The sequence below is a fragment of the Ranitomeya imitator genome, chromosome 8 (assembly GCF_032444005.1).
Source record: "Ranitomeya imitator isolate aRanImi1 chromosome 8, aRanImi1.pri, whole genome shotgun sequence".
Lineage (NCBI taxonomy): Eukaryota > Metazoa > Chordata > Amphibia > Anura > Dendrobatidae > Ranitomeya > Ranitomeya imitator.
In genome coordinates this window covers 55,549,995-55,694,173 of record NC_091289.1, presented here as the reverse complement: position 1 = coordinate 55,694,173, position 144,179 = coordinate 55,549,995, and the positions used below count along the sequence as shown (strand labels likewise).

At 46.9% G+C, this 144,179-nt stretch overlaps 3 protein-coding genes across 5 annotated transcripts; 2 read left to right on the top strand and 1 right to left on the bottom strand.

Moving 5' to 3' along the window:
- The first annotated feature begins 5,775 nt into the window (after positions 1–5,775).
- On the top strand, positions 5,776–6,411 carry LOC138648096 (octapeptide-repeat protein T2-like). The gene has a single exon (XM_069737601.1). It carries the CDS (start codon positions 5,776–5,778, stop codon positions 6,409–6,411), a length of 636 nt encoding a protein of 211 aa, XP_069593702.1.
- A 10,944-nt stretch (positions 6,412–17,355) lies between these two features.
- On the top strand, positions 17,356–46,414 carry C8H22orf23 (chromosome 8 C22orf23 homolog). The gene is made up of 7 exons (XM_069735927.1): positions 17,356–17,481; positions 36,456–36,568; positions 40,541–40,603; positions 43,019–43,195; positions 43,895–44,020; positions 46,043–46,143; positions 46,260–46,414. Exons 2-7 carry the CDS (start codon positions 36,466–36,468, stop codon positions 46,350–46,352), a joined length of 663 nt encoding a protein of 220 aa, XP_069592028.1. The 5' UTR covers positions 17,356–17,481; positions 36,456–36,465; the 3' UTR covers positions 46,353–46,414.
- Positions 46,415–55,870: 9,456 nt separating this feature from the next.
- Positions 55,871–131,375, bottom strand: MICALL1 (MICAL like 1). 3 transcript variants are annotated; one of them, XM_069736951.1, is made up of 16 exons: positions 130,999–131,375; positions 117,687–117,735; positions 92,241–92,382; positions 92,095–92,162; positions 91,873–92,003; positions 85,569–85,912; positions 83,945–84,008; positions 82,653–82,975; positions 82,119–82,546; positions 80,138–80,272; positions 79,929–80,055; positions 79,754–79,844; positions 79,552–79,625; positions 75,852–75,966; positions 73,372–73,418; positions 55,871–59,408 (listed from the first exon to the last, which is right to left on the bottom strand). In XM_069736951.1, the coding sequence occupies exons 1-16, from the start codon at positions 131,142–131,144 to the stop codon at positions 59,266–59,268; spliced, it is 2,427 nt and encodes an 808-aa protein (XP_069593052.1). In that variant the 5' UTR covers positions 131,145–131,375; the 3' UTR covers positions 55,871–59,265. The 3 variants fall into 3 exon arrangements, 2 of the variants coding, with proteins under 2 accessions (XP_069593052.1, XP_069593053.1); XM_069736952.1 differs by having other exon boundaries at positions 92,095–92,159; positions 130,999–131,278; XR_011315023.1 differs by lacking the exons at positions 55,871–59,408; positions 73,372–73,418 and adding an exon at positions 76,501–76,566 and having other exon boundaries at positions 75,890–75,966; positions 130,999–131,278.
- Positions 131,376–144,179: the final 12,804 nt, after the last annotated feature.

Sequence of the window (144,179 nt, the reverse complement as noted above, 5' to 3'; positions counted from 1 at the left end):
ATGCCTATGTAGATTCAGGCGCTGCCCTGAGTCTTATGGATTGGTCATTTGCCAAGCAATGTGGGTTTAGTCTTGAGCCTCTGGAAGTCCCTATTCCTTTGAAGGGAATTGACTCTACACCTTTAGCTATGAATAAACCTCAGTACTGGACACAAGTGACCATGCGTATGACTCCCGTTCATCAGGAGGTGATTCGCTTCCTGGTATTGTATAATTTACATGATGTTCTAGTACTTGGTCTGCCATGGTTACAAACTCATAATCCAGTCCTTGACTGGAAAACAATGTCTGTGTTAAACTGGGGATGTCAGGGGGTTCATGATGATGCACCTCCGATTTCTATCGCTTCATCTACTCCTTCTGAGGTTCCTGTATTTTTGTCTGATTATCGGGATGTTTTTGAGGAGCCTAAGCTCAGTTCGCTTCCTCCTCACAGGGATTGCGATTGTGCTATAGATTTAATTCCTGGTAGTAAATTTCCTAAAGGTCGTTTGTTCAATCTGTCAGTGCCAGAGCATACTGCTATGCGGGATTATGTTAAGGAGTCCTTGGAAAAGGGACATATCCGTCCATCTTCGTCCCCTTTGGGAGCAGGTTTTTTTTTCGTGGCCAAAAAAGATGGGTCCTTGAGGCCTTGTATAGATTATCGTCTTTTGAATAAGATTACCGTAAAATATCAGTATCCTTTGCCTTTGTTGACTGATTTGTTTGCTCGCATTAAGGGGGCTAAATGGTTCACTAAGATTGATCTTCGGGGTGCGTATAATCTTATACGAATAAAGCAAGGTGATGAGTGGAAAACCGCATTTAATACGCCTGAGGGCCATTTTGAGTATTTGGTAATGCCTTTCGGACTTTCTAATGCTCCTTCAGTCTTCCAGTCCTTTATGCACGATATTTTCTGTGAATATCTGGATAAATTTATGATTGTGTATTTGGATGATATTTTGTTTTTTTCTGATGACTGGGAGTCTCATGTTCAGCAGGTCAGGAAGGTGTTTCAGGTCCTGCGGGCTAATTCCTTGTTTGTAAAGGGCTCAAAGTGTCTCTTTGGAGTCCAGAAGATTTCTTTCTTGGGGTATATTTTTTCCCCTTCTACTATTGAGATGGATCCCGTCAAGGTTCGGGCTATTTGTGACTGGACGCAGCCTGCATCTCTTAAGAGTCTGCAGAAGTTCTTAGGCTTTGCTAATTTCTATCGTCGTTTTATAACTAATTTTTCTAGTGTTGTTAAGCCTTTGACGGATTTGACTAAGAAGGGTGCTGATGTTGCTGATTGGTCTCCTGCGGCTGTGGAGGCCTTTCGGGAACTTAAACGCTGGTTTTCTTCTGCTCCTGTGTTGCGTCAGCCTGATGTTTCGCTTCCTTTCCAAGTTGAGGTTGATGCTTCCGAGATTGGAGCGGGGGCGGTTTTGTCACAGAGAAGCTCCGATTGCTCGGTGATGAAGCCATGTGCGTTCTTTTCTAGAAAATTTTCGCCCGCTGAGCGGAATTATGATGTGGGTAATCGGGAACTTTTGGCCATGAAGTGGGCATTTGAGGAGTGGCGTCATTGGCTGGAGGGTGCTAGACATCGTGTGGTGGTCTTGACTGATCACAAAAATCTGATTTACCTTGAGTCTGCCAGGCGTCTGAATCCTAGACAGGCTCGTTGGTCACTGTTTTTCTCTCGTTTCAATTTTGTGGTTTCATACCTGCCAGGTTCAAAGAATGTGAAGGCGGATGCTCTTTCTAGGAGTTTTGTGCCTGACTCCCCTGGAAATTCTGAGCCCACTGGTATCCTTAGGGATGGGGTGATTTTGTCGGCCGTCTTCCCAGACTTGCGACGTGCTTTGCAGGAGTTTCAGGCGGGTAAACCTGATCGTTGTCCACCTGAGAGACTGTTTGTTCTGGATAGTTGGACCAGTAGAGTCATCTCCGAGGTCCATTCTTCTGCGTTGGCAGGTCATCCTGGAATATTTGGTACTAGAGACTTGGTGGCCAGGTCTTTTTGGTGGCCTTCCTTGTCGAGGGATGTGCGTTCTTTTGTGCAGTCTTGTGAGGTTTGTGCTCGGGCTAAGCCTTGCTGTTCTCGAGCCAGTGGATTGTTGTCACCTTTGCCTATCCCGAAGAGGCCTTGGACGCACATTTCCATGGACTTTATTTCGGATGTCCCTGTCTCTCAAAAAATGTCTGTCATCTGGGTTGTGTGTGACCGCTTTTCTAAAATGGTTCATCTTGTACCCTTGCCTAAGTTGCCTTCCTCCTCTGAGTTGGTCCCTCTGTTTTTCTAGAACGTGGTTCGTTTGCATGGGATTCCGGAGAACATCGTTTCTGATAGGGGATCCCAGTTTGTGTCTAGATTTTGGCGGACGTTCTGTGCTAAGATGGGCATTGATTTGTCCTTTTCGTCTGCATTCCATCCTCAGACGAATGGCCAGACGGAGCGAACTAATCAGACCATGGAAACTTATTTGAGGTGTTTTGTTTCTGCTGATCAGGATGACTGGGTTACCGTTTTGCCGCTGGCCGAGTTTGCCCTTAATAATCGGGCTAGTTCTGCTACCTTGGTTTCTCTTTTCTTTTGTAATTCGGGGTTTCATCCTCGTTTTTCCTCTGGTCAGGTGGAGCCTTCTGATTGTCCTGGAGTGGACATGGTGGTGGATAGGTTGCATCAGATTTGGAGTCATGTGGTGGACAATTTGAAGTTGTCCCAGGAGAAGGTTCAGCAGTTTGCTAATCGCCATCGCCGCGTGGGTCCTCGACTTCATGTTGGGAACTTGGTGTGGTTGTCTTCTCGTTTTGTTCCTATGAAGGTCTCTTCTCCTAAGTTCAAGCCTCGGTTCATCGGTCCTTATAGGATCTTGGAAATTCTTAACCCTGTGTCGTTTCGTTTGGATCTCCCGGCATCGTTTGCTATTCATAATGTGTTCCATCGGTCGTTGTTGCGGAGGTATGAGGTACCTGTTGTTCCTTCGCCTGAGCCTCCTGCTCCGGTGCTGGTGGAGGGAGAATTGGAGTATGTTGTGGAGAAGATCTTGGATTCTCGTGTTTCCAGACGGAAACTCCAATATTTGGTCAAGTGGAAGGGTTATGGTCAGGAGGATAATTCTTGGGTGGTTGCCTCTGATGTTCATGCTGATGATTTGGTCCGCGCTTTTCATAGGGCTCATCCTGGTCGCCCTGGTGGTTCTCGTGAGGGTTCAGTGACCCCTCCTCAAGGGGGGGGTACTGTTGTGAGTTCTGTTTTTGGACTCCCTCTGGTGGTTACTGATGGTACTGGGTGATTTGTGTTCTGCTGTCTCTGGTGTCCACCTGTTCTATTAGGATTTGGGAGTTTCCTATTTAACCGGGCTTTCTTGTCATTTCCCCGCCGGCTATCAAGGTTATCAGAGTGTTTTGTTACCTCAGCTTCTGGCTTCAGTAATCTTCAGGACAAGCTAAGTTTTGATTTTCTTGTTCCACGTTTTGCTTTATTTTTGTCTTGTCCAGCTTGCATATAATTGTCTCTTTGCTGCTGGTTGCTTTAGTGGGCTGTAATTGCTCCTCATGTTCCATGAGTTGGAACATGAGTTCAAGTAATTACAGGATGGTTTTTTGAAGGGTTTTTTGCTGACCGCGCAGTTTACTTTTGTATCCTCTGCTATCTAGTTTTAGCGGGCCTCATTTTGCTGAATCTGTTTTCATACTGTGTATGTGCCTTCCTCTCATTTCACCGTCATTATATGTGGGGGGCTGCTATTTCTGTGGGGTATTTCTATGGAGGCAAGAGAGGTCTGTGTTTCTTCTAATAGGGGAAGTTAGATCTTCGGCTGGTGCGAGACGTCTAGGATCAACGTAGGCACGTTCCCCGGCTATTGTTATTTGTGTGTTCAGGTTTAGGGTCGCGGTCAGCTCAGGTTCCATCACCCTAGAGCTCGTTGGTGCTTGTCCTTTTGTGATTCCCTGCCATTGGAATCATGACAGATGGCCCCGAGGAGAAGGAAGAGGAGGCAGTCGCAGATTGGTGGACCGGAGGAGGTTACGGACCAAGAGACTGGAGGAGAAGGAGGAGATCGGTGGACCAGAGGAGGAGGTCCCAGAGAGACGGAAATGAGAAGAAAGAGGAGGAGATCACAGACTGGACCAGAGAAGGAGGAGGTCACAGACCGAAGGACAGGAGGAGGAGAAAGAGGAGTAGGTCACGGATTGGAGGAGGTTGAGTACTGACAAACCGGAGGAGAAGGAGGACGAGGATGTTGCAAACCGACGGATCGGAGGAGAAGGCTGCAGACTAGCGAACCGGAGAAGAAGAATGCAGACATGCAGATCGGACGAGGAGGAGATTGTAGACCGGCGGACTGGATGAGTTCATATACCAGCGGACTGGAGGAGGAGGTCTCAGAACAACGGACCAGAGGAAGAGGTCGGAGACCGGCAGATCGGAGGAGGGTGTTGCAGACAGACGGACGAGGAGATTGCAGAACGACGGACTGGAGGAGGAGGTTGCAGACCGATGGACTGAAGGAGAAGGTCGCAGACTAACGGACCAGAGGAGGAGGCGGTCACAGATCGATGGACTGGAGGAGGAGGGCGCAGACCAATGGTCTGGAGGAGGAGGTCGCAGACCGATGGACTGGACGAGAACGAAGAGGAGGTCACACACTGACGAACTGGAAGAGGATGTTGCAGTCCGACGGACTGGAGGATGAGATTGCAGACTGATGGACCGGAGAAAGAGGAAAGGCCGACCGACCAGAGGAGGAGATCGTGGACAGATGGACTGGAGGAGAGGGAGATTGAAGACCGACAGGCTGTAGGTGGAGGAAGCAGACAGATGGACCAGAGGAGATTACAGGCTGACGGACCGGAGGAGAAAGAGGAGGTTGCAGAACGACGGACCAGAGAAGGAGAAGGTTGCAGACCAACGGACTGAAAGAGAAGGAGGAGGAGGAGGTCACAGACCGACGGATTGGGGGAGGAGGTCACAGACCGACGAATCGGGGGAGGAGGTCACAGACCGACGGATCGGGGGAGGATGTCGCAGACCGACGGACCAGAGGAGGAGGAGATTGCAGACGGATGGACCAGAGAAGGAGGAGGTCGCAGACCGACTGACCGGATGAGGTCGGAGGCCGACGGACCGGAAGAGGAGGCCGCAGACCAATGGACCGAAGGAGGAAGACAAGGAGGTTGCAGACCGACGGACCGGAGGAGTTAGCAAACTGACTGGAGGAGAAGGAGGTCGCAGACCGACGGATTGGAGAAGGAGAAAGAGGAGGAGGAGGTTGCAGACAGACAGACCAGAGGAGATGGAGGAGAAGGAGAGGAGGAGGTCGCAGACCGATGGACCGGAGGAGGATGAGGAGGTTGTAGACCAACGAACTGGAGGAGGAGGTTGCAAACTGACAGACCAGAGGAGAAGGAGGTCGTAGACCGATGGACCGGAGAAGAAGGAGGCGGAGAAGGTCGCAGACCAATGGCACAGAGGAGAAAGAGATCGCAAACCAACGGACAGAAGGAGAAGGAGGTCGCAGACCAATGGACCAGAGGAGGAGGTGGTCACAGACCGACAGACTGGAGGAGGAGGTCATAGATTGATGGAATAGAGGAGGTGATCGCAGACCAACTGACCGGAGGAGGAGGTTGCAGACTGACGGACCAGAAAAGGAGATTGCAGAACGGCGTACCAGAGAAGGAAGAGGAAGAGGTCGCAGATCGATGGACTGGAGGAGGTTGTAGAACGACATACTGGATAAAGAGGAGGAGGTCGCAGACCGACAGACCGGAGAAGGAGAACGAAAAGGTCGAAAACTGATGGACCGGAGGAGGAGGACGAGGAGGTCGCAGACCAGCGGACCGAAGGAGGTTGCGGACAGACAGACTGGAGGAGAAAGAGAAAGTCGCAGACCGACAGACCAGAGGAGGAGGATGCAGACAGATGGAAAGGAGGGGGAGAATATTGCAGGCCGACGGACCAGAGAAGGAGGAGGTAGCAGACCGGCGGACCGGAGGAAAGGAATAGGAGGGGGTCGCAGACCGGCGGAGTTTGAGGACCGTCGGACTGGAGTAGAAGGAAGAGGAGGTCGCAGACCGACGAACTGGAGGAGGAGGTTGCAGACCGATGGACGAGAAAATTGCAGAACGACGGAACGGAGAAGGAGGAGGTCGCAGACCAACGGATCAGAGAAGGAGGAGGAGGTCGCAAACCGACGGACCGGAGGAGATGACCGTAGACTGGAGAATAAGGAGGAGGTTGTCACAAACTGGTGGCCCAGAGGATGCCGAGGACAGACGAGGAGGATGTCGAGGACGGAAGAGAAGGAGGATGTCGAGGACGGACGAGGAGGAGGATGTCAAGGACAGACAAGGAGGATGACGGACCGGAGGAGAAGAGGAGGTGGTCCTAGACCACTGGACTGGAGGAGGTCGAGGACTGATGGACCGGATTAGAAGTAGAAGTAGGAGATCGCAGACCGATGGACTGGAGGAGGAAATTGCAGACCAACGGACGAGGAGATTGCAGAACGACGGAATGGAGAAGGTCGATGGACTGTAGGTTGTAGTCCATCGAACCAGAGGAGTAGGGTGCAGACCATCGGAGGAGGGGTTCGCAGACCGATGGACCTGAAGAAGAAGAGTTTGCAGACCGATGGGCCAGAGAAAAAGTTCGCAGATTGACGGACTGGAGGAGGATCAGTTTGCAGAATGATGGACCGGAGGAGGTCGCAGATCAGAGAAATAGGTTGCAGACCAACCAACCAGAGGATGAGGAGCTCGTAGACCAACAGAACGTCAGAGGTCGTGGACCATCGGAGGAGGTTGATCACGACAGACGAGGAGGAGAAGGAGGTTATAGACCGACGGACCCGATGAGAAGAAGGTCGCAGACAGATGGACAAGAGGAGGTGGAGGTTGCAGAGAGACGGACCGGAGGACGAGGAGGTCACAGAATGGCCAACCGGAGGAGGAGGTCGCAGACCGAAGGACCGGAGGATGAGGAGGTGGTAGACTAATGGACCGTCGGAGGAGGTCACGGACCATCGGAGGATGAGGTGGTTGATCACGACAGACGAGGAGGAGAAGGAGGATGATGTCAGGGACAGACAACGGTGAGCAGGACGATGCTGAAGACAGATGAGGCGAATGTCGAGGAGTGACAAGGAGCACGATGTCAAGGAGTGACAAGGAGGAAGATGTTGAGATATTGAAGACGGAGGAGGAGGAGGATGTCGAGATCGTACATGTAGGAGGATGTGGAGGACGTACCAGTAGGAGGATGTCGAGAATGGACAACTAGGAGGATGCCGAGGACGTACGAGTAGGAGGATACCGAGGAGGAGGATGTCGAGGACCGAGGAGGTGGATGTCGAGGACGGATGAGGAGGAGGATCTCGAGGGAGAACCGAAGAGGAGGAAGAGGACTGACGAGGAGGAGTATGTCGAGGACCTACGAGTAGGGGGATGTCGAGGACGGATGAGTAGGAGGATGTCGAGGACGGACGAGTAGGAGGATGTCGAGGAGGATGTCTAGAGTGGATGAGGATGTCAAGGATGGACGAGAAGGATGTTGAGGACTGACGAGGAGGAGGATGTTGAGGATTGACAAGAAGGATGTCGAGGACGGAAGTGGAGGAGGATGTCGAGGACAGACGAGGAGAAGGATGTCAAAGACAGACTAGGAGGATGTTGAGGACGGATGAGGAAGAGGATGTCGAGGACCGACGAGGAGGATGTCGAGGACCGACGAAGAGGAAGATGTCGAGGACCGATGAGGAGGAGGATGTTGAGGACCGACAAGGAGGATGTTGATGAGGATGTCGAGGATGGATGAGGAGGAGGATGGATGAGGGGACGAGGAGGAGGAAGTCGAGGACCGAAGAGGAGGAGGAAGATGTCGAGGACCGACGAGGAGGATGTCGAGGATGGACGAGGAGGATGTCGAGGACTGACGAGGAGATTGTCGAGGATGTACAAGGTGGAGGATGTCGAGGACTGACGAGGAGGAGGAAGATGTCGAGGACCGGGGAAGATGTCAAGGACGGATGAGGAAAAGGATGTCGAGGACTGAGGAGGAGGAGGATGTTGAGAACGGAAGAGGAGGATGGCGAGGACCGACGAGGAGGATGTCGAGGACCGAGGAGGATGGCGAAGACGGACGAGGATGATGTTAAGGACGGACAAGGAGGATGATGTCGAGGACGGACAAGGAGGAGGATGTCGAGGACAAACGAGAAGGATGTTGAGGACCGACGAAGAGGAAGATGTCGAGGACCGATGAGGAGGAGGATGTTGAGGACCGACGAGGAGGATGTCGACGATGAGGATGTCGAGGATGGATGAGGAGGAGGATGGATGAGGGGACGAGGAGGAGGAAGTCGAGGACCGAGGAGGAAGATGTCGAGGACCGACGAGGATGCTGAGGACAGATGAGGAGGATGTCGAGGACGGATGAGGAGGATGTCGAGGACTGACGAGGAGAATGTCGAGGATGTACAAGGAGGAGGATGTCGAGGACCGACCAGGAGGAGGAAGATGTCGAGGATCGGGGAGGATGTCAAGGACGGATGAGGAGAAGGATGTCGAGGACTGAGGAGGAGGAGGATGTTGAGAACGGAAGAGGAGGATGTCGAGGACCGACGAGGAGGATGTCGAGGACCGAGGAGGATGTCGAGGACGGACGAGGATGATGTTAAGGACGGACAAGGAGGAGGATGTCGAGGACGGACAAGGAGGAGGATGTCGAGGACAAACGAGGAGGATGTCGAGGACCGACGAGGAGGAAGAAGATGTTGAGGACCGAGGAAGAGGATGTGGAGGATGGATGAGCAGGATGTCGAGAACGGATTGACAAGGAGGAGGATCTCGAGGGCGAACAGAAGAGGACGAAGAGCATGTCGAGGACGAACGAGGAGGAGGATGTCAAGGACGGATGAGGAGGATGTTGAGGACAGACGAGGAGGATGTTGAGGACAGACGAGGAGGATGTCGAAAACGGACGAGGATAATATCCAGGACCGACGAGGAGGAGGAAGATGTCAAGGACCAAGGAAGAGGACGAGAATGTCGAGGACAGATGAGGAGGAGGATGTCAAGGATGGATGAGGAGGATGTCAAGGACGAATGGACGGCCGAGGAGGAGAATCTTGAGGGTGAACAGAAGAGGAGGAAGAGGATGTGGAGGACCGATGAGGAGGAGGAAGATGTTGAGGACCGACGAGGATGTTGAGGACGAATGAGGAGAAGGATGTCGAGGACGGACGAGGAGGATGTCCAGGACCGACGAGGAGGAGGAAGATGTCAAGGACCAAGGAAGAAGACGAGAATGTCGAGGACAGATGAGGAGGAGGATGTCGAGGATGGATGAGGAGGATGTCGAGGACGAATGGACGGACGAGGAGGAGAATCTTGAGGGTGAACAGAAGAGGATGTGGAGGACCAATGAGGAGGAAGATATTGAGGACCGACGAGAACGAGGATGTTGAGGACGAATGAGGAGAAGGATGTCGAGGACGGACGAGGAGGATGTCGAGGATGGACGAGGAGGATGTCGAGGACGGACAAGGAGGAGGATGTCGAGGACTGTCGAAGAGGAGGAAGATGTCGAGGACTGTGGAGGATGAGGATGTCAAGGACGGATGAGGAGAAGGAGAAGGATGTCGAGGACCGACGAGTAGGAGGAAGATGTCGAGGACAAGGATGTTGAGGACGAATGAGGAGGAGGATGTTGGAATGTCGAGAACGGACGAGTAGGAGGATGTCGAGGATGTTCGAGTAGGAGGATGTCGAGGACAGAAGAGGAGAAGGATGTTGAGGAGGACGAGGAGGAGGATGTTGAGGACGTACAAGTAGGAGGATGTCGAGGACGGACGAGTAGGAGGATGTCGAGGACGGACGAGGAGAAGGATGTCGAGGACGGACGAGTAGGAGGATGTCGAGGAGGATGTCTAGAATGGATGAGGATGTCGAGGATGGATGAGAAGGATGCTGAGGACTGACGAGGAGGAGGATGTTGAGGACTGACAAGAAGGATGTCGAGGATGGAAGAGGAGGAGGATGTCGAGGACAGACGAGGGGGAGGATGTCAAGGACAGATGAGGACGAGGATGTTGAGGACGGACGAGGAAGAGGATGTCGAGGACCAACGAGGAGGATGTCGAGGACCGACGAAGAGGAAGATGTCGAGGACCGATGAGGAGGAGGATGTTGAGGACCGACGAGGAGGATGTCGACGACGAGGATGTCGAGGATGGATGAGGAGGATGGATGAGGGGACGAGGAGGAGGAAGTGGAGGACCGAAGAGGAGGAGGAAGATGTCGAGGACCGACGAGGATGCTGAGTACGGATGAGGAGGATGTAGAGAACGGACGAGGAGGAGGTCGAGGACTGACGAGGAGAATGTCGAGGACGTACAATGAGGAGGATGTCGAGGACGTACAATGAGGAGGATGTTGAGGACCGACGAGGAGGATGTCCAGGACCGACGAGGAGGAGGAAGATGTCAAGGACCAAGGAAGAAGACGAGAATGTCGAGGACAGATGAGGAGGAGGATGTCGAGGATGGATGAGGAGGATGTCGAGGACGAATGGACGGACGAGGAGGAGAATCTTGAGGGTGAACAGAAGAGGATGTGGAGGACCAATGAGGAGGAAGATATTGAGGACCGACGAGAACGAGGATGTTGAGGACGAATGAGGAGAAGGATGTCGAGGACGGACGAGGAGGATGTCGAGGATGGACGAGGAGGATGTCGAGGACGGACAAGGAGGAGGATGTCGAGGACTGTCGAAGAGGAGGAAGATGTCGAGGACTGTGGAGGATGAGGATGTCAAGGACGGATGAGGAGAAGGAGAAGGATGTCGAGGACCGACGAGTAGGAGGAAGATGTCGAGGACAAGGATGTTGAGGACGAATGAGGAGGAGGATGTTGGAATGTCGAGAACGGACGAGTAGGAGGATGTCGAGGATGTTCGAGTAGGAGGATGTCGAGGACAGAAGAGGAGAAGGATGTTGAGGAGGACGAGGAGGAAGATGTTGAGGACGTACGAGTAGGAGGATGTCGAGGACGGACGAGTAGGAGGATGTCGAGGACGGACGAGGAGAAGGATGTCGAGGACGGACGAGTAGGAGGATGTCGAGGAGGATGTCTAGAATGGATGAGGATGTCGAGGATGGATGAGAAGGATGCTGAGGACTGACGAGGAGGAGGATGTTGAGGACTGACAAGAAGGATGTCGAGGATGGAAGAGGAGGAGGATGTCGAGGACAGACGAGGGGGAGGATGTCAAGGACAGATGAGGACGAGGATGTTGAGGACGGACGAGGAAGAGGATGTCGAGGACCAACGAGGAGGATGTCGAGGACCGACGAAGAGGAAGATGTCGAGGACCGATGAGGAGGAGGATGTTGAGGACCGACGAGGAGGATGTCGACGACGAGGATGTCGAGGATGGATGAGGAGGATGGATGAGGGGACGAGGAGGAGGAAGTGGAGGACCGAAGAGGAGGAGGAAGATGTCGAGGACCGACGAGGATGCTGAGTACGGATGAGGAGGATGTAGAGAACGGACGAGGAGGAGGTCGAGGACTGACGAGGAGAATGTCGAGGACGTACAATGAGGAGGATGTCGAGGACGTACAATGAGGAGGATGTTGAGGACCGACGAGGAGGAGGATGTCAAGGACCGGGGAGGATGTCAAGGACAGATGAGGAGAAGGATGTCGAGGACTGAGGAGGATGTCGAGAACGGAAGAGGAGGATGTCGAGGACATACGAGTAGGATGTCGAGGACGACGAGGAGAATATCGAGGACGGACAAGGAGGAGGATGACGAGGAGGAGGAAGATGTCGAGGACGGAGGAGGACGAGGATGTCAAGGACGGATGAGAAGGATGTCGAGGACGGACGAGGAGGAGGATGTTGAGGACTGACGAGGATAAGGATGCTGAGGACGGAAGAGGAGGAGGATGTCGAGGAGGATGTCTAGAACTGACAAGGAGAAGGATGTCGAGGACGGACGAGGAGGAGGATGTCGAGGACCGACGAGTAGAAGGAAGATGTCGAGGACAAGGATGCTGAGGACGAATGAGGAGGAGGAGGTTGGAATGTCGAAGACGGATGAGGAGGAGGATGTCGAGATCGTACGAGTAGGAGGATGTGGAGGACGTACGAGTAGGAGGATGTTGAGGACGTACGAGTAGGAGGATGTTGAGGACGGATGAGAAGAAGGATGTCAAGGACGGACGAGTAGGAGGATGTCGAGGAGGATGTCTAGGATGGATGAGGATGTCGAGGACCGACGAGGAGGATGTCGAGGACCGACAAGGAGGATGTCAAGGACGAGGATGTCGAGGATGGATGGAGGATGTCGAGGACGGACGAGGAGAATGTCGAGGACGGACAAGGAGGAGGATGTCGAGGACCGAGGAGGAAGATGTCGAGGACCGAGGAGGAGGACGAGGATGTCAAGGACGGATGAGGAAAAGGATGTTGAGGATGGAAGAGGAGGAGGATGTTGAGGACTGACGAGGAAGAGGATGTCAAGGACGGACGAGGAGTGTTATGGTCTGGTGATTAAGGAGCGACATGCGTCTAGCTCTGAGCAGGTGGCAACTATACTGACCGCAGTCCCTAAGCTCAACACAACACTAGAAGCAGCCGTGGAATGCTCCTAACACTGCCTATGTATCTCGTCACAGCCGGAGAACTAACTAACCCTAAAGATAGAAGCAGGAAACCTATCTTGCCTCAGAGAAAATTCCCAAAGGATAGATTAGCCCCCACAAATAATGACTGTGAGAGGAGAAGGAAATGACATACGTAGTATGAAACAAGATTTAGCACAGGAGGCCACTTCTAGCTAGATAGGAAAAAGTACAGGACAGAGAGCTGTGCGGTCAGTAATAAAAACTAGAAAAAGTCCACCGCAGAGAAATGCAAAAATCTCCACACCTGACTAAAGGTGTGGAGGGCAAACTCTGCTGCCCAGAGCTTCCAGCCTAGCTGAATAGATCCATACTGATAAGCTGGACAAATGAACAAAACATAGAAAGTGGAGAACCACAAGTCAAAAAACAAGAGAACTGCAAAATTACAAGCAAGGACTTAGCTTTTGCTGAATTGGTCAGAGTGTCAGAAAAATCCTAAGAGCAAAGACTCCAGGCAGGAACAATGACAACTGGCATTGAATGAGGGAAAAGGCCAGACTAATATAGCCGAGCCAGAAAGACGATCAGTGAAAACAGCTGCTGAAGCTAAATCCAAGAAGCAGCCATACCACTCAAAACCACAGGAGGGAGCCCAAGAACGGAATTCACAACAGAGGAGGATGTCAAGGACAGACGAGGAGGATGTCGTGGACAGACGAGGAGGAGGATGTCGTGGACAGACGAGGAGGAGGATGTTGAGGATGAACGAGAAGGATGTCGAAGAACGGATGAGAAGGACGTCGAGGACTGACGAGAAGGAGGATGTCGAGGACTGACGAGGAGGAGGATGTCGAGGACTGACGAGGGGGATGTCGAGGACCGATGAGGATGTTAAGGACGGATGAGGAGGAGGATGTCAAGGACGGACGAGGATGAGGATGTCTAGGACTGATGAAGAGGAGGAAGATGTCTAGGACCGACAAGGATGAGGATGTTGAGGACGGATGAGGAGGAGGATGTCGAGGAAGGATGAGGAGGATGTTGAGGACGGACGAGGATGTCGAGGACGGACGAGGAGGATGTCAAGGACGGACAAGGAAGAGGATGTCAAGGACCGATGAGGAGGAGGAAGATGTCGAGGACTGAGGAAGAGGACGAGGATGTTGAGGACGGAAGAGGAGGATGTCGAGGACAGATGGATGGACGAGGAAGATGTCGAGGACGAGCGGACAAACGAGGAGGAGGATCTCGAGGGTGAACAGAAGAGGAGGAAGAGGATGTCGAGAATGGATGAGAATGTTGAGGACGGACGAGGAGGATGTTGAGGACAGACGAGGAGCATGTCGAGGACAGACAAGGAGGAGGATGTCGAGGACCGACGAGGAGGAAGATGTTGAGGACAGAGGAAGAGGACGAGGATGTCGAGGACGGATGAGGAAGATGTCGAGGATGGACGAGGAGGATGTTGAGGACGAACGGACGGATGAGGATCTCGAGGATGAACAGAAGAGGAAGAGGATGTCGAGGACGGATGAGGAGGAGGATGTCGAGGAGAAGGATGTCTAGGATGAACGAAGAGGAGCATATGTGTACAATAATCATGCCTATATCATGAAAAAGCCATCATATCATACTTCTGGACCCCAAAAATTAAGAGAGAACTTTCATTACCTAAAAGTTTCAGACGCCTTCCATAAAACATGGAATTAAAACCTTGGCCCATTTTATTTGCAAGTGATGCAACTTCTCTTACCTTAATAAAAGTTATTTTATAAAGTCGATCCATCTTCATTCATTCCATCATGTTCGTTATAGAGATCAATTTCTTTCCTATAATCCCTCTAAAACATTTGGTGCGGAAAATAGAATGTGCGGAGGTGAGGAACGAACAGGAGGCTTACATCAACCATCAATTAGAAAAAAACCATTAAGGGTCATTTAGACCAGTACTGTTTGCCGTTTGGTACTTATAGCTAACGGCTCTCCCTGTAGTGCTTGTAGTACAGTTACTGACAACTCTTCCATCATTCATGTGCATTCGTGGCCCAAATGCAGTAAATATCCTCCCTGCCAACAAGAGAAGCAGTTTAGAGACCACATTTTCTTCCAGTAAACATTTTGCAAACTATGGAATTAAAAAACCTTCTGTTCTCAATGGAGAGGAATTTTAAGGGGAACCTGTCACCCCCAAAATCGAAGATGAGCTAAGCCCACCAACACCAGGGGCTTATCTACAGCATTCTGGAATGCTGTAGATAAGCCCCCGATGTATCCTTAAAGATGAGAAAAAGAGGTTATACTATTATACTCCCCTGGGGGGGCGGTCCGATCCGATGGGCGTCGCGGTCCGGGGCCTCCCATCTTCATAGGATGACGTCCTCTTCTTGTCTTCACGTGGCGGCTCCTGCATACTTTGTCTGCCCTGTTGAGGGCAGAGCAAAGTACTGCAGTGCGCAGGCACTGGGCCTCTCTGACCTTTCCGGCGCCTGCGCACTGCAGTACTTTGCTCTGCCCTCAACAGGGCAGATAAAGTACGCCTGCGCCAGAGCCGCTGCGTGAAGACAAGAAGAGGACGTCATCCTATAAAGATGGGAGGCCCCGAACCGGACCGCGACGCCCATCGGACCGGACCGCAGCGGGACCGCCCCTGGGTGAGTATAATCTAACCTCTTTTTCTCATCTTTCAGGATACATCGGGGGCTTATCTACAGCATTACAGAATGATTTTGGGGGTGAGTTTCCCTTTAATTAAAGGGTAAGTTGCCATGTAGCTTGCTTATATGTGACTTTGCAATTGTACTCACTTATGAAAACCCATGTATGCGATGCCTCCTCTAACCCTGTATCTACTGCCACTTGGCTTGATCTTTATATTGATCTATGGGCCGGTATTTGGCTGTTCTTACCTGGAGCACAGCCTACACACGTCATTGTAATTTATGTGCCTGTTCATATGCTGTAGGCTGGCTATTGTTCGTTGTGTTTGATGCAATCTGTTCACTTTTTTTGTGACTTTTATCATAAAAATTGACTATTTTAACCTATATACTCTGTATTTTCATGTGGCACACAGGTGGGGTGAGGGGGACACAGGCGGGGTGAGGGGGATACAGGCAGGGTGAGGGGGGATACAGGCGGGGTGAGGGGGACACAGGCGGGGTGAGGGGGATACAGGCAGGGTGAGGGGGGATACAGGCGGGGTGAGGGGGACACAGGCGGGGTGAGGGGGATACAGGCAGGGTGAGGGGGGATACAGGCGGGGTGAGGGGGACACAGGCGGGGTGAGGGGGACACAGGCGGGGTGAGGGGGATACAGGCGGGGTGAGGGGGATACAGGCGGGGTGTGGGGGATACAGGCGGGGTGTGGGGGACACAGGCGGGGTTAGGGGGATACAGGCGGGGTGGGGGGGTTTAAAGGCGGGGTGAGGGGGATACAGGCGGGGTATGGGGGACACAGGCGGGGTGAGGGGGACACAGGCGGGGTGAGGGGGGATACAGGCGGGGTAAGGGGAACACAGGCGGGGTGAGGGGGATACAGGCGGGGTGAGGGGGATACAGGCGGGGTGAGGGGGGATACAGGCGGGGTGAGGGGGACACAGGCAGGGTGAGGGGGACACAGGCGGGGTGAGGGGGACACAGGCGGGGTGTGGGGGACACAGGCGGGGTGTGGGGGACACAGGCGGGGTTAGGGGGATACAGGCGGGGTGGGGGGGTTTAAAGGCGGGGTGAGGGGGATACAGGTGGGGTATGGGGGACACAGGCGGGGTGAGGGGGACACAGGCGGGGTGAGGGGGGATACAGGCGGGGTAAGGGGAACACAGGCGGGGTGAGGGGGATACAGGCGGGGTGAGGGGGATACAGGCGGGGTGAGGGGGGATACAGGCGGGGTGAGGGGGACACAGGCAGGGTGAGGGGGACACAGGCGGGGTGAGGGGGACACAGGCGGGGTGTGGGGGACACAGGCGGGGTGTGGGGGACACAGGCGGGGTTAGGGGGATACAGGCGGGGTGGGGGGGTTTAAAGGCGGGGTGAGGGGGATACAGGCGGGGTATGGGGGACACAGGCGGGGTGAGGGGGACGCAGGCGGGGTGAGGGGGGATACAGGCGGGGTAAGGGGGACACAGGCGGGGTGAGGAGGATACAGGCGGGGTGAGGGGGATACAGGCGGGGTGTGGGGGACACAGGCGGGGTGAGGGGGATACAGGCGGGGTGAGGGGGATACAGGCGGGGTGTGGGGGACACAGGCGGGGTGAGGGGGATACAGGCAGGGTGTGGGGTCTTCCAGCCCGCTGTGCTCCATATAAGCACATAGATAACTAAGGGTTCCACAACTCAGGCCTCTTACACAGGCAGCCCTTCATTTCCATGGTCTGCTGGTAACTTACAGATTCCCTGCAAGACCATTTCCTGAAAATAAATAGTGCTACCAATATCAGACAAGTACAGTATGTTATCACGTGATGTCACTGATGCTGTCTCTCTCGTCGTTTGTTCCCTGCTGCTGTAGTACAGTGCTGGAGCTCACTGATATATCAGCGCCACCTAGTGATAGGGAAGGCGTATAGATAGCGCTTAGCGCCAGGATCAAAAATGGCTGACCGCTTCTTTAGATGTATTTATGCGGGGACGGGCGGTGACGCGATAATATAGGGAGGAGCGGAGCAGGCTTGTGCCAGGTGGGTTAGTAGGGAACCCATACATTGCAGTGTTTTCAGCAGTGAATCAGCTAGACTGTATGGGCTGCTGACAGGACCGGGAAGGCGGCGGACCCCATGCATTCTAGGTGCAATCACTGGACTGGAGGACGCCACGCCTTCTTCTAGGCAGAGTTATGTTTCTATGGCAACAGTAAACATCCCGAGCACACTGTGAGGTGAGAAATGTCCATGTAGTAGCTGTGTGTGGTCAGTGAGCGGCGTCCTGTTACAGGGCGAACTGTCCTCCACCCCCCTCTGTGCTGGGCGGACTGTCCCCCCCATATTTCATAGCGAACTGTCCTCCACCCCCCTCTGTGCTGGGCGGACTGTCCCCCCCCCCCCATACTTCATAGCAAACTGTCCCCCCCCCTCTGTGCTGGGTGCTGGGCGGACTGTCCCCCCATATTTCGTAGCGAACTGTCCTCCCCCCCCCCCCCCCATTTCAGAGCGAACTGTCCTCCACCCCCCTCTGTGCTTGGCAGACTGTCCTCCCCCCATATTTCATAGTGAACTGTCCCCCCCCCCATCCTGTGCTTGACAGACTGTCCCCCCCCCCCCCCCGTATTTCATAGTGAACTGTCCTCCACCCCCCTCTGTGCTTGGCAGACTGTCCTCCCCCCCATATTTCATAGTGAACTGTCCCCCCCCCCATCCTGTGCTTGACAGACTGTCCCCCCCCCCCCCCCCCCCCGTATTTCATAGTGAACTGTCCTCCACCCCCCCTCTGTGCTGGGCGGACTGTCCCCCCCCCCCCCCATATTTCGTAGCGAACTGTCCTCCACCCCCCCCCTCTGTGCTGGGCAGACTGTCTCCCCCCATATTTCATAGTGAACTGTCCCCCCCCCCCCCATCCTGTGCTGGGCAGACTGTTCCCCCTTATTTCGGGGTGAAATCCCACCCACTATGCTGTAACATCCGGGCGGTGCGTGCGTAGGCAGTGTCCAACCCTCAGCCTTTCCTGACCGTGGGCGCTCACCCTGAGGGGTTACCCATTACAGCTCACCCACCAAACTGTATCTCCCTCTTTCCGGTGTTCATATTCTTTTTTGTCTTTCTTTAAAATTGTTCTTTAATAAAATGTGAAATATTTTATGAACAATTACTTGTGCATTATCCTGTCCCTGGAACATGTCTATTTTCAATGTGATAAAAAGAAAAAAAACACCCTACCCATCAGGTCCATCTCCTACTAATCCAGCACTGACACCACTGAAATGGGAAGTCAGACAATCCAGGACCCCCGGAGCGTCAGTGCTGGAGTGTCGGGGGGCTGACATGTGAGTGATTGTTTCAGGGTTCTTTTGCTAGTTATGTGCTTGTACCTGTTTCTTCTTGTCTGCGGACAGTGGTAGCTGAGGTTCATTAGTCGTCATGGTTCATTAGTCGTTATGATTCATTAGTCGTTATGGTTCATTAGTCGTCATGGTTCATTAGTCGTTATGATTCATTAGTCGTTATGGTTCATTAGTCGTTATGATTCATTAGTCGTTATGGTTCATTAGTCGTTATGATTCATTAGTCGTTATGGTTCATTAGTCGTTATGGTTCATTAGTCGTCATGGTTCATTAGTCGTTATGATTCATTAGTCGTTATGGTTCATTAGTCGTTATGATTCATTAGTCGTTATGGTTCATTAGTCGTTATGATTCATTAGTCGTTATGGTTCATTAGTCATTATGATTCATTAGTCGTTATGATTCATTAGTCGTTATGGTTCATTAGTCGTTATGATTTATTAGTCGTTATGGTTCATTAGTCGTTATGATTCATTAGTCGTTATGATTCATTAGTCGTTATGGTTCATTAGTCGTTATGGTTCATTAGTCGTTATGATTCATTAGTTGTTATGGTTCATTAGTCGTTATGGTTCATTAGTCGTTATGATTCATTAGTCGTTATGGTTCATTAGTCGTTATGGTTCATTAGTCGTTATGATTCATTAGTCGTTATGATTCATTAGTCGTTATGGTTCATTAGTCGTTATGATTCATTAGTCGTTATGGTTCATTAGTCGTTATGGTTCATTAGTCGTTATGATTCATTAGTCGTTATGATTCATTAGTCATTATGATTCATTAGTCGTTATGGTTCATTAGTCGTTATGGTTCATTAGTCGTTATGGTTCATTAGTCGTTATGATTCATTAGTCGTTATGATTCATTAGTCGTTATGATTCATTAGTCGTTATGGTTCATTAGTCGTTATGGTTCATTAGTCGTTATGGTTCATTAGTCGTTATGGTTCATTAGTCGTTATGATTCATTAGTCGTTATGATTCATTAGTCGTTATGGTTCATTAGTCGTTATGGTTCATTAGTCGTTATGATTCATTAGTCGTTATGATTCATTAGTCGTTATGGTTCATTAGTCGTTATGGTTCATTAGTCGTTATGATTCATTAGTCGTTATGATTCATTAGTCGTTATGGTTCATTAGTCGTTATGGTTCATTAGCCGTTATGGTTCATTAGTCATTATGATTCATTAGTCGTTATGATTCATTAGTCGTTATGGTTCATTAGTCGTTATGGTTCATTAGTCGTTATGGTTCATTAGTCGTTATGATTCATTAGTCGTTATGATTCATTAGTCGTTATGGTTCATTAGTCGTTATGGTTCATTAGTCGTTATGGTTCATTAGTCGTTATGGTTCATTAGTCATTATGATTCATTAGTCGTTATGATTCATTAGTCGTTATGGTTCATTAGTCGTTATGGTTCATTAGTCGTTATGGTTCATTAGTCGTTATGATTCATTAGTCGTTATGGTTCATTAGTCGTTATGATTCATTAGTCGTTATGGTTCATTAGCCGTTATGGTTCATTAGTCGTTATGGTTCATTAGCCGTTATGGTTCATTAGTCGTTATGATTCATTAGTCGTTATGATTCATTAGTCGTTATGGTTCATTAGTCGTTATGATTCATTAGTCGTTATGGTTCATTAGTCGTTATGGTTCATTAGTCGTTATGATTCATTAGTCGTTATGATTCATTAGTCGTTATGGTTCATTAGTCGTTATGGTTCATTAGTCGTTATGGTTCATTAGTCGTTATGGTTCATTAGTCATTATGATTCATTAGTCGTTATGATTCATTAGTCGTTATGGTTCATTAGTCGTTATGGTTCATTAGTCGTTATCATATAGATAAAGCACCACTCCAGTTGTTATTTTTTATTGCACCCCTGTAGTGGCGCTTTAAATGTAATCCACCGGCCCCTGTCTCATACTCACCTGCCGCTGCCATCATCCGTTTCCAGCTTCACTCCAGTGAAGTTAGTGTTTCATGGAGCGCACCACAGGTCACAGCTCCATACAATCTCTATGAGAGCCTCGTTCTGGCGCTCGTAGACTTGCATTGCGCTATCGTGACTTAGGCCGGCATCACACCTCCATAGAATACAGGCGAGTGCTATGCGAGAAAACATCGCCCAGTGTTAATCTATAGGGCAGCTCACATCACCGTTTATTTTCTCTGGAGTATTCAGCATGCTACGATTGGCACCGAGACTCAGCCTAGACTCGCCAATGCCAGCCTATGGGTGCAAGAAAAAAAATCGCACAGCACTCGGACCATGCGAGTGCTGTCTAATTTTTTACGTGTCCTTTGAAATGCCGGCAATTCATGTGCTGCATACTGTAAAATCACACTGACAGGTTAGAATAGAATAGATATATACCCATATATAGATATAGATGTCAGTGACACACACATGTATATGTATTTATGTTACATAGATAGATCAAAGAAAAGCCGGCAATTCATCTGCCGTGTACTATAAAATCACTGCAGGAGCCGACAGGATAGAAGAGATGGATTACATACAGTAAATACACAAAGAATAGGTAAATATACAGATGTCTGTGGCAAATACAATTAGTACAGTGTGTGCAAATTATTGGACATTACCAAAACCCACTATATGAGGCAACACCTCCCTCAAGATACAATTTAATCAAAATCCCCCATCAAACATGGGAAATCTGGAGGCAACAACCAAAGAATAAACAAAACGTATAAAATATAATAATTTATTGAATATACATTAAAAACTAAACAAAGGGAAAATCACACAAACATCCGAGGATAGTACAAAAAACACACATAGGTAACAGTGCACACATGTAATGATCAACAACGAACACCCAGCTAACCTGATCTAATGTAAACACAACGCAAGGAATAGAAACTGCTTAATGCCAGAATCTTGTAAGGTGACAATGCATAAGTGCAAAAGCGGCAAGATAATGTAGGCATCAGTGCCACACGTTCACATAGAAACTGCTCAATGTCAGGATCCTAATGATAAAGTGGCCATGCATGTGCAAATAAATCCTACTAATAAAGTGGCAATGCATGTGCAAATAAATCCTACTAATAAAGTGGCAATGCATGTGCAAATAAATCCTACTAATAAAGTGGCACTGCATGTGCAAATAAATCCTACTAATAAAGTGGCAATGCATGTGCAAATAAATCCTACTAATAAAGTGGCACTGCATGTGCAAATAAATCCTACTAATAAAGTGGCAATGCATGTGCAAATAAATCCTACTAATAAAGTGGCAATGCATGTGCAAATAAATCCTACTAATAAAGTGGCAATGCATGTGCAAACTGAACCTATCTAACCGTCAGAATCAGGTAACCGGTATAATGTAACGTAACTTACATGTGGCGTTAAACCTCGTGTGTACTCCCTCGGGGTGCATGGCCACTTTATCATTAGGATCCTGACATTGAGCAGTTTCTATGTGAACGTGTGGCACTGATGCCTACATTATCTTGCCGCTTTTGCACTTATGCATTGTCACTTTACAAGCGTGTGCTCATTGTCTGTCTGTGAACTGATACTGTTCTGCTCGAGGTGCCATTTGACAGGTACTGCAAGTTCACGGCCACCTATGTGACGTCGGGGCAAGCGCCGTCGGAAATTTTATACACTTTTAATTGGTGACACACGTGTCTTTTCTCATTGAATGCTGGAATGCTCTACCCCAAGATATTAGGACCATCCACAACTTGCATAGTTTTAGGCGCTCGCTCAAAACTCATTTGTTCAGAGCGGCCTATCACGTTCCCTAATCAAACTCATTTTATGTTTGTGTGTGTGTGTAGCCCATTCAGTATCTCCATCTATCCCCCACTCCATGAAGATGGCTGGTCCATCATTGTAAATACATCATTGTAAATACACACCTGTGCTTTGTATCTCCCCCACCTCATTGTAGATTGTAAGCTCTCACGAGCAGGGTCGTCTTATTTTGTCTTATTTTACTTTATTACTGTATTGTTAACATTGTTACCTATGACTGTTGTATTTGAAACTGTTAAACTGTAAAGCGCTGCGGAATATGTTGGCGCTATATAAATAAAGATTATTATTATTATTATTATTGATGTACGCATTGGTCCTTTTGCGTTCCACTGTCCGTAAATGAAGCGGTTGCGTGTCTGACTAACCGAAAATGATGTCATGACCGACTCAGGGCAGTTGCGTTTAGGCACTCCGGCGTGCGTCTCAACCGACCGGAAGCATCGGCAACTACAGTATGGACGCGTGGTCCTTTTGCTGCCGAAACATGCACTTTACCATAGGTGATTCTTTTCATTGGTGGCTACACAGAACGGGGTGAGTCCTCATTATACTAATGAGCTTTCACCTGCATATGTATGGTCCCCTTATTGAGGGATTTTTTCCCTCTGCAGAACAGGACAGGGAGTGGAGGGACCCATATTATTAAGCACCTAGCACTTTATTAACTGAATACATTAGACAAGTCAGTCCACTTGAGAGCTGTTTGGACAAAACGCGTCGGGCACCCAAGAAGGGAGAGTGCAGGGCCTCCAACTTAGGGCTAGCTGTGGACTGCCCTTTTCAGGGCAGGAGTTTTTTGGGGCAGGTATAGAGTGAGCTGTCATAGGAACCTACAGGGTTAACTGGCATCCCTTGGACTCACCGCTCAATGTACCTTACTGGGGCACAAAACTACTCCCTATCTATTTTAAGGACTACAGAATGGGTGAGAGATTTCCATTTATTTGACCTCAACCGTCTTTATTCTGCATGCTAACTATATTATGTTGATTATATACATGTTAATACTGTAAAACACATGTCCTCTTTCTAATTGTGTGTTTCTTTCTGACCACTGTCAGACCTTTGTATTACACAGACCACCTTGAATCAACAGGACTTGATTTACTTTATCTCCTATACTCACCCACAGGGATAATTGTGTTTGTCCGCAGTTAGTGACTCCGATACTGCAGGGGTTGTCACTTCTACTATATATATGTTTTAACAAATTGGAAAGACAAATCTTCAGATCTTGGGTAGATAATTCTGTATGTCTGTATGTTGTGTCTCTCGTCTATATGGTGACACTCATTTTATGTTTAATAATATTAAAAGTTATGTTTTATTTCTCACAAATTGCTGTTTCTAACTTAAACTAGTGAGAATTCTGTGCTGTTAGTGGGCAGTTAATCCCACCCTTTTCTATAATACGTACCGTATAATAAATGGATTTAGTTTCTGGTGCCGAAGAGGTTAACAACCCTTTCTTTGCTGGTCAGAAGCATGCAGCTCTATTTCAGCTGCTTCTGATCTGTTCATTACCTCTTCCTATATGTACTGGTGAGACCTTCTTGTCCCTGTCGGTGAAAGATTTGTCTTCCTGTGCTGTGCGCTAAAGCTAAGTGGTTTGGGTAGAGTTGTTGTAGTATAGAGTTGTTGTAGTAGTGTTATGTGGTTTACTGTAGTACGTGTGTGTTTATCTCCTGGTCTCTGTTCCCATTTAGTTTATTCCTCCCTGTCCCTATCCTCCCTATTGTTGGCTAGTGCTTTTGTATGATAATTGTTTTCTATTATCCTTATTTTGACTTTATGTCTTGTTTACATTACATTTCTTTCCCATTCCTCATGGGGTGGGGAAGGGGACAGATCAGGGTTTAACAGGAGCATAGTAAGGTCATAGACTCAGGCCTCTCTACCTTCAAGAGTACCCCCAAGACAGGGATAGTTATGGTCCCAGTTCTAGGGACAGTTTGAAACCCCCCCTTCCTTACTGAAGTCTGTCACAGCGTGACAGGCGGAGGGCGAGTATATGACCTGCGGCAGGGTGCTAATATTTAAAACACTACTCCGGCCCTGGAATCACAAACAAATGCTGGAGTGGTGCTTTAAAGGAGCACTCGTGTGACCTTTTTTCCCTTCAACCTATGAATGTTTTCAATGTATGATAATATACTCATCTACCTCCATCTTCCCCGTGATCCATCGCCGTTCTGCTCCTCTTCTCAATGACGTCACCACTCTTCAGGCTCTCCGGGTCACGCTATGTGACGGGACCTGTAAGTGACGTTTACAATGTAGGTCTATCCAGCGTTAGAGCGAGGGTTCATAGACTCACATTGTAAAAGAGACTTGCGGCTCACACACAGAGCATAGACTGACCCGGAGCATCTGAAGAGCAGTGATGTCACTCAGAAGAGGAGCGGGATGATGCTGGATAATGGGGAGAACGGCAGTCGGTGAGTATATTAAGGCTACAGTCACACTATCAGTATTTGGTCAATATTTCACATCAGTATGCCAAAACCAGGAGTGGGTCAAAAATTCAGAAATAGTGCATCTGTTTCTACAACCCCTGGCAAAAATTATGGAATCACGGGACTTGGAGGATGTTCATTCAGTTGTTTAATTTTGTAGAAAAACAGATCACAGACCTGGCACAAAACTAAAGTAATTTCAAATGGCAACTTTCTGGCTTTAAGAAACACTAAAAGAAATCAAGAACAAAACATGTGGTAGTCAGTAATGGTTACTTTTTTAACCAAGCATAGGGGAAAAATTATGGAATCACTCAATTCTGAGGAAAAAATTATGAAATCACCCTGTAAATTTTTTATACCCAAAAAAAACACCTGCATCAAAATAGATCTGCTCGTTAGTTTGCATCTAAAAAGGAGTGATCACACCTTGGAGAGCTGTTGCACCAAGTGGACTGACATGAATCATGGCTCCAACACGAGAGATGTCATTTGAAACAATGGAGAGGATTATCAAACTCTTCAAAGAGGGTAAATCGTCACACAACATTGCAAAAGATGTTGGTCTAAAATCTAGACCAAATACAAACAACATGGGAAGGTTGTTAAAGGCAAACATACTGGTAGACCAAGGAAGACATCAAAGTGTCAAGACCGGAAACTTAAAGAAATATGTCTCCAAAACAGGAAATGCACAACAAAACAAATGAGGAATGAATGGGTGGAAACTGGAGTCAACGTCTGTGACCGAACTGTAAGAAACTGCCTAAAGGAAATGGGATTTACATACAGAAAAGCTAAACGAAAGCCATCATTAACACCTAAACAGAAAACAACAAGGTTACAATGGGCTATGGAAAAGCAATCGTGGACTGTGGATGACTGGATGAAAGTCATATTCAGTGATGAATCATGAATCTGCATTAGGCAAGGTGATGATGCTGGAACTTTTGTTTGGTGCCGTTCCAATGAGATTTATAAAGATGACTGCCTGAAGAGAACATGCAAATTTCCACAGTCATTGATGATATGGGGCTGCATGTCAGGTAAAGGCACTGGGGAGATGGCTGTCATTACATCTTCAATAACTGCACAAGTTTATGTTGATATTTTGGACACTTTTCTTATCCCATCAATTGAAAGAATGTTTGGGGATGATGAAATCATTTTTCAAGATGATAATGATCCTGCCATAGAGCAAAAACTGTGAAAACATTCCTTGAAAAAAGACACATAAGGTCAATGTCATGGCCTGCAAATAGTCCGGATCTCAATCCAATTGAAAATCTTTGGTGGAAGTTGAAGAAGATGGTCCATGACAAGGCTCCAACCTGCAAAGCTGATCTGGCAACAGCAATAAGAGAAAGTTGGAGCCAGATTGATGAAGAGTCCTGTGTGACACTCATTAGGTCCAGGCCTCAGAGACAGCAAGCTGTTATAAAAGCCAGAGGTGGTGCAACAAAGTACTAGTGATGTGTTGGAGTGTTTTTTTTTTTGTTTTTCATGATTCCATAATTTTATCCTCAGAATTGAGTGATTCCATAATTTTTCCTCTATGCTTGGTTATAAAAAGTAACCATTACTGACTACCACATTTTTCGTTCTTGATTTCTTTTAGTGTTTCTCAAAGCCAGAAAGTTGCCATTTGAAATGACTTTAGTTTTGTAGAAAAAAGCAGATTACAAACATGGCACAAAACTAAACAACTGAATGAACATCCTCCAAGGCCGGTGATTCCATAATTTTTGCCTGGGGTTGTATTATACTTTGCCTCTGAACGTTCCTGACTTGGTTTTGGGTTACAAATACTGATGTAAAATACTGACCGAATACTAATAGTGTGACCGTAGCCTAATACTGATACTACAGTGCATATACACAGGTTTAAGGAAAAAATAAAGTTCATGGGAGGGTTTAAAAAAAAAAAAAAGGTGTTGGAATTTTTTTAGCAAGTTAGTTGCACAAATCACGATTTTAAAGCCTCGACCACTTGTCTCACTGCTTTCCTGCACAAAACTATGTGAACCATTGAAAACAATGTTTGCGTAAGGCATCATTCAGACGTGGGTTTTGCAGATACGTGTTCTACCACTGTTTGTCACAGATACAACACATGCCCATTATAGTCTATGCTGCTGTTCACATGTACATGTTTTTCCTTCACCGCAGATGAAAAGTGCCAATACACGTCTATGGGTCCTTAAAAAAAAAGTGCAGCACACAGATGGGACTGGTGTACTGTCTGTGTGTAACATTGCAAAGGATAAGAGAAGCTTTGTAATTTATTTATCCATCCCCAAAAACCGCTGATACACTGATGTCACACTAACCAAATGCTGATGTCATACTGACCAAACCCTAATGACACACTGGCCAAATACTGATGACACACTGGCCAAATACTGATGACACACTGACAACACTGATGACACACTGACCAAATATTGATGTCACACTGAACAAACAATGATGACACACTGACAACACCGATGACATACTGAACAAACACTGATAACACACTGACAACACCGATGACACACTGACCAAATATTGATGTCACACTGAACAAACACTGATGACACACTGATCAAATACTGATGTCACACTCCACAAACAATGATGACACACTGACAACACCGATGACATACTGAACAAACACTGATAACACCGATGACATACTGAACAAACACTGATGACACCCTGACCAAATACTGATGTCACACTGAACAAACACTGATGACACACTGACCATATACTGATGACACACTGACAACACCGATGACACACTGACCAAACACTGATGACACACTGACCAAATACTGATGTCACACTGAACGAACACTGATGACACACTAACCAAACTCTGATGTCACACTGAACAAACACTGATGACACACTGGCCAAACACTGATGACACACTGGCCAAACACTGATGACACACTGACCAAACTCTGACACACTGACCAAACCGTGATGACACACTGACAACAGTGATGACACACTGACCAAACTCTGATGACACACTGACAACACTGATGACACACTGGCCAAATACTGATGTCAGACTGACAACGCTAATGACACACTGACAACACTGATGACACACTGGCCAAATACTGATGACGCACTGACCAAACTCTGATGACACACTGACAACACTGATGACACACTGACCAAACTCTGATGACACACTGACAACACTGATGACACACTGACCAAACTCTGATGACACACTGACAACACTGATGACACACTGACCAAACTCTGATGACACACTGACTACACTGATGACACACTGACCAAACCCTGATGACACACTGACTACACTGATGACACACTGGCCAAATACTGATATCGCACTGACAAAACCAATGACACACTAACCAAACTTGACAATGGTTGATGGGCTCACACTATTTGGCCAAATTCTGTGCAAAGCGTCTCTCAAATATTTTTCCTAATGTTCAAAAGCCATTTTGCTATTCATATTTCATGTATTTCATATTAGACATGCTTTGCCACGATAGAGTGCAACCTTTTTTTGTATCTACTATATAATTGTCTAAGGGGTGCTTCCGTCTGTCCTTCTGTCTGTCTGTCTGTCTGTAAGGGTTATTCGTTCGCTGATTGGTCTCGCCAGCTGCCTGTCATGGCTGCCACGACCAATCAGCGACGCGCACAGACCGGAAGAAAATGGCTGCTCCTTACTCCCCGCACTCACTGCTCGGCGCCCGCATACTCCCCTCCAGTCACCGCTCACACAGGGTTAATGGCAGCGGTAACGGACCGCGTTATGCCGCAGTGTAATGCAGTCCATTACCGCTGCTATTAACCCTGTGTGACCAAGTTTTTTACTATTGACGCAGCCTATGCAGCACCAATAGTAAAAACATCGAATGTTAAAATTAATAAAAAAAATAAAAAATGATTATATACTCACCAACGCCGCCTTTCCCGCTCCTTGCGATGCAACCGGCACGTTCCGGTCGCACGGATGGTCTGGCAGAAGGACCTGCCATGATGTCACGGCCATGTGACCGCGACGTCATCACAAGTCCTGCGCGGAAAGGACCTGCCGTGACGTCACGGTCATGTGACGCGCCTGCGGAAGGTGAGTATATGTTTATTTTTTTATTTTTTTAACCTGTGTCATACGTGGCTGGGCAATATACTACATAGCTGGGCAATATACTATGTGGCTCTGTGCTGTATACTACGTCACTGGGCAATATACTACATAACTGGGCAATATACTATGTGGCTCTGCTGTATACTATGTCACTGGGCAATATACAATGTAACTGGGCAATATACTACGTGGCTGGGCAATATACTACGTGGACATACATATTCTAGAATACCCGATGCGTTAGAATCGGGCAACTATCTAGTATTGTATATGGAGGTAGCTGCTCCTGGTATGCACCTATTGACATTAGTTTGGATGTGCCAGTCATTTTTCTGTCAAACACTGATGACACACTGACCAAACCCTGATGACACACTGGCCAAACCCTGGTGACATACTGACTAAACACTGATGACACACTGACCAAACACTGATGACACACTGGCCAAACCCTGATGACACAATGGCCAAACACTGATGACAAACTGACCAAACACTGATGACACACTGGGCAAACACTGATGACACACTGACCAAACACTGATGACACACTGACCAAACACTGATGACACACTGGCCAAACACTGATGACACACTGGCCAAACACTGATGACACACTGACCAAACCCTGATGACACACTGACCAAACCCTGATGACACACTGACCAAACCCTGATGACACCCTGACTAAACTCTGATGACACATTGGCCAAACACTGATGACACACTGGCCAAACCCTGATGACACACTGACCAAACCCTGATGACACACTGACTAAACACTGATGACACATTGGCCAAACACTGATGACACACTGGCCAAACACTGATGACACACTGGCCAAACACTGATGACACACTGACTAAACACTGATGACACACTGGCCAAACTCTGATGACACACTGACCAAACACTGATGACACACGTACCCTTTTTGTGTTTGTGAAAAATAACAATGTCTGAATTAAATCTAACTCAAAGTCTTGCAAACTTTTGACTTTTCAGCTTTGCACAATAGATTTTAAATGTTTTTATTTTTTGAAATAGACATAGTTTAGCAAAAAGCCTCTGACAGCACATCAGATTGTACGGCACAAGAGTGCATACATGTTATGAACAGGTAATTCAGAACCACAATGGACATAGAGGTACAGAGCACACAAAGTGACCTGACAATTACCAAAAACAAAGGACGAGCTCTGAGACGTGGGAACTCTGCTGACCGCAATCCCTAACCCTAACACACCACACTAGAGGTAGCCGTGGATTGCGCCTAACGCTCCCTATGCAACTCGGCACAGCCTGAGAAACTAACTAGCCCTGAAGATAGAAAAATAAGCCTACCTTGCCTCAGAGAAATTCCCCAAAGGAAAACGCAGCCCCCCACATATAATGACTGTGAGTAAAGATGAAATACAAACACAGAGATTAAATAGATTTAGCAAAGTGAGGCCCGACTTACTGAATAGACCGAGGATAGGAAAGATAGCTTTGCGGTCAACACAAAAACCTACAAACAACCACGCAGAGGGGCAAAAAGACCCTCCGCACCGACTAACGGTACGGAGGTGCTCCCTCTGCGTCTCAGAGCTTCCAGCAAGCAAAAAGAAAACAATATAGCAAGCTGGACAGAAAATATAGCAAACAAAAAATAACACAAGCAGAACTTAGCTTATGCAGGATAGAGAGGCCACAGGAACGATCCAGGAGGAAGCAAGACCAATACTAGAACATTGACTGGAGGCCAGGATCAAAGCACCAGGTGGAGTTAAATAGAGCAGCACCTAACGACTTAACCTCATCACCTGAGGAAGGAAACTCAGAAGCCGCAGTACCACTCTCATCCACCAAAGGAAGCTTATAGACAGAACCAGCCGCAGTACCACTCATGACCACAGGAGGGAGCTTGGCCACAGAATTCACAACAGTACCCCCCCCTTGAGGAGGGGTCACCGAACCCTCACCAGAGCCCCCAGGCCGACCAGGATGAGCCACATGAAAGGCACGAACCAGATCGGCAGCATGGACATCAGAGGCAAAGACCCAGGAATTATCTTCCTGACCATAACCTTTCCACTTAACCAGATACTGGAGTTTCCGTCTCGAAACACGAGAATCCAAAATCTTCTCCACAATATACTCCAATTCCCCTTCAACCAAAACCGGAGCAGGAGAATCAATAGATGGAACCACAGGTGCCACGTATCTCCGCAACAATGACCTATGGAACACGTTATGGATGGAAAAAGAAGCCGGAAGAGTCAAACGAAAAGACACAGGATTAAGAACCTCAGAAATCCTATATGGACCAATGAAACGAGGCTTAAATTTAGGAGAGGAAACCTTAATAGGAATATAACGAGATGACAACCAAACCAAATCCCCAACACGAAGTCGGGGACCCACACAGCGCCTGCGGTTAGCGAAACGTTGAGCCTTCTCCTGGGACAAAGTCAGATTGTCCACTACATGAGTCCAAATCTGCTGCAACCTATCAACCACAGTATCCACACCAGGACAGTCCGAAGACTCAACCTGCCCTGAAGAGAAACGAGGGTGGAACCCAGAATTACAGAAAAACGGCGAAACCAAAGTAGCTGAGCTGGCCCGATTATTAAGGGCGAACTCAGCCAAAGGCAAAAAGGACACCCAATCATCCTGATCAGCAGAAACAAAACATCTCAGATATGTTTCCAAGGTCTGATTGGTTCGTTCAGTCTGGCCATTTGTCTGAGGATGGAAAGCCGAGGAAAAAGACAAATCAATGCCCATCCTAGCACAAAAGGCTCGCCAAAACCTCGAAACAAACTGGGAACCTCTGTCAGAAACGATGTTCTCTGGAATGCCATGTAAACGAACCACATGCTGAAAAAACAATGGCACCAAATCAGAGGAGGAAGGCAATTTAGACAAGGGCACCAAATGGACCATCTTAGAGAAGCGATCACAAACCACCCAAATGACCGACATTCTTTGAGAGACGGGGAGATCCGAAATAAAATCCATAGAGATATGCGTCCAAGGCCTCTTCGGGACCGGCAAGGGCAAAAGCAACCCACTGGCACGAGAACAGCAGGGCTTAGCCCGAGCACAAATCCCACAGGACTGCACAAAAGAACGCACATCCCGCGACAGAGATAGCCACCAAAAGGATCTAGCCACCAACTCTCTGGTACCAAAGATTCCAGGATGACCAGCCAACACCGAACAATGAACCTCAGAGATAACTTTACTCGTCCACCTATCAGGGACAAACAGTTTCTCCGCTGGGCAACGGTCAGGTCTATTAGCCTGAAATTTTTGCAGCACCCGCCGCAAATCAGGGGACATGGCAGACAAAATTACCCCCTCTTTGAGAATACCCGCCGGCTCAGACAAACCCGGAGAATCGGGCACAAAACTCCTAGACAGGGCATCCACCTTCACATTTTTAGAGCCCGGAAGGTACGAAACCACAAAGTCAAAACAGGAGAAAAACAGCGACCAACGAGCCTGTCTAGGATTCAACCGTTTGGCAGACTCGAGATAAGTCAAATTTTTGTGATCAGTCAAGACCACCACGCGATGCTTAGCTCCTTCAAGCCAATGACGCCACTCCTCGAATGCCCACTTCATGGCTAGCAACTCTCGATTGCCAACATCATAATTTCGCTCAGCAGGCGAAAATTTCCTGGAAAAGAAGGCGCATGGTTTCATCACCGAGCAATCAGAACCTCTCTGCGACAAAACAGCCCCTGCTCCAATTTCGGAAGCATCAACCTCGACCTGGAACGGAAGCGAAACATCTGGTTGGCACAACACAGGGGCAGAAGAAAAACGTCGCTTCAACTCCTGAAAAGCTTCCACAGCAGCAGAAGACCAATTGACCACATCAGCACCCTTCTTGGTCAAATCAGTCAACGGTTTAGCAATGCCAGAAAAATTAGCGATGAAGCGACGATAATAATTAGCAAAGCCCAGGAACTTCTGCAGACTCTTCAGAGATGTTGGCTGAGTCCAATCATAAATGGCCTGAACTTTAACAGGGTCCATCTCGATAGTAGAAGGAGAAAAAATGAACCCCAAAAATGAAATCTTCTGAACACCAAAGAGACACTTTGACCCCTTCACAAACAAAGAATTAGCACTCAGGACCTGGAACACCATTCTGACCTGCTTCACATGAGACTCCCAATCATCCGAGAAGACCAAAATATCATCCAAGTATACAATCAGGAATTTATCCAGGTACTCTCAGAAGATATCATGCATAAAGGACTGAAACACTGATGGAGCATTAGAAAGTCCGAATGGCATAACCAGGTACTCAAAATAGCCTTCGGGCGTATTAAATGCTGTTTTCCATTCATCGCCCCGTTTGATACGCACAAGATTATACGCACCACGAAGATCTATCTTGGTGAACCAACTAGCCCCCTTAATCCGAGCAAACAAATCAGACAGCAGCGGCAAGGGGTACTGAAATTTGACCGTAATTTTATTTAGAAGGCGGTAATCAATACAAGGTCTCAGCGAACCATCCTTCTTGGCCACAAAAAAGAAACCCGCTCCCAATGGCGGCGATGACGGGCGAATATGACCCTTCTCCAAAGACTCCTTCACGTAACTCCGCATAGCGGCGTGCTCAGGTACAGATAAATTAAACAGTCGACCCTTAGGAAACTTACTACCAGGAATCAAATCGATAGCACAATCACAATCCCTATGCGGAGGTAGGGCATTGGACTTGGGCTCATCGAATACATCCCGGTAATCAGACAAGAACTCTGGGACCTCAGAAGGGGTGGATGATGAGATAGACAGAAATGGAACATCACCATGTACCCCCTGACAACCCCAGCTGGACACAGACATTGATTTCCAATCTAATACTGGGTTATGGACTTGTAGCCATGGCAACCCCAACACGACCACATCATGCAGATTATGCAACACCAGAAAGCGAATATCCTCCTGGTGCGCAGGAGCCATGCACATGGTCAGCTGGGTCCAATACTGAGGCTTATTCTTGGCCAAAGGCGTAGCATCAATTCCTCTCAATGGAATAGGACACTGCAAGGGCTCCAAGACAAACCCACAGCGCCTAGCATACTCCAAGTCCATCAAATTCAGGGCAGCGCCTGAATCCACAAATGCCATGACAGAATAGGAAGACAAAGAGCAGATCAAAGTAACGGACAAAAGAAATTTCGACTGTACAGTACCAATGGTGGCAGACCTAGCGAACCGCTTAGTGCGCTTAGGATAATCGGAGATAGCATGAGTGGAATCACCACAGTAGAAACACAGCCCATTCTGATGTCTGTGTTCTTGCCTTTCAGCTCTGGTCAAAGTCCTATCGCACTGCATAGGCTCAGGTTCATGCTCAGATAATACCGCCAAATGGTGCACAGATTTACGCTCGCGCAAGCGTCGACCGATCTGAATGGCCAAAGACATAGACTCATTCAGACCAGCAGGCATAGGAAATCCCACCATGACATCCTTAAGGGCTTCAGAGAGACCCTTTCTGAAAATAGCTGCCAGCGCACTTTCATTCCATTGAGTGAGCACGGACCACTTTCTAAACTTCTGACAATAAATCTCTCTCATCCTGACCCTGACACAGAGCCAGCAAATTTTTCTCTGCCTGATCCACTGAATTGGGTTCGTCGTACAGCAATCCGAGCGCCAGAAAAAACGCATCAATATTACATAATGCAGGATCTCCTGGCGCAAGGGAAAATGCCCAGTCTTGAAGGTCGCCACGTAATAAAGAAATAATGATCTTAACTTGTTGAACTGGATCACCAGAGGAGCGGGGTTTCAGAGCCAGAAATAGTTTACAATTATTTTAAAATTCAAAAACTTTGCTCTATCGCCAGAAAATAACTCAGGAATAGGAATCTTAGGTTCCAACATAGGATTCTGAACCACTAAATCTTGAATATTCTGTACATTTATAGCGAGATTATCCATCAAAGAGAACAGACCTTGAATGTCCATGTCCACACCTGTGTTCTGAACCACCCTGATGTAAAGGGGAAAAGAGAGACAGAACATAGTGCAAAGAAAAAAAAATGGTCTCAGAACTTCTCTTTTCCCTCTATTGAGAAGCATTAGTACTTTGGGCCTCCAGTACTGTTATGAACAGGTAATTCAGAACCACAATGGACATAGAGGTACAGAGCACACAAAGTGACCTGACAATTACCAAAAACAAAGGACGAGCTCTGAGACGTGGGAACTCTGCTGACCGCAATCCCTAATCCTAACACACCACACTAGAGGTAGCCGTGGATTGCGCCTAACGCTCCCTATGCAACTCGGCACAGCCTGAGAAACTAACTAGCCCTGAAGATAGAAAAATAAGCCTACCTTGCCTCAGAGAAATTCCCCAAAGGAAAAGTCAGCCCCCCACATATAATGACTGTGAGTAAAGATGAAATACAAACACAGAGATGAAATAGATTTAGCAAAGTGAGGCCCGACTTACTGAATAGACCGAGGATAGGAAAGATAGCTTTGCGGTCAACACAAAAACCTACAAACAACCACGCAGAGGGGCAAAAAGACCCTCCGCACCGACTAACGGTACGGAGGTGCTCCCTCTGCGTCTCAGAGCTTCCAGCAAGCAAAAAGAAAACAATATAGCAAGCTGGACAGAAAATATAGCAAACAAAAAATAACACAAGCAGAACTTAGCTTATGCAGGATAGAGAGGCCACAGGAACGATCCAGGAGGAAGCAAGACCAATACTAGAACATTGACTGGAGGCCAGGATCAAAGCACCAGGTGGAGTTAAATAGAGCAGCACCTAACGACTTAACCTCATCACCTGAGGAAGGAAACTCAGAAGCCGCAGTACCACTCTCATCCACCAAAGGAAGCTTATAGACAGAACCAGCCGCAGTACCACTCATGACCACAGGAGGGAGCTTGGCCACAGAATTCACAACACATACATGACTCGAGTACACTTCTTACACTAGAGTGAAGGATGTGCCAAATTCATTAAATAGGTATTTTTAATTTATTAGGATTTAGTTAGACAGCATAGAAAGTTTTCAATTTACTTGCTTTTCCTATCTGCTGTCATTTACCCCCCTGTGAGAGCTTTTATTTTACATAGTGTACAGCTTGTTTCCATTGAGTTTGGCCACCAGATCCTTACCCAGTGTGTGCAGTAGTTACTTTCCAGGAGAGGAGTTAACTCCTAATATCCTAATATACTAGTTAGCTCTCTTGAGCCAATTAATTTGTATACAGCAGTTATGTGCTCATACCCCTTCTCTTCCTCTCAGCTTCTGACAAGCTGCTGTTATCCGACATGTAGAATCAAAATCCCTGTCCCCACCCTCAGGGCTCTCATTGTCCTAATTTGCAGCTATCAGATTTGTTCTCATGTAAAAGACAGAAGACTGGCCTGAAATGTATTTTAGTTTTCATTTATGCCTTTTTTAACTAACCATTGTGGGTTTCAGTATTTCCAGTATGTCTCAGAAGAATGGAAATGTACAAGTGCCAATGGGCACTGGTCTTTGGACCAACACTAAGCCACCTCAATACAGTAAAGAGACGCAAGATTTACTAAAAGGTAACTTCATATTCAATGTTTAGTTTACCTGGTTCAGTATATTACGTATACAACATCTACAACGTAACTCGTAGTCAAAAAGTACCGTATATATATAAAAGGATATTTAAAGGGAACTGTCACCAGATTTTTGCTACCCCATCTGAAAGCAGCATGATGTACAGGTCCTTCTAAAAAAATTAGCATATAGTGTTAAATTTCATTATTTACCATAATGTAATGATTACAATTAAACTTTCATATATTATAGATTCATTATCCACCAACTGAAATTTGTCAGGTCTTTTATTGTTTTAATACTGATGATTTTGGCATACAACTCCTGATAACCCAAAAAACCTGTCTCAATAAATTAGCATATTTCACCCATCCAATCAAATAAAAGTGTTTTTTAATAACAAACAAAAAAAACAACAAATAATAATGTTCAGTTATGCACTCAATACTTGGTCGGGAATCCTTTGGCAGAAATGACTGCTTCAATGCGGCGTGGCATGGAGGCAATCAGCCTGTGACACTGCTGAGATGTTATGGAGGCCCAGGATGCTTCAATAGCGGCCTTAAGCTCATCCAGAGTGTTGGGTCTTGCGTCTCTCAACTTTCTCTTCACAATACCCCACAGATTCTCTATGGGGTTCAGGTCAGGAGAGTTGGCAGGCCAATTGAGCACAGTAATACCATGGTCAGTAAACCATTTACCAGTGGTTTTGGCACTGTGAGCAGGTGCCAGGTCGTGCTGAAAAATGAAATCTTCATCTCCATAAAGCATTTCAGCCGATGGAAGCATGAAGTGCTCCAAAATCTCCTGATAGCTAGCTGCATTGACCCTGCCCTTGATGAAACACAGTGGACCAACACCAGCAGCTGACATGGCACCCCACACCATCACTGACTGTGGGTACTTGACACTGGACTTCAGGCATTTTGGCATTTCCTTCTCCCCAGTCTTCCTCCAGACTCTGGCACCTTGATTTCCGAATGACATGCAAAATTTGCTTTCATCAGAAAAAAGTACTTGGGACCACTTAGCAACAGTCCAGTGCTGCTTCTCTGTAGCTCAAAAGTGGCTTTACCTGGGGAATGCGGCACCTGTAGCCCATTTCCTGCACACGCCTGTGCACGGTGGCTCTGGATGTTTCCACACCAGACTCAGTCCACTGCTTCCTCAGGTTCCCCAAGGTCTGGAATCGGTCCTTCTCCACAATCTTCCTCAGGGTCCGGTCTCCTCTTCTCGTTGTACAGCGTTTTCTGCCACATTGTTTCCTTCCAACAGACTTACCATTGAGGTGCCTTGATACAGCACTCTGGGAACAGCCTATTTGTTGAGAAATTTCTTTCTGGGTCTTACCCTCTTGCTTGAGGGTGTCAATGATGGCCTTCTTGACATCTGTCAGGTCGCTAGTCTTACCCATGATGGGGGTTTTGAGTAATGAACCAGGCAGGGAGTTTATAAAAGCCTCAGGTATCTTTTGCATGTGTTTAGAGTTAATTAGTTGATTCAGAAGATTAGGGTAATAGGTCGTTTAGAGAACCTTTTCTTGATATGCTAATTTATTGAGACAGGTTTTTTGGGTTATCAGGAGTTGTATGCCAAAATCATCAGTATTAAAACAATAAAAGACCTGACAAATTTCAGTTGGTGGATAATGAATCTATAATATATGAAAGTTTAATTGTAATCATTACATTATGGTAAATAATGAAATTTAACACTATATGCTAATTTTTTGAGAAGGACCTGTAGGTGCAGAAACCCTGTTTTTAAGCGATGAGTCACTTACTGGGCTTCTTGCTGCAGTTTTGATAAAACCACAGTTTTCTTTGCTGCAGATCTAGCAGTTCTCTGAATGCTGAGCTCAGTATAACCCCGCCCTCACCACTGATTGGCAGCTTTCTGTGTACACTGTGCATAAATTGATATGTGCAGGATCGGGATTCCCCACTCTGAGATAAGTTGTCCATGCCAATAAGGTAAATCCTTCTTATTGGTAAAATGCTTCACAAAACGCCGGCAATTTTTTTTTTTTCCTGGAAGCGTCTTTTTGAATGTTTTTTTAGTTTCCTGAATTTGTTTGTAAACATTTTTGAGTGGTGTTAATTTTTAAGCTTTTTTTGGGCTTCTTTAGAGCATTTTTGGGGGCAATTTGTGGACATTTTAACTCCAATGAGCAATGAGTAAAGCGCAAAAAAAAATGTAGGCGTAAATGCTCACAACGCTCCAAAAGATGCCCAGGAATTTGTTTTTTTCTGCCTTCCTGTTGACTATTATTGTAAAGTATGAAGCGGAATCGTAGCGGGAAACGCGTGAAGAATCGCCTGCTCAATTCCTTTAACTGCTTGGAATTTTTGGAAAAGATGCCCAAAAGGCATAAGATATGAAAAGCAAGTTTTTCTTTTTTAAAGAAATTAATAAGAGGATTCCTTAGATCGTTTTCTGACCGTTTTTTTAGGCAATTTTTGAAGTCTAAAACTAAAGATGGCATGTATATATCCTTAGGGAATACTGAATTAGTTTTTTGTGTTCTTACAACCACGTATGACATTTATTTTTTGACATGCATGATTTCCTACTGAACATAGCTGGATAAAGAAGAGTAGCCTAGGGCCATAAAGGGATACACTTGACCAGTAGTGATTTTCGACCTAGCTGCAGTAGGGGCCTATTGTTTGCCAAGAACAAACACCAAGGTAAGATGGTTGCAAGGGCTCAAGATAGTCCTTTTCCATCATATTTCCATTAATTCCATTAATTATTGACTAACATGCTGCCATATTCTGTGCAAGAAATCTAAACAGATACAGACACATTATTTGTGGTGGTTATCTTGGATCTTGTAGATATGCAAATTACGGTAGGTCTCACCAAGAGAGAACGTCTCTTGCCGGCGTCACTTATTGGAAGTAGCTTCCCTGCAAGTCAATGGCCAACACTTTCATAACTTTGTATTATGATGAGCAATATAAGCCAGGCCAGACACTCTGTCTGCCACCGATGGTCCAGGGTACTTGCCCCTCATCAGCCCAGGACAGGGTTTGACTGGCTGATGAAGATGACCTTGATGCAGATTTGGGGGAATAAGGGGTAACTGGTTTTCATTAAGGAGACGAGTTCTGTATGGGGTATTAAAGGCAATAATTCCTGGGTAAAAAGGTATGCAAACTCGCTCTCACCCAGAACAAAGCAAATTATCTCACTAGTGCTACCATAGCTACAAAGCAAGACTTTAACTAGAGGCATCTGTTCCAGGGTGCTTGCCCTTCATCAGTGCAAAAACAGAATTTGCCTCTTAATGCAACTTTTTTTCTTGGGATGGGTTACAGGTTTTCATTAAGTAGAACTAGTTGTATATGATATCTTTCTAGTGCTAGCTACTGGTGGTAGTGACCCTACAAGATGACAAAACCCTCCACTATACTCAATAGGACTGAGTACCCTAAAGTAGGTGTTTCTTCTGGATAATATTCCTGGTCAAGGCTTCTTGTAGCCCTGCTGCTTTGTATCTACCACCAACAGATGGACTACCGTAGATATGATGTAAAATGTTGTTAGGATGTGTCAAATGTGTCAGGATAAAGTCGGATTTTGTACAAATTGCTGTTGTAAACCATAGTTGAGACACAACTGTACTTGTTCCAGGCCTTTTTTTAACGACTATTTTGTAGACATGCAAACATTTCACATAGGTTTTGGCACAGGTTCTAAAAATTTGTGTAAAACAGTGATAATTTTGGCTTAGTCACGTAACACACATGAGGCCGGCTAACCAAAATAAGAGCAGCCGCGGATCCCAGGATGTCGGAGATGGTTCTCAGGGCTCCCATCCAGCGGCTATAGATTACCGATGTGGCCGGAGGATTGGGTCCCACGAATCGATTCGCACCAACTCTGCTGTTCAGGACTGTTTAGCTTTAAAGACTTCTGGAATTTATATCAGTTGATATAATAAAAACCAATGTCTTTCTTTTCCCCAGTGATGATGCAAGAATCCAAGCTGACAAACTTCCAGCAGCGTCAGATCAGAGAACAAATGCAAAGTATGTTATGTACGGTATCATACAGTATCTGTTCTGTATACTAGTATAAGGAGATGGACATATTACCGCTTTAAGGCGTCAGTGCCGTGTATAATGTAAAGTGTGTAACGTAATGTGCTATTGTGATGTGTAAGGTGAATTGTGTTGTGGTGTATTGTTATGTTTTGCACTGTACTGGGGAAGGCGAGTTCTGCCCAGCAACAGACAGAGATTAGGGTAAGACATAGTCCCTACTTCTCAGGGCTAGTCCCAACATTTAACTATGTACAAGGATCACTATGTGGTAGTGATTCAGACCGAGCCTAGCTTGCAGCTAGAGAGGACGTTTGGTCTGGGTGCAAAGCAGGGCTGCAATACAGTGGGTGTTCTGTGTAAAGAGAGGAGAAGGGTGACGAAGATAGCGTGATCCTGAGGAACACACAGAGTTACAGAGATGCAGAGAGAACAGTGCCAGCTCATAGTGCTGACCATAGACCAGAGTGTCCAAGTGAGAAGGGTCCGGAGAAGGTACGCCTAGCAGCTTGGCCCCGTTAAAGGTAATAGATGGAATAGAACGTGAGACAAACTGAGTGCCCCAGGCGGGAGTTCCCTAAGTGTCAGAGAGCTTGAAGGTGACTCCGGCCATATTGGCAAACCCTCTCCTCTACGAGGAGAATCAGACGCGGAGCTGCGGGAAGAGGAAATGGTTTTCACAGACTGTACTAGGGTGCTAAGCTAGGTGGTGGCGAAGGGGAGGAGACCAGTGAGGGCAGGAAGGTTTGAGGCCGAGGAAGTAAAGAGACTTTGTATTGAGATGCTCCATATAAATGAAGAAACATGTGTGAAGTTGTGTACCCGCTATCCTGTGTACATAGTTGCCACGCAAAGGCTGTTTAGTAAAGCATAGTTTGTTAAAAACTGTTGGTCTCCTTTCATGAATTGGTTAACATCTGGTCCTGGCAAACCAGTGTGATTGGTTACATGAGACCTGCATTGGTTTATCGCCCTTACAGCACCAGTCCACACATCAAGTTAGGACCTTCATGTAATGTGCCGGGGCGCAAGGGAAGAGTACCTCGCCCACGGCTACCGCCCCGCGCAACGTTAAATACCGCTCATGATAACCCTGGTGCTTCGTTATGTTTGCACTGTCCAAAATGGTGTAGTGGCTGAAGTGAGATCACTGGTCACGTCTAGAACATAGGAGGCAATCTGTAAGACCTGTATACGGCGTATCTCTACTAGTGTGGGGTTATCACTAAGGTCTGTTCGGATCTGACTCATTTAAGGTAAACAGTGTATCGGGGCCAATGTACGGTATTTCTATAGGATCTGTTCCATATAACTTGTCATTTATGTATGTAGTGAATGTGCACATGAAGAGGTGCACTGGCACTATGGTGCAAACGCTCAGTGGGCTGTGAAATTCTGTCATACCTACAGGTATTGTTCTATATTCTGTAACTATTCATATTCTGGCACCAAACTGCGATTTTATTTTCAAAACCATGAGTCTATGTCACGTCTGATTTCACGAGTTGCAATTTGAGGCAAGACCCCTGATGTCTAAGCGGGCCCCCCAAGGATAGGAAATCTTTTTTCTGCCATGCACAAATCCATTGCCTAATTTATAGATTTTACATCTGGGATTATATGCATAGTTGCGGTTCAAGTGCTGAAGGTTTTACTCTTTGCAAAGAGTGAAATCTGCTGCCAACTTGCACCTAAATCTACATGTAGGACACAGGGATTATCTGCAGATTTGTCAATAATGTAAAATTAAAGGGAATCTGTCAGCAGACTTTTGTAGTGTAATCCAAGAGCAGCACCATATAGGGTAAGAAAGCCTGATTCCAGGGATGTGTCACTTACTGGACTGCTCTGGGTAGTTTTGATAAAATCTCAGTTTTATCTGTTGCAGATGGGGCAGTGTTCATAATGTGGAGCTGTGTATAACCCCGCCCACACCTCTGATTGGCAGCCTCTTGTGTACACTGTCAGTAAGCTGCCAATCAGGGTGAGGTGACACAGATTAGCTGGACTGGCCTGCACATGACTCCTAGTCCTGCAGTGATAACATCCTGATAAAACACTGATTGTATTGAAAATACAACACAGCCCAGTATGTGACACATCCTTGGAATCAGACTCGTTTACTCTATATTATGCTGCTCTCAGATTAAATAGAATGAGAACTGCTGACAGATCCTCTTCAAGATAATGATCTTATTCTGGCTATTTTCTGGGCTGGAATTTTCTCACTAAATTTGTAAAAAATAAATAAATGGGGGAACCTTCCTTTTTGTTTAGTTCCCTATTTTCTATAAAACAAGGTTTGGCCTATTAGCATGGCTTCTTGACAAATGTATTAGTAATTGCTAAATTCTGCATGTCAACATGAATGTTTGGTGCAAACTACATATTTTGTTTCTACAGGTGGTGGTGCTCTCCCAATCCAATGCCACCCCAGTACCAGCAATACCGAAACTAGGCCTCTTGTGTCCATATCTCGCCCAGCAAAAGCCTCCACTACAAGACCAAGCTTGCGTCCTGCGGAGAGGTGCCGAGCTGGGGATGCTTACACCAGAGAAAAGTTCCAACCTCAAGCAACTAGTAAGTCGTGTCTGACCTAGGGTACCGTCACACAGTGAAATTTTGATCGCTACGACGGCACGATTCGTGACGTTCGAGCGATATATCTGTGACGTTCGAGCGATATCGCAATGTCTGACACGCTCCTGCGATCAGGGACCCCGCTGAGAATCGTACGTCGTAGCAGATCGTTTGAAACTTTCTTTCGTCGTCTAGTGTCCCGCTGTGGCGGCATGATTGCATGGTGTAACATATATCGTATACGATGTGCGCATAGTAACCAACGGCTTCTACATCGCACATACGTCATGAAATTATCGCTCCAGCGTCGTAGATTGCAAAGTGTGACAGCAGTCTACGACGCTGGAGCGATATTGTTACGACGCTGGAGCGTCACGGATCGTACCGTCGTAGCGATGAAAATTGCACTGTGTGACGGTACCCCTAGTGTCCACAGTGCGGCTGATCAGTACACAGGTGCGTGTCCTCCATAGCTTTATCTGTGCTCTTTGTGATACACATCAAGTCTAGTCAGTACGGACACTATGGAGCAGAGGGTCTGTTACCAATTATCACTTTTCTTCTCTTGAAGATTGAGGCATGCAACTTTTATTACGTCAACATAACCTGACAAAAAAATCCCAAACTTTATTTCTTCGTATTTGATCGCTCATTCGGAATATTGTTGTTACTTTTAAAATGTTGTTTTAAACTCTTCAGGAGACCTCGATAAAGAGAAAAGTCGACTTCAGAACCTTATGGCTACAGGGAAGGAGTTGCCAGATATACCTCAAGTACCACAGACACAAGAAGATGACACGGAGGACAGGGACAGATTTGATGAATGTAAGTTCTTCACAAAAGATTGTTAAAGGGCTCTTACAATTTCCTGATATACAGTCATGGCCAAAAGTTTTGAGACTGACACAAATTTTGGTTCTCACAAAGTTCCTGCTTCAGTTTTTATAGCGGCTATTTGTATTATATTTAGAGTGGTATGAAGAGTGATCAGAAGAATTGCAAAACAATTGTCCACCCCCCTCCCCCAAAAAAGACAATTTTTTATAGACACATTTGCATATGCCAGAACAATGGCAGAAAGGCTTCTCAAGTAACTATTGGCTAAACATATTTCTCAGTGTATCTACACCAGAAGATACATGGATAACTCTGCCCCGGTATACTGTATGTGTGGCATAAGAGGGCACTCCTTATTCTGTTGTGTCCATTTTATTATGTCACATACCCTAAGTGGGGCTACGTGCACATACAGTCTTTTCAAGTGGTACTGCTTAACAAAAAAAAATCAGAAAAATTACATAGTTAAATAGTAATTAAGGTTAAAGGAAGACTATAAGTCCATCTAGTTCAACCCATAGCCTAACATAACATGCCCTAACATGTTGATCCAGAGGAAGGCAAAAAAAACCATGTGGCAAAGAGTAAGCTCCACATTGGGGAAAAAAATTCCTTCCCGACTCCACATACGGCAATCAGACTAGTTCCCTGGATCAACGCCCTATCAAGGAATCTAGTGTATATACCCTGTAACATTATACTTTTCCAGAAAAGTATCCAGTCCCCTCTTAAATTTAAGTAATGAATCACTCATTACACCATCATACGGCAGAGAGTTCCATAGTCTCACTGCTCTTACAGTAAAGAATCCGCGTCTGTTATTATGCTTAAATCTTTTTTCCTCCAAACGTAGAGGATGCCCCCTTGTCCCGGTTTCAGGTCTATGATTAAAAAGATCATCAGAAAGGTCTTTGTACTGTCCCCTCATATATTTATACATTAAAATAAGATCACCCCTTAGTCTTCGTTTTTCCAAACTAAATAGCCCCAAGTGTAATAACCTATCTTGGTATTGCAGACCCCCCAGTCCTCTAGTAACCTTGGTCGCTCTTCTCTGCACCCGCTCCAGTTCAGCTATGTCTTTCTTATACACCGGTGACCAGAACTGTGCACAGTATTCTAAGTGTGGTCGAACTAGTGACTTGTATAGAGGTAAAATTATGTTCTCCTCATGAGCATCTATGCCTCTTTTAATGCATCCCATTATTTTATTTGCCTTTGTAGCAGCTGCCTGACACTGGCCACTGAATATGAGTTTGTCATCCACCCATACACCCAGGTCTTTTTCATTGACGGTTTTGCCCAGAGATTTAGAATTAAGCACATAATTATACATCTTATTACTTCTACCCAAGTGCATGACCTTACATTTATTCCCATTAAAACTCATTTGCCATTTATCAGCCCAAGCTTCTAGTTTACATAAATCATCCTGTAATATAAAATTGTCCTCCCCTATATTGATTACCCTGCAGAGTTTAGTGTCATCTGCAAATATTGAAATTCTACTCTGAATGCCCCCTACAAGGTCATTAATAAATATGTTGAAAAGAAGAGGGCCCAATACTGACCCCTGTGGTACCCCACTGCTAACCGCTACCCAGTCCGAGTGTGCTCCATTAATAAACACCCTTTGTCACATAAAAGACTTCCTATTTTCCAACATTGCTGTTCATATATTCAGGTTTTTCTTATTTATTTTGCTTCAGGTTCTCAAAATCGCCAATCATGTGACCTGTCAGTCTCTGCACTGATTGTTGGGTTTTTGATGAGCAAGCGTGCTTGGGTATAGCGTTATCAGAACGTGCTCAGGTGTTACCAGAGTAATGTTTGAGTCCCTGCAGCAATGGGACAAGTTCAATTCAATGCGCCTGGTGTTGGACAAAAAAGGGCTTAAAAAAATGCTGTAAAAATGTTTCCTTGTTGTTTTTGACCACCTAAGAATGGCTCCATCATAGACTCGAATACACTGCTGAGTTCTTCAGTTATAATTTAATGATGGTTTCTCAGTGGTTGCAGAAATCCAAGAGAGATGGGATTTCCTGGAAGAGATGCAAGTTCTGGGTCGAGGAAAGCAATACTACAACATCATTAATACGGAGATCTCCCAGGTGACCCACGGCTTCCAGCATGAAACCAACCTGTACAGTTTGTGTAGTGCTCTGCGTGTTGCTTGTTTTATTTTTGTATTCTGTCTTGGTTTTAGCTTGTCTTATTTTATTTGCAGAAATTGAGGGAGATGGAAATAATTGATAAGCAGAGAAGCAAAGAACTACAAGAAGCACTTCAGAAGTCAGAAAATAAGAAGTTCCTTTCCTGATGCATGGCCATTAGTGATGAACGAGCGTGCTCAGGTAAGGTGTTATCCGAGTATCTCTGGCGTGTTCGAAAAATATGTTCCAGTCCCCGCGGCTGCATGTCTCTCCGCTGTTCGACAGCCACAACACATGTAGGGATTGCCTAAAGGTACCGTCACATTAAGCTGCGATAAAGACAACGATGCCGATCGCTGCAGCGTCGCTGTTTCGTCGTTGTGTGGTCGCTGGAGAGCTGTCACACAGACAGCTCTCCAGAGACCAACGATGCCGAAGTCCCCTGGTAACCAGGGTAAACATCGGGTTACTAAGCGCAGGGCCGCGCTTAGTAACCTGAGGTTTACCCTGATTACCATTGTAAATGTAAAAAAAAACCAAACACTACATACTTACATTCTGGTGTCTGTCGCGTCCCTCGCCGTCAGCTTCCCTGCACTGTGTAAGCGCCGGCCGTAAAGCAGAGCGGTGACGTCACCACTGTGCTCTGCTTTACAGCCGGCCGGCGCTGACACCGTGCAGGGAAGCTGACGCCGGGGGACGCGACAGACACCGGAATGTAAGTATGTAGTGTTTTTTTTTTTTACATTTACAATGGTAACCAGGGTAAATATCGGGTTACTAAATGCGGCCCTGCGCTTAGTAACCCGATGTTTACCCTGGTTACAAGTGAAGACATCGCTGAATCGGCATCACACACGCCGATTTAGCGATGTCAGTGGGTGATCAAGCGACGAAATAAGGTGCTGGCCTTCTAGCTCCGACCAGCGATGTCACAGCGGGATCCTGATCGCTGCTGCGTGTCAAACACAACGATATCGCTATCCAGGACGCTGCAACGTCACGGATCGCTATCGTTCTAAAGTCGCTCAGTGAAAAGGTACCTTTACACACAGGCAGTCCATGCATATGTTGCGACTGTCGAACAGCAGAGAGACATGCAGCTGCGGGGACTGGAACATATTTTTCGAGTACGCCCAAGCATGCTCAGATAACACTGTATCCGAGCACGTTCCCTCAATTCCTATGAAAACCTTCATAGCAGAAATAGCCTTGGGCTGTGGATCTCCTTATTTATTGAAAAGTTTACTGTTACGCCCCAACAAGCTGTGAAATAAGGGTCAAGTCACCCGCTGCGGATTTTTTTTTTAATTCAAATAAATTTTTATTAAGAATAACAAGGCAATTAACATGTTACATTTACATTTTCAATATAGAGTATTTCCCCCCCCTCCCCCTTCAAACAGCCCCCTTCGATCCCAAAGCAGCTCATCTTGTTAATTACTACCATCATTAAAACTATAGAGTATCTAATCCCTCAACCATTCGTATAAGCCACACTTCACATTACTATCCCATAGCAATCCATGGAGACCACATTTTATTGAACGTTTCAGTTTTCCCTTTCTTCTTATAAATCCCTTTTTCTAGTGTCAGGCCCTGTTTCACATACTGGAGGAACTCTCCTCTTGACGTCGGCTCTTCCCTAATCCAGTTTCTAGCTATTACCTTCCTAGCCATATACAACAATCTGGCTATAGCTATCTTTAGGTGTTTATCCACTCCAATCTCATCCACGCATCCCAACAAACAGACAACTGGATCCCTTGGCACCGTGCATCCATACGCACCTTCCATACGACTCAAAACTACCACCCAGAAGGCAGCCAACCTCGGACATGTCCACATCATATGGAAAATGTCTGCATCCGTAGACTTACACCTCGGACATTCAGAGTCATTACGCAATCCTGCCTTATATAGCACCATCGGAGACCTGTAAACTCTGTGTATCACATAGAGCTGTGACAGTCTATACGGTTCACTCAGCGACAGTCTTGGGATCCATTCCAACACCGACTCCCAAGTCTCGTTATCTATTGGGCCCAAATCCCTTTCCCATTTAGCTCTTGCCATTATTGGAAACCCCAATAGAAAAGTGTGCAACAGATCCCTGTACAGAGTGGATATGACTCCTCCAGTCGACCCATCATTACACACATACTCCAGTACTATATCCCTTTGAATCCTAATACCTCCGTTCCTACTCTGAGCTCCAAAGGCATGCCTCATCCGCAAATATTGATACTCCCCTGCAGACCCAAGACCAAATTCCGCCTGCAATTGGGAAAATGATTTCAGTTCACCTTGTTCAATTATTTGATACACATACTGAATCCCTTTGCCCAACCACTCTATCAGTACCCCCAATGCCTCAAATTCTTTCAGATTGTTATTATGCCATAGCGGCGAGTATCTAGTTAAGTCCGTGATCCCACGTATGTGCCTCAATCTACTCCACAGCTTGCGTATCAACAGCAAAGTCGGATATAGCTTCCCCAAACTCTCCAAGGATCCATCCTCCAAACATTGCACCACTGGCCTTCTTTTTGTCACCACCTCCATCAACCGCTGTACTGCCCCAGATGACCCCTCATGCGCCCAGCCCCTTAAATGCTGACTCTGGGCTGCAAGAAAGTACAACTCAGGGTTAGGCAATGCCAGACCCCCATCATCCTTGGGTCGCTGAAGTGTCTCCAGTTTGATACGCGGATGCTGCCTCCCCCAAATCAGATTCCTAAACAGAGAGTTGATCTGTCTAAATTTCCCACGTGGTATCCAAACCGGCGCATTGTGAAGAATATACAGTATTTTCGGCATCAGAATCATTTTGATAAGATTCACCCTGCCTACCACAGACAAATGTAGCTTAAGCCATGCATCCCCTTTTGCCTTGAGGGCACCCAAGATTGGAGTCAGATTCTCATGTATATAGTCAGTGACCGGCATAGATACCCATATTCCCAGGTACTTAAATTTACTCGTCACCTCCAGTCGCCCGTCCTCCAATGGCTCCCCATCCACATCGTCCACCTTAAACAAGATAGACTTACTCCAATTTATCCTAAGTCCCGACACTGATCCGAATCGTTCAATAATCCCAATGGCTCCCTCCAAGGATGCAACCGGGTCAGCCAGAAATAGCAGAATGTCATCCGCATACAACGCCACCCTTTCTTCAATCACCCCATATTTAAACCCCGTCATCTCATCAGACTGTCGAAGCGTAGCGGCCAGTGGTTCCACTGCCAGAGCAAACAAAAGGGGGGAAAGCGGACACCCCTGTCTCGTCCCTCTAGCCAATTGAATGGTCCGTGACAACTCCCCGTTTACCCTAACCCTGGCCATCGGCATCGAGTACATTAATTGAATCCATGATATGAACTGCGGTCCAAACCCCATTCTTCGCAACACCTGCCAGAGATACCCCCACTCCACACTATCGAACGCCTTGTGAGCGTCTAAAGATGCAATAACTCTCTGGCCACAGTTATCGGCTTTGAGTTGCAAGTTCATATACAGCCTTCGTAGATTAATCGCAGTTGACCTATCAGGCATAAAGCCAGACTGGTCTGAGTGTATCAGGCCAGAAATAACACTTGTCAACCTCATCGCCAACACCTTAGCCAGGAGTTTAACGTCGATAGTAAGCAAAGAAATTGGCCGATATGAATCCGGCTGTGTCGGGTCTTTCCCCTCCTTTGGAATCACCACTATTGTGGCCTCCCGCATAGATGCCGGTAGCCTTCCACCATGCGTAGCCTCTTCCAAGACCGCCTTCAATTTAGGGTTCAACACTTCCCCCAAGCTTTTATAAATTTCGGCAGGAAATCCGTCTACGCCAGGCGCCTTCCCATTAGCCATCGACTGCAATGCCCGTCCCAGTTCCTCCTCCGTAATGGGAGCCTCCAAATCCTCCCTAGCTGTGTCACTCAGCCTCGGGAGCTCCAACTCCTCAAGGAACGCCACCGTGTCCTCCATTGACCCATCTACCCGAGAGGAGTATAAGTCTGCGTAAAAATCTGCAAAAGTCTCCAAAATCTCTGAAGTCTCAGAAACAGCAACACCACTCCCAGTCACCAAAGAGTGAACAAAGGAAGTATTTCTCTGGGCAGATGCCACCAGCGACAGCAAATGACCCACTGATTCACCCTCCTGGTAATAGACCAAATTCATGAATTCCCTCTTCCTTTCAGCCTTACTCAGCAAGACCGCCTCTAGCTGGCTTTGAGCTGCCTTTAACCTCCTCCCAGCCTCCAAAGTACCCATTATTACCATCTCATCTTCAGCCACCCTCAGCCCATCTATCGCCAGCCTCTCTGCCTCTCTCGATTTCCGCTTACACCTGCTAATATCCCTAAACAACAGCCCTCTCAAGTACGCTTTCATGGCTTCCCACACAATAAGCACATCTACGCTACCCTCATTTATCTCAAAAAATTCCACCAATTCCTTCTTAATCTTCTCCAAGTCTATACTGTGTAGCCAATTAGGGTGAATTTTCCACTCCCTTCTGCTCCCGTTCCGTGTCCCCACTGATCGAAATTCCACTTCAACTGGACTATGGTCTGAGAGAGCCCTAGGTAAATATCTCACGTCCCTTACCATCGTATCTAGTAATCGGTTACCCAGTGCCAGATCAATCCTAGACGGCGTACCATGAGCTGGTGAGTAGCATGAATACGCCCTTTCCCCGATATGCCTAACTCTCCATAAATCAACCATGCCCACTTCCCCGACATAAGTCCCAAACGTAGTGATATGTCCCGCCGTCCTATTCTGGGGGTTTTTGTTCTTATCCCAAAAGTCATCACATATATTATTAAGGTCGCCGATAATTAGTAATGGTAACGGTCCCCAGCGCTCTACCCTCTCCAGCACCTCTCTTATCTTCTTGCTTGAGTATGGGGGCGGAATATACATTGCCACTATACACATCAATACTCCATTCATTTTACATTTCACCACCACATACTGACCATCGACATCCTCTTTTACCATTACCTCCTCATACTGCACCCCCGCAGGTATTAACACAGACACACCCCTAGAATACGTCGAGAAAGTAGAATGATACGCCCTCTGTATCCAGCGCCTATTCAATATGTTCACCCTCTCCCGCACTAAATGTGTCTCCAGCAGACATATCATTGAGACCTTCTGCTCTCGGACATACTGCAGACTTGCCGCCCGCCGTGTTTTATCTGCCAGACCTCTCACATTCCAACTCAATATTTTAATACACTCTCCCATCATGTGGCTCATCATTTCTTAAAGTATCCAATTTCCCAAGTATGAGCTGCCCCATCCCTCCCACCCCCCCCTGCCCCCTCCCAACCTGCCCCCCTAACCCCCCCAATATAACGCATTCTTCCTCTCAGCAAGAGTGGGGCTCCACTGCGAACACTCTCCCTTACTTAACCCTCTCCATTCGCGTCCCGCTGCCATAGCAATCACAATTTCCCCCCCAACTTTCACTTTATTGTATCTTAACATTTCAACTTATATTAACATATAGAAAAAGTACCAAACCAGTTCACAGTACCCAGCATAACCCTCCTCCCCCGTACTTAGTAGTTGGTACTGTCCCCTCCGGCCATTCCTTCAATATGGCCCAGCAAAACCCCCAACAGTTGCTCAACTCTTTAACCATTGCTAACGAGCGCAGAACTCTCCTCCATCGACAGAGAAAACAAATCCCAACTGGATCTCGCCGAAATGTCAGTCGCCCATTCCCTTAAGTTTTTTCTCATGAGTATCAAGCCACTGGGTAGCGTCCTCCGGTGTCAGGAAGAAATGTGTCTTATTAAAAGCCACCAGTCTCAGCTTGGTGGGAAACATCACTGAGTACTGCACTCCCAGCTCCCTCAGTCGCTGCTTGACTCCAGTAAACTTCATCCGCTGCTTCTGAACCGCAGCGGAATAATCCGGATAAATGGCGATTTTCTGACCTCCAGCCGTCAGATCCTCCATATCTCTAGCCTTTCTAAGGATAATGTCTCTGTCTCTGTAATTGAGTATTTTAGCAAGCATGGTACGGGGATTTGCTCCTGGGGCAGGGGGCTGCGGCGGGACCCTATGAGCCCGTTCAACAGCAAAGACTTTTGTCAACACTATGTTCCCAATCTTCTCCAGCAGCCAGTTCTCCACAAACTCAGTGGGATTTCTCCCCTCAGTCTTTTCAGGCAGCCCCACTATACGTATATTATTTCTTCTGGATCTATTTTCCAGATCCTCATTTTTGGCAGCGAGCTCGGCTATTGCTTGGGCGAACTTCTTTTCAGCTTTTTGTAATTTCACTATGTGATCTTCTGCCGTGCTCACCCTCTCCTCCACCACTCCTATACGTTTGTCCATTTTCTGCAGAGCCGCATTAATCTGTGCCGTGTCCCCTTTAACTTCCTGCATCTGCTGGGCCAAGGAGTTCAGGGATTGCGGACATGAAGAGATCAGTGTGATAACATCTCTAAGAGTCGGCTCCTCTCCCTGTGATATGCCTCCAGGTCCCCCACTAGCCCCAGCCATGCTGCCTCTCTCCTTCCCCCTCTGTACCTCATGCTGCTCGGCTGTGCTTGCTTCCTCCTCCTCCTGGTCAGCTCCAGCTCCAGATCCTGGTCCTGCCTCCTCAGCAGCCTCCACTCTGGCATACTGCTGCAGCTTTGCGGCCACCTCCATGCGCCGCTGACATGCGGCGTTCTCCTTCTCGGCGTCCTCCCTAGCATCGGAGCCATCTTGGCTGGCTCCTGCATCGCTGGTGCCAGCGTCTTTCTGCCGCCTCCTGGTCATCGCTGCCGACTCCGGACCTGCTGCTCCGCACTGCTGCACTCTCCGGACCTTCAGCCAGCCGGATTTAGGTGAGTTTACCCGAAAATCGGGGTTAAAGCAGGATTTTTGTCCTTATGGCAGCAGGAGCACTCTTCCCTGCTTCCACTCACATGGCCAGCTAGGACACGCCCCCCCCCCCACCCGCTGCGGATTTGCTGCAGACAATTTTCACTTCCATATGTAGGCAAAATTGCTAGGCTTTGGATTGAAAAATCTAGATAACGGGTCAACTTGTGACCGGAAAATAAATCAAAGTGCAGATGAGATAACAAAGGTATACGTTACTGCTACTGTATTCCGCTGCAGATTTTCTCCCAATAAGCGTATACGGTAGATAATGATGCACGACAGAACATACAGCGACTCCGTCAGTCAATGGCACAGTTGACGCATACGCCCGTTTTGCTGGGAGGGTGGTTTAGATGTAAGCCTGGACGGAGCCACTGAATGTAAGTGGCAAACATTGTGTACACATAGCCTTATCCTTCCCCACATGAAGCCCCTTTTATGGCTGGAGATCTGTTAGGCTAAGATATGTGCACACAAGGTTTTTTCAGGCTGATTCTGCATGGAACCCACCCGAAAAGCCACAGCAAAACATGAACATAATGCACATCAATGTAAAACCGACATTGCTGCGCACATATTCCATCTCATGCCACTTCTGGTACCCGCTTCAGGGTTTGGAAACAGTAAAGCCATTAAACGTAGTAATATATGCATTCTTAGTTGCGGCTGTTTTTGGAAGTCGTCCATTCTTTACAGATGAAAGTATAGAAAAAAGACCCTGCAAGAAACGCCGGTGAGTGTTTTCCTTAAACAGCTCCGCCATCAGAATTAAGCCGTTGTATGGAAATACCCAAAGATCAGTTGTTTCATGGCGTCCTGATGCTGTAGAGGGTCTCCACTCACCCCCTATTACTCTCCTGTGATATGTCGACAATACTGATCCCTAGTAACTTTCTTAAGTCCTGTTCTACAGTCATGGCCAAAAGTATTGACACCCCTGCAATTCTGTCAGATAATACTCTGTTTCTTCCTGAAAATAATTGCAATCACAAATTCTTTGGTATTATTATCTTCATTTAAGTTGTCGTAAATGAAAAACACAAAAGAGAATGAAGCAAAAAGCAAAACATTGATCATTTCACACAAAACTCCAAAAATGGGCCAGACAAAAGTATTGGCACCCTCAGCCTAATACTTGGTTGCACAACCTTTAGCCAAAATAACTGCGACCAACCGCTTCCGGTAACCATCAATGGGTTTCTTACAATGCTCTGCTGGAATTTTAGACCATTCTTCTTTGACAAACTGCTCCAGGTCACTGATATTTGAAGGGTGCCTTCTCCAAACTGCCATTTTTAGATCTCTCCACAGGTGTTCTATGGGGTTCAGGTCTGGACTCATTGCTGGCCACCTTAGAAGTATCCAGTGCTTTCTCTCAAACCATTTTCTAGTGCTTTTTGAAGTGTGTTTTGGGTCATTGTCCTGCTGGAAGACCCATGACCTCTGAGGGAGCCCCAGCTTTCTCACACTGGGCCCTAGATTATACTGCAAAATTTGTTGGTAGTCTTCAGACTTCATAATGCCATGCACACGGTCAAGCAGTCCAGTGCCAGAGGCCTCTTTTTTTTCTCATGTAAACTCTATGTTGATGCCTTTGCCCAAAAAGCTCTACTTTTGTCTCATCTGACCAGAGAACATTCTTCCAAAACGTTTTAGGCTTTTTAAGGTAAGTTTTAGAAAACTCCAGGCCCGGCTTTTTTATGTCTCGGGGTAAGAAGTGGGGTCTCCCTGGGTCTCCTACCATACAGTCCGTTTTCATTCAGACGCCGACGTGTAGTACGTGTTAACACTGTTGTACCTTCAGACTGCAGGGCAGCTTGAACTTGTTTGGATGTTAGTCGAGGTTCTTTATCCAACATCCGCACAATCTTGCGTTGAAATCTCTTGTAAATTTTTCTTTTCCGTCCACATCTAGGGAGGTTAGCCACAGTGCCATGGGCTTTAAACTTCTTGATGACACTGCGCACGGTAGACACAGGAACATTCAGGTCTTTGGAGATGGACTTGTAGCCTTGAGATTGCTCATGCTTCCTCACAATTTGGTTTCTCAAGTCCTCAGACAGTTCTTTGGTCTTCTTTCTTTTCTCCATGCTCAATGTGGTACACACAAGGACACAGGACAGAGGTTGAGTCAACTTTAATCCATGTCAACTGGCTGCAAGTGTGATTTAGTTATTGCCAACACCTGTTAGGTGCCACAGGTAAGTTACAGGTGCTGTTAATTACATAAATTAGGGAAGCATCACATGATTTTTCGAACAGTGCCAATACTTTTGTCCACCCCCTTTTTTATGTTTGGTGTGGAATTATATCCAATTTGGCTTTAGGACAATTCTTTTTGTGTTTTATCATTTAAGACAAATTAAATGAAGATAATAATAACAAAGAATTTGTGTGTGCAATCATTTTCAGGAAGAAACTGAGTATTATCTGACAGAATTGCAGGGGTGTCAATACTTTTGGCCATGACTGTACAGAATCAGATTTTGGAACAAAAAAGGCGTCAAAACCTGATACCTGCGTTTTTGCTGTGGATTTTCAGTGTTTTTCCACCACCCATTCATATCAATGGGTGAAAAACACTGAAAAGACACGAAGGAAGTTACATATTGTGCAAAAAAAACATGCAAAGCAAAAAAATTACAGAGGACACAAAAAAACAAAAAAAACAGTGGGTACATGATATTTCTATGATTACTGTAAAACAGCTGAAAATTTGCATTAAAACATGAAAAAACACCAAGTGTGAACTTAAATCTCAGTCCACACAATAACACGAGGACACGCACTATACGGCATTTTTATTTTATTCTGATACAGAAGGCTCTTTTTCCAAACAGTTACAAACAGTGCAATAATTTAATAATGATAAAAATAAAACAGGCAACTATAAAGCAACAGTGTAACGGAGGTAAGTGCCGGCCATACAGTGATTCCACAAGCCGGTCAGGGAGGCATCACTGCTTGTCGGGCAACGATACTGGCGCTCGCGGCTAGCAATCATGGCACTTACAGATAGATTGGTAAGGTCAATGACATTGCTGAAAGCAAGTCCTGCAGCCATGGTCCAAGGTATGACAGGACAACATTCATAAGTCACAAATACAGCTGGAGCTAAATAATAAAGTTTTAATAAAAGTAACAGTCCCAATGAATAAAAAGTTAAAACATGTGCAATATCAATTTTTTTTTACCGTAAAAGTATTTACAAACATTTTCGGAAAAAAAACGCAGTCAGTTATTAAATGCTGTACTGTTTCATCGGTCTGGGATTAGAGAAAACAAATGTCTGTCTCTTTACCGAAACGGCGCCACTCTCGTCCTTCGGCCATGTCTGGTATTACAGCTCAATTCAAGTAAATAGAAATCAGCTACAATGTCTGACGCAGCAGACGGAAAAGGGAAAAAATGCAGATCTTTGTTTTCTAATCCCGAAAACCTCTACTCTGGAATGAAATATGCATCCTTTTTATGTGGATACATAAGCTGTGCTCACAGAGCAAATCTTCCATGGTTAGCCATAGCCGCGCCTTCTCAGTCCAGCCACGAATTGTAATACAGCTTTTCATTACTGATTTGGCGCCATATCGTATCATTACGTTGGCTTCCACTTTTTCCATAGGCGGCTCCTGCTAGACAGCGATCGGCATAATTTGTTCTGGTACAGCTCTAGTTAAAAAGCAGAAAGAAAGTAACGCAAAATGACATGGCACAAGCAGGGGATGCCGCGGGGCGAAGGAGTCTGCATCTCCAAAAAACACAAAAAAATGCTGATATTTTACGATGCATCTGATTTGGGACCATCTGCCATTGTTGGTAAAATGTAATCGCACACAGCCGGTTCTATGTAACGGGCACATTTCCTTATGGGCAAACCACTAGTGAAAGAAATGGCTTCTCAGCTACAAAGCTCCTGTAAGAAAAATGGTTTAATATGCTGAATGAGTATTGACAATGTTCTTTAGGCCTCCTGCACATGTCCGTGTTCCCAGTACGTGTGGCATCCTTTTTTTTTTCACGGATACAACACATACCCATTATAACCTATGCTGTTATGCACACAACCATGTCTCTACAAGGACCATGTGTCCGTGCAAAACACATTGGGACATGTTCATTTTTTTTCAGGTAGCACGTGTGACAATGGCCAAGTCTATAGGTCCGTGAACAACACTGATGGTACACATGGATGGCGCACGGATTAAAAACACTGATGGCATCAGTACCGTTATTTCATGTACGTACAGATATGTGAAGGAGGCCTTAGACCAATGGTACCCAACCTTTCTGACCTTGAGAGCCACATCCAGCCGTGAGAGGGTCGCGAGCCACATTCAGCCGTGAGAGGGTCGCGAGCCACATTCAGCAGAGAGGGCTGCGAGCCACATTCAGCCGTGAGAGGGTCGCGAGCCACATTCAGCCGTGAGAGGGTCGCGAGCTACATTCAGCCGTGAGAGGGTCACGAGCCACGTCCAAATGTGAGAGAGGGCCGCGAACCACGTCCAAATGTGAGAGGGTCACGAGCCACGTCCAAATGTGAGAGGGTCACGAGCCACATTCTGCCGTGAGAGGGTCACGAGCCACATTCAGCCGTGAGAGGGTCACGAGCCACATTCAGCCGTGAGAGGGTCACGAGCCACATTCAGCCGTGAGAGGGTCACGAGCCACATTCAGCCGCGAGAGCGTCACGAGCCACATTCAGCCACGAGAAGGTCGAGAGCTACATCCAACTGTGGAAGAGTTGCGAACCACCCTTAGGTGTAAGAGTTGAGAGCCACATTCAGCTCCCGCTCCCCTCATAATAGAAAAACACGGAGCCCCCATTACTGACATAATTACAGCCAAACTTGCTCTTCACTTAGACCTGGTGATAAAGCACCAAGCTGGCAGGCAGCCGCGAGCAACACATCATGGGTTCCCGAGCCACAGGTTGGGGCCGCCTGCCTTAGAGGCCATCTTCCCTGTTATTTATCTGGTGTCAACATGCTCCTCAGTCTGTCTGTAAGAGCTCTTGAGGACGTCTGTGCAACACGGAACATAAGGCATAGACAGGCTGCAGGTTTCGAGACTGCCTCATAGCAATATTGAAGCGGTCATGCTCAGGTCAGGAGTCCGGCAGTCAGACATTGTTGCATGAACCTCTGCATGTGCCCTAAGGGGGACCACAATCTTCATTCTGCATCTAACTTCGGGATCCAACTGGCCTAAGTATGTTTTGGGAGTACAAGACAGAAAGTCACAGGAACATGTGAACGTCAGATGTTAGCCCATAGAGGAATGTGGTAGTCAGCAATATTTCACAGAGGCCGTCCTGACACCTACAAACAGATGTCAGCAGAGTCTAGTGAATGAAGCAAAAAGGTGTGTGATGCCATTTTCATGAATTTATAACTTTCAACGTAAATCAAGGCAGACAAGCAAAAAAAGGAAGTACAGCCAATTATGAAGACACCACTAATCTGAGCATCAATGGAAACAGTCTTCAATGATGGAAGTATGGTCCGCAGATATTTGTGTAATTTCTGGAGACGGTAACTGAAGCGTTTGCCTGCTGCTTACAACTCTTTTTTGTGCATATAAAGTAAGCGCTTGCAATCAGCGCCTCTCCCATTGGGAAATTAGCGCCTCTCCCATTGGGAAATCAGCATGTCTATGCATTGCTTGGGTGGCCAGCGGATTTCTATAGCAGATGACGGCTGGTAGGACAGCATTTGTGAGTAAAGCTTCTTGCGTTCTATCTATCCAATGTTCTGATAAAAAAAAATAAAGAACTGATATTGGAACCTGGGCACATATTTGGGCAAATCATCAACATTTTCTGATAAAATTAAAAGACTGGGATTATTCTCATCTGTAGTCGCTCTATTTTACTAAGCAGAAGTAGGAATGCAAAAATACGAAGAAATATCCCAGAATATAAAAGTGACGTTCATTAAGCAGTGCCAACTCCTTTTACTTGATTAGTTAGTGAAGAAAGCTCAGACTACATGTATGTCACCTAGAGCTTCCATGCAGCGTATAAGCCTCATCTGCCAAATAATGACTGGGTGTAATTACATCTGCTGGGCTTCCAAGTCATGGCTGTATTAGGAGACTCTTTACCGCACATTGTGAGAGTCAGCACAGTGTTGAATTAAAGAGAGGCACATCGAAAATGGAATGAGGTCATTTTCACTTCCACTTGATCTACCTCTTGGCCCCATCCTCCTGCTCCTGAGCTTTGTCCTTTGGGCTCTTTGTTTTTGAATCTTGTTTTGGAGATAGGAGCTTAAGGACTTTCATTGGTTTGAATTTTCCTTTCTTCTTCTTATAAGACTGTTTGTGAAAATCTGAAAAATTAGGTAATAAAAACATAATTAAATAGCTGTGCTATGCATACAACATGAATGTCACGCCTTTAAAAAGAGGCCCTTTCGCCAAATTTTTCTTGTTGAACTGGACACCAGATGTAATAGTGCCTGCAGAGCAGAATAGCACATTTTGTTTTCTTTGTTGTTTGGGTTTTTTTTTTGCCTCACTGTGGCAGATATACTAGCAATTAAAGTATTTGGCACCTAATGACTTAAAAAAAAGTTAAAAGGGAATCTGTCACCCCAAAATTCTCCTATAAGCTAAGGACAACGGCATCAGGGGCTTATCTACAGCATTCTGTAATGCTGTAGATAAGCCCCCGATGTATCCTGCAAGGTAAGAAAAAACAGTTAGATTATACTCACCCAGTGGCGGTCCTGCTGCGGTCCTGTCCGATGGGCGTCATGGTCCGGCGCCTCCCATCTTCATACGTTGACGTCCTCTTTTCTTCCTGCCGCAGCTCCGGCGCAGGCGTACTTTGTCTGCCCTGTTGAGGGCAGAGCAAAGTACTGCAGTGCGCAGGGAAAGGTCAGAGAGGCCCGGCGCCTACGCACTGCAGTACTTTGCTCTTCCCTCAACAGGGCAGACAAAGTACGCCTGCGCCGGAGCTGCGGCAGGAAGAAAAGAGGATGTCATCGTATGAAGATGGGAGGCCTCGGACCAGACCGCATTGGGACCGCCCCTGGGTGAGTATAGTCTAACTCGTTTTTCTTATCTTTCAGGATACATCAGGGGCTTATCTACAGCATTACAGAATGCTGTAGATCAACCCCTGATGATGGTGGCCACAGCTTATAGGCGAATTTTGGGGTGACAGATTCCCTTTAAGTCCAAGTGGGTGTTATCAGAGTTTTTACTGGGGGCGTGTTCTTATCCCTGTATGATTTTGACCAATCATAAGCAGGCAGCAGCACTCAAAGAAAAGAAGAACACTTCCCCACTGTAGCTTAGAGCAGGTTTTTGTGTGTGAGATGTAATGATACCGCCCTGATCTCCTGGTGTAATCTCCTGCATGAGCCAATGTGAGGGTTGAGCAGCACAGCTGAGTTTCGTTGTGTCACATTACAAACCCTTCTATCAGCTCTTCACTCATAATATTGTCAGCTGTGCAGTACTGCCTCTCACCCAGTATGCCAGTCTGAAGATGTGTCAGTAATCTCAGCTATATCTTTTGTGCTCAATTTGTAAATCACTCTGCAATGATATCATAGCAGAGTCTCATTACTGCTCTTTGGCTACTTTCACACTAGCGTCGGTACGGGGCCATCGCGCTGCGTCGCCCCGATGTACCAACGCATACTGTGCAAGCGCCGCACAACGGGGGCAGCGGATGCATTTTTCCAGCGCATCCGCTGCCCCATTGTGAGCTGCGGGGAGGTGGGGGCGGAGTTCCAGCCGCGCATGCGTGGTCGGAAATGGCGGACAACGCAGCAAAAAATGTTACATGTAACGTTTTTTGCTGCCGACGGTCCGCCACACCCATCGCACGACGGTTGCGATGTGTGTCAATGCGTCGCTAATGTTAGTCTATGGGGAAAAAAACGCATCCTGCAGACAACTTTGCAGGATGCGTTTTTTTATCCTAAACGACGCATTGCGACGTATTCAAAACGACGCTAGTGTGAAAGTAGCCTTTCACACGCACACATAGACTTGTATGGGTGTGCACTTGCAGCATGCTTTAATTGTTTTCTCCTGCCGATTCGGCCTGAGAAAATTGCTGCTCTGCACTCCGGGTCAATCCATGTCAAGTGAACCAATGATTTTCAACTCTATATTTTTAATTCTTTTGAGATTTTGTTATTTGGTAATAGTATGTCAGAGAATGCAAAATGTGAAGAAGAAAAAATTCTAGGTATTTTTTTTTTTTATTGATTTTCAAAGTTCGGAAAAAGTGTGAATTTCGGTGTTGCCTGCCTTTACATTTCTCCTCATAACTCAGGCTAGAAAAAAGACAGAGAAACAAAATAAACACCATTCTACTCAGAACTGTACAGGCTTTCACCAGATATGTCACAAGAGTATCTTTAATAATATTTTACGGTAACCATGCAAACGCAAAATTTTAAAATGCATTTCCGAAAAAAAAAAAACGTTTAATTTCAAAATTTCAAAAACTGTATATGTGCCTGCTATGCTCCTAGCCACATCTGTACCAAAATACAAACTGGGATCGTGATGGGATCGGATTTTAAAAAATAAAACTATTAGTGTGTCAATTCAAAAATCTGGAATTCAGATCTGTTCAGCCTGTGGTGTAAAAGTGTGGGGTCCGTATTTACAAAATAATCCATGATTGCTAGATATTACTGTATTATTTTAGTATAGAAGCAGGAGAGGGCAGAGGAGAAAGCTTTGATAGGGCTCAAGCTGAGAATGACCAGGGGTAGACAGTGACTGCAGAGCAGATGACAGGCCGGCAGCTCCAGCCTCCAGAGGCCATATTCACACCAAATCTTAACACCCAGGCAACTCCCCAAATGGAGGGAAAAAAATATTCTTAACATCCAGTTCATGTATTGTACGAACCAGGACTACGAGGAGGAGGAGAGTTTGTGAAAACCTCGGTTACAGGAAGCAGAACCCATCACAGGGACTCGGCAATACCACACTGTCATCCCATGTAGTGAAACAGAAATTAAAACAAGGATTTCTTCATTCAGCAAAGAGAGCGACGTCCATGACGTGGTAGAAGGCGGCACAAGATCGGCAATGGATGACATAACTGGCTTTGTGACCTGTAGCAATATGTTATATGTTCATGTGGCCTCTAGGAGTCTCACTACTTTTATGTGTGTTCTATATTCTTTGTTTGGAACTTGTTGGATGTTGTTGTACTGTACTCGGAATTCATGTAATGGAGGTTGAGACATGATGTGAATAAAGAGCCTGGAGATACTCACAGAGTGTGATTTATGACAGGATTCATCAAACAGAACATGGTGGCAGCCGGGCACAGAACCTGCAAAGTCTTAGAGCTTATATGAGGCTGGAACTGCACAGATCACTGCAACTGTAAGTACTGATTCCCTGACAGTACAGAAAAATGGAGACTGGTCTGAAGCCCCCTCAGAGACTGGATGTCACTTCATGTAATCTGTCCCAGACTTGGAGACATTGGAAGGAAGAGTTTACACTGTATGTGGATCTGACTGTGGGCCCCACTGATGACAAACGGAAAGTAAAGCTGTTTTATTACCTAATTCGGGAAAATGGCAGAGAATTAGCCCATACCTTGCTCCCAGACACAGACAACCTCCTCCTAGCAGACATTGTGCAGGCATTTGATAAACACTGTGACCCAAAGAAGAATGAGACAGTGGAAAGATATAAGTTTTTCACAAGACATCAGGAGGATGGTGAAAATGTGGACAGATATCTGACAGAGCTGAGGAGACTTGCAGAAACATGTGGCTTTGGAGAGATCAGGGACAGTCTAATCAAGGACAGAATGGTGTGTGGCATAAAGGACAGTCATCTCAAAGAAAGATTACTGAGAGAGGAAGGCATGACTTTAGAGAAATGTATGCAAATCTGCAGGGCTGCTGAGCTCACAAAGCACAGCCTGAAGATGATGGCAGGCACCAGTGAGAATGATGATGACAAGGTACATGCAGTATCTATGAAAGGAAAGACAGGACCAGACTACCCTATAAACACTGTCCACTGCAAGTATTGTGGGAAAAGACATGAGAGAGACAAAACCAAGTGTCCAGCATATGGGGAAACCTGCAGGTCATGTGGCAAGAAGAATCATTCCTCTGCTGTCTGCAGGCAAGGAAGAGGCAAACAGTACAGACAGCTCCACACTGTGACACCAGACACTGACAGTGCAGAGGACATTACATGGCTACAAATGCAGTCTACAACAGAGAAAGTCAATGTAGTCGGGCAGTCAGTAGTGAAGGATGCCTACGTCGTGCACGAGAATCAGTTTATTGGCCAGGAATGAATGACCACATAAAAAATTACATAGCACAATGTGAAATATGTGCATCCTGCAATGATAAGCAACCAAAGGAGACATTGCAACCTCATGAAATTCCACATAGGCATTGGTCAAAAACAGACTTGTTCACATGGAATGACAAAGAATACCTGATTACAGTGGACTATTTCTCTAACTTCTGGGAGGTTGATTTGGTGCAGGACACAAGGGCGAGAACAGTGATTAAAAAAACTCAAGGCCCATTTTGCCAGGTATGGCATTCCAGATATCGTTTTCTCTGACAATGCGGCACAGTTTACGTCGGAAGAATTCAAAACTTTCAGTAAGAAATGGGAATTTGAACACCAGACGTCTTCTCCAAGATATCCTCAGAGTAATGGGAAAGCAGAGTCAGCAGTAAAAACGGCCAAAAGACTCATGCAGAAAGCAAACCAGGCGGGTGCTGATGTATATCTGTCTATACTGGATCATAGAAACACACCCACCCAAGGCCTAGACAGCAGTCCGGCACAGAGGCTCATGAGTAGGCGTACAAAGACACTAGTACCAACTGCGTGTCATCTGTTAGAGCCAAAGCTGCTGGGAAACATCGAAGCTAAATTACAGAAGAATCAAGCTAGGCAAGCTTTCTATTACAATAAATCTGCAAAGGATCTGCCTGAGCTCCAGAGAAATGACACCATTCGGCTGCAGCCAAGCACATTTGACAAACACTGGCAAAAGGCAAAGGTTGTCCAGAAACTGGGACCGCGGTCTTACGAAATTCTAACAGACGACGGAAGGAGACTAAGGAGGAATCGAAGATATTTGAGGAAAACGCAACAAAGAGATCATTCATGGCCTTTTGAACAGTATCCAGACACCCAAGACAACGAGGCAGCAAGTACAAGTCAGGCAACAACAGTGACAGCTGACCATCAGGGTGAGGACTCTGGCCAGAGACAGACAATATCAGAAGAACTACCAGATGTACCAGATGTAGAAAGTGACACATCTTATATTACCAGAGCTGGCAGAATTAGCAAAAAGCCAGCGCACCTCAAAGATTATATCTAACTGGACGTACTAGGTTAATTTCTAACTTTGTCATAGTATACATTAGTTTAGTATCTTTTATTGTTCCTCTAGTTAAAAGAGAAAGGATGTAGCAATATGTTATATGTTCATGTGGCCTCTAGGGGTCTCACTACTTTTATGTGTGTTCTATATTCTTTGTTTGGAACTTGTTGGATGTTGTTGTACTCGGAATTCATGTAATGGAGGTTGAGACATGATGTGAATAAAGAGCCTGGAGATACTCACAGAGTGTGATTTATGACAGGATTCATCAAACAGAACATGACCTGTGAATATGATCGGTGCGGGTGGCGGCTACTGGACTCTCCAAAGATTGGGAAAATTAAGACGTAGAAAGGACTTTTCTGCAGCTTCTGGCCCAGCGCCGTCCTTTGTGTATCCAAGAAAACCAGACATTTTAGAAGTGAACAAAAGTCAGATATTGACTCAGGTGGAGCCGAGCACCATGACAGCACATAGTCTGACACAAAAGGAAACGGCCATTGTTTGTGAGCCCTTATGGACAAGATGACATTTCACCCACTAGAAGGGACACATTGATGATAACAGACCAGTGTGAAAACCTACTATTAATTGTTTGATTAGTTCATATTTTATAGAACAAGGATTTAACTACTGTACTATTCTTCTTAAACACTTCATAAATGACATGTTTAGTGATAAACACTAATAAATAGTTAAATAGTAGTAGTAGTGTAAATAGTTACAAGTATAAATAGGTGGTAAAAATATTGGTTCTTTTAATCTTGTTTTTAACATTAGGATGAGACTGTATTTAGAAAATCACACTTGAGGATAGGATCACCTTTTATCTTTTGGGTTGTTCAATGCATTCAGGTTGAAAATGCTGAGCAAGTTGTGTTATGATGATTAAGATGTACCGTATTTGCCGGTGTATAAGATGACTTTTTAACCCCTGAAAATCTTCTCAAAAGTCAGGGGTCATCTTATACGCCGGGTACGGCGTGTGCAGGGAGTGGTCCTGGATGGTTCCCAGGGTCTGGAGGAGAGGAGACTCTCCTTCAGGCCCTGGGATCCATATTCATGTAAAAAAAAAAAAAAAGAATAAAAATAAAAAATATGGATATATTTACCATCTGATGGCCCCCGGCTCTCAGTGGTGCAAGTGGCGGCCTCTGTTCCTAAGAATGGATTGCGCGAAGGACCGGAGAGGACGTTGAATATGGATCCCAGGGCCTGAAGGAGAGTCTCCTCTCCTCCAGACACTGGGAACCATCCGGACCGCACACGCCGTATAAGACGACACCCGGCGTATAAGATGACCCCCGTCTTATACGGCGAGTATATCCCAAACTCCATATTTTATATGGAAAAGTTGGGGATCGTCTTATACACCAGAAAATACGGTATTTATTCTGGCACTTCGGTATTTGTTTTTTGTGTTTCTTTATTGTTGCATATATAAATGTTGAATTCAATAAGTTGTAATTTGAAAAGAAAAAAAAGGAAGAAACTCACACAAACATAAAATCAGATCATTCAAGGCTTAAAAAAAAAATTAAAAAAAAAATTTGATAGGTCCCAAGTTGAATCCCTGTACAAATATAATCAAGAACACAAGTAACACACATGCGTGATTTCACAATTTTAAAACATACGTTTGTTTTTTTTTCAAAATTGTGCAGCAAAATTTTGAATTTGATTTCTCCAAAACAAAATGTAAAGAAACATAGTCTTGTGACATATCAAATGAAAGCCGGTACCGTTCTGGGAAAAAAATGATGCCTCTGCCACCTTTTTATCTTAATTCTAGCCCGAGATATGATAAAAAATGTAAAGCCATACCAGGCAAAAATCCGGGCTTTTTCAAAACTTTAGAAATCTGTAAAAAATTAACTAATGAAGAAAAAAATTCAAAACTTTTAATTTGTAATTAACTAAAGTTGTACTTCAGAAAATAAATAAAAAAAAAAAAACAAAAAACTAAAGACGTCAGGTAAAAAAAATATTCATATTTGGATCACGTGATATGGAATGACATAGAACATCATTGGGCTGAGTGCTATCCGATAAAGCATCAGATAGCGCCATAGCCGTGTTATACGCCAGAGTGAGCGAGCTCTGAGTGTGATACTGACACGCTCCGCAATCAGTAGGTTTTATAATGTGACATCATCTCATGCAGGAGGTTAGACCAGGAGATCAGAGCTGCATCATTACATCTCACACACAGAAACCTGTTCTCAGCTATGACGGGGACTTCTCGCCTTCGAGTGTTGCTGCCTGCTTACCATTGGTTAGCACCCCAGTGAAAACTATATAAAATATATATATATATTATTCTGCATTGCATCCACTATTACATTGTGTATCCAGTTCACCAGGAAACACTTGGTGAAAGGTGCTGTAGAATTCTAATAAACACACACTAAATGGAAAATTACATTAGACTTGGGCATGCGACATTCAAGACGATCTTCAAGAGTTTTTGCTCTTATTTTATTCCTGCTTCTCCCCAAGTATCCAGTTTTTGTATTTTGTTTTCAATCTACCATACGGTACGAGAGAGATGGGCTTTTTTATTCCTAAGGGGGCATTGTGCACAGGATCCTCGGGGACGGGTCCTGAGGCCGCTCTACGGTATAACACTGAGCCACGCCCCCTTGTAAAAACTACAAATTAGCATTATATAGAAAGGCCCATATCTCTAGACTCTCAAGACAGATTTTTAGAAAAAAAAACCATAATACTCAGGAGAGAAGCAGGAATAAAATAAGCACTAAAAATCGACACTTTCTCCTTCGCCACATTGGGGGACACAGGACCATGGGTGTTATGCTGCTGTCACTAGGAGGCTGACACTAAGCTGAGACAAAAAAAGGTTAGCTCTTCCCCTGCAGTGTACACCCTCATGCTGGCTTCCAGAGACCCAGTTCAAGCTTAGTGTCCGTAGGAGGCACACTGATTTTTATTCTTTCAATCCGGACGAAGGGGGCGACAGATTCTTTCATGTTCCGATCTCCCGCGAACCAACAGGCGAGCACGGGAGTTTCACCTCTCTGTATCCTCTCCTGCGACGTGGGAGCCACTGCCTGAGCTGACCCTTTTGGGCGACGGGCCCTTTCCCGGGCACCGATCTCCCCACTAAGTTCAGACGAGCACTGGTGTTTTTCCTCCAGTATCCTCTTCTGCAGCAAGGCCTTTTTATTGCCGGACATCTGCCCTGCCCACCAGGTTTCACCCTCGGCTGTACAGAGGCACTATTCCCTGTGGCGTCCGTGCACTGCATCACCACTGTTTATGCGGCTGATTCAGGTGGTGGACGGTTCCTCTCCACCCCCCTTTCTGGGGTTGGTGGATGGAGGCTTCCCAACCCCTGCACCGTCCTTTTTTCACCCCAGGCACCTCACCTAGGCCCCTTGCGCAGCAGCTGCTCCATCGGGGTAAGTGTCTCGGAGGGGGGTCGCCGGTTCTGCGGTCCGGAGGGCTCCCTCTTTGCAATCGCACACTTCTTTCTGGGCCCCACTTATTCCGGTCCTCAGCGGCGGCGCGCCGGGCCGAAGCCGCAAATTTAGTCCCCGGCTTCGGCATAGCTGCAGGCCGCATCCCGATAGGCTCCGCCCCCTTTTCCGCGTCATCTTGTGGCGCCGCCCCCCGGTCCGGGCGCTTCTCGCCGCCTGTGAGATCTCTCTCCCTGATCTCGGTGGCCATCTTGGATTTCTTCACTGCACGCCGCAGCTCCAGCTCTCTCAGCCGCAGCTTCCCCCACGTGCAGCTCTGTGTTCGCCGGCCGCCACCTACGTCTTCCCTCTTCTGCGGGACACAGGACCTCGGGTAAGGAGACTACGTCAGCCTCTCCGACGCAGTGCCGCCCTCGCTTCCATAGTTTATAGACCCTGTGGTCTATTTTGCATTAGGTACACCATGTCCCAGTCAAGGTCTAAAAAATCCTCTAAGGTGCATACGACCTTTTTTTCTGCGTGTACCACCTGCCAGGCTCCACTTCCTCGGCCTCAAAGTTACCCCCTCTGCTCTGCCTGCGATGCCCCATGTGCCCAGGAGCCCTCCACCGCCACCGACTCTGGCGTACCTAGTCCCCCCGCGTGGGTCGCTTCACTTTCGCAGTCCGTGGATTTTTTAGCCAATGCCATCAAATCCATTCAGAACCCTCCTGGGGAACGGGGCAATCCGTTACAGGTGTTAAGAGATCCCTCCGTTGCAGGGGAATCGTCGGCCAGCAGGAGCCGCTCTCTCCGGAAAGAGGCACGGTCTTCCAGAAAACGGATCCGCACTACCTCTCCTGAGCGCTCTCCACACCAGTCAGCTTCTGGCAGTTCCACCTCTCGCTCACCCTCTTTGGGGGCTCGTAGCGTTCACGACTCTGAATATGAGTCTGATGTATCCTTAGACCCGGATGCTCCGGAGTTTAGATCTACTGTTGACTCCCTCATTGAGGCAGTCAATCACGCTCTTAAGTTGGAGGATGACTAATTCTGCTCCGGACCACTCAGTCTCCTTTACTAGAACCAAGCGTTCTCACAAGACTTTAGCCTCTCACCCAGATTTTCTGGATATAGTCAGGCGACACAGGGAGCGCCCGGATAAGCGTTTCACGGGAAAAAAGGACCTGGTATCGAAGTATCCTTTTTCGGCAGACCTCGTGAAAGACTGGACGGATCCCCCACTAGTGGATCCTCCGGTTTCGCGCCTTGCTTCCAAAACGCTCCTATCCGTTCCGGATGGCGCTGCGATTAAGAATCCCACAGAACGCCAGCTAGATTCCCTAGCTCGCTCAGTGTACGAAGCCTCAGGTTCGTCCCTATCTCCCTCCTTCGCCGCGGCTTGGGTGGCCAAGGCAATGGTTTCCTGGGCGGATGCTCTAGCGAAATCCATTCATGAACAGGATATCCCATCTGAGATGGCGGACCTTGCTAAACAGATTGCCATGGCTGGTGATTACGTGATGTACGAATCTCTCGATGCAGCGAATTGCGCAGCATCGGCGGCCTCAAACGCCATCACTATCAGAAGGGCTATAAGGCCATCACTATCAGAAGGGCTATTTGGCTCAGAGAGTGGCGCGCAGATTCCTCCTCTAAAAAATCTCTGATTTCTCTCCCGTTTCAGAGCGGGCGTCTTTTTGGAGAAAAGCTAGACCAGCTTATTTCCGACGCTACAGGGGGAAAGAGCAAGTTTCTTCCCCAACAGAGGCCCAAGGCGGCCTTCCAGCGCCAGCCATATTTTCGTTTTCGGCCCTTTCGTACCAGTCCAGTCTGGTCCAACCCTGCCGGTTTTTCCAGATCAGACCGCTCCGCTCGCTCAGATAGAGACGTTCGTCCCTCTTTCAGGCCGAATCCGTCCTGGCGAGGAAAGCCTAGGCAGCCCAGGACCAGAGGTTCCAGGCCCCCCAGATTCCCTTCTCAATGACTCGGGAACGGCGCCAGTCGATACCACCAGAGTAGGCGGACGTCTACTTCTTTTTCAGCAAGCCTGGCTCTCCGTCGTTCATGACGAATGGGTCAGGGATCTGGTGTCGTCTGGCTACAAAATAGAGTTTTCTGCTCCCCCTCCAACTCGTTTTTTTCCCTCTCGTCTCCCCAGTTCGGGAGCTCAGTCTCGCGCCCTTCTTTGCGCCATCCACGCCCTCCGCCAGAGCGGGGTCATTGTTCCAGTTCCGGAACACGAGAGGTTCAAAGGTTTCTACTCAAACCTCTTCGTCGTGCCAAAGAAGGACGGGAAAGTGCGCCCCATTTTGGATCTGAAGCTCCTGAACAAGTGCGTAAAAGTACGACACTTCAGGATGGAATCGCTCAGGTCGGTCATCTCCTCGATGGTGAGAGGGGAATTCTTGGCATCGATAGACATCAAGGATGCCTATCTTCACATCCCAATTTTCCCGCCACACCAAAGGTTCCTCCGCTTTGCCATTCTAGAGGACCACTTCCAGTTCACGGCCTTACCCTTCGGTCTTGCCACGGCACCCAGGGTATTCACAAAGGTCATGGCGACCGTCATGGCCATTCTTCATTCGCGAGGAGTGGTCGTCTTACCTTACTTGGACGACCTCCTCATAAAGGGTCCGTCTTATCAGGTCTGCGAGGCAAGCGTCCACATTACTTTGGATTCCCTTTCGCGCCTGGGCTGGTTGATCAACTTGGACAAGTCCTCTCCCGTTCCTGCCCAACGCATCTCTTTTCTGGGAATGATCCTGGACACTTCAAGGGGTCTGGTATTGCTTCCTCGGTCCAAGGCCCAAGTGCTTCAGCTAGGAGCCCGGACTCTCTGCCATCCTCGCCCGCGATCCATTCGGTTCGCTATGAAGATCCTGGGCAAAATGGTCGCAGCAATCGAAGCGGTGCCTTTCGCTCAACTCCATCTCCGTCCCTTGCAGCAGGCTCTGCTGGACAATTGGGACAGGAGTCTCATCTCTCGACCGTCCTTGCCCGTTGTCTCCGCGGGTCAGACAATCTCTTGTATGGTGGACCCTGGGTCCATCTCTTCTCCAGGGGAAGTCCTTTCTCCCGATCCGCTGGTTAGTGCTAACTACCGACGCCAGTCTCCTCGGCTGGGGTGCGGTGTTTCTTCACCACTCTGCCCAGGGCCGTTGGACTGTTCGGGAGTCGAGGCTCCCTATCAACATTCTGGAGATTCGTGCGATCAGGCTTGCTCTGAGTCACTTTCACGCCCTGCTTGCGGGTCACCCCATACGAGTCCAATCGGACAACGTCACAGCGGTGGCTTACATAAATTACCAGGGGGGTACCCGCAGCAGGGCGGCGATGCAGGAGGTCTCCCACATTCTTCGTTGGGCCGAAGCCAACCACTCCACCATCTCCGCGGTGCACATTCCGGGAGTCGAAAACTGGGCGGCAGACTTTCTGAGCCGTCAGGGCCTTGCCTCGGGGGAGTGGGAACTCCATCCAGAGGTCTTTCGACAGATCTGCCTTCGCTGGGGGACCCCGGACGTGGATCTGATGGCGTCCAGATTGAACGCCAAGGTTCACAACTTCATTGCTCGTTCTCGGGATCCTCAGACCATCGGAGTGGACGCGCTGATATTCCCTTGGAATCAGTTTCAACTCCCATATGTTTTTCCTCCACTTCCTTTGCTGCCGAAGGTGATCCGAAAGATCAAGACGGAGGGAATTCCGGTCATTCTAGTTGCCCCAGATTGACCACGTCGCGCTTGGTACGCGGAGCTCGTTCAGCTCGTAGCCGACGTCCCCTGGCGGTTACCAGACCGCCCAGACCTGCTTCGCCAAGGACCGATCTGCCACCAGAGCTCAGGGGCCCTACGTTTAACGGCGTGGCTGTTGAAACCTGGATTCTAACTCGAGCTGGTTTCTCTCAGCAGGTCATTCCCACCATGCTAAGCGCTCGCAAGGCGTCTTCCGCTTCCATTTACCACCGCACCTGGAAGACTTTCTTCTCATGGTGCAGGCTCCGAGGTCACCCTCCGCTTGTCTTCTCTATCCCTTGCATCTTGGATTTCCTTCAGTCCGGTTTGGATTCCGGCTTGGCACTGAGTTCACTCAAAGGTCAGATCTCAGCGTTATCCGTGTTGTTCCAACGCAGGATCGCTGCCAACCTTCAAGTCAAGACTTTCATTCAGGGGGTCTCCCATGTGGTACCCCCCTACAGAATGCCATTAGAGACCTGGGATCTCAACTTGGTCCTGGGGGTTCTTCAGGAACCTCCGTTTGAACCCCTTCAGGACGTTCCGCTCTCTGTCCTCTCCTGGAAGGTTGCCTTCCTTGTAGCCGTGACGTCTATCAGACGGGTTTCAGAATTGGCCGCTTTATCCTGCCGGGCTCCGTTTCTTGCCTTCCACCAGGACAAGGTAGTTCTACGCCCTTCTCCGGCCTTTCTCCCTAAGGTGGTCTCATCTTTTCACCTTAACGAGGACATCATTCTTCCCTCTTTTTGCCCGCAACCTAGACACAGGGTCGAGAAAGCCCTTCATACCCTGGACGTGGTACGGGCCTTTAGGAGGTACATTTCCAGAACGGCTCATTTCAGAAAATCGGACGCCCTTTTCGTGCTCCCGGAGGGTCACAGAAAGGGTTTGGCTGCTTCTAAAGCCACGATAGCCAGATGGATTCGATCTGCTATCCAGGAATCCTATCGGGTCAGGGGCAGTCCTATCCCGGCGGGGATTAGAGCACACTCCACTCGGTCGATGGGTGCTTCCTGGGCCATCCGGCATCAGGCTACAGCGGAGCAGGTGTGCAAGGCTGCAACGTGGTCCAGCCTGCATACTTTCACAAAGCACTACAATGTCCACATTCACTCCTCTGCGGACATGGCCCTTGGCAGACGTATTCTGCAAGCAGCCGTTGCGCATTTGTAGTCAGATGGTACACGGAGTAGTCAGATGGTACACGGAGTTATTTGGTGTATTGTTTCCCTCCCAGGGACGGCTTTGGGACGTCCCATGGTCCTGTGTCCCCCGATGTGGCGAAGGAGAAATAGGGATTTTTGTGTGTACTCACCGTAAAATCCTTTTCTTCGAGCCACTCATTGGGGGACACAGGACCACCCACCCTGTTAGCCTTACAGCTCGTTACCTTTTTCAGGTTTTGACTGTTTTGTTTTTACATGTTATACTCTAATGTTTCTTGATATTTTATTGTTATTCTCCTACTGCTTTTGCACTGAACTGGGTCTCTGGAAGCCAGTATGAGGGTGTATACTGCAGGGGAGGAGCTAACCTTTTTTTGTCTCAGCTTAGTGTCAGCCTCCTAGTGACAGCAGCATAACCCATGGTCCTGTGTCCCCCAATGAGTGGCTCGGAGAAAAGGATTTTACGGTGAGTACACACAAAAATCCCTATTTTCACTCAATGACTGATAAAGAGGAAAGATGGAGAAGCTTACGGAATAATCACAATTCCTTAATCTAAACAGCTTCTTTCTCATGGAAAGACACAATGCAGCCTTCCAGGAGCGTCTTACCTTTCCTTTGGATCATTGCTTCTATTAACTTGTCCTCCTCTTCCTCCCTATAGAAAAATCACACCAACATCAATTTAATGGAATGACGCCGTGTCCCCATGATTTCTACTGCCGCCATTAAATAAGACTAAAATACTTGTATCCAGGTGATTTACTCAAAATATTTCCTGTTAGAAAGCCCTATGTTATATACAGTGGCAGGTAACCGCTTGGGCACCAATGCTCAAAATTACCGTTATTGTGAACAGGTAAGCAAGCTGGAGATAAATGGATTTCTAAAGGGGCCAAGTTAGAGAGGACACTTCCCTGTTCATACATTACCCTTCAATGTCATATATAGGGGAACTACCCCTCCAGAATCGGAAATTCACCTTCTCGGGAAGACAGGGGTGAAACTTCCATGTCCCGTTTTAATAAACCGTTTCGGAGACTGCCATGATATAAACATTTAATGGCAGTATAATTATGGAAATTAAAAATGAGCTCCATGTTTTTTATGTCCTAAATTACAGAGGAAATCCAGATTGCTTACGACATTTACCAGCAAGTAATGGCTTGTAACGATCTAACCAATTGGGATCTGTTCAAGGAATTTACAAAGCAGTAAATACAACGTAATTATCCAATATTGCCAGCCAGTCAAGAAAAATGGCAAAGCAGGAGAGCTCCAATGTATAGCAATAAAGTGAATCTGTCAGCAGTTTTTTTTTACTATGTAATCTGAAATCAGTATGAAGTAGGGGCAGAGACACTGGTTCCAGCTATGTGTCACTTACTGGGCTGTATGTGGTAGTTTCAATAAAATCAGTGCTTTATCAGCAGGACATCAATAGAGGACTAGTTGTCTCATGACATGTAGTCCTCCTGTTCTTTGTAATCCCATCACAACTATTGACTGGCAGCTTTTTGCCTATGCACAGTGCACACAGAAAGCTGCCAATCAGTGGTGCGGGAGGGGTTATATGGAGCTCAGCATTTAGAGAACTGCTGGATCTGCAGAAGATTAAGTGATTTGAGCAAAACTGCAGTGAAGTGACATCACTGGACTCAGGGTCTCTGCCCCTACATCATACTGTTCACAGGTGGGGTAGCAATAAACTTGGTGACAGATTCCCTTTGAGCTTAGAACAGAGAGTGCGTCTAAAAATAAATTATATGTAAAACAAAAACTATTCTATTTTATTGAACTTATAATATTGGAGAATGAATGGTACAAAACGAGGCAATTTGGTAGCTTTTATCAACACAATATTGAGCTTCTGCCTTTCTGGGCTAGCTGTGTAACCTAGTACTTATTACAAGAGAAAATTAGCGTGATGTTCACACTGGGGGGCGATCCCCGCATATTTTGAGGCTATCTAACAGCCGCGGGGACTCGGACAAGTCACTTGCGCATCTGCGATAATCGGTGCATATCAGAGCACCCTCGGCACACGAGTATCACCACTAATGACTATAGCTCCGAGTGCCGCCATGTCATACTCTAATATGGAGGAAGACGTCTCTATGGAGGAATAACTCTGGAACGAGGCGTGCAATAGAATATACCCTGTGCTTTTCCTTTTGGCTTCAAATTAATAAAACTTTCATGAAATCAAGAGTTGCATATGCATCAAAGCTTCCCACAACTCAATACAGAATGGATTTTCCTGTTGACGGTTTCGATAAGCGAGGCCCGAATTCTCTTTTACGGAATAAGCATGAACTTCCACATTTACATTTAAATTAAGACAACAGGAAGATGACTCATGTAGGATGATAAATGGTGCTATGTTTTACCCTATTCTGTGCACTTGAGTAGTACGTTATTATTGTCAATATTTTCTTTCTTAAATGAAATTCGATTGCACCAAGTGTCGCCCCTGCTGCGGCTGTAATGCTCCAGGACCCGACTTATGGAAATCACCTGGACAGGTCCTACAGTTATAGCTCATTAGTGTAGAAATAAAGGCCCATATAGGCTAAATTCTGCAATTCTCCTCCACGCTAGTATTTGCCTCATAAGTGACTTGTCTGGATTTGTTTATCTACTTTTTATTGCCAAAAAAATGGATATAATAATCTTACCCCTAACCGGCATGGATTGGGCTCGTGATTCCGAGTGTTCCCCCAAATTCACTCACACCCCATATTCCTCAGACTTCTTTCTTGTTGTTAATCCAATCTCTAAAGAGTAATATTTCCCCCCTTTTTTTTCTTTATTCCATACTCTCTCTCCTCTTTTACATATCAGTGGGTCAGGGTTACCTTATTCATTTCTTGGTTTTAAATTTTACAACAACAAAAAAATTGTGTAATAAAAAATATAAATACGGAATGCTCAAGCTTTAGTTCAGTTCTTGATAGCCGGCTAAACACTGTAAACACAGTCCATCTATACCATTGAAATATAATAGAAGGACACACACAACCACAGCAAAAAAAAAAAAAAATTAACAAAACTGTTTTATTTCCGAAACGTAGGACAGTAGGAAAAATACCTTTGCCGGTCCTCATCTAGGCACTTGACAATAGCATTTCTCTGTTCAATGAGGGTCACCAGTTCCTGCATGAGGACCCTTTCCCTTTCCTTGTCTTCATCCAGCCAGTCCTTCTCTGTAGAGAGTACGGTAACCAGGGTCATCTTTAGGCTATAATGATGCAGTTTTCTAACAGCATGCAATTCTACTACTTTATAAACAAGCTATGTATTTATAGGAATTTTTTTAAAAGTAATTACAGAAATTCACGAACCACATGTTAACTTTACAGATGGTCATGAATATTTATTTTCTTGTTAAAGACGACCTTTTTTAATTTAGATATCTGCCAGGCATTGTAAAATTATGAATCTTTTGTAATATACTTTGGCCTTATTTTACTTCCTTCTCATAAAAATGTAGCAGTGCTCTTTTACATAAATCTATGCTTCTTTAAAAGCTTCTTTCAACTGCTGCTCAGCCAAGCTCTATTTACAAACAATTGGTGGCTGTGGATACATTTTTGGTCCTATTTTGTAACCTCATAAGTTAGACCTACCTGACCTATCAACAAGAGGTAATCGCACTAGCATGAGAGGAGGAGAAAAATTCACATGAGAGCAAATGAGATTTTAAATAGCAGAATAAACAGGGATTTTTGTGTACTCACCGTAAAATCCATTTCTCCAAGCCCCTCATTGGGGGACACAGGACCATAGGTGTTATGCTGCTGCCACTAGGAGGACACAAAGAAAACATGAACAACATTAGCTCCTTCTCTGCAGTATACACCCTCATGCTGGCTGTAATCGAACCAGTTCAGTGCCAAAGCAGTAGGAGCTTATAACAAGCAAACAGAAAACAATATGTCAAACCAAGTAACAAACAGAAGACATCAGGCTAACAGGGTGGGTGCTGTGTCCTCCAATGAGTGGCTCAGAGAAAAGGATTTTACGGTGAGTTCACAAAAAAAACTGTTTCTCCTTCACCTCATTGGGGGACACAGGACCATGAGACGTCTTAAAGCAGTCCCTGGGTGGGAAATAGCACACAGCTGAAAACCCCATGTACCGTAGTCTACAGATGTGTTACCGATAATTGCAGAATCTTTCTGCCAAGGGCCGCAACTGCAGAAGCCTGAGCATGAATATTGTAGTGCTTCACAAAGGTATGCAGTCTGGACCAAGTCGCAGCTTTGCAAACTTGTTGTGCTGTCGCCTGGTGGCGAATGGCCCAAGAGACACCCACTGACCGAGTGGAGTGTGCGTTAATCTCCGCTGGAATAGGCTTGACTGACACGGTAAGACTCTTGCATCGCTGAGCAAAACCACCTGGTTATTGTAGCCTTAGAAGCAGGTAGAGCTTTCCTGAGCCTCTCCAGAAGCACAAACAGGGCATCCAACTTGCGGAAAGGCGCAGTCCGTGAGACGTACCTTTTAAGAGCTCTCACCACATCGAGTGTGTGAAGAGCCCTCTCAATACGATGGACAGGTGCTGGACAAAACAAAGGCAAGACAATGTCCTCTTTTAGGTGGAAGCAAGAAACGAACTTAGGTAGGAAGGATGGAGACGTCCTCAAGACTACCTTGTCTTGGTGGAAAATGAGGAACGGAGTTCAACAGGATAGAGCCGCTAACTCCGAGACCGGTCGGATCGATGTTATCGCCACCAGAAAAAGCTACCTTCTCGAGACCAGTCTGTAGAAATTCCAAAACGGAAGGGATTAAAAACACAGGGGGTGGGAGTTTGGGGATGGGGGTAGTAACGTCCATGGCCCTTGCACCATGAGAAAAAAAGCGATGATAAATGCGCAGTGACGCGGGCTTCTGAGCGCTAATCAAGATGGAAACCACCTGTTGGGGAAAAACTGGCTTGGGCTAGAACCCAGGATTCAACGGCCAAGCCATTAAAGACAGAGCCCCTGAGTCCTGGTGGAAAATCTAGCCCTGGGAAAGCAGGTCGTAATGATCTGGCAACCTCCAAGGAACGTCGGCGACGACTTGTACCAGTTCCGCGTACCACGCTCACCGGGGCCAATCTGGCGCAACTAGAATTACTGGAATATCGCCTCCTATCTGATCTCCCTGTTGACCCTCGGAAGTAATGGGAAAGGGGGAAACACATAAGGAAGGCGAAACTGATGCCACGGGAGAACCAGTGCGTCCACTCCAATGGCTACCGGATCGCGAGAACGGGCTATGAACTGTGGAACCTGTGCATTTAGCCTCGTGGCCATCAGATCGACATCCGGCATCTCCCAGCGATGGCAAATCTGCTGAAAAACTTCCAGATGAAGAGATCATTCTCCCAAGGCGAGACCCTAATGGCTGAGAAAATCTGCTGCCCAATTTTCTACTCCCGGGATGTGGACTGCTGCAATGACCGAGTGATTCCTCTCGGCCAATCGGAGAATGCTGTGACATAGTGTAGCCTTGATACTTCACTGTACTTCTGGAAGTGTACTGCAGAGAAGGGGTTAAGCTCAGTTTTGTAGCTTACCCAGGCCCTGTCTTGTGCCCGCAAGGATGGTGTCCCTTGTCCCCGCTTTCTACCCGCTCTACTGTGCCTTATAACACAATGAAAACGCAGCCACACACGTGTGTGCGAGTCCAAGATGGCCGCCGAGATTACAGTGGCGCTTCTCGGTTGGTATGAGAAGCGCCTGAAGCACAGAGGGGACCGCCTCTGTAGGTGGAATTAAGGGCAGAGTCGGGCCTAGTCCTGGCAGAAGCCGGGGACTAAATTTTGGGCCGTTGTCGGAACCACCGGGTGAGCGGAGGAAAAAGAGAACCGCGGCCTAGTCCGGCCAGAAGCCGGGGACTAAACTTTTTGGCGCCGCTGCGCAATGAGAGGGGAGCGCGGAATCGGCAAAAATGCCGCCGGACATCAGGACCCCCCCAGGGACCAGGACCTTCTCTGTGCCTAAAGGGAGCCCTCTTGCCTCCGCTGGATGCTGTGCTTACTCACTGTCAGGTGCTGCAGCGCAGATGTAGCAGAACCGAAAATGTGCTGTGCTTCTTAGGCCACTCAGTCCACCATCCCTTTGATAGGGAGGTGGAGAGAGACAGACTGCCTCCTTCCATCATCTGCTAGCAGTCAGTGGTGATGCAGTGGGGGCTGCATGAACACCAATGGGGAGCCTCTGTACATCCCATGGGCTCAGTCCCTAGGGATGGTCAGGGCTATAGTCCGGCTGTAGCCTGGCTCCGGAAGGGGGTACATGGAGGCGACACTCCGTATTCCCGTCTGTTGGTGGTGTGGGGAGATCGGGACCCTAAGGGAACCGTCACCCTAACGCGAGCCCAGGCATGGAAAAGAAATTGTGCAGGAGGGGGTATGGAGAGGCGACACTCCGCGCTCCCGCCTGTTGATGATTCGGGGAGATCAGACCCCTGAAGAGGTCCGTCGCTCCTTCGTTTAGTGAAGAAAAAAAACTTAAAAATATAAAAAATTTAAAAAAGTAAAATAACGTTGGGGTCTGAATCCCAGACCCAAGTGCCTCCTACAGACACTAAGCAAGAACTGGTTCAATTACAGCCAGCAGGAGGTGTATACTGCAGAGGAGGAGTTAATTTTGTTCAAGTCTTCTTAGTGTCCTCCTAGTGGCAGCAGCATAACACCCATGGTCCTGTGTCCCCTAATGAAGTGAAGTAGAAAAGCAGTTTACTCTGATTTAAAACAGCCGAAAAATAAACGGGTGAGTTCCGCAAGGCATTCTTACCTGGTTTATTGAGAAGGCAACGAAGCTCATACTCAACATCAGCTTGACGCTGCTCAAGACTCTGCTGCTTCATACTGAGAAGATGAAATAGAAACCGCCTTTAAGAACATTTACAAGGCTTACTCTTCACTTATACGGTAATTTAAATTTGATGCTGTACTATATAATGGCTCATCACGCAGATACACCCCAATATACTCACGTGTACACGAGCTCAGATTCTCGGCGTACCAGTGTATGCTTCTCTTGGATAAGTTTGAACCAGTCTACCAATAAACCGTCCTCCTCCGACTCTGGGAAGCGAGAAGAAAAATGACAAACTATGACCCATTTCCCATCTTTTTCATACCGTGTTTGCACACTCTGCCCCTGCTCACCATTCTCCAGCCTGCGAAGCCTTTGCTCAAGCTCTACTCCCCGATGCTCGAGTGCGTCGAGCCGCATCTCAATGGCGTCCATCTCCATGTGAATTTCATCTTCAGGGATGTAGTCATCGGCCTGAACCTACAGGCCAAGAGGGGGGTCGGTATACAGACATTGCTCCCTATAGCTCTATACAGCGACAGTATACTATTCTTCGCCTCACCTTGCGTTTGATAAGGGGGAAGCCATGTCCTGGTGCAGGTGGACGAGCGGGTTTTGGACCTTTCTTACTTTTTCGGTTCGTAGGAGAGGTGATTGGGGAAGACTTTCTATTGAAAGGGTTCTCTTTGCATGATGCCTTGGGAGGGTGGAATAAAAAAAGTCAACAATGAAGAAAATGACAAACTTAAAAAAGTCTTACCAGGAGCTTAGTATTCATAGAGGTGTGTAACAATGACAATATGTTCTCCACCAAAGGTCCATCTATCACGGTATTATTTACAACATAAATTGTATAGTTCCAATGAATCCAGAATAAAAGCTTAAAAGGAACCCATCATGTCAGATAACCGCTGTTAACCTGCAAATACAGAGTTAATCTGCAGGATAATAGCATTATGAAGGTGCCAGGATGTTGTATGGAAAGTGCGGATCCCGGGAGAAAATTAATTTTATTCCTCCTGGTGAGCCGCCGGCTTTCAGTCGTGCAGGTGTGGCTGGAGCAATTACAGTCACCACGCTGGGACACTGAGCGGTGACTGTAAGCACACCCTGACATGTGTATTAACCGTCTGCACAGTGCAGATGGTAGTGCAGTAGCAGTGCAGAGATGACGTTAGTCAAAGGGCTGGGGCGTGCTTACAGACGCTGCTCATGCCTGTCGGACTAAAAGCCGGTAGAATAAAGTTTATATTCTCCTGGGAGCAGCACTATCGCATGGGCACCTTTATAAACCCATATCTGAATATTAATAGAGGTATGCAAGGTGACAGGTTCCCTCTAAGGCTGCTTTCACACATCAGTTTTTTGGTTTCAGGCACAATCCGGCAGTTTCAGGCACAATCTGGATCAGTTTTTTTCTTACGCCTGATCCGTTTTTTCCCCATAGAGTTGTATTACTGCCAGATTGTGCCTGAAGGACATGCTTTTCATCTGTTTTGTGCCGGATCCGTCCCTTCAGGCTTTTTTGCCGGATACAAAAAACGTCTCCTGCAACTCACTCTCTCACACTCTCTCTCTCTCTCTCTCATGTCCTAAATCAGAGGTGTCAAACTGCATTCCTCGAGGGCTGCAAACAGGTCATGTTTTCAGGATTTCCTTGTACTGCACAGGTGATAATTTAATCACCTACACGCATAATGATTGCAGCACCTTGTGCAATGCTAAGGAAATCTTGAAAACACGCATGGTTTGCGGCCCTTGAGGAATGCAGTTTGACACCCCTGATCTAAGCAACATATACTTAGTGTCTCCAGCAGCTGTGTCTCCATGGTATCAGACTACAGATACATCTTGTGTAGTCTGATCCTACAGTCCTTCTCCCATTTCACTTGTGCATCTTTTGGAAGAAGTAGAAACAGACAGATATAAGTCTCTGTTCACACTATCAGCGGCGTACATTTCCGATACAAGCCAGGAATACTACCAGCATACAAGTTAAACGGATGCACAGGCCCCTGTTCACCAGACGAGAGCCAAAAGAACGTTGTTTTGGCCTGTGCCTGGTTGGGGTTTCTGTTATATGAAGGAGTGATGCAGCCTCAGCCTTTCTACAAGGCATCCAGTAGAAAACACACCCAGATGTCATTTTTTTGCATTCCCATATTCCACAAATACCACTCAACATGTACTTCCGAGGTTTCCATTAGGGAACCCTGTTGATAAAAACCTTGGAGACACACTTCAGATGTGGTGCGAGAGGATCGTCTGGAAATTTTACTGCAGGATCAGGTTACAGGGTCGGTTTTTTGTTTTTTTTGTTTTACCATAGATGCACATCAATATGCACAGTACTTCTAGATTAAACAATGGATAATATTTGCAACTAGAGTTTTGCAGAGTTGCTACTTTTCCTATGGTAAATGTATAGATTCTAAGTAAATTTGTTGTCAGACTCCAAACTGCATGATCTGGTAAAGTACAAATGAAGAAACGACTATATTTTGCTTCCATTGCTGTAGTGTACATATGCTAAGTAACGATACCTTTGGGGTCTGTTTGGCTTCTGAAGAAGGACTCGCATCCAGATCCGGGGGCTGTGGGGCTGGTCTGCTGGGGCTAGCCCGGAGGCTATCACAGGAGGAGTCTCTCTTCTCTGGGGAAAGGCTTTCCTGTACCTCACTAGTGCTGGCTACATCCCCTGAGGAGGAAAGGCTGGTGTTGGCTGATAAGTGGCTTTGATCGTGGCTATTTGTGGAATGGCTGAGGAAGTCTGTGCTCCCCTCCTTTGGTGGTCCGGATGTAGTGGGCGAGTGGATGGTTGGTTCGGAGGAACTCTTCGGAACACTTTCTGGCTCTTCATCTTTTCTGGAAGGTTCTGTAGGAAGGCTCTCTGTGCTTAAGGCTGGTGAAGGGCTGCCTGATGGAGGCTCTGAGCGAGACAGTCGGGAAAGGCGATGGCCAGAATGCTGAGCTGCAGACAGAGAAAAAGATTAGTCTACAGTATACTAGATGTAAATCATCACCTGATGAATGCTCAATAAGATGGCGGTCAGTAGGAGAACTACAGATGTTCTTACCTAAAGGAGACGCATTGGGAGCTTTAGGTGCTAGCCTTTTTCGACTTTTTGGGCTGCTGGTTGGGGTAATTCCATACCATGGATGGCTTGGCTTTAAGTTACCTTCACTCTCCTCCTCTTCATCCTCTTCCTCAAACGGGTTATAGGGTTTGGGCTTAGAACTGCCATTGGCGTCATCTTCGGGCGATTTGCTGTTCTTTTCCAGATCCTCCTGTTTTCGTACCGCAGGTGGAGGAGGCGGCGGCGGAGCCCGTTTTTTAGGCTCAGATGCCGCCACCAAAGAGATCCAAGGTGGATCCTTCTGTCGTTTTCCATCTTCCTCCCTAAAAGAGACAAGACACCTAATGAGTAATACAATATTTCACTATACTGTCTGCATACATTTATGGACAGATCTCAGACCTGACAAAGCTGGTGTACTTACTTTGGAAAACCATGAAGGAATGGTAGTATAGTACGGATATTCAAACCCATGGGGAGGATCTTTGATAAAGAATAATGCAGCCATTCTGATATAGATTTCCAAAGTAAGTACACTATACTCATCAGGTGCAATAGGTTTATGTAATATACTATTCAGATTGCATTGAGAAGTCTGGAGACAGATCTGCTTTTATTAAAAATACATTTCTATATGATTTAGAGAGGACATGGAATGTATGGCTTGCTTATCCTTTTTTCTGTAGCAAAACCAGATCTTCTTGGCAGGAAAGAAGCTGCGTCAAAAGCGCAGGTTTAGGCGCGTTTTTGTTGCGTTTTTTTTTTTTCACTTTGTCCATGCTAATGTCCTTGGATTTTCAGCAGCAAAAACGCAGCAAATAATGATACCTACGTTTTTGCTGCATTTTTTTCAACACCCATTCAAGTCAAAGGGGGAAAAAACGCAGCAAAAACGCTGAAAGAAGTGACATGCTCTATGTCCAAAAAACACAGCAAAGCACAAAATACTGATCACACAAAAAACCAATGTGTGTGCATGAGATTTCTGGAATCTCATAGGCTTTGCTGGTATTGTAAAAAGCAGCAAAAAACGCAGCAAAAACGCCCTGTGTGAACTTACCCTAACATGTTTAACCCCTTATTAACCTACATACAAAACAGACCCCGACTGACTGGCTTCTCACAATGCACCACCACTCTTTAGTGAGCATAGTAGAAGGATGCAGTGGCCAGCCTCCGAATCTCCTATCATGTCACTCTCTATGGTAAGTACCTTTGTCCTGACGAGTGACCTTATATTCATTTATGTGTAACATTTCGAGTTTGTTAGCTTCCACATCGTAGTTGTGTACCTGTCAGAAGATCTCGGTCTGCCTCTTGGTTTAGGAACTGGTGGAGTCGATATCGGCTGGTCACCTTCATTGGATTAAAAAAAAAATAATAAAGTTGGATAAATTGTACTGATCAGAAACCGCGAAAAAATCTTATGACTATTGTGGTCATCTTCAATCGAATAGACAGCCCGCTATGCTCATAGAAGACTCAAATATGGATGGGCATTTAACATATACTCAATGTAAGGCACAGAGAGATCCACTAGTAATTAGTGATGAGCAAATATACTCGTTACCCGAGATTTCCTGAGCACGCTCGGGGGTCCTCCGAGTATTTGTTAGTGCTCGGAGATTTAGTTTTCTTCGCAACAGCTGAATGACTTACAGCTATTAGCCAGCTTGATTACATGTGGGGATTCCCTAGCAACCAGGCAACCCCCACATGTACTTATGCTGGCTAATAGCTGTAAATCATTCAGCTGCGGCGAAGAAAACAATCTGCGAGCACTAAAAAATACTCGGAGGACAACCGAGCGAGCTCGGGAAATTGAGTAATGAGTATATTCGCTCATCACTACTAGCAAACATACAAACACCAAGATGCTTCAGATGAATGGGCAGGTAGTATTACACTCCCAAATTACTGTCTAAAACTGTTACCCAATAATAGCACCGATGGTACCAAAACGATTATCTGGTCAGTGGACCGACACCTACAATAAACGAGGTGTAGGTAACATGACAGCGTGTTCAAAGAGTCAGGTGTTACCGCTTCGGTCCACACGGGATAGCAAAATGTTTGATTTCAAAAGACAAAATAGTCCAAAGATCGGCTCATGTCCCTGAAATGTCTTCTTGGAGGGTCAAGAGGGGGCTAACATACCCTATGGACCTAGCCCAAGCCCTAGCCCTTGTGAAAAGGCCCGCAAACCTTGCATAGTGGCCCTGAAATACATGCATAGTATTCTGCCTACTGACAACATGCACAAAGAGGAGCAGGCCGGCAGGACTGTAACACTTCCCTGGCACCTTTTTACAAGAACCTCAAGCCTTATGTCTCCTGACGAGTCCCACTTTGTTTTTTTTGGGTAGGGGGGACAAAAACATGGCATCTTGGGTCGGCGCTTATTTCTATTGCTGCATGTTGGGGACTTGGTTTTACTATGGCAATGTACCAGAATCGCGGGCCTTTTCACAAGGATGTGGTCTTAGCGATTTGGTGTAGGGTATATTCACCTCCCACCAGGGACAGGACCAGATCCTTGTACTGTTTGGCTTATTATAAGTGAACAGAAGTTATAAGACCTGGTCTTTTTGTTTGAGGACCACCTTCTCGTGTTACCTCTGATACTGTACCTACACCTCATCATCTACCCGCTACCATAGGCCATGGCCCAATTATCATTTTACTACCTAACTGACCAGATAATCTATCGGGTACCATTGGTGTGAACTTGGGTAACGGTTATAGACACTAATTTGGGAGTACATTGCTATATGCTATTCATGGGAAGGACTTTTGTATTTGTATGTTTACTATGGCTCTTTAGTGTTTTACCAAAATTTTAGCTACATTTGAGTCTAAATTGTGCATATATTAAAGGTCTCACCTGAATCAAGATAATATTTTATAAAAACATACCATTGATGAGACTTGTTGGCCTTGCTGGGCTCTGGCCAGCTGCAGACCGTGCCCGTGGCAGAGGTTGTGGCATTACATCAGTTCTCCTTGGTGCTGGCACGGGTCGGGACTCCGATATAGAGTCCCCATCAAGTTCTTTCTGTGGCTTGTTGGGAAGAGGCGGCTTTGGTGGGGTGCGTGGCTTTGGTGGAGTCGAGACTTTGTTTTGTACAGACCCTCTTTCATCAGACTCTGGACTGCTGGTGCCTGGCCGTAGTCGGTAGTGATGGGTGCACACAAATGTGCCAGTCTCAGGACCAGGTTGGTATGAACCGGGAAGTAGAGTGCCAGAGCATTCCTTACACCTGATCATATGTAAAAAGGAAACAAGGACCTTATTTCTGCTTTATCAAATAAACCTATGGATTGGACACAGGTAACAGGGCAAAGAATAAAAAAAAAACCAGGAGAAATAGAACACAATCCCATACAGCAGCGCTGAGATACGAGAAGTGAAAATATATGACATCCAACCAGGAAAATATTTGGTAATATTCTTGTACTAGGATAGAAGTAGGCAAATATGTGACAAAAGCTTTGTTTGTAGTAGGTAAACTCTGAAGACAAGCGTATGATTGACCACAAATATGTTGGTGTGAATGACCCTCAATAGAGCAAACATACACTCAAGGCAGATGAAAGCCACATTCATAAATGCCAAGTACAAGGCAAGTCACTGAGCCGCCATTAAAAGCAACCCAAAAAGTATCATGCATTCAGATCTCAAAGCCTCGGTAGAATCCACGAAACGACCTTATCTTTATAAGGAGGTTTTCAACCTCATACATTTTTCGCAAGTAAACAGATTATTCTATAAATGTATGATACATTCGGGTTCCACCAGTTATACTGGCACCTGTCTGGACACTGGCCCAGTACTGTGCTGCTGTCAGTATAGAGGTGGCACCGTTCTGCCAATAGATGCAGGTGCCCACGCCGTGACCCGCATCCTGTGAGTATGCCATGAGTGGAGGAGATGGGACAACACCTTCGAAAGCATCACCAAACCAGGGATTCAAGCTTCAGGAGGCTAATTTGCATATTCCAGGTGCCTTCTGGGAGAAGCGAAGTCTCCCTAAGCTAGAAGATCGTTGGGTACAGCCGGGACCAGCTGCTTCGAAAGCATCACCAAATTTTTGCCTGTAGGACATTATTGCAAGAGAGCTTGGCTGAGTAGATTACACAAGAAGGAAAACACACAGCAAGTCAGCAGGATCTAGGAGCAACATGGCAGATGTGACAACCTACATGGTGAGCTGCAGCATGTGCTACATGTTCACAGATCGACCAGAAGAAGAATCCAATTTCACCTGTCAGAAGTGTAGACTAGTGGCCCTTTTAGAAGAAAAGGTGCGGGGTCTGGAAGAAAGAATAGCAACTTTGAAACTCATCAAAGAGAATGAAGACTTTCTAGACAGAACAGAAGCATCTCTACTGGTCACAGAAGGTGCAAAAAGTGTCAGAGAACCTCCAAAAGCAGATGAGTGGAAGCATGTGACCAAAAGAAGCAAGAAGACCATGGAGAAATCACCAACCACACAACTGAAGAACCGATATCAAATCTTTGTAGAGGATGAAGATAGCACACCTAAGAATGAAGCAATACCAGCAAGCAAAAAAGAAAAGGGCACACAGCAACAAGTGACAGCAAAAAGTACAGCCAAGAAGCAACGAAGAGTGGTGGTGGTGGGAGACTCACTACTGAGAGGCACCGAAGCAGCCATCTGCAGACCGGACATAACTGCAAGAGAAGTATGCTGCCTTCCAGGTGCGATGATCAAGGATGTGACCGATAGGATACCAAAGCTCTTCAGCTCCAAGGACGTCCACCCATTTCTTCTGATACATGTTGGCACCAATGACACGGCAAGGAAGGACCTACCGACAATCTGCAAGGACTTTGAAGAGTTGGGGAAGAAAGTAAAGGAACTGGATGCACAGGTAGTTTTTTCTTCTATCCTTTCAGTAGACGGGCATGGCACCAGGAGATGGAACAGGATCCTTGATGCAAACAACTGGCTAAGACGATGGTGCAGACAACAAGGATTTGGATTCCTGGACCACGGTGTGAATTACTGGTATGATGGACTCCTCGCCAGAGACGGACTACACCTCAACAAACCTGGGAAACACACATTCGCCAGAAGACTCGCTACACTCATCAGGAGGGCGTTAAACTAGAAGAAGAGAGGACGGGAAGAAAAACATTAGACTCGAACAAAGACGACCCAGGAAAACATACTCAGAAGGGAGGTAAGAACATTTCTAAAACAATCCACAGTGAGGAGATTGGAACAAAACAAAATCCTCTAAACTGCATGCTCGCAAACGCCAGAAGCCTGACAAACAAGATGGAAGAACTAGAAGCAGAAATATCTACAGGTAACTTTGACATAGTGGGAATAACCGAGACATGGTTAGATGAAAGCTATGACTGGGCAGTTAACTTACAGGGTTACAGTCTGTTTAGAAAGGATCGTAAAAATCGGAGAGGAGGAGGGGTTTGTCTCTATGTAAAGTCTTGTCTAAAGTCCACTTTAAGGGAGGATATTAGCGAAGGGAATGAGGATGTCGAGTCCATATGGGTTGAAATTCATGGAGGGAAAAATGGTAACAAAATTCTCATTGGGGTCTGTTACAAACCCCCAAATATAACAGAAAGCATGGAAAGTCTACTTCTAAAGCAGATAGATGAAGCTGCAACCCATAATGAGGTCCTGGTTATGGGGGACTTTAACTACCCGGATATTAACTGGGAAACAGAAACCTGTGAAACGCATAAAGGCAACAGGTTTCTGCTAATAACCAAGAAAAATTATCTTTCACAATTGGTGCAGAATCCAACCAGAGGAGCAGCACTTTTAGACCTAATACTATCTAATAGACCTGACAGAATAACAAATCTGCAGGTGGTTGGGCATTTAGGAAATAGCGACCACAATATTGTGCAGTTTCACCTGTCTTTCACTAGGGGGACTTGTCAGGGAGTCACAAAAACATTGAACTTTAGGAAGGCAAAGTTTGAACAGCTTAGAGATGCCCTTAATCTGGTAGACTGGGACAATATCCTCAGAAATGAGAATACAGATAATAAATGGGAAATGTTTAAGAATATCCTAAATAGGCAGTGTAAGCGGTTTATACCTTGTGGGAATAAAAGGACTAGAAATAGGAAAAACCCAATGTGGCTAAACAAAGAAGTAAGACAGGCAATTAACAGTAAAAAGAAAGCATTTGCACTACTAAAGCAGGATGGCACCATGGAAGCTCTAAAAAACTATAGGGAGAAAAATACTTTATCTAAAAAACTAATTAAAGCTGCCAAAAAGGAAACAGAGAAGCACATTGCTAAGGAGAGTAAAACTAATCCCAAACTGTTCTTCAACTATATCAATAGTAAAAGAATAAAAACTGAAAATGTAGGCCCCTTAAAAAATAGTGAGGAAAGAAAGGTTGTAGATGACGAGGAAAAAGCTAACATATTAAACACCTTCTTCTCCACGGTATTCACGGTGGAAAATGAAATGCTAGGTGAAATCCCAAGAAACAATGAAAACCCTATATTAAGGGTCACCAATCTAACCCAAGAAGAGGTGCGAAACCGGCTAAATAAGATTAAAATAGATAAATCTCCGGGTCCGGATGGCATACACCCACGAGTACTAAGAGAACTAAGTAATGTAATAGATAAACCATTATTTCTTATTTTTAGTGACTCTATAGCGACAGGGTCTGTTCCGCAGGACTGGCGCATAGCAAATGTGGTGCCAATATTCAAAAAGGGCTCTAAAAGTGAACCTGGAAATTATAGGCCAGTAAGTCTAACCTCTATTGTTGGTAAAATATTTGAAGGGTTTCTGAGGGATGTTATTCTGGATTATCTCAATGAGAATAACTGTTTAACTCCATATCAGCATGGGTTTATGAGAAATCGCTCCTGTCAAACCAATCTAATCAGTTTTTATGAAGAGGTAAGCTATAGACTGGACCACGGTGAGTCATTGGACGTGGTATATCTCGATTTTTCCAAAGCGTTTGATACCGTGCCGCACAAGAGGTTGGTACACAAAATGAGAATGCTTGGTCTGGGGGAAAATGTGTGTAAATGGGTTAGTAACTGGCTTAGTGATAGAAAGCAGAGGGTGGTTATAAATGGTATAGTCTCTAACTGGGTCGCTGTGACCAGTGGGGTACCGCAGGGGTCAGTATTGGGACCTGTTCTCTTCAACATATTCATTAATGATCTGGTAGAAGGTTTACACAGTAAAATATTGATATTTGCAGATGATACAAAACTATGTAAAGCAGTTAATACAAGAGAAGATAGTATTCTGCTACAGATGGATCTGGATAAGTTGGAAACTTGGGCTGAAAGGTGGCAGATGAGGTTTAACAATGATAAATGTAAGGTTATACACATGGGAAGAGGGAATCAATATCACCATTACACACTGAACGGGAAACCACTGGGTAAATCTGACAGGGAGAAGGACTTGGGGATCCTAGTTAATGATAAACTTACCTGGAGCAGCCAGTGCCAGGCAGCAGCTGCCAAGGCAAACAGGATCATGGGGTGCATTAAAAGAGGTCTGGATACACATGATGAGAGCATTATACTGCCTCTGTACAAATCCCTAGTTAGACCGCACATGGAGTACTGTGTCCAGTTTTGGGCACCGGTGCTCAGGAAGGATATAATGGAACTAGAGAGAGTACAAAGGAGGGCAGCAAAATTAATAAAGGGGATGGGAGAACTACAATACCCAGATAGATTAGCGAAATTAGGATTATTTAGTCTAGAAAAAAGACGACTGAGGGGCGATCTAATAACCATGTATAAGTATATAAGGGGACAATACAAATATCTCGCTGAGGATCTGTTTATACCAAGGAAGGTGACGGGCACAAGGGGGCATTCTTTGCGTCTGGAGGAGAGAAGGTTTTTCCACCAACATAGAAGAGGATTCTTTACTGTTAGGGCAGTGAGAATCTGGAATTGCTTGCCTGAGGAGGTGGTGATGGCGAACTCAGTCGAGGGGTTCAAGAGAGGCCTGGATGTCTTCCTGGAGCAGAACAATATTGTATCATACAATTATTAGGTTCTGTAGAAGGACGTAGATCTGGGTATTTATTATGATGGAATATAGGCTGAACTGGATGGACAAATGTCTTTTTTCGGCCTTACTAACTATGTTACTATGTTACCTCTAATTACACTATGATAAGAAGGAGTAAAGGGAGTCTCGTCACCCCCAAAATGTGTTCATCTAGCTATACAGCTATATAGGGGTACTTTTTATTCAAATGAGAGGGCTTTGGTAAACCCCTGATGTGGCCAAAGAGGCTCCGTGCACAGTTAACACCGTCCACCCCATTAATTTGTAATTTGGAGACTTCCCCCTCTTAGACAGCACTTGCTTGTCCAGAACACCGACTGTGTGTGCATCGATATTGCCTGCCCGCTTGCAAACAGTATAAGCGAGAGTATTCTCCCTCCCTGGCTCCTTTCTGAAGCTGATCGTTAGCTATAATTCTGTATGCATCAGTGTAGCGGGCGGCGGACACAGAGAGTAGGAAAAGGCACTGACAATGCGTGCGAGCACCCGGGCTCAGCAGAGTCAGTGTGCAAGCACGGGAGGAGTTCGGGCAGATAGAAGTGGAGAAAGTCCCCAGAATACAAATTGAGGTGGTGTAACCGTGCACTGAGCCCTTGGCCTCACTAAAGGTCTATCTCTGTACCAGACATTGCTATGTTAGCCCCTGTGTAACTACAATGTTGGTGCTTAATGTGGGTAGTACTGGTCAATGCAAAGACCCTGCAGCATGGTACATCACGATCCAGACACGCTGTGTGCAGTGATCCCTGTACACAACACATATGGGGTATTCGCATGTAGACAATCCCTGTCCTTTGACTCTAAATGGATATATGGACACCTTAGAGGCAGGGCCCCCACTCACCACAGCCTTTTATGAGACATAAAATAAAGAAATAGAAATGGCAGAGATCAATTTTATCAAATTGTGACTGGATTTTAGACTTGAGAAAGGCCATAACGTTGCTCTACTTTTGTCTCCTCACTGCTGTGGTGTTAGAAATATTTGGAATACAGATTGGATTTTATAAGGATGTCTATGGTGCCTCGGATATCTTTGGGAGGAACATTCTCCTCAGTGGTGCATGGGAATTCTATATGGGACAGAGATCAATTTCATGTCCAGTGACTAAAACAAGAAATGGCAAAGGTACGTTTCCGAGACAGACCTGAAGCACTGGCGGTGGTAAAGCTTTCCTTCTGCGAGGTACCGTTGCACGAGATGGACGTGTTGCTGGCATAAGGCACAGGTGCTGCTCAGAGCCACGCGAGTGGAAGCACTGGTGGTTTCCAGATTATCCTAGAAGCATATTAATTAGCGTTGATGTCTTTGCAATGGAATCGAACAATTGTTTTACTACTACGTTAAAAAAAAAAAAAAAAAATTTCACCTGGGGAGCGGTATCTTGGCCATGGTGAGGCTCTGCTGGAGAAGTTTGTCTGAGCTGAGGGAGCCCTGCTGTAGAGGCAACAATCAATGAATTAGCGCGAACAACATTATGTGATTTGCCCTCGTCCCCATCTACATTGCCATCACCTGGGTTAGCGTTACGGAAATGGTTATAATACTGGGAGACGTAGGTCATGATACTAAGCCTGTCCGGCACTTTCATCGACACCATGTCTTCTGGATCGAGTAACGCTGGGATTCCCAACTCGCGTTCGGCCACTTCAAAAGCCTGAAAAATAAAAAGTATGAACGCCAAAAGTGTGAGAATAATAACCAAGGAAGACTGCAAAAAACAAACAAACGGTAGTTAGCGATAAAATGGCACAGAACAAGAGAAATGCTGAATATCAGGAGCAAAAGAAAGGACGGAACAAGAAATAGGAGATTCAGCAAAAACGAGTCAAACTTGAGCTTGTTTGTGTATAAACTTTGCCGCCACCACTGTTTTCCCAAGACAGCCATCCATACTTCTGCGAAGCGCTGAGAACGCCCTTACTTAAGGTATACAGGAAACATTAGGAAGGAAGCATGACAGCGACGGAATAAGAGACATGACCTTACCATATCATAGTGTTATGTGCCTGCCTCTATTAAACGCGCAATATTGCGTAAAACACAATTCAGACATCTTACAACTGATGTTTATTTTATATAAAGTTTACATCTTCCTCCCAAAAAAAAAAACAAAACCTCAATTTAGATTTTTCGAATTAAAAATTAAATTTTACCTACAAAATATATAATACTCAAACTTGTGCTATAAAGATGAAGCTACGGTGCAAACACACTAAAAATGGTTACAGCCTGGAAACAATCAGGTGTAGATTGATTTTGAACTTCTGAGCTGGCCTCTTCATCTGCTCCCTTGAGTTTGCCTTGAGCCTCATATGCCAGGACACATTTTTACACCAGTGGAGTTGTTCCTTTGTCACATTTTTGTGGAATAAAATACAATGATTGTTTACAACGGTCACAATGGCCCGATTCATATTGGCACATGCCGTCCAATTTTCTTGAAAGCGCAGTGCTAATATTTCCCTTCCAAGGCCGAGAGTAATTACTGCACACCCAGAATCAGGCTCTGTCGCCTCACACAAGCAGCTTTTGTTAAGGACTACAAATCTGCTGACTTAAAAAAAGAAAAACAGGAAAAAGCAGTTCAGTTTGTTCTTCAAATTTAATGTAAAGCCAAAATTAGCAGAGCGCTACTAGTAATGACTTATTAATGCATCACCCCCTACAACAACCCACTCAGCTCTATCACAATAAATGGTCAGCAGCAATGGGACACGTTCACATTATACCTACTACTGGAGCTTTAATGACTCCCCCATCCTAAATCAATAGGTATTAAAGAAGCATTCCTCCTCCTCCTCCACCATCAGTTTTTATCTTCTTTATATTGCAGTCATCATACTATATAGTGCTGTGTACTTACAATTGCTCATGTTGCCTTTCTACCCAGATAATTCTTCTCTTTTCTCTATGTACAAACAGGAAGTCTCTTGTCCCTGCCTTATCCCTCTCTTCATCTCCTGACCCAGCTGCTTATTCCTCCCCCTGCCAGGGACTTCTGCAGTGACTGATGACTCATACAGAGAAAATTGACCTCCTGTTTCTACATAGAGCTTAGAAGGATTCAGCTTGTCAGTTTTTTATCACATGATCTCACAGACCTAATGGAAAAGAGAATAATTATCTGGGTAGAAGGTACAATTAGCAAATCGTAAGTACACAGTACTGTATAATATGATGACTGCAAAAATTTTGATGGGGGGAGTGCTTCTTTAATATAGCTACAAAATGTGGACCAACTCCATAAAAGCTCCCACTTTTCACAACACTTTGGAGGTTTTTGTAGGAATTTCTGCCCGTTCGTCCAGGAAAGCATTTGCGAGGTCAGACACTAACGTGGGAAGAGAGGGTTTAGAACGCAATCTCTGTTCTAGATCATCCTAAAGGTGTTGGATGGAATTAAGGTTGGGGCTCTGTGTAGCTGGTCAAGTTCTTCCAAACCAAACTCCCCCAACCATGCCTTTATGGACATTGCTTTTTGCGCTGGAATAAAAAAAAAGAGCCTTCTCCAAACTGTTCCCACAAAGTTCGAGGCTACATTGGCCATAATGTCTTGTATGCTGAAGCATTAAGATTTTCCTCCACTGGAACTAAGGTAAACCATGAAAACTTACCCAGCAGCACTATCCCTCCGCCACCAAATGCTACAGTTGACACAATCCAGTCAGGTGGGTAAAGTTCTCCTGATATTCACCAAACCCAGACCTGTCCATCAGATGCCAGAGAAACAGGGATTTTTGTGTTACTCACCGTAAAATCCTTTTCTCCGAGTCGTTCATTGGGGGACACAGGACTGTGGGTGTATGCTACTGCCGCCTGGAGGCAGACACTAAGTAGGTATTAAAAAAAAGTTAGCTCCTCCTCCTTAGTATACACCTTGCCACTGGCCCTGACAGCTCCAGTTTGGTGCACAAGCAGTAGGAGATAGAGAAAACAAAACAGCATTTAGAGCAAAGACAACATGTCTAGAATAATACTACAGTCTGAACAACCCCATAGACAAATAACAAGATGAATAGGGAGGGAGCTGTGTCCCCCAATGAACGACTCGGAGAAAAGGATTTTACGGTGAGTAACACAAAAATCCCTGTTTCTCCATCGTCTCATTGGGGGACACAGGACTGTGGGATGTCCCAAAGCAGTCCCAGGGTGGGAAGAAGACTCACTGGAATAAACCCCTAGGCACTTACCGCCTATAGGTGCGATACTGCAGCCTGCAGAATTTTCCTTCCCAAACTTGCATCAGCAGAGGCCTGAGTGTGGATATTATAATGTTTAGAGAAAGTGTGCAGGCTGGACCAAGTGGCCGCTTTGCAAACCTGCTCTGCTGAAGCTTGGTGCCGAAGCGCCCAGGAATCCCCTACCGCCCGAGTAGAGTGTGCCCTGATCCCAGCCGGGATGGCTGCACCCTTGATACGGTAGGCCTCCTGAATAGTGGTTCTTATCCATCTGGCTAAGGTCGATCTAGAGGCTGCGAGTCCCTTTTTATGGCCCGCAGGAAGAACGAACAGAACATCCGTCTTTCGAAAAGAAGCGGTCCGAGAAACGTATCTTCTCAGAGCTCTCACCAAATCTAGAGTATGGAGAGCTTTTTCCACCCGGTGTGTAGGCGCAGGACAAAAAGAAGGCAAGACAATGTCCTCATTAATGTGGAATGAGGAGACTACTTTTGGCAGAAAGGAAGGTGCTGGTCTCAGTACCACCTTATCCTGATGAAATTGTAGAAACGGCGCCTGACAGGACAAGCCCGCTAATTCCGATACCCGCCTAATGGAAGTTATAGCTACCAGAAACAAAACCTTCAGAGAAAGGTACATTAAAGGAACGTCTTGGAGGGGCTCAAATGGAGGTTCCTGAAGAGCACTCAAGACCAAATTAAGGTCCCAAGCTTCTATCGGAGCTTTGTAAGGAGGGACTATATGAGAGACTCCCTGCAAAAAAGTTTTTACTTGCAGATTGGTAGCGATCCTGCGCTGGAAAAGAACCGATAAGGCTGATATTTGCCTCCTAACGGTACTTGGAGCGTGACCTGAGTCTAAACCAGATTGGAGAAAAGCTAGGACATTAGGAATGGAAAACCGAAGAGGAGGAAGACCCTTCTTCCTGCACCATGAGAGAAAAACTTTCCAGGTGTGGTGGTAAATGCGTGCTGAAGCTGTCTTTCAAGCATTAACCATAGTTGAGGCTACTTTCTGAGAAAAACCGGCCTGGGTCAGAATCCAAGATTCAACGGCCAAGCCGTCAAACGCAGAGCCTCTAAGTTCTGGTGGAATATCGGCCCCTGCGACAGAAGATCTGGCTGCATTGGCAGCTGCCAAGGAACCCCGACGATCAGCTGAACTAGGTCTGCGTACCATGACCTCAGAGGCCAATCTGGGGCGACTAGAATTGCTGGAACTCCCTCTAACTTGATCTTCCTGACGACCTTTGGAAGCAGCGCCAGAGGGGGAAACAGATATGGAAGATGAAATTGGTTCCAAGATAGGACTAGTGCGTCTACGGCAATTGCTCCTGGATCTCGAAACCGTGCAACGAACCTGGGTACTTTGGCATTTGACCCGGTGACCATTAGATCCACGTCCGGTATTCCCCAGCGTAGACATATCTGCCGAAAAACATCGGGGTGAAGAGACCATTCCCCGGGCGCAAGACCCTGTCGGCTCAGAAAGTCCGCTGCCCAGTTCTCCTTGCCCGGGATGTAAACTGCCGAGATCACAGAGTGATTGTTCTCGGCCCAGCGGAGGACTTGCCCTACCTCGCGCATGGCTGATCTGCTGCGAGTGCCCCCTGATGATTTACGTAGGCCACGGCCATGGCATTGTCCGATTGGATCCGCACCGGGTGACCCGCCAGAAGATGGTGAAAGTGCTGCAAGGCCAGCCAAATTGCCCTTATCTCCAACAGATTGATTGGAAGGGTTGATTCCCTTGGGGACCAACGACCCTGAGCCGTGTGCTGGAGAAACACTGCTCCCCAACCGAGAAGACTGGCGTCCGTAGTGACTACCAGCCAATGAACTGGAGGAAAGGCTTTCCCCTGAAGTAGGGAGGAACTCCTCATCCACCATATCAGGGATTGCCTGACCCCAGGAGACAGACGACACCTGAGGTTGAGAGACAAAGGACTCCTGTCCCAGGCTGACAGAAGTGCCTGTTGGAGTGGACGAAGATGGAATTGGGCGAATGGAACCGCTTCTATAGCTGCTACCATCCTGCCCAAGACCTTCATGCAGAACAGGATTGAATGGAAACTTGGCTGCCGAAGAATTTTTACCTCCTGCCGGAGACAAAGCACCTTGTCCTGGGGTAAAATAGTAAGCCCCCGAGAGGTGTGTCGAAGATCATCCCTAAAAAAGAAATCTTTCGAGATGGTACTAGAGATGACTTCTTTAAGTTGACCAGCCACCCTAGGCGAGCTAGAGTGTCCAAAGAGATGTTGACGTTGTCCCTGCATGCCTGAAAAGTTGATCCTTTGACTAAGAGATCGTCTAAGTAAGGCAGAATGACTATGCCTCGAGAGTGCAGGATTGACACCACTGTTGCCATCACCTTCGTGAACACCCTGGGAGCAGTGGCGAGCCCGAAAGGTAATGCAGTGAATTGGAAGTGTCGCTCGCCTATGGAAAACCGTAGAAATTTTTGATGTGGAAGAAATATAGGAACGTGCAGATAGGCGTCTTGAATATCTATGGAAGCCAGGAATTCTCCCCTTTCCATAGCCGCAATGACCGAGCGGAGAGATTCCATACGGAAGCGACGAGTGCTGATGAATTTGTTTAGACACTTTAGGTCCAGAATGGGTCTCACGGTCCCATTCTTTTTGGGAACCGTAAACAGATTTGAATAAAACCCTTTGAACCTTTCTTCCTTTGGAACAGGGACAATGACCCCGTTGGACTGAAGAGACTCGACTGCTCTGAATAAAGCTCTTAGACGGGTTTTTGAACTGGGAAGACTGGACGGAAAAAACCGGCCTGGAGGGAGATAGGAAAACTCTATTTTGTACCCTGAAACCACCAGGTCTCTTACCCATCTGTCGTGAACAACTGACAGCCAGGACTGATGGAACAGTAGTAGGCGACCGCCTACTCTGTTGGAAGTGACGAGAGGCTGCCTCCAGTCATTTAGCCGAAGATCGAGGATATCTAGATCCCCTAGATCTTGACGGTTGATACCGCATTCTTGCCAATGGATTGGCCCTATAGGAGACCTGGTGCTCCCTGTCTTGGACAGGCCGACTTGGGGGACCTGCGCTTGGTGCCGCAGACCACTGGGAGTTACGAAAGGATTTAAATCTTGCTTGAAATTGGCGACGAAAAGGTTGCTTAACCTTTTGTTGAGGAAGGAAATTACTTTTACCTCCCGTGGTATCAGATATAAGCTGATCCAATTTTTCGCCAAAAAGACGGACACCTTGATAAGGGAGGGATGTAAGGGACTTTTTTGAAGTAGAGTCCGCCCGCCAATTTCTTAGCCATAGGGCCCTTCTGATAGCAATAGTATTTGCCGCAGCCAATGCTGAACAATTTGCCGCATCCAAGGATGCATTAATCAGATAATTTCCTGCTAAAGATATCTGATTTGACATCTCTATCACCTCTACAGGAAACCCCTTATCCTGAAGAGCCTTAGTTACGGACTCTGACCAAGCTATCATAGCTTTGGCAACCCATGTGGCCGCAAAAGACGGCGCGAGGGCTGACCCCGAAGCCTCAAACAGAAACCGAGCTAGACTCTCTAGGAGCCGATCAGTCGGATCCTTAATAGACGACCCATTAGGAAGAGACAGCAACGTACTAGAGGCCAAACGGGACACGGGAGGATCCACTGAAGGGGATTCTGCCCACTTTTTACAAAGCTCTGGAGCGAAAGGATACCTTGCACCTAGAGCCTTCTGGCCTAAGAAACGTTTATCTGGTCGCTCCATGTCACGTTGGACTAAATCCTCAAACTCAGGATGAGTAGAAAACACCTTATGAGGTTGCTTGAATTTCTTAAAGGACACCTTATGACCAGAAGGTAAGGTGGCCACATCCTCTACTCCCAAAGTCTGGTTAACGGCCTCAATGAGACTGTCAGATTCCTGATAACCAGGAGCTTCTAAATCAAAAGACCCCTCTGAGTCATAGTCCGAACCGTGTTCACTCAATTCCGCAGGAGAGGGAGATCGAGAGACGGGATTCAAAGCTTGATGCACCTGACGGACCGGGAGATACTGTGTGGGATCGTTTCTCCTGTGTCTGCCTAGAGGGAGTACGGCCCCTGCAGGCCGGAGGATCCTGAAAATCGGAGGATCTTTCCAAAACAGGCGGATGAATGTCCCTGACAGGGGCTTGAAGGGACTCAACCGCCTTTGTTAGAGACGCCATAGACTGGGTTAATGATATGACCCACTCAGGGGGAGACACTGCCGACCCAGGTACAGGCACACCCGGCAGGATAGCCGGCGGGGTAGCAGACAGGGTAGCAGACGGGGGCTCCTGCACGCGCTCGGAATCACAAGCCTCACAGAGATGGTTACTTTGCGCATGCGGAAAAGCAGACTGACAGGTAATGCATGAGGTATACAGAACTGAGTGAGTCTTAGGGTTTCTAGACATGATGACTAAAGTCGCTATGCTCCGTATCTCCTTATGAGCTACTAGGTCTAGAACAAATACTGTTGTCAGGCTGAGGGAAGTAGCACTCACCCCAGTCCTGTGTCCCCGTATGCTCTCAAACACTGAACCATGTCTCCTGTGCAAATCACACATATAAACTAAATTACAGGGCGGATGCCTGAAAAAGTGGGAGGAGTTACCGCGCATGGACCCGGTTTAGGCCGAAGCAGGGAACTAGATTTTACTCCTTCCCCTGCTCTCCCGGGAAAGCTGGGTGCTCGAAACCGGAAGTAAACCGCCGCCGATGGGGGCGGGACTTCCCCCAGACTACAAGACCCATAATGCCACAGGCCGTACAGAAAACCGGAAGCCGCCGAAAAAGGGGCGGGACTTCCGCCCATGCTCAGACTACAAGATCCATAATGCCTCAGGCTGCCTAGAGAACAGGAAACTGCCGAAAAAAAGGGGCGGGACTTCCGCCCATGCCCCTGCTGAAGTTTGCTTGTGGGGAATAACGCTGGAACCCAGCACAGCGCCGGATAATAGTCGCCACTTGTGCAGTACCAGCAGAACGCGCGATGAAGCAGGAGCCCCCCCTGTGCAGCCCTCTGACAGCGCATGAGGTTAGACCAAAAAATCCACATATAAATATATATACATATATAAATATTAAAAGACGGTGCAGGCACCCTAACTCCTTACACCCTTCAGAAGGCGAGGAGAGGGACCGTCTGCCTCCTTTAAACACCGTAGCCGTGCATTGGTGATGAAGTGGAGGCTGCACGGACAAGGAATGAATGCCTGTACAACCTAGGGTTCCGTTACCTCAGAGTGGTCAGGTTCTTAGTCCGGCAAAAAAATCCCACGTCGCGGGAGAGGATACGTGGAGGCGACACTCCACGTGCTCGCCCGTTGTTGGTTTGGGGAGATCGGACCCCTTCAAAAGGGTCCGTCGCCCCTGTCTTATCTTCAGAGAAAGAGAAAAAAAAAAAGCATCTGGGAAAACCCAGAGATGTGCCTCCTACGGACACTAAGCATAAACTGGAGCTGTCAGGGCCAGTGGCAAGGTGTATACTATGGAGGAGGAGCTAACTTTTTTTTTTTATACCTACTTAGTGTCAGCCTCCTGGCGGCAGTAGCATACACCTACAGTCCTGTGTCCCCCAATGAGACGATGGAGAAAGAATCGTGATTCACGGCTCCACACAACACGTTTTCCTGGCTCCAGTAGCAAAGGCTTTACACCACTTCATCCTTTGTTAATCCTGGAGGTCTGGACTCTAGTTATGAAGTGAGCAGAGCATTGGTGACAACTTCTGCCCTCTGCTCCTCAGCGCTCCATGATCCCGCTCTGTAACTTTTCAAGGTCTCCACTTCATGGTTGAGTTGCTGTGATTCCTTCTAGTTCTAAATAATATCACTCACAGGTGATGGAGGAATATTTAGGAGGGAAGACATGTCACAAACTGTCTTGTCACACCGGTGGCTCCTATTACAGGACCACGTTGGTATCAGTGAGATCTGAAGAACGATCCATTCCTTCACAAATGTAAAGGCATGGCGAGAGATCGGACGCTATACACCTGTGACAATGGGACCGACTAGAAGACCAGAATTCAATGATTACAGTGTGTACATTATATCAATCTATATATTTATCTATATAATGGTCATTCCATAAATCAGATAATTGCACATTCATCGTTGTGGTGTATCTCCATGTCTGATAGATACAGAATCTGCAGGTATAGCTGGTATTACACAGGTAGGACGGCACGATAGAAGGGTGGATGTTGAGAAGTTGGAAATGACTTGCAAAATGGCCTGTTTTGGAAAGATCTGTATAAACTCGGCCCCTTTTTGCCATCCAGTTTTTGGGATATTTACATCAAAACCAGAACTGCTGGCATTCATGGGGGATTGAGTTTTATTATTATTATTTTTTTTTAAATCTGGATCAATCTAATCAGCTCCTCCACTTGTCCCTTGTGTTAGTTTGCCAACGCTCCCCTGCTCCGCTACGTCTATAGCAGCACACTAACGGGTCATAATGCAAGGAACGGAAAATCACATCATTACTACACTAAACACAAAGTGTCTTATTCTACACATTAGTTCTAATTTCATACTTGAAGGAGTGATGAAGTGATGTGACTGATGGGCGGTTCGTCAGCATTTAACACGTCTGTTTTAGCATTTTTATTCTCTAAATATTAGAGCCGTGACATCGGGATCAGGTAGGTGACACTATCCAGGATGCTTCATGTATTACGGTCATACACTTCCTCTGCATGTTTAATTTCACTCTGACACGTAACTTAGTACAGATCCCAGTACACGGCTTGTAAGGGTCGTCTATCACGGAGATCATTGCTGTTCTTGATTCCTAGCCCAGAACATGGCCGATGGTTATGGTGATACAGAGACGCTTCCAACTGCCCTGGCGTTCTTTTACAAATCCCCCGTCTTATTATATGCTGAAAGTCTCGTTCTTTGTTCTGGTTTGTGGAAGAGGAATTTCAATAGAAACCTTTAGGCTACGTTCACATTGGCGTTGTGTGGCGCAGCGTCGGCGACACAAGACAACGCATGCAAAACGCATGCACAACGCAGCGTTTTGTGACTCGTGTTCATTTTTTGCATGATTTTTGGCGCAGAAAAAACTGCATCATGCAGCGTCCTCTGCGCCCTGACAGTTGCGCCAAAATGACACAAGACAACGCATGTCCATGCGCCCCCCATGTTAAATATAGGGGTGCATGACGCATGCGTCGCCGCGGCTGCGCCCGACGCTGCGCCGCACAACGCTAATGTGAATGTTACCTAAGGGTCTGCAGGAACAGCGATGTAACGCATTCTTGGTAGTCCACCCTAGAAAGGAGCAAAGAATTTTAAAAAGTTTTTTCCAAGTGAACAGCTTGTTGTGAAGCTGGTGACGGATGGGAAGATGCATCGGGAAGGAATTTACCAAAGTTGGCGTGCAATACACCATTCTAAAAGCACCACTCAAGCTGGGGTTTTATTGCAACGCTGAAGTGGTGCTACCAATCTAAGTTCTGTGCCTCTAGTATTATACTCACCAGATGTCTTCTTCTGTTATCAGCACCGCTCCGGTCGTCTTCTGCAGGTCGTGACCTGCTCCCATAGACTTACACTGAGAGCTGGGATCCGTCACCTCTGACTTCTGGTCAGTCAGAAATTGGGGGACACAAGATGGTGGATTGGGATCCGAGCAGCACAGGGAACAGTTGAAGACAGCAGCTGGTAAGTAGAATATGACTGTCAGGGAACTAAGATTAATGGCACCACTCCAGCGCTGAAATAAATAAAAACACTTGTGCAACTATCCTCAGACTCCATCCACATTGTTGCTTCTTACTTCTGTTCTTAATCTGCAGACATGCTGGATCCCTCACACGAGGAGCACCCACAGCGCCTGACAGACCTCACAGGATATTATAGGGTGCATCACCATGTCTGCGTCGGGAGCGAGAGGGCACATCACCGCAAGTATGCGATTTGCAGACTAAACATGCACGACTTAGCTCAATTCAAGTGAATTGAGCACAGGCACGTCTAGTCTGAATGTGGCCAGAAAGTGAAAATCTCATACTTGAGATACATGACCGCTCTTCCAGTGCCGAAGAATCCTGACAGAGTGCACTGTGTGTGATGTGAGGATTCACAAGTCTACAGTCACATAGAATAACCACGGACTATAGCCCAAAGCCTGGACAACCCCTTTAAGGCTATCCCTTAAGACCTATTTTGCCTAATGGGATATCCTGAGTATTTGGTAAACCGGGAAGCACAACTAAAAACAAAAAAAAGACCCGGCCTAGTTCATAAAGCCTTTCTTATGCTTTGTATGATATAACCATTGTGGGGACTCATTGCTCATAATGGAACAGGAAATACGAGCAGCAGCAGGAACACGCAGCGTTACACCGTACAGACGGGGAACACACACAATGTGACGCTTGTGATCGGAATCGTGGCTTTTACAATTACCAGGGCCTATCAACACTTGTGGTCCTGGATGTTGGCGCATATTCACTGCACGCAGCTTTTGGTACAAGAACACGGTGTTGCCAGACTCCATCATAAGTCATTACTGAGAAATCAACGGTGGTTTCATCCCATGTAGACCCTGGCTCCACTATTCGCACAGTGGTGTGTGGTTTCATTCTCGGCTCCGGAGATCAGCCGTTATTGCTGATGTTTATACTTCTGAGTTATAAAACTCACATGGTTGGCAATCCAACACAGAATCTGGACGCCACGTATAAAGACCGCCACAAGCTGCCTGACAAATCTGCTTCATACAACAGTTTCTGCAGATTATACAAGGATTTCTTCATGTCTCATCCATTCACTAGACAGTTGTATATATACTGCATGTATATGTACAGTGGGGCAAAAAAGTATTTAGTCAGTCAGCAATAGTGCAAGTTCCACCACTTAAAAAGATGAGAGGCGTCTGTAATTTACATCATAGGTAGACCTCAACTATGGGAGACAAACTGAGAAAAAAAAATCCAGAAAATCACATTGTCTGTTTTTTTAACATTTTATTTGCATATTATGGTGGAAAATAAGTATTTGGTCAGAAACAAACAATCAAGATTTCTGGCTCTCACAGACCTGTAACTTCTTCTTTAAGAGTCTCCTCTTTCCTCCACTCATTACCTGTAGTAATGGCACCTGTTTAAACTTGTTATCAGTATAAAAAGACACCTGTGCACACCCTCAAACAGTCTGACTCCAAACTCCACTATGGTGAAGACCAAAGAGCTGTCAAAGGACACCAGAAACAAAATTGTAGCCCTGCACCAGGCTGGGAAGACTGAATCTGCAATAGCCAACCAGCTTGGAGTGAAGAAATCAACAGTGGGAGCAATAATTAGAAAATGGAAGACATACAAGACCACTGATAATCTCCCTCGATCTGGGGCTCCACGCAAAATCCCACCCCGTGGGGTCAGAATGATCACAAGAACGGCGAGCAAAAATCCCAGAACCACGCGGGGGGACCTAGTGAATGAACTGCAGAGAGCTGGGACCAATGTAACAAGGCCTACCATAAGTAACACACTACGCCACCATGGACTCAGATCCTGCAGTGCCAGACGTGTCCCACTGCTTAAGCCAGTACATGTCCGGGCCCGTCTGAAGTTTGCTAGAGAGCATTTGGATGATCCAGAGGAGTTTTGGGAGAATGTCCTATGGTCTGATGAAACCAAACTGGAACTGTTTGGTAGAAACACAACTTGTCGTGTTTGGAGGAAAAAGAATACTGAGTTGCATTCATGAAACACCATACCTACTGTAAAGCATGGTGGTGGAAACATCATGCTTTGGGGCTGTTTCTCTGCAAAGGGGCCAGGACGACTGATCCGGGTACATGAAAGAATGAATGGGGCCATGTATCGTGAGATTTTGAGTGCAAACCTCCTTCCATCAGCAAGGGCATTGAAGATGAAACGTAGCTGGGTCTTTCAACATGACAATGATCCAAAGCACACCACCAGGGCAACGAAGGAGTGGCTTCGTAAGAAGCATTTCAAGGTCCTGGAGTGGCCTAGCCAGTCTCCAGATCTCAACCCTATAGAAAACCTTTGGAGGGAGTTGAAAGTCCGTGTTGCCAAGCGAAAAGCCAAAAACATCACTGCTCTAGAGGAGATCTGCATGGAGGAATGGGCCAACATACCAACAACAGTGTGTGGCAACCTTGTGAAGACTTACAGAAAAAGTTTGACCTCTGTCATTGCCAACAAAGGATATATTACAAAGTATTGAGATGAAATTTTGTTTCTGACCAAATACTTATTTTCCACCATAATATGCAAATAAAATGTTAAAAAAACAGACAATGTGATTTTCTGGATTTTTTTTCTCAGTTTGTCTCCCATAGTTGAGGTCTACCTATGATGTAAATTACAGACGCCTCTCATCTTTTTAAGTGGTGGAACTTGCACTATTGCTGACTGACTAAATACTTTTTTGCCCCACTGTATGTGTGAACTTGTCCCAAAAACCATACCAGTATCTTTACCTGGGGATTAATTTAGAGATCATTCAACATTATATTGTTTATGCAAAAACTAATTCTGTTATTTATCTCCATTTATAAACGGGAACAATCAGATAATGGAGAAGAAATGCAATAAAAGCCGGTCAAGCAGCACGGCAGATAAGAAAAAAAAAAACAATTCTTTAATGTGAGGCTCAGATGTTGTCAGCCCCCCAACATTAAAAAGACAAACAGCCCTGCCTGATCTAAAAAAAAAATATATATATACAGTTAGGGCCAGAAATATTTGGACAGTGACACAATTTTCGCGAGTTGGGCTCTGCATGCCACCACATTGGATTTGAAATGAAACCTCTACAACAGAATTCAAGTGCAGATTGTAAGGTTTAATTTGAAGGGTTGAACAAAAATATCTGATAGAAAATGTAGGAATTGTACACATTTCTTTACAAACACTCCACATTTTAGGAGGTCAAAAGTAATTGGACAAATAAACATAACCCAAACAAAATATTTTTATTTTCAATATTTTGTTGCAAATCCTTTGGAGGCAATCACTGCCTTATGTCTGGAACCCATGGACATCACAAAACACTGGGTTTCCTCCTTCTTAATGCTTTGCCAGGCCTTTACAGCCGCAGCCTTCAGGTCTTGCTTGTTTGTGGGTCTTTCCGTCTTAAGTCTGGATTTGAGCAAGTGAAATGCATGCTCAATTGGGTTTAGATCTGGAGATTGACTTGGCCATTGCAGAATGTTCCACTTTTTGGCACTCATGAACTCCTGGGTAGCTTTGGCTGTATGCTTGGGGTCATTGTCCATCTGTACTATGAAGCGCCGTCCAATCAACTTTGCAGCATTTGGCTGAATCTGGGCTGAAAGTATATCCCGGTACACTTCAGAATTCATCCGGCTACTCTTGTCTGCTCTTATGTCATCAATAAACACAAGTGACCCAGTGCCATTGAAAGCCATGCATGCCCATGCCATCACGTTGCCTACACCATGTTTTACAGAGGATGTGGTGTGCCTTGGATCATGTGCCGTTCCCTTTCTTCTCCAAACTTTTTTCTTCCCATCATTCTGGTACAGGTTGATCTTTGTCTCATCTGTCCATAGAATACTTTTCCAGAACTGAGCTGGCTTCTTGAGGTGTTTTTCTGCAAATTTAACTCTGGCCTGTCTATTTTTGGTATTGATGAATGGTTTGCATCTAGATGTGAACCCTTTGTATTTACTGTCATGGAGTCTTCTCTTTACTGTTGACTTAGAGACAGATACACCTACTTCACTGAGAGTGTTCTGGACTTCAGTTGATGTTGTGAACGGGTTCTTCTTCACCAAATTAAGTATGCGGCGATCATCCACCACTGTTGTCATCCGTGGACGCCCAGGCCTTTTTGAGTTCCCAAGCTCACCAGTCAATTCCTTTTTTCTCAGAATGTACCCAACTGTTGATTTTGCGACTCCAAGCATGTCTGCTATCTCTCTGATGGATTTTTTCTTTTTTTTCAGCCTCAGGATGTTCTGCTTCACCTCAATTGAGAGTTCCTTTGACCGCATGTTGTCTGCTCACAGCAACAGCTTCCAAATGCAAAACCACACACCTGGAATCCACCCCTGACCTTTTAACTACTTCATTGATTACAGGTTAACGAGGGAGACGCCTTCAGAGTTAATTGCAGCCCTTAGAGTCCATTGTCCAATTACTTTTGGTCCCTTGAAAAAGAGGACGCTATGCATTACAGAGCTATGATTCCTAAACCCTTTCTCCGATTTGGATGTGGAAACTATCATATTGCAGCTGGGAGTGTGCACTTTCAGCCCATATTATATATATAATTGTATTTCTGAACATGTTTTTGTAAACAGCTAAAATAACAAAACTTGTGTCACTGTCCAAATATTTCTGGCCCTAACTGTATATATATAAAAAAAACAACTAAAAGCTGCAATCAGATATCATCAATTAATGGCAGAAATACAAACCCACATTTTTGCTCTTATGTTTCTTACAAAACCACATACACAAGGTGTGACATTTTCCCATAGTTTTCTCTATAGGGAAGAAAGGAGGGGAAAAAAAAAAAAAACGAAAGTCTGATTCAGTGTGTTATGTGTTATGGAACCACTCAGCACCCAGAATATGTTGTGCAGTTATATGTATGTATAATAGGTTCCATGTGAGATGCATGTCCCTAATGCATCAGCCCACAGGCTGCGCCCCTGGGCAGAGGGGACACGATATTCCCCTTTTGTCCGCCCCCCACCTTTGTAATTCCCACAGTAAATATCGGCTCAGGCCACCTGCAGCTATTGTAATGTATGTCTGGCCTGCCGCTTTTCTATTGGCCTGCCCTCTGTATCTGTGTGATATATTCTGTGTCCTGTGAGTAAAGTGTTGTCAGACTGGAAATACGTGGAGAAGCAGTGATCTTTTATATGCGCCCATGTAACCAAGAAATTCCAGCCAACGTCCTTCATTTAGACTCCAGCCAAAGCAAAGTGGACCTCCAAAAAACATAGGGTGGTACTGAAAGAGGTACCCCAGATTGGTAGACCCCGTTACACTGGTGGCAGACAGCGGGATATGATACCCCTTCCACAGGAGGAAAGGAATGAATGGAAAACAACTACCAGAAGTTAAAGAGGACTACATTAAAAGATATGGTGGAAGCCTGAGGGTAGATCGCCAGCAACAAAACAAAAGCAGATTTGATAGCAGCCATCATAAAACACGACAGTGCAGCGCCCCCCAATGTGGACGTGGAGGAGACTGAATTCCAGAGGGAGGTAAAGAACAGACTGGCGTTCTATGGCCCAAACCCTGCAGTAGAGAACATACGAGAGGTGATGGCTGATGTGCGTACTGATCTGAAGGAAAAGATGGCCGAGCGCACCAGGATAGAGCTGGCCAAGATGGAGATGGCAGAGCGGACCAAAGTGGAGCTGGCCAAGATGGAGATGGCAGAGCGGAGAGAGAAGAGTAAGGCTACGTTCACAACGCAAATAAAAACGCACCAAAACGCACACAAAAACGCTGCGTTTTGCGACGCATGCGTCGTTTTTTGCCGAAATTTCGACGCAAAAAAAATGCAACTTGTTGCGTTTTCTTTGCCCGCCGCTTGCGGCAAAAAAAACGCATGCGTCACACAACGCAGCACAACGCATGTCCATGCGTCCCCCATGTTAAATATAGGGGCGCATGACGCATGCGTCGCCGCTGCGTTTCCCGACGCTGCGTCGGGAAACGCTAATGTGAACGTAGTTTAAGCGAGCAAGGGGAGCTCTGGCCTCCACCCAGGTACCTTCAACAGTAAGCCACAAAAAGATCCAGTATAATGCCTTCCGACAGTTGGGGGAGGCAGAGGAAGACATTGATGGCTTTCTGCAGGACTTTGAGCGGCAGTGTGCCCTTCATCAAGTGAAGCCGGAGGAAAGGGTTCAGATTCTGGCCAGCAAGCTGACAGGCCGGGCAGCGGACGCCTATTGCACGATACCGGATGAGGACTGTATGGACTAAAAGCGGATCAAAGAAGTGATCTTGGCCCGGTATGCGCTGACACCAGAGGCATACCGCCAAAAGTTCCGCGGACTTATAAAACACATAACACAGTGTGAATATAAAAAAAACTTGTAAAATAAGACAAACTAAAAAAATGGAGGTTTGGTTTTTGAGGGGTCAGGGGGGTAGGTTCAGAGCGGCAAGAAAAAAAAAGAAAAGAAGCCTTAAAAAGTGTATTCCCCAAAAATATAGTTATCCTCTAGCCATGAGATAGAAGATAGCATGCAGATCGATGGGTGTCCCCAGTGATCCCAAGATTAGGACTTCAGACTTGGGAGAACGAGGCTCTGCCGCCCCATCCTGAATGTAGGTACTCCTGCGCTTGGCTAGTCCCATAGACAATGAATGGAGGCTGATAATCAGAACAGGGGGCCGAGATCTGTTCTCAGGGTTCTAAATCCCCAACTTCGGATTGCTGGGGATTGGGATTCGGCCAACTTTTACCTAATGTGCATGGAGGTTTTATAGTAACATTAGACCTGCTTCCTCCTCTTGTTCGGACATTTTTGTAAAATTGTCCATCACAAAAAAATACTGCTTCTTTGTAAGTAAGACAGTTACCAATGTGCAGATTTTACTAGATTTTGTGATTTATTAATACATATAACATATTAGTATAATAACTACGGTACATTATTGGCGGAAATCCTTTTTAAACAACCCTGAAATGTGTACGGATCAAAAGAAACTCTATGGGTCCGTGTGCCTGCTGAGAAAAAGTTGGACTGCACTGGGACAGGTCAGACGGGTGTGGGAATGTAGCCCGAGGCCTCCTTTACATACACATTTGACAAAAACTGCCTGCTGTGTGAGGAGCCTCGTGAGCCATATGCACACAGGGCACAGAGGGAGACATCATTCTGGGCCTCCTCGGCCTCTGCTGCCTTCCTCCATAACTCAGTTCTTTGCTATTAACATTGCACTTTGCCTTGAGGGGAAAGGACAGTGCGTAACATGTTTCACCATGTGTCTCTGGATTTTGGATTCTCTGCTCAGACGAGGGAGTCAGATTTCATTTGTGATATCATGCATTTGGCACATCCTGACTCCTCCAGTTTGGATGCCGGTCTCATGCAGGCACGCCCAAGTGTGTATGAAACTGGAGCAATTACATTATAGACTTTTATTAATATTTCTTTGTGTCTGATATATAGTTAAAAATAAAAACAAAAAAGAACTCAGGAGCGCAGTGCTCCAGTCCTTGACCGCCTGCTTTGCCGGGGGCGGTGCGCTCCTGAAGATTAATGGCACTGTGGCACCACTGGCCTGAAATGTGCCCTCTCCTAGGCTGCGAGCAGGGCGAGCTTTGCCTCTAACATGGGGGCAGCACTGGGGGGCTCAGGCTGGTCGGAGCTAACCTGCTTTACAGAATCGCTTGCTTATGGCGAGCAATCCTTGCCATGCTAACCTAGTACACTGGAACATTAAAAATCCCTCCGTTCTAGAGACCGCAGAGAATTTTTAGTAAGGTGTAAATTGGAAAGTTCATTATTTTTGCAAGCACTTTGCAGTTTTACAAATTTTATAAACCTGACACAACCCCTTTAATTAATGTTTTTTATGCCTCATCGGCGTGCGTAAAGACTTAAGAAATATCCCCAACATTTCTACTGATTTATTATTTCCCACATGCATCCACAATACATGTACTCATGTCCCAGCAGTACCCAGCCTACAATGGCACAGTGACGAGTCTAATTCTACTATTGTAACAGGCAATAAGAAAAATAAGTGAAAAAAAAAACCGTATTATTCAGCTGTGAAGGCAATGGTTTCAGCAATCAACTGGATGTCATGAAACCCTGTGATGGGTCCTCATGTGATGATTGGTGGGGGTGCGACACCCGGCACCCCTCCGATCAGCTGTCATCAGTGTCGGCCAGAACTGACCAGTGACGGAGCTGCACGGCGCAGCTCTGCTTACTGTATAGTGGTCGAGTACTGCACAGCCGCACCTATTGATATGAATAGTGAGCGGATGTGCAGTACCCGGCCGTGGCCACTGTATTGTAGATGGAGCCGTACTACAAAAATGGCCAATCAGCAGAGGTGCAGGGTGTCACACCCATGGCCGACCTCCGCACCCGGGCAAGTGTCGGTGCCCTGAGCAGACGTGGGGGCCCATTATACATGGAGCATCCTCTGGGGTCCATTATACATGGAGCATCCTGTGGGGCCCATTATACATGGAGCATCCTGTGGGGCCCATTATACATGGAGCATCCTGTGGGGCCCATTATACATGGAGCATCCTGTGGGGCCCATTATACATGGAGCATCCTGTGGGGCCCATTATACATGAAGCATCCTGTGGGGCCCATTATACATGGAGCATCCTGTGGGGCCCATTATATATGGAGCATCCTGTGGGGCCCATTATATATAGAGCATTATATGGGGCCCATTCTGTATGGAGCATTATATGGTGCCCATTCTGTATGGAGCCCATCATATACTGTATGGAGCAATATATGGGGCTCATTATACTCTATGGAGCCCATCCTATACTGTATGGAGCATTATATGGGGCCCATCCTATACTGTATGGAACATTATATGGGACCCATTAAGTATGGAGCAATACTGTATATTGGGCTCATTCTTTATGGAGTATTATATGGGGCCCATCATACAGTATGGAGCAATATATGGGGCTCATTCTGTATGGAGCACTATATGGTGCCCATAATACTGGCTGGCAATATATGGGGCCAATTATTCTGTATGGAGCAATATATGGGGCTCATACTATATGGAGCAATATATGGGGCTCATACTGTATGGAGCAATAAATGGGGCCCATTTTGTATGGAGCAACATATGGGGCTTATGCTGTATGGAGCACTATGTGGGGCCATTATACTGTATGTAGCAATATAATGGGGCTCATTATACTGTATGGAGCAATATATGGGGCCCATTATTCTGTATGGAGCAATATATGTGACTCATTATACTGTACTAGATGGTGGCTTGATCCTAACACATCAGGTATTCTAGAATATGTATAGTAGTATATAGCACAGCCCAAGCAGTATATAACACAGCCCACGTAGTATATTAGCACAGCCCACGTAGTATATACCACAGCCCACGTAGTATATACCACAGCCCACGTAGTAGATACCACAGCCCACGTAGTATATAGCACAGCCCACGTAGTATATAGCACAGCCCACGTAGTATACACCACAGCCCACGTAGTATATAGCACAGCCCACGTAGTATATAGCACAGCCCATGCAGTATCTAACACAGCCCACGTAGTATATAGCAATGTGGGCACCATATCCCTGTTAAAAAAAGAATTAAAATAAAAAATTATTATATACTCACCTTGCGGCAGCTCCCGGATCCAGCCCAGGCATTTGGCGCTCCGTTCCCAGTAATGCATTGCAGCAATAACACGTGATGATGTAGCGGTCTCGCGAGACCACTACGTCATCTCCGGTCATTGCCGCAATGCATTATTGGAACCGAAGCGTCGCGAGGAGCGGGAAAGGCGCCGGAAGGTGAGAATATAATGATTTTTTATTTTTTTTAAATTATTTTAACATTAGATCTTTTTACCATTGATGCTGCATAGGCAGCATCAATAGTAAAAAGTTGGTCACACAGGGTTAATAGCAGCGCTAACGGAAGGCGTTACACCGTGTTATACCGTTACACCGTGTTATGCCGTTGTGTAACGCAGTCCGTTTAACGGACTGCTAAACCGCTATGGGGGCACTGACTGGAGGGGAGTAGGGAAGGGCGAATTCGCGGCTAGACTGTGCCCGTCGCTGATTGGTCGTGGCTGGCCGGCCGTGACCAATCAGCGACGCGGGATTTCCGTGACAGACAGACGGAAGTGACCCATAGACGATTATTATACTGTACGGAGTAATATATGGGGCTTATTATACTGTATGGAGCAATATCTGGGGCAGCACAGTGGCTCAGTGGATAGCACTGCAGCGCTGGAGTCCTGGGTTCTAATCCCACCTTGGACAACATCTGTAAGGAGTTTGTATGTTCTCCCTGTGTTTACGTGGGTTTCTTCTGGGTTCTCCGGTTTCCTCCCACATTCCAAAGACATACTGATAGGGAGTTTAGATTGTGAGCCCCATCGGGGACAGCGATGATAATGTGTGCAAAACTGCAAATCGCTGTGGAATATGTTAGCGCTATATAAAAATAAAGATTATTATTATGCTGTATGGACCATTATATGGGGCCTACTATTCTGTATGGAGGACTATGTGGTGCCCATAATACTGTATGGAGGACTATACTGTCTGGTTTGTGACCTATAGCAGAATTTACAATAGATATCACTCGTGTAATGTAAGAAGTGAAATCTTCAGCATTGTACTATACCTATATTGCTCTGCTCTATCTGTAGAATTGTGGTACGTGTTAAAGGGGCCCACTGAGACTTTCACCCAGGGCCAACGAAAACCTGGAGCCACCATAGTCACACGTTCACCGACTGCACATTGATGATTGATCCCAAGGACAGACCCTCATTAGTAAAGTAGTGGACAACCTCTATGTACGCCCAATAATCAACAGCTTGTAGAACCACCTTTAGCAGCAATAACTTGAAATCATTTTCTGCATGATTTTATCAGTCGCTCACATAGCTCTGGAGGGATTTTGGCCCACTCTTCTATATATCGTTGGCTCGGTTCATTGAAGTTTGTGGGCCTTCGTTTATGCACAGCTCTCTTAATGTCCTTGCAACAGGATTTCATTGAGTTAAGGTCTGGATTTTGACTCACCTATTGCAACACCTCAATTCTTTTATTTTCCAGCTATTCTGGTGTAGATTTGCTGATGTACTTGCATGACCCAGTTCTGGCCAAGCTTTCGCTTCTGGATAGATGGCCTCGCATGTGACTCACATACTTTGGTATACAGATGAGTTCATGGTCACCCCTCCACCACACTTGACAGCTTCTTGTGATGTGTTTGGCAATAAAGCCCTGTACCACATTTGACAAACATGTCCACTTAGGTCTCATGGTTCCAAAGGACATTACCACTGAAGTTTTGTAGTTTTTTCAGATGGAACTTTGCAAAATATATCTGTGTTGCCACGTTATTAGAAACGTGAGACCCTTTCCTGGTAAACCTTTTAAAAAAGTCATACTTGTTCAGTCTTTTCCCAATTGTATTGCCATTAACTTGAATATTTAAAGGGAACCTGTCACCCCGTTTTTTCAGTAGGAGATAAAAATACCGTTAAATAGGGCCTGAGCTGTGCTTTACAATAGGGTATTTTTTGTCCCCTGATTCCCCACCTATGCTGCCGAAATACCTTACAAAAGTGTCCTTTTTCGCCTGTCAATCAGGCTGGTCAGGTCAGATGGGCGTGGTCATTCTCCCCCACATCTTGCTTATGTTCCCGTTGGTGGCGTAGTGCTTCTCGCATGCGCAAGTGCCGAATGCACTGCGTAGCTGTAGAAAAAGAGCGCGCTCGCCGCTATTCAGCGGTTTCTCGGTGGGCGCGGCCATCTTCCTGAGGCCGCGTGTGCGCAGATGGAGTCTCCTGCTTCCCGGGGCTTCAGGAAAATGGCCGCTGGATGCCGCGCGTGCGCAGATGGACATTGCGGCGGCCATTTTTCTGAAGCCGAGTATACACACACACATATACACGTGTCTTGTTGATTGGTTAATTGGGCATTTTAAGCATCACCTTTCCACAAGACTGATAGATCAATAAGTGTGCAACCAGTGGGCCAATCCATACAGAAGGTGCATGCTACAGGACATAGACCTACAACAAAAGGCAGCCTGGCTTTGCTCATATTATAAGCCGGGTAATAGCTTGGTGTGCACAAATTCAAATGTATGGCCATATAGTTGCATAGGTCTGCCATGATTTACTGTTAAAGCACCACTCCAGCATTGTTGTTTTTTATTGCACCCCTGTAGTGGCGCTTTAAGGCCATGTGCACACGTTCAGGAATTCATGCAGAAAATTCCTGTGGAAATCTGGACATTTCTGCCAGATTTCCGCATGAAATCCGCATGCGGTTTTTTTTGCTCGTTTTTTGCTCGGTTTTGACGCGGTTTTTGCGTGTTTTTTGCGCGGTTTTTCCCAGACATTTCCCAATGCATTAGACAGTGGGAAATCCGCGAAAAAAACCGCAAAATTAATGAACAGGTTCATTATTTTTCCGGAAAGCGTTTTTCATGCGGAAAAACGCACAGAAATTGCGGATTCCATTATAAATGATGGTATGCTTAATGTATGCAGATTATTTGCGGTTTTATAGCGTTTTTATAGCGCAAAAATGCTAAAAAAAACGCAAATAATCTGCAACGTGTGCACATAGCCTAAATGTAATTTCCCTGCCCCCTGTCTCATACTCACCTGCCGCCGCAGGCAGCTTCTGTATAATAATGGAATAGAAATTATTTTTGCAATTGCATAGATTGCTTAACAAAATTAAAAAAGCCATATTCTCCTGCACCTTTCCACACGCAGCTGCCTCTATGGCGCTCAAGTTGTACAGAACTTGGTTACATGAGAAGCTTCTCCCTCCTAGTGTCTACAATGAAACTTATCAGTAGAAGCTGCCATTTCCTATTATGTTTTGCTTATAAAGTGCTTTCTTATTCTGCAGCGCTTTACATACATCATCATCGCTGTCCCCGATAGGGGATCTAGATTGTGAGCCCTATCAGTATGTCTTTGGAATGTGGGAGGAAATCGGAGAACCCGGAGGTAACCCACCAAACACAGGGAGAACATACAAACTCCTTGCAGATGTTATCCTTGGTGGGATTTGAACACAGGACCCCAGCGCTGCAACGCTGCAGTGCTAACCACTGAGCCACCATGCTGCCCATCTCAGTAATAGGAAAGTCTGTCTTCACTGAATACAGATTTTACCTCAAAACTGAGAATTTTGATAGACTGATCGATTCTGGCAGAGAAAGAAGCAGATTTCCCTGATATAATACAGCTCTGGCAAAAATTAAGAGACCACTGCACAGTTTTATATAAATCAGCTTCTCTCCATGTCTGGCAGCCATTCCATTCCAGTGTCAGTTGAATTCCAATCAGAGTACACCTCATTCTACTTAATGTGCTTCTGATTAGGTGATCACCTCAACCAATTATTATTTATCAAAGGAAAGTATAAAAAACCCTGCTGTGGTGTTCACAATCCTCTTGCACTAGGACAAGCTGGATGGCAAAACAAGTGCTAGTAATATCCCAAAAGTAATAGGAATGAAAAAATAACTTATAACCATGCTAAAGGAGTTGAAAAGAAAAGTCTTGAGTGTGGAAAAGAAGAGCTCAATTCTGGCTTTACTAGCAGAGGCACACAGTGGGCATCATGTTGCCTCCATCCTTAAAAATTCTAAGACGGCAGTCAATTACAACAAGGTCAAGCAGCAGACTTTGGGGACAACAAAACTACAGACCAGCAGAGTGCGAAAACGACTCTCCACTGACCGGGATGACCATCATCTTATTCAAATGTCACTAAGCAACCGCAGGATAACATCAAGTGACCTACAAAAGGAATGGCAAATGGCAGCTGGGGTGAAGTGCATGGCCAGAACAGTTCTTAACAGGCTCCTAGAGGCAGGACTCAAGTCATGTCAAGCTAGAAAAAAGTCTTTCATCAATGAGAAGCAAAGGAGGCCAGGCTGAAGTTTGCCCAAGACCATAAGGATTGGACCATAGAGGACTGGAGTAAGGTAATCTTCTCTGATGAGTCTAATTTTCAGCTTTGCCCAACACCTGGTCATCTAATGGTTAAACGGAGACCTGGAGAGGCGTACAAGCCAGTGTCTTGCACCCACTGTGAAATTTGGTGGAGGGTCGATGATGATCTGGGTATGCTTCAGCAAGGCTGGAATTAGGCAGGTTGTTCTTTGCGAAGGACGTATGAATCAAGCCACATACAAGGTTATCCTGGAAAAACAGTTGATTCCTTCTACTCAGGCAATGTTCCCCAACTCCCAGGACTGTTTTTTTCCAGCAGGACAATGCGCCATGAAACAGCTAGGTCAATCAAGGTGTGGATGAAGGGCCACCACATCACAACCCTGTCATGGCCAGCCCAATCTCCAGACCTGAACCCCATTGAAAACCTCTGGAATGTAACTAAGAGGAAGATGGATAGTCACAAGCCATCAAACAAAGAAGAACTGCTTACATTTTTCAACCAGGAGTGGCATATGGTCACCCAAAAGCAGTGTGAAAGACTGGTGGAAAGCATGCCAAGACGCATGAAAGCTGTGATTAAAAATCATGGTTATTCCACAAAATATTGATTTCTGAACTCTTCCTGAATTAAAACATTAGTATTGTTGTTTCTAAATGATTATGAACTTGTTTGATTTTTTTGCATTATTTGAGGTCTGCAAGCAATGTATTTTTTTGTTATTTTGGCCATTTCTCATTTTCAGAAAATAAATACAAAATTTATTGCTTGGATCTTCGGAGACATGTTGTCTGTAGTTTATAAAATAAAACAATAATTTACATTTTACTCAAAAATATACCTATAAAGAGAAAAATCAGACAAACTGAAAATTTTGCAGTGGTCTCTTGATTTTTGCCAGAGCTGTATATTACAAAGTTGGTTATTTCAAGGGTACTATGGCAAAGAAAGAAAAAAAAATAATAAAAAGTCAATCAAGGAGCAAAGCAAAAAAAGGAAGAGACAAGAACAGAACTGTGCCATTCATAGCGCCCACGTGCCTGAATAATACACAATATTCATACCCAACCTCCATGTCCGGCCCACAACTCACCAGTTGATTGTTCTCGAAGATGTTCTCTTTTGATAGAGAATCAAAGTCTCTGAGGAAGAAAGGAGAGAAGAAATGCGCTGTCAGCAGGAGGATGAAACAGAGCTGTCACAGGTCACAGCATGTGGGCTCAATCTCCAGCCACAACATCTTCAGACTAAAGATTTCACTTCTTCCCCAACCACTCGTAGAAAGCAATATATTCCTACAGATCAGAAGGCGCTCAAAGGACATGGACATCTTTGTACACAAGCCAACTGCACACCCATGGGCAGAGATCAGTCCTTAATAAGACCGCGCTTTACACATCATGTTCTCCGCAGCAGCAAAGGATAAAGAGCACTGCCAAGAACCATGATTTTTAAGCTTTCTTCACCCCATGAATGAGTTTTCCTTGATAGGTGATTAAGGCTACTTTCACACTAGCGTCGGATTCGGCCCGTCGCAATGCGTCGGGCCGAGATTCCGACGCTAGCGGTTGATGCGCTGCACAACAGAGGCAGCGGATGCATTTCTCCGGCGCATCCGCTGCCCCATTGTGAGGTTTGGGGAGGTGGGGGCGGAGTTCCGGCCGCACATGCGTGGTCGGAAAAAGCGGTCCGTCGGCAACAAAGAACGTTACATTTAACGTTTTTTGCTCCCGGCGGTCCGCCAAAACACGGCGCAACCGTCGCACGACGGTTTACGACGTGTGTCAATACGTCGCAATGCGTCGGTATGTTACTCTATGGGGCAAAAACGCATCCTGCAAACAACTTTGCAGGATGCGTTTTTTCCCCTAAACGACGCATTGTGACGTATTGAAACAACGCTAGTGTGAAAGTAGCCTTAAGGTACCTTCACACTAAACAACTTCACAACAATAACGATAGCGATCCGTGACGTTGCAGCATCCTGGATAGCGATATCGTTCAGTTTGACACGCAGCAGCGATCAGGATCCTGCTGTGATGTCGTTGGTCGGAGCTAGAAGGCCAGAACTTTATTTCGTTGCTGGACTTCCCGCTGACATCGCTGGATCGGCGTGTGTGACGCCGATTCAGCGATGTCTTCACTGGTAACCAGGGTAAACATCGGGTTACTAAGCGCAGGGCCGCGCTTAGTAACCCGATGTTTACCCTGGTTACCATCGTAAAAGTAAAAAAAACAAACACTACATACTTACCTTCCGCTGTCTGTCCCCGGCGCTCTGCTTCTCTGCACTCCTCCTGCATCCTGTGTCAGCGCCGGTCAGCTGGAAAGCAGAGCGGTGACGTCACCGCTGTGCTTTCCGGCCGCTGTGCTCACAGTCAGTGCGGGAAGCAGAGCGCCGGGGACAGACAGCGGTAGGTAAGTATGTAGCGTTTGTTTTTTTACTTTTAGGATGGTAACCAGGGTAAACATCGGGTTACTAAGCGCGGCCCTGCGCTTAGTAACCCAATGTTTACCCTGGTTACCGGGGACCTCGGCATCGTTGGTCGCTGGAGAGCTGTCTGTGTGACAGCTCTCCAGAGACCAAACAGCGACGCTGCAGCGATTGACATCGTTGTCGGTATCGCTGCAGCGTCGCTTAGTGTGAAGGTACCTTTAGTCTGATACTTGGGTAAGATGTTCCCATGAACTGTCATCTCCAGTTATTGGCCAGTGTAAACAGTTCTCTCTCTTATCTCTTAAGCTATTAGATGACCACATCAAAGTTGATCTAAATTTTGCTTTGATGTGGTCATAAATCAGCTTACAAGAGTTCAGAAGCCTCCCCAGATGCCTGCACACCTTGAATTCAGCCTCAGGAGCATTTCTATAGGAGACTAAACTGCTTCATGCTGGCAGCTCAGTACCGGATAAGCACAAAGAGCTTCTGAGAACTTCTACACATATGTACGAATACAAGTGTATGGAGCGAGCATGCGCCACTAAACGGGGTCTGCCTGGGAGCATGTACAGTCATGGCCAAAAGTATTGACACCCCTGCAATTCTGTCAGATAATACTCAGTTTCTTCCTGAAAATTATTGCAAACACAAATTCTTTGGCATTATTATCTTCATTTAATTTGTCTTAAATGAAAAAACACAAAAAGAATTGTCCTAAAGCCAAATTGGATATAATTCCACACCAAACATAAAAAAGGGGGTGGACAAAAGTATTGGCACTGCTCGAAAAATCATGTGATGCTTCTCTAATTTGTGTAATTAACAGCACCTGTAACTTACCTGTGGCACCTAACAGGTGTTGGCAATAACTAAATCACACTTGCAGCCAGTTGACATGGATTAAAGTTGACTCAACCGCTGTCCTGTGTCCCTGTGTGTACCACATTGAGCATGGAGAAAAGAAAGAAGACCAAAGAACTGTCTGAGGACTTGAGAAACCAAATTGTGAGGAAGCATGAGCAATCTCAAGGTTACAAGTCCATCTCCAAAGACCTGAATGTTCCTGTGTCTACCGTGCTCAGTGTCATCAAGAAGTGTAAAGCCCATGGTACTGTGGCTAACCTCCCTAGATGTGGACAGAAAAAAAAATTGACAAGAGATTTCAACGCAAGATGGTGCGGATGTTGGATAAAAAACCTCGACTAACATCTAAACAAGTTCAAGCTGCCCTGCAGTCCGAGGATACAACAGTGTCAACCCGTACTATCCGTCGGCATCTGAATGAAAAGGGACTGTATGGTAGGAGACCCAGGAAGACCCCACTTCTTACCCTGAGACATAAAAAACCCAGGCTGGAGTTTGCCAAAACTTCGCTGAAAAAGCCTAAAACGTTTTGGATGAATGTTCTCTGGTCAGATGAGACAAAAGTAGAGCTTTTTGGGTAAAGGCATCAACATAGAATTTACAGGAGAAAAAAAGTGGCATTCAATGAAAAGAACACGGTCCCTACAGTCAAACATGGCGGAGGTTCCCTGATGTTTTGGGGTTGCTTTGCTGCCTCTGGCACTGGACTGCTTGACCGTGTGCATGGCATTATGAAGTCTGAAGACTACCAACAAATTTTGCAGCATAATGTAGGGCCCAGTGTGAGAAAGCACTAGAAAATGGTTTGAGAGAAAGCACTGGAGACTTCTAAGGTGGCCAGCAATGAGTCCAGACCTGAATCCCATAGAACACCTGTAGAGAGATCTAAAAATGGAAGTTTGGAGAAGGCACCCTTCAAATATCAGGGACCTGGAGCAGTTTGCCATAGAAGAATGGTCTAAAATTCCAGCAGAGCATTGTAAGAAACTCATTGATGGTTACCGGAAGCGGTTGGTCGCAGTTATTTTGGCTAAAGGTTGTGCAACCAAGTATTAGGCTGAGGGTGCCAATACTTTTGTCTGGCCCATTTTTGGAGTTTTGTGTGAAATGATCAATGTTTTGCTTTTTGCTTCATTCTCTTTTGTGTTTTTTCATTTAAGACAAATTAAATGAAGATAATAATACCAAAGAATTTGTGTTTGCAATCATTTTCAGGAAGAAACTGAGTATTATCTGACAGAATTGCAGGGGTGTCAATACTTTTGGCCATGACTGTATACCTGACCATCGGTCCCGGCTCAGACACCGCAGCGATGCATGCACGGTCTGCAGTCACACAGGGATCACAAACTCATCAATCTAGGTTGGACAACCCCTTTAAGCTGCACCACAAGATTTTGTGGCTGCGGTTAATACATAAAACATGTACAGCGCGCTGATGGCATCAGTGTACAGTCCGTGATTAATATTGCAATGGATAAGAGAAGCTTTGTAGTTTAGGACTGAGAAATGGAGCAAACACGTGAATATCAGTCGGTTTCTATGCACCATAGAAACCATCGGAAGTCTGAACGAGGCCTAAAGCACATGCTCGGCTCAGATCATTAATCTTCAGGCTACACAGGGTCACCTTTACTGTAAAATGGTTATTGTGCTGTAACTTTCCTGCAGGAAGCACCGATCATGCGGCCTAAAAGTGATTAGAAGATTCGGAATGTTTTATTGTTTCGTTATTTGCGTCTCCGACAATCTGAACTAGACCGAATCTCAAATGTTACAAAGTGAGATGAGCAATACCTGATCTACTGGTAATACAGCAAAATGTGACATCTAATTACGGTATGTACCATGAGCACAGAAACACATGAGAGTGACTCACAGGAGCGACTGACGAACAATGCGAGCAGACTACAAAGTATAGATGGCAGAACAGCACAGCAGTGCACCGCCGTCCCGGACTCACCCTCCTTGTAAACTGGGGGGCAACTACACTCCTCTCAGACATGATGTCTGCGTACCGCTGCCGATATACACCAGGCTGGGGACTGCTGACAAGGAGCACTTTCTACCCAAACAATGTAGAAGTGGAGACGTGTTTCTATTATACTTTCCCTCTGATTGTTCCTCTCCTGGTTTTGGTTTATAAATACTGATGAAAAATACTGAATGTATGATTGTGGCTTTGGGGGTGACAGACACTGATTGACGGCAGAGGCATGACATGTAGAATAGGAGATCTGCCGTTCATGCCAAATGCCAGATCTGAATTCTTGGAATGGAAACGCAGACCAGGCCATGGATCACGGCAGAAACGGATCTAAATTTCGGTGTCACAATAAGGTGGTATTCTATCTCCTACAGTCATGGCACACTGCTGGACGTGCAACCATTTTACGAGCGGTGGGAGTCTGACTTCTGGGACACCCGCTAATTCCAAGAATGAATGTGCTCAAGAGCTTGTGTAGCAGTGCGTCCCCTCACAGCATTGTCTCGGCCACCCACTATGCAGGAAACTGTAGGGAGACCCCATTCAGTCCCCTTGCAAAGGCAGGAGGGCCAGGGCGACTGTGCAGGGAAAGTGCAGAAGGGGACAGAGCTGCGGCCCCTATATTATCAGGATTAGTAGGGGTCCCATAAGGAGCACTAAGCAGAGTCAGTGCTCCTGTGTATGGGAGACTTGGGGAGAGGGCTGCCAGACATCTAAAAAGTGTATGGGGTAGAAGGGAGGATTGTCCAGAAAACGTCTGACTGCAGCAAGAAACATTGGGGCCGAGACCGGAATCTGAATATTTACCCCATAGTCTCACACTGTAATCAGTGTCAGCATACCCGATGATTAATGAGCGACTGAACCTGCAATTATATAATCAGATGTGCTGAGAAATGTCACCAGGAAGGGAGCACAGCCGTTACCGCGATCACTACCACCAGACATAACTATGGGAGCATAACTTACCGCGATCACTACCACCATAACTACGGGACCACAGCCGTGACCGCAATCACTAGCACCAGGCATCACTACGGGAGCACAGCCGTGAAGGCGATCACTACCACCAGACATAACTATGGGAGCATAACTTACCACGATCACTACCATCATAACCACTGGACCACAGCCGTGACCGCGATCACTACCACCATCACTATGGGACCACAGCCATGACCGCGATCACTAGCACCAGACATCACTACGGGACCACAGCCGTGACCGCGATCACTAGCACCAGACATCACTACGGGACCACAGCCGCGACTGCGATCACTAGCACCAGACACCACTACGGGACCACAGCCGTGACCGCGATCACTAGCACCAGACATCACTACGGGACCACAGCCGCGACTGCGATCACTACCACCATCACTATGGGACCACAGCCGTGACCACGATCACTAGCACCAGACATCACTACAGGACCACAGCCGTGAAGGCGATCACTACCACCAGACATAACTATGGGAGCATAACTTACCACGATCACTACCATCATAACCACTGGACCACAGCCGTGACCGCGATCACTATACCACCATCACTATGGGACCACAGCCGTGACCGCGATCACTAGCACCAGACATCACTACGGGACCACAGCCGTGACCGCGATCACTAGCACCAGACATCACTACGGGACCACAGCCGCGACTGCGATCACTAGCACCAGACATCACTACGGGACCACAGCCGCGACTGCGATCACTACCACCATCACTATGGGACCACAGCCGTGACCGCGATCACTAGCACCAGACATCACTACGGGACCACAGCCGCGACTGCGATCACTAGCACCAGACATCATTACGGGACCACAGCCGTGACCGCGATCACTAGCACCAGACATCACTACGGGACCACAGCCGCGACTGCGATCACTACCACCATCACTATGGGACCACAGCCGTGACCGCGATCACTAGCACCAGACATCACTACGGGACCACAGCCGCGACTGCGATCACTAGCACCAGACATCACTACGGGACCACAGCCGCGACTGCGATCACTACCACCAGACATCAGTACGGTAGCACAGCCGTGAACGCGATCACTACCACCAGACATAACTATGGGAGCATAGCTTACCACGATCACTACCATCATAACCACTAGACCACAGCCGTGACTGCGATCACTACCACCATAACTACGGGACCACAGCCGTGACCGCGACCACTACCACCATAACTACGGGAGCACAGCCGTGACCGCAATCACCAACACCATAACTACGGGAGCACAGCCGTGATCGCAATCACTACCACCGGGAGCACAGCCATGACCGGAATCACTACCACCATCACTACAGGAGCACAGCCGTGACCGCGATCACTACCACCAGACATCACTATGGGAGCACAGCCGTGATCGCAATCATTACCACCGGGAGCACAGCCTTGACCGCAATCACTACCACCATCACTAATGGAGCACAGCCGTGACCACAGTCACTACGGGAGCACAACCGTGACCGTGATCACAACCACCAGACATCACTATACGAGTAGAACTATGACCGCGATCGCGATCACTACCACAGACATCACCATAAGAGCACAGCCGTGTCCGTGATCACTACCACCATCACTAAAAGGAGCACAGCCGTGACTGCAATTACTACCACCATCACTGCAGGACCACAGCCGTGACCGCAATCACTACCACCATCACTACAGGACCACAGCCGTGACCGCAATCACTACCACCATCACTACAGGACCACAGCCGTGACCGCGATCACTACCACCATAACTACGGGAGCACAGCCGTGACTGCAATCACCAACACCATAACTACGGGAGCACAGCCGTGACCGCAATCACTACCACCGGGAGCACAGCCGTGACCGCAATCCCTACCACCATCACTGCAGGACCACAGCCGTGACCGCAATCACTACCACCATCACTACAGGACCACAGCAGTGACCGCGATCACTACCACCATAACTACGGGAGCACAGCCGTGACCGCAATCACCAACACCATAACTACGGGAGCACAGCCGTGACCGCAATCACTACCACCGGGAGCACAGCCGTGACCGCAATCCCTACCACCATCACTACAGGAGCACAGCCGTGACCGTGATCACTACCACCAGACATCACTATGGGAGGACAGCCGTGACCGCAATCACTACCACCAGACATCACTATGGGAGCACAGCCGTGACCGCGATCACTACAACCAGAGATAACTATGGGAGCATAACTTACCGCGATCACTACCACCATAACTACAGGAGCACAGCCGTGATCGCAATCACTACCACCGGGAGCACAGCCTTGACCGCAATCACTACCACCATCACTAAGGGAGCACAGCCGTGACCACAGTCACTACGGGAGCACAACCGTGACCGTGATCACAACCACCAGACATAACTATACGAGTAGAACTATGACCGCGATCACTACCACAGACATCACTATAAGAGCACAGCCGTGACCGTGATCACTACCACCATCACTAAAAGGAGCACAGCCGTGACTGCAATTACTACCACCATCACTGCAGGACCACAGCCGTGACCGCAATCACTACCACCAGACATCACTACGATAGCACAGCCGTGACCGCGATCACTACCACCAGACATCACGATAGCACAGCCATGACCGCGATCACTACCACCAGACATCACTATGGGAGGACACCTGTTACAGCGATCACTACCACCATTACTACGAGAGCACAGCCGTGACCGCCATCACTACCACCAGACATCACTACGGGAGGACAGCCGTGACCACGATCACTACTAACAGACATCACTATGGGAGCACAGCCGCGATCACTACCACCAGACATAACTATGGTAGCATAACTTACCACTACCACCATCACTACGGGACCACAGCCGTAACTGCGATCACTACCACCATAACTACGGGAGCACAGCCGTGACCGCAATCACTACCACCGGGAGCACAGCCGTGACCACAATCACTACCACCATCACTACGGGAGCACAGCCATGACCGCGATCACTACCACCAGACATCACTATGGGAGCACAGCCGTGACCGCGATCACTACCACCAGACATAACTATGGGAGCATAACTTACCACGATCACTACCACCATAACTACGGGACCACAGCCGTGACCGCGATCACTACCACCATCACTACAGGAGCACAGCCGTGACCGCAGTCACTATGGGAGCACAACCGTGACCGTGATCACAACCACCAGACATCACTATGGGAGCACAGCCGTGACAGCAATCCCTACCACCATCACTACAGGAGCACAGCCGTGACCACTACCACCAGACATCACTATGGGAGGACAGCCGTGACCGCGATCACTACCACCAGACATCACTATGGGAGCACAGCCGTGACCGCAATCACTACAACCAGAGATAACTATGGGAGCATAACTTACCGCGATCACTACCACCATAACTACAGGAGCACAGCCGTGATCGCAATCACTACCACCAGACATCGCTACGGTAGCACAGCCGTGACCGCGATCACTACCACCAGTCCTCACTATGGGAGGACAACTGTTAGGCCAGTCTCACACGTCCAGATAATTCCGGTACCGGAATTATCCGTGTCCGTGAGCTCACGTAGGCCATCCGTGTGGCACACGTGTGCCGACTGGGTACCACACGGAGCATGCAGGAGACAGCGCTAGAAATAAGCGCTGTCCCCTGCATCTGGTGCTGAAGCGGCCATTCATATCTTCTCTCCAGCAGCGTTCGCTGGCGAGAAGATATGAAAAATCGTTTTTTTTTTGTTCGTGTTTAAAATAAAGATCCCTGTCCCCACCCCCCTCCCACCCCCTGTGCGCCTGCCTGCTGTTAATAAAATACTCACCCGGCTCCCTCGTAGCGTCCTGTCCTCGCCGCAGCTTCTCCTGTATGAGCGGTCACGTGGTGCCGCCCATTACAGTGATGAATATGTGGCTCCACCCCTATGGGAGGTGGAACCGCATATTCATGACTGTAATCGGGCGCACAGGGGGTGGGAGGGGGGTGGGGACAGGGATCTTTATTTTAAACACGAAAAAACAAAACAAAAAAAAAAAACGATTTTTCATATCTTCTCGCCAGCGAACGCTGCTGGAGAGAAGATATGAATGGCGGCTTCAGCGCCACGTGGGGGGGGACAGCGCTTACTGTAGCGCTGTCTCCTGAACAGCATACGGACTGCACACGTACCGTGTTTTACACGGACCCATTGACTTTAATGGGTCCGTGTAATCCGTGCGCTCCCACGAACACTGACATGTCTCCGTGTTTTGCACACGGACACACGGTCCGTGAAAACACGCTGACATGTGCAGAGACACATTGATTTCAATGTGTCTACGTGAGTCAGTGTCTCCGGTACGTGAGGAAACGGTCACCTCACGTACCAGAGCCACTGACATGTGAAACCGGCCTTACAGCGATCACTACCACCATCACTACGGGAGCACTGCCGTGACAGCAATCACTACCACCATCACTATGGGAGCACAACCGTGACTGCAATCACTACCACCAGACATCACTATGGGAGTACAGCCGTGATCGCAGTCACTACCACCAGACATCACTATGGGAACACAGTCGTCAGCGCAATCACTACCACCAGACATCATTATAAGGCTGGAGTTACACCATAGTATGGCATTTTATGCCAGACCATTGGATGTGATATGTTATATGTGATATGTCGGGACGGCCAGGTGGAGAGCACGTGCGCGGGCGGGCTCTCGGGACGGCCAAGTGGAGAGCGCGCCCGGGATCTCGGGACGGCCAGGTGGAGAGGGCTCTCGGGACGGCCAGGTGGAGAGGGCGCCCGGGCTCTCGGGACGGGACGGCCAGGTGGAGAGCGCGCCCGGGCTCTCGGGACGGCCAGGAGGAGAGCGCGTCCGGGCTCTCGGGTCAGCCAGGTGGAGCGAACACGCGCGCGGGCTCTCGGGACAGCCAGGGGGAGAGAGCGCGCGCGGGCGGGCTCTCGGGACGGCCAGGTGGAGAGAGCGCGCGCACGGGTGGGCTCTCGGGACGGCCAGGTGGAGAGCGCGCCCGGGCTCTCGGGACGGCCAAGTGGAGAGCGCGCCCGGGCTCTCGGGACGGCCAAGTGGAGAGCGCGCGCGCGGGCTCTCGGGACGGCCAGGTGGACAGCGCACGCGCGTGGGCTCTCGGGACGGCCAGGTGGACAGCGCGCCCGGGATCTCGGGACGGCCAGGTGGAGAGGGCGCCCGGGCTCTCGGGACGGCCAGGTGGAGAGCGCGCCCGGGCTCTCGAGACGGCCAGGTGGAGAGCGCGCCCGGGCTCTCGGGACGGCCAGGTGGAGAGCGCGCCCGGGCTCTCGGGACGGCCAGGTGGAGAGCGCGCCCGGGCTCTCGGGACGGCCAGGTGGAGAGCGCGCCCGGGCTCTCGGGACGGCCAGGTGGAGAGCGCGCCCGGGCTCTCGGGACGGCCAGGTGGAGAGCGCGCCCGGGCTCTCGGGACGGCCAGGTGGAGAGCGCGCCCGGGCTCTCGGGACGGCCAGGTGGAGAGAACACGCGCGCGGGCTCTCGGGACGGCCAGGTGGAGAGCGCGCCCGGGCTCTCGGGACGGCCAGGTGGAGAGCGCGCCCGGGCTCTCGGGACGGCCAGGTGGAGAGCGCGCCCGGGCTCTCGGGACGGCCAGGTGGAGAGCGCGCCCGGGCTCTCGGGACGGCCAGGTGGAGAGCGCGCCCGGGCTCTCGGGACGGCCAGGTGGAGAGCGCGCCCGGGCTCTCGGGACGGCCAGGTGGAGAGCGCGCCCGGGCTCTCGGGACGGCCAGGTGGAGAGCGCGCCCGGGCTCTCGGGACGGCCAGGTGGAGAGCGCGCCCGGGCTCTCGGGACGGCCAGGTGGAGAGCGCGCCCGGGCTCTCGGGACGGCCAGGTGGAGAGCGCGCCCGGGCTCTCGGGACGGCCAGGTGGAGAGCGCGCCCGGGCTCTCGGGACGGCCAGGTGGAGAGCGCGCCCGGGCTCTCGGGACGGCCAGGTGGAGAGCGCGCCCGGGCTCTCGGGACGGCCAGGTGGAGAGCGCGCCCGGGCTCTCGGGACGGCCAGGTGGAGAGAACACGCGCGCGGGCTCTCGGGACAGCCAGGTGGAGAGAGCGCGCGCAGGCTCTCGGGACGGCCAGGTGGAGAAAGCGCGCGCGGGCGGGCTCTCGGGACCCGGGACGGCCAGGTGGAGAGAGCGCGCGCAGGCGGGCTCTCGGGACGGCCAGGTGGAGAAAGCGCGCGCGGGCGGGCTCTCGGGACGGCCAGGTGGAGAAAGCGCGCGCAGGCTCTCGGGACGGCCAGGTGGAGAAAGCGCGCGCGGGCGGGCTCTCGGGACAGCCAGGTGGAGAAAGCGCGCGCGGGCTCTCGGGACGGCCAGGTGGAGAAAGCGCGCGCGGGCTCTCGGGACGGCCAGGTGGAGAAAGCGCGCGCGGGCTCTCGGGACGGCCAGGTGGAGAAAGCGCGCGCGGGCGGGCTCTCGGGACGGCCAGGTGGAGAAAGCGCGCGCGGGCGGGCTCTCGGGACTCGGGACGGCCAGGTGGAGAGAGCGCGCGCAGGCGGGCTCTCGGGACGGCCAGGTGGAGAAAGCGCGCGCGGGCGGGCTCTCGGGACGGCCAGGTGGAGAAAGCGCGCGCAGGCTCTCGGGACGGCCAGGTGGAGAAAGCGCGCGCGGGCGGGCTCTCGGGACAGCCAGGTGGAGAAAGCGCGCGCGGGCTCTCGGGACGGCCAGGTGGAGAAAGCGCGCGCGGGCTCTCGGGACGGCCAGGTGGAGAAAGCGCGCGCGGGCGGGCTCTCGGGACGGCCAGGTGGAGAAAGCGCGCGCGGGCGGGCTCTCGGGACGGCCAGGTGGAGAAAGCGCGCGCGGGCGGGCTCTCGGGACGGCCAGGTGGAGAGCGCGCCCGGGATCTCGGGATGGCCAGGTGGAGAGCGCGCCCAGGCTCTCGGGACGGCCAGGTGGAGAAAGCGCGCGCGGGCGGGCTCTCGGGACGGGCAGGTGGAGAGCGCGCCCGGGCTCTCGGGATGGCCAGGTGGAGAGCGCACCCGGGCTCTCGGGACGGCCAGGTGGAGAGCGCGCCCGGGCTCTCGGGACGGCCAGGTGGAGAGCGCGCCCGGGCTCTCGGGACGGCCAGGTGGAGAGCGCGCCCGGGCTCTCGGGACGGCCAGGTGGAGAGCGCGCCCGGGCTCTCGGGACGGCCAGGTGGAGAGCGCGCCCGGGCTCTCGGGACGGCCAGGTGGAGAGCGCGCCCGGGCTCTCGGGACGGCCAGGTGGACAGCGCGCCCGGGCTCTCGGGACGGCCAGGTGGACAGCGCGCCCGGGCTCTCGGGACGGCCAGGTGGACAGCGCGCCCGGGCTCTCGGGACGGCCAGGTGGACAGCGCGCCCGGGCTCTCGGGATGGCCAGGTGGACAGAGCGCCCGGGCTCTCGGGATGGCCAGGTGGAGAAAGCGCGCGCGCGCGGGCTCTCGGGACGGCCAGGTGGAGAAAACGCGCACGGGCAGGCTCTCGGGACGGCCAGGCGGAGAAGGCGCGAGCGGGCTCACGGGACGGCCAGGTGGAGAGCGCGCCGGGGCTCTCGGGACAGCCAGGTGGAGAGCACGCGCGCGGGCTCTCGGGACGGCCAGGTGGAGAGGGCGCCCGGGCTCTCGGGACGGCCAGGTGGAGAGGGCGCCCGGGCTCTCGGGACGGCCAGGTGGAGAGGGCGCCCGGGCTCTCGGGACGGCCAGGTGGAGAGGGCGCCCGGGCTCTCGGGACGGCCAGGTGGAGAGGGCGCCCGGGCTCTCGGGACGGCCAGGTGGAGAGGGCGCCCGGGCTCTCGGGACGGCCAGGTGGAGAGGGCGCCCGGGCTCTAGGGACGGCCAGGTGGAGAGGGCGCCCGGGCTCTAGGGACGGCCAGGTGGAGAGCGCGCCCGGGCTCTCGGGACAGCCAGGTGGAGAGCGCGCCCAGGTTCTCGGGACGGCCAGGTGGACAGCGCGCGGGCTCTCGGGACGGCCAGGTGGAGAGCGTGCGCCCGGGCTCTCGGGACAGCCAGGTGGAGAGCGCGCGGGCTCTCGGGACGGCCAGGTGAGAGTACGGGGCTATCAGGTGGAGAAGGGGCTCTAGAGCCGGTACTTACATCAGGTCTGGCCGGTGACGATGAATAAGAGCACAGAAAGCCAGTCCATCCCGGAAAGAGGAGCTGAGGTCGGAGACGCGGACCCCGGGGTAGCCCTCGCACTGCCGGGCGCACCACTGCTGCAGGTTCTTGGAGGCAGACATCATCGCAGCCTGATACCGGCGCAGGCAGCGGGTGAGGGGCTCTCGGGGTCACTGCAGGGTCACAAGGTGTCGCTAATGTCATGTGCGGCGGAGGTCAGGACTGGGGCAGGCGGGCCACGATGAGGCGGGGCTCTCCGCTGGCTCCCGGTGTCCGGCAATCTCAGGATTGCACCCCAGGTCTTCCTTGCTTGTTTCCGGGCAGTGTCTGCTGCACCGTCCCCGCCTCTCCTCACTGCTCCGCCCTGAGGACAGATGGAGCGGTAGGGGGCGCTGTGGACACACACATTACCGGGCGCTGAGCTGCTGCCTCCAGATACGTTGCAGCACCCGGCGCCATGAAGACAGCGGGACCTATGGAAAACCCAGCGCACCAATCACAGTCAGGATTCATTTTTCTGCTTTGTGGGTTGTGAAATGAGAGACGTGATCTGATTGGTTGCTGTGGGATCTTCTTGTCTGAGGCCCTGGGGAAAGTTCTGAAAACTTGTGAAAAGAAAAAGAAGGGTTACCCATAGCAACCGGTGACTTCTGGAGGTGGAGTCTGGTTACTATGGTCACTGCGTCCACTTCCTAGCACAAACCTTGTATGTACATAATTACACAGGAGAGGCCCCTGTTCAAAACTAATATATGTTTATTGTGCTTGTCTATGTATGCCCCTTTTTTCTATGTAAAGCGCCATGGAATAAATGGTGCTATAAAAATGAATAATAATAACATATGGGCCCTGTGCTCTTCCTAATACACAATTCCACCTCCTCTGGGGGTGGTAGTGGCCCCTTATCTCTTGGCTGTCCCCCCCGCCATGGTGTGTCCGACGCCCTGACCTACTGGCATATCTTAGGCCGGATTCACATTAGCGTTTCTGTGCGCAGCATATGATCCGCATGCATCCAGCGTACATATCTTTAACATTGTGTACGCAGAGACATGATTTTGCATGCGTTCCTGCGTACGCAACATGAGGCATTTTTTGAGGCGTCAAATATTGCGCAATTCTTCCGTATGCGGATGATTGTGTCAAAAAAAAACACATTACTGTCTACGGGAACGCATTGGTGCACAAGGACATGCATACGCATGCATTCGATATGAATGTGTACTTTAGACTGTGCATGTCCAGAAAATGATGTCACCGCCTCCACCATGCGCATAAAAAACGCAAACGCATGCCAAAATGCATTTAAACGCATGCGCACACACAGCATTTTTGGTTGCGTCATGCACAGGCATAAGCATGCTTTTGCATGTGTTTTGGCATGCGTTTGCGCATGCAGATGATACGCTGCGCACAGAAACGCTAATGTGAACCTAGCCTTAGGGAGCAGAACAATGTGTCTGCCTTTTGCAAAACATTTCTAAATTTTACAAATGTCGTGTGGTGAATCCTCCCTCCGGAGAGCACGTCACCACTGCTCCAGAGTCAGGTGGCAATGCAGCGCCATTATGCTCTGTACAGCGTGGTATCAGTGGGGTTAGCACCGCCCTCCTGCGCTGGGACCATTGTGCCCCCCATTCAGAACAAGGTGACGCTGCGGCAGGTGGTCTTCAGTCAGGAGCGGTAGGATTGCGCGGCCCCCTGAGAGATGCTCACCTCACGGCGGATGCGGCCCTGTGTTATGCCACCACCGCCAGTTCGTGCCATTGCTATCTTCAGCTGCTGTGCCTGACCACAGGAACCGTTGTATGAAGCTCCCGCTGCAGAGGCCTTGTACTAGTGTCACTTCCAGTCAGGGACATAATAGTGGGTGCAGGGGTCTGAATCCTAAGGGGGTCCTGAGCTTAAGGAGGTCCTAAAGGTTCCTTTGGTCCATATGAGAAGACTAATATTATTACAGACAGTGATAGTCGGGCCCTCTTGATTTTGCATTGGGGTCCACAAGCTTTAAATTACAACCCTGTTTTCAGCGGCAGATTATATCTCTGTAGTGAGGGATTCGGGGGGGAATAGGCCACATTTAGGGTCTGTCCACACTACACCTTTTCCTGGCCAGTGAGTCCAACAAAGTTTTCAAGCAGAAACAGCTTCAAGAGACATTGGCGTTTTTTTTCCTTAAACATCTTTTTGTTGTCATTTCCAGAGCGCCTTTGTGACCGCTTATGGGTTTTATATGATGCTTTTCCGACATTTTTCGAACATTTTTTACTGTATTTAACAACGAAGAAAGCAGTAGCAGTTTTTAAAGCCCTAATACTGCAAAAACTCTCATGAAGATGCTCAGGGATCTTTTGAGCTTTGCCTTTGTATTTTAAAGTAGAAAGCGTCTTCGGAGCAGAAAGCGCCAGAACAACGGACATGTCACTTCTTCTATCTGTATGTCATCTTTGGAAACCTGAAGTGGTTAAAAGATGTTCAAAAACCTGGACAGTGAGGCGTCTTCACACAGACGTGCATATGTTCATTGCTTTGAGCGTTTAGTCAACGTTTTTTCAGGAAGGTTTTCCAGCGGAATCCACCTGATAAAAGTATCGTGTGCACATACCCTTAGAGGACCACCTGCAGCAGCACTCGGCGGCCATGCTTTGTGGGTTTGCATTATCTGCCGCTTTGTGGCTGAGCTGTTACTATTCCTGGACGCTTCCACTTTACGATTATAGCACTTGCATTTGACCAGGGCGGATAATGTCACAAAACTGACTTGTGGTAAAGGTGACATATTAAGACAGTGCCATGTTCAAAGTCACAGCTTTTCAATACCACACATACTACAGTACTTCTACCAATTTGTCTATAGAGGTTGCATAGCCACGTGCTTGATTTTACGTAGCGGTTAGCAATGTGTGTGGCTGAAACACCCAAACTCAACAATCAGGAGGGGTATTCACATGCTTTTGGTAATATATTGTATCTGCTAGTTATATACGGTACTCCATGGCAGGGGTGGAGATACCATTGGTGCAAACTGCTCTGCCCCACGGGTCCCCAGAGTCAAGAGGGCCCATTTCTACTTCCAAAGCAGGGAGGATTGTGCATTTTGATAACCTATCCGACCGCTCTTGCACAAGGACCCTCTTCTATCTGTGTCTGTCCCTGCTCCAAGGCTTACCAAAATTTTCTGCTGAGCCCTTACCAGCCAGACTATAGTGACAATGGGCATTTTTCATGCTAAATGAGGAATCTATGGCAAATTTCTTTAATTAATACTCCAGACAGAAACTGAGAATACAGCCATTGCATTGAATTAGGGTGCGTATGTGGTGCTGGAGAAGGAAGAACAAACAATAATCTTTATTTTTTATAATAATCTTTATTTTTATATAGCGCTAACATATTCCGCAGTGCTTTACACACATCATCATCGCTGTCCCCGATGGGGCTCACAATCTAAATTCCCTATCAGTATGTCTTTGGAATGTGGGAGGAAGCCGGAGAACCCGGAGGAAACCCACGCAAACACGGAGAGAACATACAAACTCCTTGCAGATGTTGTCCTTGGTGGCGTTTGAACCCAGGACTCCAGCGCTGCATGGCTGTGGTGCACTGCGCCACCGTGCTGCCCCACTAACAGCTAACTTACTAACTAACTACCGTAGCTAACTGACTGTCACTATATGAGCGGTTATAACCATGGATATCTAAGCCACTGAAATGCTCGGCACATGGAGTAAATGATGTAGTACCATCAAGATCAAACAAATCAATTTTGGAACAAATCAAGTGAGACATGTCACTCGAAGGAAAGATCACCAAGCTACGACTTGTCAACTGTGGACACATCATGCGAAGAGAGCAATCATTGGAAAAGGACATCATGGTCGGAAGAATAGAAGAAACAAAGCAAAGAGGAAGACTATGAACTCAATGCAGTATACTCGCTCATCACTAATCTTGAGCAAGTCTAGAAAGGAAGACCATACGGGTCTTCTCAGCTGTTATCTTGATTGTATCAATGCATTGAGTTCATAGTGAAGTATATCGTGGCAAAGCTGTGTCGGTGCTCAAGATAGGTTTCCCACACCAGTTATCTTATAGTAAGTAAATAACTTGGCACTCAACTTTGTGGATGGTGATAATAAAGAAAAAAAAATTTTTATTACTTGAATAGCAGCCCAGCATAAACGTTTCGGTGAAACATTTAGACCTTCTTCAGTAAACTGCATTACAAATGTATAACAAAACATAATAATTATAATGTCAGAGAACAAAAACAAGAATATAGAAACAAATAAGGTAAATCTCACAATCATTATATGATATGTGACGGATTGGGGGGTAGGGGAGAGAAGGTAGGGATAAGGTAGGTAGGTAAGTAACATTTTTTACATACCCGACTGCTAGTGTAATGGTGAGTATGGGGCACTGCTAGATGTAGATAGGGTCCTATGGTGTGGTTTCCGCTGGACCTCTAAGGTGAAAACAAATATCCTAGGATAGCGAAAAGAGCTATGTGAAGGGGTATGTAATGTGTATCACAGATATAGGAAAAGCATCAGTATACTAACCGGGTAAGTGGAACGTGTACGTGTTTTCGTTCCAGATAGGCTTGTAGGATAACTAGCTGAAATATAGCATAAAGGTATATTGGAATATCTAGTATAGAGCACAAATAATAAGCCTCAACGGGAAGATATGAAAATTCTCACCTAGTATGAATTACTTGGACTAAAAGAGGTGCTGGAAATATACCATAAGTACAGGATATAAGGTAGTGTCCAATATAATAGCTACAATAAATGGGAAAAAATACTGTAACACAACTGTGGAGACTGATAGCTCTATTAAAACAAAGATATTTCTCACCACTATGGGCTGCTATTCAAGTAATAAAAAATGTTTTTCTTTATTATCACCATCCACAAAGTTGAGTGCCAAGTTATTTACTTACTATAAGATAACTGGTGTGGGAAACCTATCTTGAGCACCGACACAGCTGTGCCACGATATACTTCACTATGAACTCAATGCATTGATACAATCAAGATAACAGCTGAGAAGACCCGTATGGGTCTTCCTTTCTAGACTTGCTCAAGATTAGTGATGAGCGAGTATACTCGTTGCTTGGGTTTTCCCGAGCACGCTCGGGTGACCTCCGAGTATTTGTTAGTGTTCGGAGATTAAGTTTTCATCGCAGCAGCTGAATGATTTACAGCTACTAGCCAGCTTGATTACATGTGGGGGTTGCCTGGTTGCTAGGGAATCCCCACATGTACTTAGCCTGGCTAATAGCTATATATCATTCAGCTGAGGGGATGACAACTTAATCTCCAAACACTAACAAATACTCGGAGGTCACCCGAGCAACGAGTATATTCGCTCATCTCTACTCAAGATCAATTTAGAGCAAGGGGTTGGACACGATGACCCTTGAGGTCCCTTCCAACTCTAACATTCTATGATTTTATTCTATGATCTTTCTACAGAGCATTCATCCATCAAGTTGCCATGGCTCGAGAACGAGCTGAAGGTTGTTAATAATAATCCCAACACCTGTCTCTGTTTATCATGGAATCTACTCTTGTTTTTTTTTTTTTATCTTTTGCAGGTTGCCCATATGCCATGTTATCAAGAACCACCTCAAAACTTATATTAGGGTATGTGGACACAACATGCTTTTTTAGACACCAGTGTACCCACAGAAAACAGCAGAAAACGCCGGCAGTGTTTTTCCTGAAGGGTCTTTTTCCGACGTCTTTCTGGTGGCTGTGCCGACAGAGTTTTTTATTTTTATTTCATTTATAATATAGCGGCAGCTTCCAAGAACAAGCCGACAGAAGAATGCACTGGTCACCTCTAGTGATGAGTGAATATACTCGTTACTCGAGATTTCCCGAGCACGCTCGGGTGTTCTCAGAGTATTTTTTAGTGCTCAGAGATTTAGTTTTCATCGCCTCAGCTGAATGATTTAGGCTAAGTGCACGCGTTGCTGAATTGTCGCGGAAATTTCCGCTGCAATTCCGCAACTCCTGCCGCGGGTATATCGCATCGGAATTGGCATGCGTATTCCCGCTAAACACTAGCGTTTTGCAAGCGTAATTAGCTTTCAGAATGCTAGCGTTTTCCAAGCGATCTGTAGCATCGCTTGGAAAACTGATTGACAGGTTGATCACACTTGTCAAACATAGTGTTTGGCAAGTATGACCAACTTTTTACTATTGATGCTGCCTATGCAGCATCAATAGTAGAAAGATCTAATGTTAAAAATAATTTTAAAAAATGGTTATTCTCACCTTCTGACATCACCCGATCTCCTCAGCAGTGCACGCGGCGGCTGGGATGCTGAGTGCGAAGGACCTGGGATGACGTCACGGTCACGTGACCGCGACATCATCCCTGGTCCTTCGCACACAGCATCCCTGGGTGGGAACGGAAGCTGCCGCGTGCACCGCTGAGAGGCGGGAAGACTCCGGGGGCCATCAGAAGGTAAGTATATCACTATTTATTATTTTAATTCTCTTTTTTTAACAATTATATGGTTCCCAGGGCCTGGAGGAGAGTCTCCTCTCCTCCACCCTGGGTTCCCTCCGCACATGATCCGCTTACTTCCTGCATGGTGGGCATAGCCCCATGCAGGAAGTAAGCGGATCAATGCATTCCTATGTGTGTGGAATCCCTGCGATTCCGCAAATTAATGAACATGCTGCGTTTTTTTCTGGAATGCGTTTCCGCTCAGAAAAAAAATGCAGCATGTGCATACAAAATGCAGATTGCATTCTTTTAATAGGATGCATAATGTGAGTGTTTTTTTCGCGAAAAAGCGAAAAATCTGGAACGTGTTCACACAGCCTTACAGCTATTAGCCAGGCTAAGTACATGTGGGGGTTGCCTGGTTGCTAGGGAATCCACACATGTAATCAAGCTGGCTAAGAGATGTAAATCATCCAGCTGCCGCGAAGAAAACTAAATATCCGAGCACTAAAAAATACTCGGAGGACACCCGAGCGTGCTCGAGAAATCTCGAGTAATGAGTATATTTGCTCATCGCTAGTTACCTCCGCCACTTCATGGCTTTTGAACTCTGAAGCTGTTAAAAAAAAAAAAGGTGACAAAAGACGGAACGTTTGCACAGCAGGTCATTTTGACATTGCAGTGCACATGTACATTCTGTTTGACTTTTTACTGCAAATTCAGGTGGGTTCTAGGTGTAGTCCTCCTGAAAAAGATGTAGTGTGCATATACCCTTAGGCCGCTGCCGTCACACTAGCAGTATTTGGTCAGTATTTTACAGCAGTATTTGTAAGCCAAAACCAGGAGTGGGTGATAAATGCAGAAGTGGCGACATGTTTCTATTCTACTTTTCCTCTAATTGTTCCACTCCTGGTTTTGGCTACAAATACTGATGTAAAATACTGACCAAATACTGATAGTGTGCATATACCCTTAGAAGAGACTCACTGTTCTCCAGAGTTTGCTCTTGATTACATAGAACAGTGATTATTGAAAAAATTTGCAATAATATTTCAAAGAGTAATTTCACTTTCAGAAAACCTGTGACTTTAACTTATTATATTGACATGGAGCCAGGAGGTTATATCTTCACATTATCTACACATCGGCAGCGGATCGGAGCTATTGTAGGTTTTCTCATTTCCACCTTTTAACCATAACTGCACAGGGTTGATTTCCTGTTACATTACTGACCATAGACAGATGTATGCATACATTGCCACCATAAGGTCGTATCTTGTATTGCTTATAGTGAATATATTCACAAACAATTGCTCAACTTAATACTACTAGAGTCCCTTCCATTTGTAGGGTATTGTACCATCAGAAGCTTAGTGTCTCACACTTAGCGTGACCAATTAAATAGAATGATCTCCACTATGGTATTAATGTAAAAACAAGATTGCCTTGCGCAGGCGTGTACTATAGAGGACAGAGAATGAACTTCAATCCAATATTTCAGCCAGCATGCAGCCAGCGGGTAAGGAAAGGGTGAATCAAACACCCGAAAACTCCGCCTCCATGGCTGAAGATTGTTCCCTCCAAATTCAGGTGACAGTGTCCCTTTAAAGGCTGCCGTCACACTATCAGTATTTGGTCAGTATTTTACATCAGTATTTGTCAGCCAAAACCAGGAGTGGGTGATAAATGCAGAAGTGGTGCATATGTTTCTATTAAACTTTTCCCTCTATTTGTTCCACTCCTGGTTTTGGCTACAAATACTGACGTAAAATACTGACCAAATACTGATAGTGTGACGGCAGCCTTAAAGTTTTTGTGCAATTGTGCTCTTTTTTTTTTACATGCATTATTACCTTTTGAAACCTTGCTTTTTATTGTACACTCTTATTGTGATTTGCATTTGCACTTTAATGATTGTTGAATCAACAGTAATTTACTTTATGAACTGCCTAACATGGTTTACAATAGAGAAAAGTAACTTTATATACCTTGCTGCTATTTATGAATTGTTCCACCATTTAAACCTCCATTTTTGCAGCATCCATTCCTGAAATTTTAAATGTTTTTATTTCATTATTTAATAAACATTACATTTTAGAACTAAAAATATCCTTTTTGTTCCTGATCATGACATTAGGAGCAAAACCTGTTGAGTATAGATTTATTTAGGAAGGGCATCTTACTATTTATGGGCATATCATATATATACAGACATTTTTCTGTTATTATGGCAGAAGTTTGGTTTGGGGGGGGGGGGTTCAGGCTGTGAAACAAACTCTTGGCTCCCACATTTTTGAAAATGCAGTAGTTTTTTTGCTTTATATTGGATTGTAGAAATGATTGAGGAAGTAAAGGTGGCTGGGAATATAGGTAGCAGCGTTCATGCCATCCTCGATTTTTGGGCTACAAGAGGAGGAAGACTAGCAAGGATTCAGGATTTACGATTGGACTTCAGAAAGGCAGATTTTAATGGACTCAGAAAGAGAGTAGGAAAGGTCCAATGGCTGGATGTTCTAAAGGACACAAATGTCCAAGAAGGATGGTAGATTTTGCTAAATGAACTTCTCACATAAAAAAAAAAAAAAAACATTTAACAGAGAGAAATGCAAGATTCTACATCTGGACAAGAAAAAGAAAAATGAAATCTATAGAATGGTAGGAATAGAACTAAGCAACAGCACACGCGTGAAATAAATGGGTAATAGATCACAGACTGCACATGAGTCTACAGTGTGATGCAGCAGTAAAAAGGCAAACACAGATCTAGGATGTATTAAGAAAAGCGGAAAGTCTAGATCACGTGAAGCAATTACACCCCTCAACTCCTCCTTGGTCAGAACTAATCTGGAATACTGTGTCCAGTTCTGTGCACCACATTTTAAAACAAGACGTCCTATACATACAAAAGTATGTCCTACGAGGAACAGTTAAAGGATCTGGGAATGTTTAGCGTGCAAAAAAGAAGGCTAACAGGAGACTTAATAGCTGTCTACAAATATCTGAAGGGCTGTCACAGTGTAGAGGGATCATCCTTATTATCATTTGCACATGGAAACACAAGAAGCAATGGGATGAAACTGAAAGGGAGAAGATGCAGATTAGATATTAGACAAAACTTTTTGACAGTGAGGGTGATCAGCCAAGCAGAACAGGCTGCCATAAGAGGTGGCGAGTTCTCCTTCAATGGAATCTTCAAACCAGAGGTTGGACAGACAGCTGTCTGAGATGATTTAGTGAATCCTGCATTGAGCAGGAGGTTGGACACGATGATCCTGGAGGTTCCTTCCAACTGTAACATTCTATGATTAAAACGCCAGCATCTAGCATGGCTCATGTTTTTTTCTCAGTCAAAGTGCACAATGCATCACACAAAGAGCTATACTGTAACTTATATGCTAGTGCAAACGGGCAATTTTCTACAAGGAAAATATTAGCAGCATGGTCTGACTTACAGGCCAGACAAGTGCATGTAAATCATAGGCAGCTCCTGTAGATGAGCAAACACAGTCAGCTGTCATCTGAGCTTTAAAAAAAACAAACAGCCTGAGTATAAGTTGTTCTTGATGCAATGTATTGAAGCATGTTCACACTGGCCATTAAACAGACAAAATCTAAGATAGAAACAGAATTAGCAAATACCCTGTTGTAAATAAGTAAAACATAGAAGTACATATAAATAAACATAGGGTACTTAGTAAACACTGTTTTTGATTAATGAAAACGTAAAAGCCATCCTACCATGACAAAAAGCACCCAAATCGGGACTGTCCTATACTGTTCTATCATTAAAACCTTACCATGTGTCAAAAATGAGATCACTGTGAATAAGGGCAGAGCAGGACTGAGGTCTGACGGTGGACACTCAGCCTTGAGAAGCTATATAAATGTTATGTCCAGCTCCAAAAACGGAAGGTCATACCCTTGTTTGTACCGTGTGCAAAAATCTGAAGAAAAACAAAGAGAAATGAGCTGGAGTATAAATAAAACATCAACTTGTCGCTCCAAAAATAAGCCCTCACATTAACCTGTCTGCAGAAATATTAAAAAATTATAGCTCTCAAATATCACGATGCAAAAACTTGTGTGACAGCAGCCAAAAAGAAAAAAATGCTAAAAATCTGGTATTGCTGTAATCGCACCAACCTGAAGAATAAAGTTGTTTAACACACCGTAAAAAATTAATAGAACCAATTTTTCACCTGCTGTTGATTTGTTCATTCTGCCAATCAAAGATCGCAGTAAGGCCGGGATCACACACAGCGAGATACGGCCGAGTCTCGCAGGTGAAAACCCAGCTCTGGCGCCGGCACTCCGGAGCGAAGCGTGCAGCCGCACAGCAATACATGGAGCCGCACGCTCTGCCCTGGAGTGCCAGAGCCGGGTTTTCACCTGCGAGACTCGGCCGTATCTCGCGTATGTGTGATCCCGGCCTTAAGCTCGGCTCAGATTAAGGCTATGTGCCCACGTTGCAGAATTCCCTGTGGAATTTTTTGTGCGGATTCTGCATCTCTTGGCAGAAAACGCAGGATTTTATGCGTTTTTTTTGTGCGGATTTCTTGTTTTTTTACCCGTGCGGATTTCTAAAATGGAATGGGTACAAAAACGCTGCAGATCCGCAAAAAAAGAAGTGACATGCTACTTCTTTTACTCCGCAGCATTTCCGCACTGCATTTTCAGCACCATTTGCACAGCATTTTTTTTCCATTGATTTACATTGTACTGTAAATCACTTGCGGATCTGCAGCATTTCTGCACGGTATAAACCGCTGCGGATCCGCAGGAAATCCGCAACGTGTGCACATAGCCTTAAGGTACCTTCACACTGAACAATTTTACAATGATATCGCTAGCGATCCGTGACGTTGCAGCGTCCTGGATAGCGATATCGTTGTGTTTGACACGCAGCAGCGATCAGGATCCTGCTGTGACATCGCTGGTCGGAGCAGAAAGGCCAGAACTTTATTTCGTCGCTGGATCTCCCGCAGACATCGCTGAATCGGCGTGTGTGACGCCGATTCAGTGATGTCTTCACTGGTAACCAGGGTAAACATCGGGTTACTAAGCGCAGGGCCGCGCTTAGTAACCCGATGTTTACCCTGGTTACCAGTGTAAATGTAAATAAAACCAAACACTACATACTTGCATTCCGGTGTTTGTCGCATCCCCCGGCGTTCTGCTTCCCTGCACTGAGCGCCGGCTGGCCGTAAAGCACAGCGGTGACGTCACCGCTCTGCTTTACGGCTGGCGCTTACACAGTGCAGAGAAGCAGAACGCCGGGGACGCGTGTTTGTTTGTTTTTTTATCACATTTACACTGGTAACCAGGGTAAACATCGGGTTACTAAGCGCGGCCCTGCGCTTAGTAACCCAATGTTTACCCTGGTTACCCGGGGACTTTGGCATCGTTGGTCGCTGGAGAGCTGTCTGTGACAGCTCTCCAGCGACCACACAGCGACGCTGCAGCAATCGGCATCGTTGTCTAGATCGCTGCAGCGTCGCTAAATGTGACGGTACCTTTAGCCTGAGCTCAATTCATTATAAACTGTCCTATTTACCATACTCCCTTTTCTCCCACCCCAAAATACATTTTAAGTCCCTAATGTTGTCATTCTGAATTGTGGGATGGGGGAGGATGCTGCCAGGGACTTCGCACCCTCCTCCCCCTTACTCCCATCCCAATCCCCCACCTCCTCGTCATCTCCCCCACTACCATCATTGTCCTCTCCCCCACTACCATCATTGTCCTCTCCTCCACTTCCATCTTTTTTCTCTCCCTCAGCTCCATCGTTGTCTTCTCCCAAGTATATTGAAAAACACATAGAAGACACTCGCCTCTCCGTTCCTTCCCTCCGCTGTACCGCTTCTTTCTTCATCACTAGCAACTTTCTAAATAACGCAGGAATGCGCTGGGTGCTGATGTCATCAAGCAGTGAGTGCTTGTGTCACTGAGAAAGTACCGAACAGGGAGCGGAGGACAGGATCCTGCAGCTGTGCTGCCATTTTCTCTTGTAGGCAGCACGATGCACATGATGAGGACAATCTGACCTTGTGCCCCATGGAGCCTCGGGCACCAATAACAGGCCAGATCAAGTTGACAGACACCAGACTGGAACCCGACAGATAACACAAAAAGTCAATGAAGGATCCAGCAGAGCCTTGTGGTATTTATTATGAATGGAAGAAATAATACTAGTGTCATCATGGTCTCAGTATTAGGTTATGTACTCACAGTATTTTCAGCAGATTATTTCTCACTAAAAACGTGTTTTTGGCAGGAAAACCACAGCGTACAATATGCGCTTTTTAATGCGTTTTTACTTTTTTTTTTCATGCATTTATTTGAATGGGTGAAAAACATTGCAAAGACACTAGAAGAACAGCCATGATTCAGCTGTGGAAAAAAACACACAGGCTATGTGCATACTTTGCAGATTGGGGTGCAGAATTTTCCGCACAAAATCAGCATCTTCTGGCAGAAAACGCAGGGGCGGATTTGCTGTGAATTTTGTGCGGTTTTGATGTGGATTTTGTGCGTTTTTTACCACTGCGGATTTCTATAATGGAGGGGTGCAGAAACGCTGCAATTCCGCACAAAAGAAGTGACATGCACTTCTTTTCAATCCGCAGTGGATTCAGTGCGGATTTTTCCGCACCATTAGCACAGCTTTTTTTTCCCTATTGATTTACATTGTA

Bases quoted from the DNA above. Each gene is read 5' to 3' on its own strand.
- LOC138648096 (XM_069737601.1), top strand. From the start codon at position 5,776: ATGGACCGGAGGAGGAGGACGAGGAGGTCGCAGACCAGCGGACCGAAG.
- C8H22orf23 (XM_069735927.1), top strand. From the start codon at position 36,466: ATGTCTCAGAAGAATGGAAATGTACAAGTGCCAATGGGCACTGGTCTT. The intron at 36,569-40,540 runs GTAACTTCATAT...TCTTTTCCCCAG, and splicing joins GACGCAAGATTTACTAAAAG to TGATGATGCAAGAATCCAAG. The intron at 44,021-46,042 runs GTAAGTTCTTCA...ATGGTTTCTCAG, and splicing joins CAGGGACAGATTTGATGAAT to TGGTTGCAGAAATCCAAGAG.
- MICALL1 (XM_069736951.1), bottom strand. From the start codon at position 131,144: ATGATGTCTGCCTCCAAGAACCTGCAGCAGTGGTGCGCCCGGCAGTGC. The intron at 80,056-80,137 runs GTGAGGCGAAGA...CTTGGCCTGTAG, and splicing joins TCCCCCTTATCAAACGCAAG to GTTCAGGCCGATGACTACAT. The intron at 73,419-75,851 runs GTATTTTTCCTA...ATTTTTCTATAG, and splicing joins CTAGATGAGGACCGGCAAAG to GGAGGAAGAGGAGGACAAGT.